Here is a 144,179-nt window from a genome sequence, read left to right on the forward strand (position 1 = left end):
TTCCTTTTTAATCCAAAAATGTAACAGCTACATAATGTGGGCTAGTTGAAATGAGGGAGATTGCAAGACTAATGAGGCAGAGAGGGAGATTGTTGCTATTTCAGGGAGTATGTACTGCCTTAATGTCAACACCGCCGTGTGTCGACCGGTTTTATAAAGTACTTAGGATTCTATGTACTTCTCTCCTTACAGATGTTTCTATGCTGCTGCCAATGACTAGACATATCCTGTTATGCTTTATTTTATTTATTTTCTTTATATGCCTTATTTTCTGTATATGCCATGTTACCCCCGTACCAGCCCATATTTGTATGTATACGTCTGTGCTGTAGATGGGGCCAACCAAGTACATCATTGCCGATCCGCCCCGCTAGTGCACACACCCGCTCCACACACATCAGCCTCCGTTCTGCCACTCAGTGCCTTAGGCGCACTGTTTCCCCGCACCCCTTGCAATCACCTTCCGGCGGCTCAGCTGTGCTTTCCGTGACAGCTGCCGCCACACAGTACAAGTACACACGGGACCCCGGAGCCAGTCTCCTTCTGAGACTGTAGACACACTGGGGATTCCCATAGCATCATAGAGCCACGCCCCCCACCTTCCCTGCTGTCACTCAGCTACAGTGATGCAGGGAGGCTTGGTTGACCTCATTTGCATGATTTTTGGCGCAATTTGAAGCTATTTGAACCTGCTCTGTACTACTGTGCCTCACCTCTGATGAAAACTGCACCCCGCAGTTGAAACGGCTGTCAGGTCAGCAGCTGTCACTTAGTGCAATGTTGCACTCTTAATAAACCTCTTTTTCTTCACCTATACTACCGTGTGCCGGATCCATCCTTTCTCTGAGGGGGTAAGTGTCTCTTATTGCTCTATTATGTTCCTGGCACCGGATTTTTATTGAAGCCACGAGTGCCAACCCGATACACCTACTTACCTATATATATATATATATATATATATATATATATATATATATATATATATATATATCTTATATATTTGGCTACATCTGTCACTCAAAGTGTGTCTGAAGCTGTAACGCTGGGTGGAGCCTCTGACTCACATGACTGACTCACACGACAGAGAACCAGCCCTCTCCATGTTACACAGCAAAGACACAGCTACTCACCAGACACACCAGGTGAGCGCCCCGCCCCTCCATACCTCCCAACATGACCCTCTCCAGGAGGGACAGAATGCTCTGTTTGTGGACTTCCATCTTAATTTATGATTGTCATCACCTGTCATTTTAAACAGGGTAATTGATAAGAAAGGTGTTTAAGAACAGGTGATGGTAATCCATAAATTAAGAAGAAAGTCCAGAAACAGAGCAATGTGTCCCTCCCCCCCCCCCCCCCCCCCCATTCACGGCAACCCCACGATTAAATGGCACATGCAAAACACTGACATGGCTATGGTCGACAATGAAAAAAGTTTACATGAGTTTTTGAAGATTTATTTTTCACTTTTTCAATGTTTTCTTAATCATTCTCATGCGTCGACATGGACACCAATGTAGTGCCACCCTTATGTCAACATTTACATGTGTTGACCTTTCTGTGTTGATTTTTTCTTGTGGCGATTCATGGCACCCCGGGACCCCCCCTCCCACGATTTGTGCCAACCCCCCAGGCCCCCCCTTCCTCGCGGTACCCCCCACCCCGCGACCCCCCCTACCGCGATCCCCCCCTGTCATTGCGGCAACCCCCCACCCCTGCGACCCACCCTCCCACGATTCACTGCAACCCCCCGCGTCCCCCCTCCCACGATTCGCGGCACCCACACCCCCCCGCGACCCCCCCTCCCGCAATTCACGGCATCCACCCACGACCCCTCCTCCCGTGATTCGCGGACACACCTCACCTCCTCCCTCCCCCCCCACCCCCGCTCGCGATTCACGGCAACCCCAGGATTAAATGGCACATGCAAAACACTGACACGGCTATGGTCGACAATGAAAAAGGTTGACATGAGTTTTTGAAGATTTATTTTTCTTTTTTTAATGTTTTCATATTCATTCTCATGTGTCGACATGGACACCAATGAAGTGCCACACTTATGTCAACATTTACATGTGTGACCTTTCTGTGTTGATTTTTTCTTGTAGCAATTTTTTTTACAGTGACAACTATGTGCGCGTCAACCTACACATCATCAACCAATTCTTTGTATAATATATAACACCTGTTCTGTTTTACTGTAGGTGTTTTAAGTCAGATCTTTTACTGCTACTATTACTGTTTATGTAAATGCATTCTGAATGACAGCAACATCCTACCATCCTTCTACAAGAATATATAACCAACTAGGTGATTTATCGTGCCCCGTGCCCCCCCTCCCGCAATTCACGGACCCCCCGCGCACCCCCCCCCCCCCCACGATTCACGCCCCCTCCCACGATTCACGTCACCCCCCGCACAGCCCCCCTCCCTCAATTCGCAACCCCCCCTTCCGCAATTCACGCCCCCTCCCACGCTTTGCGGACCCCCGCCCTCTCCCGCGATTCGCAGACACCTGCGCCCCCTCCCTCCCTTGATTCACGGCACCCCCCACGCCCCTCCCACAATTCACGGCACCCCTAAGCCCCTCTTTAGTCCCCCGTATACTCACACACCCCTATCACTACCCAGCTTCCTGCTCTCCTGAACCGTAACTTCCACCACTGGGGAGTTGCTGACGCTGTTTTGGCCACATGCCCCTATCATGCCTCATAGCCCAGCCTCCTGCTCTCATGTACCCTAACTCCCACCCAGTAGGAGGAGACACTGACTCAGGGCCACCATCCTGTACTCCTGTACTGCCACACTGGACCCTCACCCACTGGCAGAAGCTGCACAGTATCTCCCACCCTCCTCTTTAGTCCCCCTTATGTCCACACACCCCTATCACTACCCAGCCTCCTGTTTTCCTGTGTCGTGACCTCCGCCAGTGGGGAGCCGCTGACTCAAAAACACCCTACTATACTATTGCACGCACACACACCTAAACAACATGCACACACAGCCCCCCCCCCCCACCCACAAATGTCACTGTACCATCCACACTATCAATGTACATCGTACTCTGTAACCACTTTTTAATTAAACAAAACAATACACACCCCTTCCAAATCATATGCTCTCTATTTAACACATTTCACCTATAACTCAAGTTGCAATACAGGCATCTTACATACAATTCTAACCATATTTCTCACATACAAATGTTCACAAATTAAGGGGGCGCAGCCCCTTACGACGGTGTGAAGAGCGCCCGTAGGGCGCGATGAATCACCTAGTATATATATATGAAAGTAGAGAGGTTCAGAGTGCACTATGAATAATTATACACAATTAAAAGAAAGGTATATTTAATAAAAAGATGCCCCATGGGCAACATAAAAAGTACAGTAACACATTTAGTACAACGAGGAATAAATATCCTTCAAAGCTCTTGTCTTTCCAACAATAGATAGGCCCAACGTGTTTCGTAAGAAAGTTGACTTCATCAGGGGCTTAGAAAGCATTGAATTTAGCAAACCGACCGGCACTGTAAATTGCAATAGATAATGTAATTCAATAGAATGTATATACAAAAGAGTTCATTTATAAGCATCGTGCAGATAGAGGATAGGATAAGGAGAGGAGGACAAAGGGAGGAAGGAACAAATAATCATTTCAGTAGTGGATTCAATTTAAGGATAACTGAGAGATTAGTAATCAAATTCAGTAAGTTTAAGGACCTGTTTACAGTCAATAAATATACATATACACAGTAGTGAACATTTACAAATAATTCTAGTACAAAAATAACTATATGAATAAGGTCCCAAAAAAGGGACTTTCAAGTGATGGATATGCTACATTTACTAGACATACAGAAAAATCTGAAACCGGTACCTTCATACAAGGAAAAAAAACATATATACTGCAATGGTTAGATCTGTGTTCACAAAAGTTGATAGTATAAGAACGAATCTGAAGGAAGAGGTATATAGTTCTATGAATATACTTCCCCCTGTTTGGTATGGGGACAGGACATTAAAAGGAAATGCTACTTACATGCCGCCAAAAAGTTTGAGCTAAGAAATGGACACTGCCCGGAAACACTCTGTCTCAGGGACCAGATGAATGGGGGTATTATCAGCCCCAAAACCAATATAGTATCAATCAGAGCCAGATTAAGGTCTAAATGGGCCTGGAGCTGAAAATTATGAAGGGCCTATTATGCGCAATAATAGGGGCCAGCACCTAATAATGTGGGGGGCGTGACCAGTGTTCTGGTTGGGTGGTCTGCTCATGGGTGTGTCTCTATTTGTGTAACTACTTTCAACTAATTATATATGCCTGGAAAAGGCAGGGGGCTGGCATAGGAAAAAATGCAGGGAGATATATTGGCGGGTGCCCTCCAAAGGTGCACCCACAGGATGCTGATGTCCTAAGATTGTAAGATACTTGCGGGGTGAGGCGGCACTCCAGTCATAAAAAAAATACTGAAAGCCAAAACTAAGTAGATAACATTTCAGCACCTTTTATGTGGTCACCTACGTTTACCACACCATATACCGGGAAGCGGTCAATATGTCGGCGGTCGGAATCCCGACGGTCGAAATACTGATGCCGAAATCCGGACCGCCGCAATGCCAGCACTTTGTCTCTCTTTGGGTGTCCACGACACCCATAGAGGGAGAATAAAATAGTGTGCCGAGCGTAGCGAGGCACTGGGCTCGCTGCGTGGCCAGCGCAGTGTGCCTGCAAGGGGGAGCGATCCACAGCCCCCCCTTGTCGGCATTGCGGCGGTCGGGATTCCTGCGTCGTTATTTCGACCGCCGGGATTCCGACCACTGGCATATCATACCGGACCTCATATACTCCTTATACAAATCATGCAACAAAATAGTAACCCCTTTATACTGTACTTGCCTCTTACCATATTATGCCACATGGAATGAGCAAAAATCCACACCGACTGAGCCGAAATTCACACTATGGCACACGGATTGAGTCATAATCCACATTATGCCACACAGATTAAGCCAAAATTTCCATTTTCCTACATGGATTGAGCCAAAATACACACTATAACAAACAGATTGAGCAATAATGCACAATATGCTTCATAAACAGGGGCATTGTGTGCATTCAAATTTACACCATAATGCCCATTGCATATTAAGCCACACAGCATAATGTTCATTGAGTATTAAGACAAACACCATAATGCCTACTGAAAATGATGCTACATAAGTGCTGCTTACCTACATGCTCATTGCCAGGGGTTCCATGCTCATTGCCAGGGGTTCCATGCTCATTGCCATGTGGGATTGCATGCTCATTGCCAAGGGGGAATTCTTGCTTGCGGTAATTGGGGACAGCCACCGCCGGGCAGAAATGACAGCCATTGACAGCCGGACAGAGAGCAGGGGGCTGCTGGGCTGTTTTTAGAGCAATGCAGGTCCCGGCTATTTGAAATAATACCCCTTTCACACTAGAAAATGCAGGGATTCACCCAGACTGGCCCCTATTACACCAGCCTAGTTCCTGTATGTTCTGGGGTGATGAGAGAAAACTACCCCCCCCCCCTCTTTAAACAACCAGCTATATCTTTGGAGCCAACTGACCCATTTACATGTGGGCTTCAAATGATTTTCAAATGATTTTGGTCCTGTGAAACTGGGCCATTTGGTTCCAGAGAACAGCCATATAATTACATTTCAGAAACGAAAAAAAAAAATCGGTTTACCCGCAATATCTCTGGAACCAATGAACCCATATGGACCAACCTGGTATCAGATTGAAGGTCCAGCAGTTTGGGTTAGACTGAGATCAACCTCGAGCTTCTGTGATGCCGTTGGAACCAGGTGAGGGTCGGAATTAGCGGCTATCATGTTATCCTATGGGGAAAATGTTCCAGCTTTGCCTGGCGATATCTTCAGTTCCCGGGAGGCTAGCAACACGGGGCCAGTCTTGTTGGAAAGCCCTGACCATCAGCTACAAAATGGGCCTATTTGGAGAGTGGGCCTGTAGCTCCATCAGGCCCATTGTTAATCCGGCCCTGGTATCAATATTAGAATGGTAGCCCATCTACAAAATAAACCGAAGGGGTTTGCATTCAATATATACACATTATACAACCTTATCTGATATCTGACAATGATTAAAAAACAGAATGAAGAGAAATAAGCACTTACACATAACAGGACCACCGGATGTGTGCTCACAGGAATCCAGAAACTGAATGAGAGCCAGGAGGCTCTGAAGACTATATATAGGGATCAGGAATGATGTCACTTCCTGTCACATTAATTAACTAAGAACTCTATAGAGTTCAAAAAAGTACTTTTTAAAATAAGAGGCTATAGCTAAATATGTGGATACACTGTGTAAGGTTTATAAAGCATAAGGAAACGTGCTCCATATAGATATGAATTTAATCCTAAATTCCTTAATTAAGTCTTGGAACGCAGGGCGATACCGCCGTGCGTTCCAAATGGGGGCCATGTTTTCACTGCAGTGGAGCGCATCTGCGTTCCACCTCATTAACAAACTAATTGGAAGCCCTTAACTACAAATGGAGCAGCCCACGGGATGGATCCCCAACATACCAAACTGATACATAGCGGGGCGATGTCCGCCTGCCGCCGATCGCATAAGTAGCCGGGTCCGGAGCTTGGTGCCGGGGATTAGGGTGGCGGAAGTGACGTTCCGTCCTCCTTAGAAACTTCTACTTCCAGATGCTGGAACTTATTATGCGTTCCAAAAGTAGAATGTGATGGAACGCAATATGCGTTACACTATAGTATAGGTCAATATGCCCGCTTATAACTGGATAAACTATGGGAAAAAACTTCATTAATGGGCAGATGTCAATTTGCCCGCATATATCTCTTATATATTTGGCTACATGTGAGAGTGTGTGTATAACGCTGGACATGGTCACACATGAAACTCCTCCCCCCACCCAGCCTTATACACACACACCACACATAATACACACAAACATGTAGCCTAATATATAAGAGATAATACACACATATTGGCCCCTGCCTGCCTGCACTACACCCCCCGCAATACCACACACCTATAATACTCACAGACACATGTAGCTCAGCCAGCGTTGATGGGGGCGGAAGGGAGTGCAGTGAATAAATTAAGTCTGTGCAGCTGCAGATCTGTGGTGCTGACATAGCAGCCTCTGGCAGCCAGGGGGAGTAGCTCTGCCTCTGCCTCCTCTCAGGCTGACCTCGAGTCGCAGACAGAGTCACATGGGGCCTTATTTTTGGTTCATTCTTTCTGACAAAATCCTTCTTAGATGGACAAAACCATGTGCACTGCAGGGGGGCAGATGCAACATGTGCAGAGAGAATTAGATTTGGGTAAGTAATTTTGTTTCTGTGCAGGGTAAATACTGACTGCTTTATTTTTACACTGCAATATAGATCTCACTTTGAAGTAAAACCCCACCCAAATCTAATTCTCTCTGCACAAGTAACACCTGCCCTACCTGCAGTGCACATGGTTTTGCCCATCTAAGAAGGATTTTGTCAGAAAGAATGAACCAAAATAAGGCCCAAGGTCACAGCCTGAGAGGAGAGAAGCATGATGCAGCTGTGACTCGGCAGAGCTGCCTCCTCCTTTATAGTAAAGCTCTGGGCTGGCTGTAGCTCATGCATTTCCAATCTGCAGCTGGCCGGGTGAAGCAAGATTGTCCTGTGAGTGTCAGGCGCCACAGGTATGTCACATGTGGGAAGTCGATGCCAGCAAGTCTGGGGAAGGAGGGGGAGAGGAGGCGGTTGTCTATAATAACTTAGGGGCGGGGGGTGCACAAGGCAGCAGCAACCCGCCCCCCCCCCCACCCTGGCCTGCACACCCCACCGTCCTGCACACCCACCCCTGGCACACACACACCACCCCCCCCCCCCCTGCCTGCACGCAGCAGCAACCCGCTCCCCCCCCCCCTGGCCTGCACACCCCACCAACCTGCACGCCCACCCCTGGCACACACACACACACCCCTGCCTGCACACAGCAGCAAGGTCACCGGGCAGACACACACAGGTGTACTCATTACTCACTGACACACTTCCCAGGTCACTGCGCAGACACACAGGTGTACTCATTACTCACTAATATACTACCCAGGTCACAGCGCAGACACACAGGTGTACTCATTACTCACTGACACACTTCCCAAGTCACAACGCAGACACACAGGTGTACTCATTACTCCCTAACATACATCCCAGGTCACCGCGCAGACACACAGGTGTACTCATTACTCACTTACATACTTCCCAGGTCACCGCGCAGACACACAGGTGTACTCATTACTCACTGACACACTTCCCAGATCACAGCGCAGACACACAGGTGTACTCTTTACTCACTGACACACTTCCCAGGTCACAGCGCAGACACACAGGTGTACTCATTACTCACTCACTGACTCACTTCCCAGGTCACAGCGCAGACACACAGGTGTAATTACTCACGGACACTTCCCAGGTAACAGCACAGACACAGGTGTACTCATTACTTACTAACATACTTTCCAGGTCACAGCGCAGACACACAGGTGTACTCATTACTCACTGACACACTTCCCAGATCACCTCGCAGACACACAGGTGTACTCATTACTCACTGACACACTTCCCTCAACACTGCGCAGACACAGGTGTACTCATTACTCACTGACACACTTCCCTCATCACTGCGCAGACACACAGGTGTACTCATTACTCACTGACACTTCCCAGGTCACCACGCAGACACACAGGTGTACTCATTACTCACTGACACACTTCCCAGATCACCTCGCAGACACACAGGTGTACTCATTACTCACTGACACACTTCCCTCATCACTGCGCAGACACAGGTGTACTCATTAACAATTTCAGCACTTTGGGCTGATAATCGTGCAAAATCGGCCCAAAATCGCAGGTGTGTGACATCTGATCCGTAAATCCCCCACCCTGATAATAATGCACATAGGTCCCACAGATAATATAGCAAATAGCCCCCCCCCCCCCAGATAATACAGCACATGGGTCCTCCCCACCCATATAATAGTACAGCACATAGCCCCCCCCCCCCCCACATATAATACAGCACATGGTCCTCCCCACCCATATAATAGTACAGCACATAGGCCCCCCACTCAGATAATAGTACAGCACATAGGCCCCACCACATATAATACAGCACATGGGTCCTCCCCACACAGATAAAGTACAGCACGTAGCCCCGCACATATAATACAGCACATGGGTCCTCCCCACACAGATAAAGTACAGCACGTAGCCCTGCACATTTAATACAGCACATGGATCGTCCCCACACAGATAAAGTACAGCACATAGCCCCGCACATATAATACAGCACATGGGTTTTACCCACACAGATAAAGTACAGCACATAGCCCCGCACATATAATACAGCACACTGGTCCACCCCACCCATATAATAGTACAGCACATAGGCCCCCCACTCAGATAATAGTACAGCACATAGGCCCCACCACATATAAAACAGCACATAGGTCCTGCCCCCCCCCAAATAATATGGCACATATGTACCCCCACATAGGCCCCCCATACATAGGCCACGCACAGCACTTGGCGAATCTAGGGGGTGGTCCGGGGGTGCACAGGACCACCCATTAGCCCATTTTGTAGCTGAGGGATGGAGCTTTCCAACGAGCCCAGCCCCGTGTCTCTAGCCCCCTGGGAACCGGAGATACGACCAGGCAAAGTTGGAACATTTTCCCTATAGGATAACATGGGACCCGCTAATTCCAACCCCCACCCAGTTCAACGGCTGCCAGTTCCCCCTTCGGCATCACTGAAGCTCGAGGTTGATCTCAGTCAAACCCAAATTGCTGGGCCTTCAATCTGATACCAGGCTGGATCCATATGGGTTAATTGGTTCCAGGGGTATTGAGGTTAAACCGTTTGTTTTCTTTCATTTCTTAAATGTAATTTCATGACTGTTTATGTTCTTTGAGGGCAGATTTCTCTGTAACCAAACAGCCCAGTTCAGGGGTTCCCAATCTTTTTTGATTCAGGGCACCCTAGAGAATCAGAATTTTTTTCACGGCACCCCTAGGTCCAAAAAAAATATTTGGTTTGGGTTTATATGCGATTCTTAGCGGCAGTTATGTGGTAAAGGGCAGGATTTGTTTCTGTTTGTACACATTCTATCATTGGCAGCCACCAGCACTGGTTTTGCTCATAAATAATTAACCATTAATAATTTGAGTTGGTCCTGCACCACCAAGCTGCGGCACCCCTGCATGTGTCCTGAGGCACCCCAGGGAGCCACGGCACACAGTTTGGGAACCACTGGCCCAGTTTCATGGGACCAAAATCATTCAAAGCCAACTCAAAAGTTCTTCAATATGATACTGGTCTCATGTAAATGGGTTAGTTGGTTCTGAAGATATAGCTGGTTGGTTAAAGGGGGGTAAAGAGAGGGAAGTGGTTGTCTCTCCCCCTCACACCAGAAAATGCAGGGACTAGGCTGGAGTATAAGGTGTCAGCCTGGGAATGTCCCTGCATGATCCTGGGACCATATTCCCGGGTAAATCCCTGAATTTTCTGTTGTGAAAGGGGTATTATTTCAAACAGCCGTGACCTGCAGTGCTCTGAATACAGCCGGGCAGCCCCCTGCTCTCTGCCCAGCTGTCAATGACTGTCACCCCTGCAGCTTCCACTCCAATTCTTCTTCCCGCTTTCACCTCGGCCCCCCCCCCCTTTAATCATGTGGTGCCGGCGCCCGGCGTGCTCCCTCGACATCACGCACAACAACAGCGCGCACAATATTTCAAATGTCCACTCGGATAGAGGGGACACCAGGAGGGGAGTGTGAGTGTGCTCTGCGATGCGCTCTGCTCCTCTCCCCATAGAAGCAGCTGCACCGCTCTCCATCTCTCCCTGCAGCAGCAGCGAAGGCTCATATAAAAATTTACAGTAAGTGGCACTTTTGGGGGCATTGCTTAAGGGACGCTACAAGTAGCGGTATGTGGGGGCATTATGCATAATGTGTGGCTTAATGTGTAAGGGGCATTATGTTGTGCAGCATCATGTGTAAGCGGCATTATGTGTGCTGCATCATGTGTAAGGGACATTATGTGTGCAGCATCATGTGTAATGGGTACTATGGTGCGCGGCATCATGTGTAATGGGTACTATGGTGTGCGGCATCATGTGTAATGGGTACTATGGTGTGCGGCATCATGTGTAATGGGTACTATGGTGCCATCAAGCAAGAACCCCCTAGCAATGAGCACGTAGGTAAGTAGCACTTATGTGGCAAATATGTAATGGGCATAACGGTTTGTTATATAGTTTGTTATTGGTATCATGATGTGTGGCACAATGTGTAATGGGCATTATGGTGTGTGGCCTTATGTGTAAGTGGCATTACGGCGTGTGGCTTTATGTGTAATGGGTAATAGTTTGCTAAAATGTGTTATGGGCATTACTGTGTATGGTCTAAAGTGTAACACCACACCCCTTTTTGTGATGCCACGCCTCCTTCCCATGAGGCCACGCCCCTTTTTGCAGCGCGGCTGCGCCGCGCTAAGGTCCCCCTACTGTTATGTCTAGATTTGGGACCACCCATTACCATAATTCTAGATTCGCCTATGTCCTCCGCATATAATACATTACATAGGTCCCCCCGGCGGGGTACTGGATGCGGCTGGAATAGCTGACATGCTGCTCTGAGTTAAGCAGTGTGTCAGCTCTTCCAGCTACATCCAGTCCCCTGCCGAACAGACAGCCCGCTCACCCCTTCTGCTAAGAGTGTCAGAGTGGTCAGTAGCATCCCGTCCTGTCCCATCCCCCAGCTCTCAGCAGCACTGGGGCAGAGATGGGAATGCCCCAGTGCAGCTACTCACCCTTTGAAGTATGCCTTGACTCGGACCTTGTGGGAGTGATCTACCAGCTGGGACATGGTGCTGTCCCTTTGTGTCAGCATGTCCTCCACTGGAGACGCTCACTGTGCCCGGTGCGGTGGCGGCAGCAGATCGTGGTGCCCGCGCGCTTCCTCCCAGTCCTCCTCCCTCCTTCCTGCTAGTCCCGACTCCCGAATCCCTGCGGCAACAGCAGCCCAGGCCGCACACACATCCGGGGAAGGCACTTCCTTGGCCACACTCTGCCTCACTGCCGGGGCCGCTTGGTGTATGGCTGTAACCCACGCACTCACCGGGGACCAATTGGAGTGAGCACAGCGTGTCCCCGGGGACCAATTGGAGTGAGCACAGCGCGTCCCCGGGGACCAATTGGAGTGAAATACGCACTATAGTAGCGCGTTTTTTTGCAATCCCTTCAGCGATGCCGAGCAGCCACGCCCACCTGCAAAAGAGGGCGTGGCTATGAATCGGTAGGGCCCACCGGAGATTTCCCCGGCTCACCGCCGGGCCAGTCCGAGCCTGCTCATTACTCACTGACACACTTCCCACGTCACCGCACAGACACACAGGTGTACTCATTACTCACTGTCACTTCCCAGGTCACTGCGCAGACACACAGGTGTACTCATTACTCACTGACACACTTCCCAGGTCAACACGCAGACACACCACCAAAATCCCTAACCCAACACACCCCTTCCCGCCAACAACCCCCCCCACCCAAAATTAAACACATTCATCCACAAATAACAAACATAATTCACATTAAAATATATTTATAATTTTCATGGGGCGTAGCCCCTTACGACGTTGTGAAGAGCGCCCGTAGAAAATATTATGGGAATTTTTTTTTTTATAATAATGGGCAGGTGTCAGCTACTTCAAACCCTAGTGACTAATGGGATAAGTGTTAATAACTATATAATATGTGATGTATAAATGGGAGATTATATTAGGTATCTAGCACCTTAAAGATTATACGTGAATAGGACTCTGTTTGTGTGAAAAAACTAGATGATAGATGGGGTGAACGTGGGAGTTAATTAATGGCCAATATTTGATCTAAATATAAGTCTAAAATAGATGTTTAATAGGTCCTCGCTCTGAAAGCTTAATAATTATCACATTTACACCGAGATCTTACAAATTTATATCATCAGATTATATAGATACAGTAGGAGCACATCTCATCTATCTTGCTTAGGCCATGGCTCAGGATGGCTATCCTTTTGTTTCCACATGCAATACAATACATAGAACAATAGCAGAGTAATCCAATTACTCATTTAATCCTATTATAGAGATAGATGGCAGTGGCTCCCACTGTACATCAGAAATTAATATTCCTAAAGCAAAATGTGATGGAAGAATAGTTTCTTAAAGAATACACATGAAGCAAGTCTAATTAGGAAGAAACCCAGCGTGTGGAAGAATGGGAATCCCTGTGGGGAAGCTGAGGAACAAGAGGGACAGCTTAGGGAGAATAGTCCAATGGATCTAAAGGAAGGCCACTACATCTACCCCTTCATGTGTATTCTGTATGTAGCTTATTTAACGATGCAATAAGCAGGGGTAAGGCCATTGGCCACCTAGGGACATCCTTGCTTATGCATCACGTGAAGTTCATTCATAAGTCACTGTTTACTTCAGAAATTGTGCCTAGTACCGTAAACTGTACAGGTACACCTAAATCCCTTGGTCCTGTTGTATCCAAGCTCCTAAAAACCACACTAGCAAGTCACTCCTCGTCTATTTCCTCCTCGATCCGGATTGGAGGTAGTCCTGCAGGCCACGTCACCTGCAGGACTGACTTTTCTTTCCAGAATTCCTCCAGAGGATCCTGCAGCGTTACGCAGTTTTTCTGTCGGATTTAATTGACCACAGCAAGTGTAAAGCACTGCAAAACAACAGAGAATGTGGGTCAGAGACTGTAGGCACAGGCTTTCATGACAACCCTGAAAGCCTTTCAGAATGAGTAGTGGCTGGCACATTCCTGGATGTCGCACGGTACTTTTCAGTGTATACTGGACCCTTTTGCTCCAGCACTGCCCATGCAGATGACCAATTTTCAAGAGCCCAAGAAGGAGACTAGCAATTACTCTCTGGTGGTAGGCTACCCCTGGGAAGGACCACACAATCTCCTGCTTATTTGAAGTTGGCACTATCACTGTTTGCAAGACTGTGTGCCACGTCATGCAGGTAATACTGGATAACCTGTACCACCACTTAATTTTCTTACCTGAAGGAGAACGCCTAGGTGACACAATACATGGCTTCCAGAGGCCAAAATATCCCCAGTGCCATCGATGGAACTCACATCCCTATAATCTTCCCTTAATAAGGAAATTAATTAATTAATTAATTAAGAGAGCGCACTGTGTCGATCACCGAATAGTTTTAATAAAAATCAATTAATAATTACAATTAATACAACGATTCACACACAATTAATAATTACACTTATAACGGTCAAATTGTAGCTCATATAATTGGTTTTAAGTAAACCTCTGAACAGCTAATATTAAGAGTCCATGATTGTACTTGGTATCAGAGAATTAATAGGATGATGGATGTAAAATCCTTAGGCTCTTACCCACTCGGCTGGTAGATGTTCAAACCAATTACCTTGTGGGGAGCTGCTGGTTAAACGGAGATGGACTAGATCAGTGGTCGCCAACCCGTCGCTCGCGAGCTACCAGTAGCTCGCATGAGCAAAACGGGTGGCTCGACCACTATTGCCCGCCTGCATCTTCCAGAAATAGCCCTGCAGAGATCCAGCAGCCCATGCCCTCCCTCCGCTGCCGCCAATGCTGATCCATCATTCAGTCCGTCATACCGCATCATGATCTGTCCTATGTCGGGTAGCGCTGGCGGGCAGGGAGTCCCTGCGGCGTATGTTAAGTCAGTGGCGGGGTCCCTGCAGCGGATGGGAAGTAGTAACTTCCCATCCGCTGCAGGGACCCCGCTGCTGACTTAACATACGACGCAGGGACCCCCGGCCCGCCGCCAGCGCTACCCGACATAGGACAGATCATGATGCGGTATGACGGACTGAACGGTGGAGCAGAATTGGCGGCAGCGGAGGGAGGGCATGGGCTGCTGGATCTCTGCAGGGCTATTTCTGGAAGATGCAGGCGGGCAATAGTGGTCGAGAAGCAATGCCCTGGAAGCTCCCTCCGAGGAGAAATACAGTACGCATTGATTGAGAGCAGGGCGCGGGTTTGGTTGGTGGTAAGTGATGTCCTCTGTGAAATCTAATCACAGATCTCATTCTGTGTCAGCATCGCACAGAACCCTGCAGCGTCCATTGTTCTATTAATATGTAATATGAGAGTGGTGCCAGCTTCCCAGGGGCAGGGGAAATGATGCCCCTGTCTGAGGGGGGTGGGGTCCCTGGTGCCCACAGACCTTAATCCGGCCCTACAGAGGTGTGTGGGGGAAGATGCAGGCAGTGACCCCTTGGCAATGAGCAAGAACCCCTGGCAATGGACATTAACCCCCCTTGGCAACGAGCAATAACACCAGTGTGTCGGGCTTTGCGGTGTGGCATAATGCCCTCCTCTCAACACACACAATTTTTGTGTGACATCCCATCTTTTGGGGGACTGTCCTGCAGGGATTAGACACTGTGCAATGGTCTAATCAGGCTGGCAGTGGAGCTGGGGGCAATTCACACAGCACTGGCCTTGCCCTCACAGCAACAAAACAGTGCCCAGAAAATTTCGGCCTGCGGCTCACGCATATATCTTCCTATATCCACTGCCAAAGTTGGAAGGTATGCATTAGGTGTGAGGGGCACTGCAATGTGTGGCATAATGTGTCGGGCTTTACAGTGTGCAGCATATTGCACAGGGGCAGTACGGTGTGCGACATAGTATCAGGGGAATTGGTAAAATTTTAGTAGCTCTCCGGGAGGTTTTTTTTGTCTTTTTCTGTCGCGAGTAGCTCTCGCTCAAATAAGGTTGGAGACCACTGGACTAGATGAATAGATGATAATGCAGTATGATGAATAATAGTTGAGATGTATAAGGAATGGAAATTGTAGGTGTTTCCTTGTCAGACAGAAGGCTGCTAGAGAATAACCAACCTACAATTTCCAGTCCCTATATGTCTTTTCTATATACCTATACGCCTTTTAAATCTATACGCCTTATGCCTTATAATCTATACGCTATATGCCTTATATATCTATACACCTTTTCTATAAAGGTATAAATATAATAAATATTAAAGATTATGGGCCAGATTCTCTAAGCTTCAAAAGTGATAAAATGGAGAGTGATAAACAGCCAGCCAATCAGCTCATTTTTCAAACACAGTCTGTGACATGCCAGGTAGGAGATGATTGGCTGGCTGTTTATTACTCTCCATTTTATCAATTTTGAAGCTTAGAGAATCTGGCCCAATAAGTGAAGATACATGTTGGGATTCATGTAATTGGATGTTGCACACATTGGCAACTCATTTTTTAATTTTTCCTTCCTCCTCTTTTTCTATTGTAGGTATATTTGATTTATAACATATATAATGTGTTTCATAACTGGTGCATAAGAAGTGTTTTTTTTTCTATTATTGATAATAATGTATTTGATTTTCCTTTGTTTTCTTGTTGAGGGAAACACGTTGAGCTATAATATCCTGAAAAGAACCACAATACCCTACATATACTACCACTGAGGGCTATCATATGGTCTATGGACAATACATGATCATCATCTTCATATAAAAAGTTTCCTTAAAATCATATCCGGAAGGCAATCCGAGGCAGCCCAAGACTTCCATAAGTCGTCCAGGTTTACCAACGCCCCTCCAGAGGAACCTAATTTCCATCTTGGCCACCTGGTGTCCATCTGCTGCTAAAGTGGAGACAACACAGTCCAAACCTTCATGCCTGTATGATAGTATGCTTCATACAACTACTCTTTTGATCATTGTTTGCTTACAAATTTATTGCAACATTGCATCATATATCTATTGATATTTATTTTTAATACTTTTTTATATGGAATTCCTTAACTTATTTTAGTATAATATTACCAATAAATTATTTGTAAAAGATACCGTTCCTATTTAGTGTTTTCTCTATAGCCAGTGCTGGTACAATCTTGTTTTGTTTGGTTCCACTAGGTGTCACACTAGCACCACATTTCATACACATTATCTATACAGTAGAGTTACATTTTTTGTGCTTGTATTTTTGTAATTGATAGATTGTATAAAAACAATGGCATCCTCGTAAATGTGTTATACTGTATATATTGGATTTTTGTTTTTATCACATTACTGTGTATTACGTTTTGCCAGCACTTCATTCATTTTGTATTCCGATGCAGGGACCACGTGACCGCCAGTGTGGGCGTTTGGCGACGCGCACTTGTGTCTTTAGGCATTTAGCTCAATTGATATAAAGGTTGACATGGGTTTTTTACTGTTTTTTTTAACCCGAATGTCGATATAGTCGGCATGGACACAGGATTAAGTGCACCGCGTCCCCTCGCATGGCTCGCTGTGCTCACCATGCTTCGGGCACGGTGGCTCGCTGCACTCGGCACACTATTTTATTCTCCCACCACGCCCTAGTGGATGGTAGTGCATGAAATACCGCCTGTCAGCACATGTCGTGTCAACATGGACACCGAAACGTACCACCGCGTCCCCTTGCATGGCTAGCTGCGCTCGGCACACTATTTTATTCTTCCACCATCCCTTAGTGGATGGTAGGGCATGAAATACCGCCTGTCATCACATGTCGGCTCAAAAAACAGTGGAAAACCCCATGTCGACCTAATGCTTGTGACGAGCTAATGACCTGTTGACCTTGTCCCCATGTGCCCCCACTGTGTAGCCTGCTCCCCATGTGCCCCCACTGTGCAGCCTGCTCCCCATGTGCCCCCACTGTGCAGCCTGCTCCCCATGTGCTCCCCCCTGCAGCCTGTTCCCCATGTCCCCCCACTGTGCAGCCTGCTCCCCATGTGCTTCCCCCTGGGCAGCCTGCTCATGTAATTAAAAGCGCTGCCATTGGAAGAAGCCAGCAGTAGAACGGCAGATCAGCTAGTAAACTGACTTCCTGGCTCAAACTGATGGGCACATGGTGTGGTCACATGGTATGTGTATGTGACATCACATTGGTACGAGTAAAGAGAAGGAACTAGACACTACCGTGGCCTTATACAAGTGGTTGGCGGGTAAATGGCTCCTATATATTGCTAACTTGTATATGTGTATATATTTCTTTGTGCATTGTATCCTGAAGATGGGGCCACCGAGCCCTGAAAATGTTGACGTAGCACATGGATTAAATAGTCCTATTTGTCTTCACCAGGGCCGGACTGGGACCAGAAATCGGCCCTGGCATTTTGAGCACACAGGCTAACCTGCGGTAGGCGGGACCCTTGCGCGGCAAAAAGGGGGCATGACCTCATGGAAAGGAGGCGTGGCATCACAAAAAGGAGGCATTACACTGGCCATTACACATTATGGAACACACCATACTGCCCATTACATATTATGACACACACCGTAATGCCCATTACACAGTATGGCACACACAGTGATGCACATTACAGACACAATCGATTAAGCCCATTACACATTATGGTACACACCGTAATGCCAGAAAAAGAGCAGGACACTTACTTGCAGAGGTGTAACTAGAGCTTTGTGGGCCCCAAAGCAAAATCTTGAAAGGGCCCCCTCCATTAAAAAAACACTTCGGCCTCCACAGTACAAGTTTACATCTGCTTGAGGGGACAGAAAAATGCAGGGCAATTGGGAGATCGATCGATTTGATTATAGGTGGCAGAGATGGGGTAGATAAATGCTATGTGGTAGCGAGGTAACACTGAGATGCTGGGCGCTAGGAAGGGGATAGAGAGAAGCAGGGTGTTAGGTAGGGTATAGAGAGATGTAGGGCATTAGGGAGGGGATAGAGAGACGCATGGCGGTGGGGACGGGAGAGAGACACAGGGTGGTAGAGTAGAGAGGTGACAGTGAGGCGGTAGGGAGGGCAAAGAGAGATGCAGGGTGGGAAGGAGGGGAAAGAGAGACGCTAGGTAATATGGAGGGTATAGAAAGACGCTAGAAGGTTGAGAGAGAGACGCCAATAGCAATAATCACCAAATACATTAATAATAAATTATTTAAAATTATACATACAAGCAAGCTAAATAGCCATAAACCAAAAAAAAACTTCCTCACCTCAGAGTGCCTGCAGCTGCTCCTTCTAGGCCTGGCTGCTCCTTCTGGGACTCTCGTCCTGCTGGCTGATCAGGTTGGCGTTGGGCGGGAGCCTGGAATCCCCCACAATGCTCTCCCACTCGAATGGTGCAGGTGGTAGCTTGCTGGGCCCACGGGTCCCCCCAGCCACTGCTGTGTCATGACGTCATATGCAAATGATGTGACGCACAGCGGCACTGAGCACAGGAGGCAGTGGGCTCGCCTCAGCTCAGTGCTGCACTGCTGCTGCTGAAACTTATTTCAAACTGCCTGCACAAAATCGGCCCACAAGGCCATCGGCCCTTCTGGCATTTGCCAGAAGGGCCAGGTGGCCAGTCCGGCCCTGGTCTTCACCTGGATTCAAGTCTCCGAGTGCCGTTTTATTCCTATTGCTGTATCAAGGAGGAGTTATTTTCTACATTTAAGTCCTGAATCACGGGTCTCCTCTGCAAATAAATAATATATATATATGGCATGGCTTCTATGGTCCGACGTTGGAGACGTCCTTCTTCCACCTGTGATCCAGCCGGCGTTCCCCTCTGGTCCTGTGCGAGTAGTGCGGTGTCTTGGTCTGAGGTCTCTGCGGCTGAAGCTGAGCAGCGGTGATCCCCCACAGGAGTATCCGGGCTGTGATGGTGCGATGATCTGGTTGGCAAGCATTATACTTTTAACCCCTGTGTACGTGAGCTTTATTTGATCAGTAAAATTCTGTTACTTTGTGCTCATTGGTGCGTCTTTTCTACTCTTTTTGCAATATATATATATATATATATATATATATATATATATATATATATAAGAAAACTTAAGGAATCCGCACACTTAAAGGGTTATTTTGAGGGTGCCCGTCAGCAAGAAATCATAGAAAACGGTATATCAGAAGATATAAAGAAGCAGCACTCCTTCTTTGGTTTTAAAGTCCAAACAAACAATTTATTCCATGGGCAACTGAGCATCAGATTTTTGCAGCTTATCAGTCGGCATTAGCATGCCTTTACCAGTAGTGGGGGTCACAAACATAATCACCCATCCTAGTAGTGTAGGGAGAACACAGTCACAGTCGACGGATCCGTTTCGGCTCAATAGAGCCTTTCTCACAGACTGACCCAATAATACTGATACTCGTGCAGTGTTAAATAGCCATCACCATAAACTTCAATCAAATCACAACAGCTGCTGTGCATCACAGTCCAGCCAATCATGGCATGTAGCCCAATCACGCCCATGCCCGGAACTCCATATATGGAGTTTAAACAATCATGCACCTATCCCACTCACGTGGGTCTCACCTGCCACTACAGGACCCCGGGCTCACTCATCCAGCTGCGGCGGTATTAGCTCAGGTGCTGGAGACGGAGGTGGAACGCAGCGCTTCGCGCCGCGCTACCCGCGTCATCGCTATGCACCAGGTCCAATCAGGGAAGCCGGCGTGTCGCATCATCACCTGACGCGATCCCGGCCACTCCCCTGGACCAGCTCTGGAGCGCATCGCCATGTTGGAGAGGGCAGAGTACTCTGCGTGCAAGGTGTCCAGGGATGCGGACGCCATCTTGTGGAGGTCACTGAAAGACCTTAAGTAATCACATCTGAGGCAATATCAACACCAATTTAAGGCATTTAGCGGCGGGGGCAAATAACCAGATAGGCTTGCTGTTATAGCACATCAGTTGAGTGAATATAGCATGACAGATGACAACATATAATATATACAATATTTACAATGGGGAAGGTTTCATAAGGATATCTCTTAGTCCTAACTCAGGTTTCATAAAGGTATCACTTGATCCTTAACAGGTGACACATGGCCCGATAAGATCGGACAATATCTGAGCGGGGGATAACATGCATGTCATGGAGTCACAGATAAGCGGAAATAGGGTATTCTTCATTGAGTCCAGATGGTGATAAGGTATCCAGTTTCCGAATCCACTGGCATTCCCTCTGTAGCAACATTTTATGTCTATCACCTCCTCTTCTGAGAGGAGGTATATGGTCAACCAGCATGTACTTGAAGTCCCTTATCGAATGTCCGGCCTCTATAAAGTGCCTTGCTACCGGCGGTGTATTAATATCAACCCCATTTAGGGCCTTCTTGATCGACGATCTGTGCATCGCTATTCTCTCCTTCGCCATTCTGATGGTTTTACCCACGTACAATTTGCTACACGAACAAAGGGTGACGTAGATGACGAATTTGGATTCACAATTCAGGCGATGATAGATCGGGAATGTCCGTCCGGAGATTGGATGGGTGAAATGTGTGCCCGTGACTAGGAAGCTGCAGTTGGCACATTTTGTGCATTTGTAGGTACCATTCCTAGAAGTCAGCCAACCACTAGATGTCTTAACGGGGCTGATGTCAGAGTAGGAGACCCTCTGTTTCAGATTGCTACTCCTTTTGTAACTGAACAGTGGAACACTGGCACAATCCGGGCCCAGCACTGGGTCAGTGCTCATGATGTGCCAGTGTCTCTGTACAGACGATTTAAGGAGTCCCGAATTAGTGGAGTAGGTGGTAGGAAATACTATTCTATCAAGACTAGAGTCTTTATTCGATGGTTTCAGTAGGTCTTCGCGTTTTATAGCTTTACATTTCTGTACTGCTTCATGGACCTCTCTTCTATCGTATCCTCGATCAAGAAATTTCAGTGCCATAATCTGCAGTTCGTCATTAAGATCATCCGGATTAGATGTAATTCTCGCAACCCTGATGAGCTGCGAGAAGGGCAACCCTCTCTTAAGTGGCTGTGGATGGAAACTGTCATATGCCAAGAGTGTATTCTTGTCAGTTTGTTTCTTGTATACTTTGGTATCGTATCCATTATTGTTGACAGTTATTGTTACATCCAGAAAGTTAAGGGAGGTTGGATCGCTTGTACAAGTGAACCTGATCAGGCCAGGTAGGCCATTGAGGTAGAGGACAAAGTCATCAAGTTGCTTCTGTGTGCCAGTCCAGACCATAAAGAGGTCGTCAATGTACCTCATGTAGATTGCCACATATTTAGAATATTGTACATTGGACATAATATGAACTTTTTCGTACTGGTACATGAACAGGTTGGCATAGGATGGGGCCATGTTGGACCCCATCGCTGTGCCAACCCGCTGCAGGAAGAACGCATTGTTAAATAAAAAGTAGTTCTTATGCAAAATTATGTCGATAAGAAGAAGCAAATAATCAACAGGTGGGCCTGTATAGTTTGTGTTCCCCACCAGAGTCTTACGGACTGCCTCTATACCTTCCCTGTTGGAGATGTTGGTATAGAGGCTACTGACGTCCAGAGTAGCCAGTATGCTGCCAGGTGGGGGTCCCCCGAATCCCTGGAGTTTGACTAAGAAGTCAGTAGTATCCCGTATGTAGTAAGGGGTGCATTTAACTACCGGTTGTAGGTGGTAGTCGACGTATTGGGACAGGGGTTGACTCAATGAACCCCTGGCAGAGATGATAGGTCTGCCAGGGGGAGCCACCATGCTCTTGTGTATTTTCGGTAGGATGTAGATTAGGGGCACCCTGGGGAACTCCTGTTTAAGAAAGAGTGAGGTTTGGGTATCAACCCAGCCATTGGTGTGTCCCAGATCTATTACTGAGTCTATTTCCCTCTTGTAATTGGAGGTAGGGTCAAACGTCAGTTTCTTGTAACAGTTTGAGTCATTGAGCTGTCTCATAATCTCAGTCACGTAGTCTGTATGATTCAAGATTACAATACCCCCGCCCTTATCAGCGGGGCGGATTATTATTTTCTTGTTGTCATGCAAGGAGCGTATTGCTGTTGATTCCGCTCTAGTTAGATTGGACCTAATTTTGACTTTTTCAGAGGCATTATGTAGGTCATTTTTGACCAGCCTAAAGAAAGTGGCAATTGACGGGTTGACTGTGGGTGGGTCAAATGTACTCCTCGGTTTAAAGGGGCTTACCGTCCTATCAGTCGTGGGACCCCGTCTTTTATGAAAGTCCATTAGGTTCAATTTACGCTGGAATTTGTACAGTTCTACTTCTAGATCAATGGGCTTTTGTTTGTACGTTTGTATAAAAGTGAGTCCTTTCGACAGGACCGTCATTTCCTCTCTGGTGGGTGTATAATCAGAGAGGTTGTACACTACTTGTTCCTTGGGCCTGACTTGGAGGTCGCCCCTCTTCCCCTTGTGTCGCTGTCCCCCTCTTCTTGTCCTTTTGGGGTATTCCGATTTCGGCTGCGCGTATGTACGCGCTCCCGAAAAAACGGCGGTCTCCTAGGTCGGGAGGATTGGTCAGAGTCACTCTGGGAAGTGTGGGAATCTACGTCTGTATATTTTCTGTCGTAACGTCTTCTAGGGCCCTCGTTTGTTTTCCAGGGGCGTCGGGTATTTTGCTTGTTAAGCCAGGGATAGACACGTAGGTCTTTATAATCCTCCTTGACTTTTTTATATTTTGATTTTTTAAACGTTAGTAATTCTGAACGGTATGCGTCAAGTCCTTCTGTCAATTTAGTTATCCAAGATCCCCCCTCATCTGCAGTCATAACATCCAGGCCACCTCGCTCACACTCAGCAATGTCAATTTTTAGGGTGTCTATCTCACTATTGACTTGTTGTATTACTAGTATCATGAGATCCAGACTACACTGATTAAGAATCATACACCATTGCTTGCAGAATTCCGTGTTTCCACGGCCAATGGTGGGTTGATTTTTAATTCGAAATCCCCTTGGTAGGAGTTTGTCTTTATAGTACTGAGTCAGTGTTAGACCATGGAGCTCAAGTTCAATACGTCTTTTATTAAGTTTCAATAGGTCAGAGTAGATTTCACTTGGGCTGTCCACGTCAAAGGCCAATTTGTCAGAGTCAGGGAAAAGGATTTTGGATATGTCCTTTTCTAAAAACCTTTTAGTACCCGTTAAATCCCCAATATCAGATTCCATAATCAACAGGTCACAAAATAGATTGAGGAGATAGTTGATCAGGAGTAAATGAGATGGTTTACACTGATATATACAAAACAGTAAACAAGACAAATATATACAATATATATACAAGAAATCCGTGTGAAGTCACACACACGGTGTGAACGCAGGTGCAGATTCAAATCCACAGGGGTTGAATGCAAGAAAACTTAAGGAATCCGCACACTTAAAGGGTTATTTTGAGGGTGCCCGTCAGCAAGAAATCATAGAAAACGGTATATCAGAAGATATAAAGAAGCAGCACTCCTTCTTTGGTTTTAAAGTCCAAACAAACAATTTATTCCATGGGCAACTGAGCATCAGATTTTTGCAGCTTATCAGTCGGCATTAGCATGCCTTTACCAGTAGTGGGGGTCACAAACATAATCACCCATCCTAGTAGTGTAGGGAGAACACAGTCACAGTCGACGGATCCGTTTCGGCTCAATAGAGCCTTTCTCACAGACTGACCCAATAATACTGATACTCGTGCAGTGTTAAATAGCCATCACCATAAACTTCAATCAAATCACAACAGCTGCTGTGCATCACAGTCCAGCCAATCATGGCATGTAGCCCAATCACGCCCATGCCCGGAACTCCATATATGGAGTTTAAACAATCATGCACCTATCCCACTCACGTGGGTCTCACCTGCCACTACAGGACCCCGGGCTCACTCATCCAGCTGCGGCGGTATTAGCTCAGGTGCTGGAGACGGAGGTGGAACGCAGCGCTTCGCGCCGCGCTACCCGCGTCATCGCTATGCACCAGGTCCAATCAGGGAAGCCGGCGTGTCGCATCATCACCTGACGCGATCCCGGCCACTCCCCTGGACCAGCTCTGGAGCGCATCGCCATGTTGGAGAGGGCAGAGTACTCTGCGTGCAAGGTGTCCAGGGATGCGGACGCCATCTTGTGGAGGTCACTGAAAGACCTTAAGTAATCACATCTGAGGCAATATCAACACCAATTTAAGGCATTTAGCGGCGGGGGCAAATAACCAGATAGGCTTGCTGTTATAGCACATCAGTTGAGTGAATATAGCATGACAGATGACAACATATAATATATACAATATTTACAATGGGGAAGGTTTCATAAGGATATCTCTTAGTCCTAACTCAGGTTTCATAAAGGTATCACTTGATCCTTAACAGGTGACACATGGCCCGATAAGATCGGACAATATCTGAGCGGGGGATAACATGCATGTCATGGAGTCACAGATAAGCGGAAATAGGGTATTCTTCATTGAGTCCAGATGGTGATAAGGTATCCAGTTTCCGAATCCACTGGCATTCCCTCTGTAGCAACATTTTATGTCTATCACCTCCTCTTCTGAGAGGAGGTATATGGTCAACCAGCATGTACTTGAAGTCCCTTATCGAATGTCCGGCCTCTATAAAGTGCCTTGCTACCGGCGGTGTATTAATATCAACCCCATTTAGGGCCTTCTTGATCGACGATCTGTGCATCGCTATTCTCTCCTTCGCCATTCTGATGGTTTTACCCACGTACAATTTGCTACACGAACAAAGGGTGACGTAGATGACGAATTTGGATTCACAATTCAGGCGATGATAGATCGGGAATGTCCGTCCGGAGATTGGATGGGTGAAATGTGTGCCCGTGACTAGGAAGCTGCAGTTGGCACATTTTGTGCATTTGTAGGTACCATTCCTAGAAGTCAGCCAACCACTAGATGTCTTAACGGGGCTGATGTCAGAGTAGGAGACCCTCTGTTTCAGATTGCTACTCCTTTTGTAACTGAACAGTGGAACACTGGCACAATCCGGGCCCAGCACTGGGTCAGTGCTCATGATGTGCCAGTGTCTCTGTACAGACGATTTAAGGAGTCCCGAATTAGTGGAGTAGGTGGTAGGAAATACTATTCTATCAAGACTAGAGTCTTTATTCGATGGTTTCAGTAGGTCTTCGCGTTTTATAGCTTTACATTTCTGTACTGCTTCATGGACCTCTCTTCTATCGTATCCTCGATCAAGAAATTTCAGTGCCATAATCTGCAGTTCGTCATTAAGATCATCCGGATTAGATGTAATTCTCGCAACCCTGATGAGCTGCGAGAAGGGCAACCCTCTCTTAAGTGGCTGTGGATGGAAACTGTCATATGCCAAGAGTGTATTCTTGTCAGTTTGTTTCTTGTATACTTTGGTATCGTATCCATTATTGTTGACAGTTATTGTTACATCCAGAAAGTTAAGGGAGGTTGGATCGCTTGTACAAGTGAACCTGATCAGGCCAGGTAGGCCATTGAGGTAGAGGACAAAGTCATCAAGTTGCTTCTGTGTGCCAGTCCAGACCATAAAGAGGTCGTCAATGTACCTCATGTAGATTGCCACATATTTAGAATATTGTACATTGGACATAATATGAACTTTTTCGTACTGGTACATGAACAGGTTGGCATAGGATGGGACCATGTTGGACCCCATCGCTGTGCCAACCCGCTGCAGGAAGAACGCATTGTTAAATAAAAAGTAGTTCTTATGCAAAATTATGTCGATTATTATGTCAACATTATTATGTCAACAATAATGGATACGATACCAAAGTATACAAGAAACAAACTGACAAGAATACACTCTTGGCATATGACAGTTTCCATCCACAGCCACTTAAGAGAGGGTTGCCCTTCTCGCAGCTCATCAGGGTTGCGAGAATTACATCTAATCCGGATGATCTTAATGACGAACTGCAGATTATGGCACTGAAATTTCTTGATCGAGGATACGATAGAAGAGAGGTCCATGAAGCAGTACAGAAATGTAAAGCTATAAAACGCGAAGACCTACTGAAACCATCGAATAAAGACTCTAGTCTTGATAGAATAGTATTTCCTACCACCTACTCCACTAATTCGGGACTCCTTAAATCGTCTGTACAGAGACACTGGCACATCATGAGCACTGACCCAGTGCTGGGCCCGGATTGTGCCAGTGTTCCACTGTTCAGTTACAAAAGGAGTAGCAATCTGAAACAGAGGGTCTCCTACTCTGACATCAGCCCCGTTAAGACATCTAGTGGTTGGCTGACTTCTAGGAATGGTACCTACAAATGCACAAAATGTGCCAACTGCAGCTTCCTAGTCACGGGCACACATTTCACCCATCCAATCTCCGGACGGACATTCCCGATCTATCATCGCCTGAATTGTGAATCCAAATTCGTCATCTACGTCACCCTTTGTTCGTGTAGCAAATTGTACGTGGGTAAAACCATCAGAATGGCGAAGGAGAGAATAGCGATGCACAGATCGTCGATCAAGAAGGCCCTAAATGGGGTTGATATTAATACACCGCCGGTAGCAAGGCACTTTATAGAGGCCGGACATTCGATAAGGGACTTCAAGTACATGCTGGTTGACCATATACCTCCTCTCAGAAGAGGAGGTGATAGACATAAAATGTTGCTACAGAGGGAATGCCAGTGGATTCGGAAACTGGATACCTTATCACCATCTGGACTCAATGAAGAATACCCTATTTCCGCTTATCTGTGACTCCATGACATGCATGTTATCCCCCGCTCAGATATTGTCCGATCTTATCGGGCCATGTGTCACCTGTTAAGGATCAAGTGATACCTTTATGAAACCTGAGTTAGGACTAAGAGATATCCTTATGAAACCTTCCCCATTGTAAATATTGTATATATTATATGTTGTCATCTGTCATGCTATATTCACTCAACTGATGTGCTATAACAGCAAGCCTATCTGGTTATTTGCCCCCGCCGCTAAATGCCTTAAATTGGTGTTGATATTGCCTCAGATGTGATTACTTAAGGTCTTTCAGTGACCTCCACAAGATGGCGTCCGCATCCCTGGACACCTTGCACGCAGAGTACTCTGCCCTCTCCAACATGGCGATGCGCTCCAGAGCTGGTCCAGGGGAGTGGCCGGGATCGCGTCAGGTGATGATGCGACACGCCGGCTTCCCTGATTGGACCTGGTGCATAGCGATGACGCGGGTAGCGCGGCGCGAAGCGCTGCGTTCCACCTCCGTCTCCAGCACCTGAGCTAATACCGCCGCAGCTGGATGAGTGAGCCCGGGGTCCTGTAGTGGCAGGTGAGACCCACGTGAGTGGGATAGGTGCATGATTGTTTAAACTCCATATATGGAGTTCCGGGCATGGGCGTGATTGGGCTACATGCCATGATTGGCTGGACTGTGATGCACAGCAGCTGTTGTGATTTGATTGAAGTTTATGGTGATGGCTATTTAACACTGCACGAGTATCAGTATTATTGGGTCAGTCTGTGAGAAAGGCTCTATTGAGCCGAAACGGATCCGTCGACTGTGACTGTGTTCTCCCTACACTACTAGGATGGGTGATTATGTTTGTGACCCCCACTACTGGTAAAGGCATGCTAATGCCGACTGATAAGCTGCAAAAATCTGATGCTCAGTTGCCCATGGAATAAATTGTTTGTTTGGACTTTAAAACCAAAGAAGGAGTGCTGCTTCTTTATATCTTCTGATATACCGTTTTCTATGATTTCTTGCTGACGGGCACCCTCAAAATAACCCTTTAAGTGTGCGGATTCCTTAAGTTTTCTTGCATTCAACCCCTGTGGATTTGAATCTGCACCTGCGTTCACACCGTGTGTGTGACTTCACACGGATTTCTTGTATATATATTGTATATATTTGTCTTGTTTACTGTTTTGTATATATCAGTGTAAACCATCTCATTTACTCCTGATCAACTATCTCCTCAATCTATTTTGTGACCTGTTGATTATGGAATCTGATATTGGGGATTTAACGGGTACTAAAAGGTTTTTAGAAAAGGACATATCCAAAATCCTTTTCCCTGACTCTGACAAATTGGCCTTTGACGTGGACAGCCCAAGTGAAATCTACTCTGACCTATTGAAACTTAATAAAAGACGTATTGAACTTGAGCTCCATGGTCTAACACTGACTCAGTACTATAAAGACAAACTCCTACCAAGGGGATTTCGAATTAAAAATCAACCCACCATTGGCCGTGGAAACACGGAATTCTGCAAGCAATGGTGTATGATTCTTAATCAGTGTAGTCTGGATCTCATGATACTAGTAATACAACAAGTCAATAGTGAGATAGACACCCTAAAAATTGACATTGCTGAGTGTGAGCGAGGTGGCCTGGATGTTATGACTGCAGATGAGGGGGGATCTTGGATAACTAAATTGACAGAAGGACTTGACGCATACCGTTCAGAATTACTAACGTTTAAAAAATCAAAATATAAAAAAGTCAAGGAGGATTATAAAGACCTACGTGTCTATCCCTGGCTTAACAAGCAAAATACCCGACGCCCCTGGAAAACAAACGAGGGCCCTAGAAGACGTTACGACAGAAAATATACAGACGTAGATTCCCACACTTCCCAGAGTGACTCTGACCAATCCTCCCGACCTAGGAGACCGCCGTTTTTTCGGGAGCGCGTACATACGCGCAGCCGAAATCGGAATACCCCAAAAGGACAAGAAGAGGGGGACAGCGACACAAGGGGAAGAGGGGCGACCTCCAAGTCAGGCCCAAGGAACAAGTAGTGTACAACCTCTCTGATTATACACCCACCAGAGAGGAAATGACGGTCCTGTCGAAAGGACTCACTTTTATACAAACGTACAAACAAAAGCCCATTGATCTAGAAGTAGAACTGTACAAATTCCAGCGTAAATTGAACCTAATGGACTTTCATAAAAGACGGGGTCCCACGACTGATAGGACGGTAAGCCCCTTTAAACCGAGGAGTACATTTGACCCACCCACAGTCAACCCGTCAATTGCCACTTTCTTTAGGCTGGTCAAAAATGACCTACATAATGCCTCTGAAAAAGTCAAAATTAGGTCCAATCTAACTAGAGCGGAATCAACAGCAATACGCTCCTTGCATGACAACAAGAAAATAATAATCCGCCCCGCTGATAAGGGCGGGGGTATTGTAATCTTGAATCATACAGACTACGTGACTGAGATTATGAGACAGCTCAATGACTCAAACTGTTACAAGAAACTGACGTTTGACCCTACCTCCAATTACAAGAGGGAAATAGACTCAGTAATAGATCTGGGACACACCAATGGCTGGGTTGATACCCAAACCTCACTCTTTCTTAAACAGGAGTTCCCCAGGGTGCCCCTAATCTACATCCTACCGAAAATACACAAGAGCATGGTGGCTCCCCCTGGCAGACCTATCATCTCTGCCAGGGGTTCATTGAGTCAACCCCTGTCCCAATACGTCGACTACCACCTACAACCGGTAGTTAAATGCACCCCTTACTACATACGGGATACTACTGACTTCTTAGTCAAACTCCAGGGATTCGGGGGACCCCCACCTGGCAGCATACTGGCTACTCTGGACGTCAGTAGCCTCTATACCAACATCTCCAACAGGGAAGGTATAGAGGCAGTCCGTAAGACTCTGGTGGGGAACACAAACTATACAGGCCCACCTGTTGATTATTTGCTTCTTCTTATCGACATAATTTTGCATAAGAACTACTTTTTATTTAACAATGCGTTCTTCCTGCAGCGGGTTGGCACAGCGATGGGGTCCAACATGGCCCCATCCTATGCCAACCTGTTCATGTACCAGTACGAAAAAGTTCATATTATGTCCAATGTACAATATTCTAAATATGTGGCAATCTACATGAGGTACATTGACGACCTCTTTATGGTCTGGACTGGCACACAGAAGCAACTTGATGACTTTGTCCTCTACCTCAATGGCCTACCTGGCCTGATCAGGTTCACTTGTACAAGCGATCCAACCTCCCTTAACTTTCTGGATGTAACAATAACTGTCAACAATAATGGATACGATACCAAAGTATACAAGAAACAAACTGACAAGAATACACTCTTGGCATATGACAGTTTCCATCCACAGCCACTTAAGAGAGGGTTGCCCTTCTCGCAGCTCATCAGGGTTGCGAGAATTACATCTAATCCGGATGATCTTAATGACGAACTGCAGATTATGGCACTGAAATTTCTTGATCGAGGATACGATAGAAGAGAGGTCCATGAAGCAGTACAGAAATGTAAAGCTATAAAACGCGAAGACCTACTGAAACCATCGAATAAAGACTCTAGTCTTGATAGAATAGTATTTCCTACCACCTACTCCACTAATTCGGGACTCCTTAAATCGTCTGTACAGAGACACTGGCACATCATGAGCACTGACCCAGTGCTGGGCCCGGATTGTGCCAGTGTTCCACTGTTCAGTTACAAAAGGAGTAGCAATCTGAAACAGAGGGTCTCCTACTCTGACATCAGCCCCGTTAAGACATCTAGTGGTTGGCAGACTTCTAGGAATGGTACCTACAAATGCACAAAATGTGCCAACTGCAGCTTCCTAGTCACGGGCACACATTTCACCCATCCAATCTCCGGACGGACATTCCCGATCTATCATCGCCTGAATTGTGAATCCAAATTCGTCATCTACGTCACCCTTTGTTCGTGTAGCAAATTGTACGTGGGTAAAACCATCAGAATGGCGAAGGAGAGAATAGCGATGCACAGATCGTCGATCAAGAAGGCCCTAAATGGGGTTGATATTAATACACCGCCGGTAGCAAGGCACTTTATAGAGGCCGGACATTCGATAAGGGACTTCAAGTACATGCTGGTTGACCATATACCTCCTCTCAGAAGAGGAGGTGATAGACATAAAATGTTGCTACAGAGGGAATGCCAGTGGATTCGGAAACTGGATACCTTATCACCATCTGGACTCAATGAAGAATACCCTATTTCCGCTTATCTGTGACTCCATGACATGCATGTTATCCCCCGCTCAGATATTGTCCGATCTTATCGGGCCATGTGTCACCTGTTAAGGATCAAGTGATACCTTTATGAAACCTGAGTTAGGACTAAGAGATATCCTTATGAAACCTTCCCCATTGTAAATATTGTATATATTATATGTTGTCATCTGTCATGCTATATTCACTCAACTGATGTGCTATAACAGCAAGCCTATCTGGTTATTTGCCCCCGCCGCTAAATGCCTTAAATTGGTGTTGATATTGCCTCAGATGTGATTACTTAAGGTCTTTCAGTGACCTCCACAAGATGGCGTCCGCATCCCTGGACACCTTGCACGCAGAGTACTCTGCCCTCTCCAACATGGCGATGCGCTCCAGAGCTGGTCCAGGGGAGTGGCCGGGATCGCGTCAGGTGATGATGCGACACGCCGGCTTCCCTGATTGGACCTGGTGCATAGCGATGACGCGGGTAGCGCGGCGCGAAGCGCTGCGTTCCACCTCCGTCTCCAGCACCTGAGCTAATACCGCCGCAGCTGGATGAGTGAGCCCGGGGTCCTGTAGTGGCAGGTGAGACCCACGTGAGTGGGATAGGTGCATGATTGTTTAAACTCCATATATGGAGTTCCGGGCATGGGCGTGATTGGGCTACATGCCATGATTGGCTGGACTGTGATGCACAGCAGCTGTTGTGATTTGATTGAAGTTTATGGTGATGGCTATTTAACACTGCACGAGTATCAGTATTATTGGGTCAGTCTGTGAGAAAGGCTCTATTGAGCCGAAACGGATCCGTCGACTGTGACTGTGTTCTCCCTACACTACTAGGATGGGTGATTATGTTTGTGACCCCCACTACTGGTAAAGGCATGCTAATGCCGACTGATAAGCTGCAAAAATCTGATGCTCAGTTGCCCATGGAATAAATTGTTTGTTTGGACTTTAAAACCAAAGAAGGAGTGCTGCTTCTTTATATCTTCTGATATACCGTTTTCTATATATATATATATATATATATATATATCTCTCGATATATACACACACACACATACGTTTAAAAAGCTTGGGGTCACCTAGACAATTAAGTGTATGACACCGCTTGCAGCTGGTACAAAATGCAGCTGCCAGACTATTAACTAACCAGCCCCGCTCCAGCCACATAACTCCCCTTCTCTAAGCCCTTCACTGGCTACCTGTAAAATGACGAATCGTTTTCAAGATTGGCTTACTCACTTTCAAGGCCCTACATGACCAGGGCCCAAGGTACCTGCGGCAGCTGCTGATTCCTGACTGTCCTACTCGATTACTACGATCCACTGAAGAAAGACTACTAACAGTACCCAGAATCTCCCTGAATTCATCTGGGGGTCGAGCTTTCAACTTTGCTGCTCCAACTCTGTGGAACTCTCTTTCTTGCACAGTGCGAGAAGCGCCCACTGTAGAATCCTTTAAAAATAGACTAAAGACATACTTATTTACTCAAGCATTTCACTGACATCTACTGTTAATCTTGTTTTGTATTTCGAGCTGTAAAGACAATGGTGAAGCACTTTGAGTCCTATTGGAAGAAAAGTGCTATATAAATATCATTATTATTATTATTACCTGAAAGCAGACTTTTATTTATCAAATGAGCTGCAAAATGAATAAAGCATAAAGACATTGGCAAGGTTAGAGATAACGATTTTTTATTTAAAATAATAATTTTGTCATTCAAACTTTGCTTTTGTCAAAGAATGCTCCTTTTGCATCCATTACAGCAGTGGTTTCCAACCCTGGACCTCAAGTACCCCCAACAGTGCACGTTTTCCAGGTCACCCAGCAGGTGCACTCATTATTCAGGCACATTTGAAAAGATCCACAGGTGGAGCTAATTATAGCACTTGTGATTCTGTGTGGAGACCTGCATAACATGCACTGTTGGGGGTACTTAAAGGCCAGGGTTGGGAACCACTGCATTACAGCATTGCAGACCTTTGGCATTCCAGTTGTTAATTTGCTGAGGTAATCTTAAGAAATTTCACCCCACACTTCCTACGGTCATGCTGCTCCCACAGCAGCTCCATGGTGTTGAGATCCGGTGACTGCGCTGGCCACTCCATTACAGACAGAATACCAGATGCCTGCTTCTTCCCTAAATAGTTCTTGTATAATTTGGAGGTGTGTTATGCGTTTATGTCCCTAGCCGAGGAGGATATATTTTTGAATAATCCTGCATTTGCTGAACACCCGCTTTGTGTTGTTCGTTACATAAATGACGTGTTCGTCATCTGGGATGACACAGAGGAATATTTCACTTCTAGAATAAAGGTGGCCATACATCTACAGATGGATTGTCAGATTGGGCTGGTTCGAACAAAAACCTGGTAATATCTGAAAGACAGTTTTTGGCAGTTTTCCAGCATTTCAAAGCAAATGGTCAACTGTCATTTGCTCTAATCCATTACCAGGATTTTGTTCCAACCACCCCAGTCTGACAATCGATCTGCAGATGTATGGCCAGCTTTATGTAATGGATTGGAGCATCCTATTATATTAAATGTATGTATACTGTAGATAAACATTGCATGAGCTTTTTGGATATACAGGTTAGTTTAGTACAGGGGGAAATTTATACTGAAGTACTTAATAAACTGAAAGAAACACTTTGCTCCATGCTTCTAGTTTCCATCCCAGGTCATCAAAGTTTGGGTTATCATACTGACAGTTTTTAAGAGTGGTACGCATATGCAGTGATTAAACATATTGAGGATATGATGCAGAAATTTCTAGCAAGAGGCTATAAATTGGAATTACTCTCAGCTGCTAGGAACAAGGCAAACCCAGGTTTTAGAGAGCAGATTATATGCGCTGGTAAGAAAAACAACACCAAGAATTTGGATTAATCATTTTTAATACCAAAAAACAGTGTCTCCCAAGAATTGTGGCCCATACTATCATCTGATTCATCATTAGGGCTTCATAATACTGCTTTGATGCCTTGCTTCACCCGCGGACAAATTAGAGACAGGGTTATGCACAATTACATTACTGGACACGGGAGTCAACAAAGTGAGCAAACACACTTTAGCAGGTAGACATGGTTCCTTCAAGTGTCTTAAAAGGTCTGACGTGCAGAGCTATGGTTACGGGTTCTACATGCTTTCACCCACATAGTGGTAAGTGCGAAAAGATCCGCCACAGGGTCACTTGTGCTACAAAATGTATCATGTGTATCTTATTACCTTCCCTTTTGGCCTCAGCTATGTGGTTAAACCAGAAAGAACCCTTAGAGAGCGGATGGCTTAACATCGCTCTGTGATAAAGCTGCCTTAACTCATGGCAACAGTGATAAGCTGTTTGCCCGGTTTTATGCCATGGCCATACATTACTTCTCTTCCTTTTATAATGATAGTTCATGAACCTATGAACATTCAAGGTGGCAATCGGGGGTTAAACGCCTGAGACAGGAAGCCAGGTGGACACTCCGCCTGGAGACTATAGCCCCTAAAGGGTTAAGTGAACATGCAGGCTTGTACTGTTTTGCTTGAATTGTTTATATTTATAATACAGATGACCTTTTTTTCTCTATAGATGATAATTCAGGTGGATACTTATGTGGTTATTAAATAGTGAGTCTTTATGGGCTGCATATTTGTATGCTAATTTTATGCATAGGTTTGATACAGAAATGCAGAATGACAACATATACTGTAGTTGCATGCACAATGGCCACACAAAACTCCCTTAAGGATACCAGTTTGTGAAACCTCAGAGACCAGTGCGATTGTATTTGAGATTAAACACGCAATACAAGTGGTTGGAGAACCACTTGTAAACAGTACTCTTACAGTATATCTACTATGGTGATCACTATTTGGTGACGGGTCAGACCAACTCAGGTTAATACACTAGGAGGCGCCTCTTTCATTATTACATACACATAAATAAATATGAATAGAAGGGAGCGCTTCATAGCTCAATATTGTATAAAAAAACAGCATAAAAAGGTTTTGCTCATAAAATATTGGACTTGTACCCCACTATTCCTCAGTGTGGGCTTGAGTACCACATGATATTAACATCAAGTAAGTTACCCAGCAGGTGCTTGAATTAGAGATGTGCAGGTCCGGATTTACTCGGATTTACCCGGAAGTCAATACGGGATATTATTGGCTATCCAGCTGTCACATGTTTTGGAGCAAAAACATGTGACAATATATAGCCAATAAGATCCCGTTTTGACTTCCGGGTAGATCCAAGTAAATCCGGACCTGCACAACTCTAGCTTGAATATGGTCTCCCTAGAGGTCTCTAGCCATGTCCAGTGGCGTAACTAGATACATGTGGGCCCCATAGCAAAATTTTGTAAGGGCCCCTAATTATCATCTCATACTGAAAAATGTATACAACACATAATACTTTGACAGGCTAAGTGGGCCCCTCTCAGCTCTGGGTCCCATAGCAGCTGCAAACCCCTGCACCTATGGTAGTTACGCCCTTGCGTGTTGCCGATCAGTGTAGTCATTCAGCGTTGAAGCTCTCTCACCATTTGACAGGGATCACAAGTCATGGAACCACTAGTGCGTCTGCATTTAGTCATCAGACTCAGTAAAGTGAGCTCAAACAAAGATTTTAAAAAGGATTCTAGATTTGGATTTTCAGATCCACGATTCAAACTTGGCAGGATGACCCAGAAATCTGTTCGACTTGGCACCGCAAATATAGAATGCTTTTGGTTTTCAGCAAAACCAAAATACTAAATCTCTTTTTTATAATGTTCCTCGTTGCCTGCCACCTTACTAACCTTAAGTATTATCTTTAGGACTAATATATCTAATTTAAAGCCATGCTTTTATTGTTGTATGTTTTATTTATTCGTTAAATAGTCTATACTGTATATACTTTTAATATTAAAAAGGAAATAAATGCACTGACTGCGGATGCTGCTATGGGTTAACGCAGTGGTTGATGGTACAATAAAATATGTTTGATATGGTTCAGTTAGTGTACTACGCTAACAAAACTTAAAACCTGCAACTAGGAATGTGGACCCAATTTCTATCTTTACTCAACATAATCTGACCTATTACATGGTACAGTTGCTACTGTGTAAGAATCCTGTTCTGTTATCTTAAACCAGTACATGAAATATTGACACATTCCTCATTCTGTCATCGCTTTTCAAACAGAACAATAGGTTCCATAAACAGCAGGGATAAGTAATACCTCGTGTGAAGCTGCTTGTGAGTGCAGGAAGGATCATTACTCTTGGCTACGGTCTTACAGGGAAGGAATCTACAAGCTAGTCTATGGTGTTTAAAATTATTTAATATAAAAAAGGTCAGAGATAACGAATAACGAGGGACAAAAAAACATGTATCAACAGGTGTCACATGCCTCTGACAACTAGCTATAGATTGTATGACATTTAAGATTATCTTAATTTAATACAAAAACTAAAAAAAAAACACACAGACAGAGTCTAGTATTGTGGAGAGGTAGCCATGTATCCTGCGTTCTCTTATTCATTCCCAGGAATCGGTCACTGTAGGCATTTCACCTGCGTCCTGCACAGTGAATCTACTCTGGATCCAGAGACATCCGAGACTTTGGCAATTTTAAAATCAAATAAAAATGTTTTACAGTAGCTAATTACTTCCTTCTAAAGTCACAATTAGTCCATTGGCAGGGGAAAGGGGCAATCCTTCCAGTGTGCAAACAAAATCATTAAGAGTTGCCAATGCCAACCAGTAGGGCTATCAGAAAAGCCAGATTTCCAGCAATGTAGGCCAAAAGAGCCAGTGTCTCCAATTGCACCTGAAATATATGATTATGCAAATGAGTTCCAATATTTAATTTAAACAGTTTGACATTTGAAAATAAGAAAAAAGTTGTTCACTTTCAAGCCCATAAGTAAAGTACTTTATTGTATAGTTGCATTACTATTATTGAGCCGATTCAGATCTGATCGTTGATGTGCAAAGTAGCACAGTTAACGATCATCAATACACTGCGTATGTGTACGGCCCTTGAGGCCTGGTAGAGAAGGAATCCGGCCATTTCATTAAAGAGTTCAGAAAAGCGCTAGGCTTGCCTAACAAAAAAAAAAAAACGCTGGAAATGTCAGGGAAAAAGCAGGCGTGCCAAAGCCGGTTAGCGGAGGGTGTGTGATATCAGCTCTAGGCCAGAGATGCCTGAGTCTTTGGCTACTCTTACTGCGATGACTGGTGACAAGTGGTAAAATGTCAGAATTTCACTATAGCGGGTGGCGTCTCCCTGAGCGCTCTGCAGCAATCAAGTCTGAATCATGCCCATTTGTACTTATATACCAGTATAGTGGTGTGCAGTTTGGTTCTCCAGAAATCTGAATCAAACCAAATTTTGTGGATCGAATTGAACCAGTCTATATCTACAAAAGGGTATCGGATACAAACTGAAAGCCAGTTTAGATCTTCCTGCAATTGAGAATTTGGATTTTTAATCTAAATTGCAGGTTTTGAATTGTAAGAATATGATTTTAGATATTTTTGTAAATGAATATTGATTTCATCATTTTTTAACTGGACCAAAAATCAAATCAAAAACACTTGAGGTTGGTTTTGCCTAAACACTATGATGAATAAGAACCAAAACAAGGTGGACTGTGCACAAGGTGGAATAGCACCAGTGTATTCTGTTGTACTTTGTAGTTACTAGGTTATCTGTATGTACACTAAGTAATATTACATACCTATTAGGTATCCCTCATTGATGCTCTAGGTTATTGATTTTAGGCAGGATAGATAAATAACAAAAAATCAAAAAACTTTTTTAAATGACGAGTTGGTTTTCATAGCAGCATATCAGGTGTTCTCATATGATCATTTCAATCATTTATGACTTTGCTCATTTATCTTTCAGTATGAAAAAACAATGTACAGTCATTGGTAAATTGCTCAAGAGTGTACCTACTGTAGCTTAATGGTACATTAGTCTTACGATCACTAACAGCACACAAAGAATTAATAAATGACGTTGTGTAATAGGAAGTAATGCAATAAATAGCAAAAAAAAACCATTACCTTTTCATTAGTATTTTCATATACATCTGAAAAGAAGAACACATAAAAATTATGGTTTATATGATTATGCACTAGGCTGCTCATACTTAGCCCTTAACAAATATATATATATATATATATATATATATATATTACACACACACACACACACTTTTTTTTTGGGGGGGGGGGGGGATATCAATCAGCCACAGTACAGTACTTTATCATGGGCTAATTGGTCCAATGAGCCCCAAAGACAGCCCGTAGTCTGCACCCGAAAAAAAAAATCCTTTAATGGATATATCAGGGACCTTTTCCCAGACTCTAAGGGTTAACACATGAAAACCATTTACTTAATATGTAATTAAGGATCCATTACCATGTGGCTCCTTGCTGGTTAATCGTAGACCTAATTTAGGGTAATTAGGTGTGGGGGTTCGGTGCCCTCTGTATTGCTTGGGCTGGATGAACGAGTGAGAAGTTAGGAACAAGTTCATTATTATATATTTTTTCTCTCTCACTTTCTATATATAGCTTTGGCTTCCTATAACTAATATTTATTAACATTATAGTGTTTTCTAGCTTATGCTGTTTTTTGGGGTGCCGCAACTTGCACCTAGATATAGCGCTAGGAACGCCCAATATACAGAGAAGCCTTGATGATGGCTTGGGGCTTACAATTTATTTTAGGCCATGTATCGCTTCTACTTAGGTTGAGGTTTAACTTGCAATATGTAAGTCTTAACTCAGGGCATTTCGACGAGTCTAATAGGCTAATATTGCAGATTCATGCACGATTTTGCAACTAGGGTATCCCTTTCCAATGCAGGGTCTGAAGAAATAGTCACCAGACAGACAAAATATGGTCTAGGCCAGTGGTGGAGGCTACATGGCTAGCATTGTGTTCAGAGCCTGTTTTACAGGCTCCTGATTTCAAAAAGCCTTTTATACTGTATTGCAGACAGATGCCTATATAGGGTAAGGGTCAGTCCTTTCCTAAGACATATATGGGGTAGAGAAACCCATCTTCTATCTTAAGCCAGAAATTGCTGCCCAGAGAATGCAAATACTCTGAGGAACAGGAGTGTTTAGTGATTTAGTGGGCAGTAGAATTGCTAAATTAGCTGGGGCAAGAATTTTAGCTTATTACAGACCATGCACCCTTAAAATGGATGCACACGAACAAGGAAGTAAATACTTGTGACTTGTTTGTTTTTGGCATTGCAGCATCACCCTGGGAAGCAACACTTTCAGGACCCATAAGCAAGGGGAGGAAGAGGCCGAGGCCAAAGAAAGGGAACTCTGGGATGTTGTGCTCCCAGGCAGATGGCACAAATAGAGATAGGCGAGGCAGATAGCTCACCTGCATAGCTTCACTGAAGTGGTTTAAGCTAAGGGTGACAGTCGCACATGAACCCCGCCCAGATTTTTGTTTGAATCAAATGCAGCCAAGTTGATTAGTAGCAGCGGCCTTTAAGAATGGTTTCTGTGGACAGGTCAGATACTCGGATTGCTAGGCTAGCTGGACAGCTGAGAGGTCGGGGGTTTAGGATTACCAAATCATTTGACTCTTAACCTGGATTGTTACAAGGATTGTGGAATGCGATACTGTAACCTACAACTGCTGATATCTATGTGAATGTGCTGACAGCTGTTGGAGAAATAAAGGTGCTGATTGAACTATTACCTAGTCTATGTGAATCTTGTCACACATTGTTACAAAAAACCTCAGAAAGAATTATTGGTATATCGTAACAAGACATTTTAGCTGCCAGGAGGAGTGTTTTTTTTGTAAATGTGGGTAAAGTCTCTCCACACGGGTACAGTTAAACTTATGGTTTCTTCATATTCTGGTTTATAATAATAATTACATTATGTAGGAGGTAATGCCTTCCTGTACAAAATAAGAAAAGGATAATACATTCTCTGTTGTTGCTCCCCTAAAGATTACATACAATAGCACAAGAGAAAAACAACTAAATAGTAAAAATATGCACATTACAAATTTTTGCATGATTTTTACTATCCTTGCAGATTTAAAACAAAACAAACAAACATGGAACTGCTCTATAAATCCATGCAATCGTATTGGCTGCAGATTGTGGAATCCGGTACTTATGTATTATCACGGCGCCCGGTTGGATTGATTGTATGCCATTAACTTAAGGCATAAAATCATATTTTGCGGTTAAATCGCGTTGATCGCATCGCATGCGACCAAATCACTCATGCGATGCGATCAACGATATTTTCCCATAGGAATCAATGTTAAATGGTTCCAAATGGTCCCTGACACCCGATTTCATTTTAGGGGCAATGTTAGGTGTATTAGCCCAAATGCCCCCGCATTGTTAACGCCACCCCACCATCAACGCCAACCCGGAGCGTGGCAGTACGCGTCCTCAGACCTTTTCATATAGGTTTTATATAGTGTGGCGAGCGGACGAGGAAAACGAGCCCGAAGCGTGGCGAGCGCAGCAAGCCCCGCGTGGGGACGCGAAATACATGTTAAGTAATCTGCGTCCCCTCGCGGGGCTTGCTGCGCTCGCCACGCTTCGGGCTCGTATTATGCGTCCCCTCGCCACGCCTCGGGCTCGGTGGCTCGCTGCGCTCGCCACACTATATAATATCAACTACACGCCAACGTGGATAGTGGGGGTATGAAAAGGTCGGAGGATGCGTACCGCTGACGCTCGCCACGCTTCGGGTTGGCGTTGATGGTGGGGTGCCGTTAATAATGAGGGGGCATACACCTAATGGGGGGGCCTGGGGGGCATTTAACATTACCCCTACTGTGAAATGGGGTGTCAGGGAACATTTGGAACCATTTAACATTGATTCCTATGGAAAAATCACGTCGATCACATCGCATGCGCGATTTGGTCGCATGCGATGGACGCGATTTTTCCGACCCGATGGAAAAATCGGGTGCCGTGATAATACATAAGTACCTGGAATCCAAATATCAGAAAAAACTTATGTCACAGCACGTTACAGAAAAGCTCCACTTTGACATGCAGAACCAATGTTTGTCACTAGACATGCCAGATACATCTGAACAAGAGACTACCAGCATGGAAGTTCAACTACAGATAAGATTATCAGCTAGATCGAACATTGACAAGCCTCCTAGAAGACACTGAGTAGTTTGCAAACATTTAATTATGTGTAGCTCTAGAGATTCAAAAGTCAAATACCGATTTGTGCAAGGGCAATGTGTGACCACGATGGCAACCCATGAATTATAAATCAAAAGATGGGTGCCAAGTCCTGTATTGTCAGTGTGCAGATGTTACAGCCAAGAAAGCCAAACCACAGTTGTCTGATTATGTGCAACACATTCTACAATTACTTCTACAGGCATGGTGCTTCATTACCCACTTGGCAGACGGCAGGAATACGGAGGTTACCGCTCACCTTCCCATTCATTACCATCACTGGGACCCCTGCTGTGAGTATCGATAGCCAGGTACCACAGCGGCTATTTGCGGCACATATACACCATCATTTTATTAGAACCGGGACAAGGGATCTAAAGCAAAACACCATTAGGTCGACACCATTAGTTCGACATGCAAAAAAGGTCGACATGGGGTTTTCACTATTTTTTTACCCCGATTGTCGACACAGTTGACATGGACACAGTTTGAGGTGCACCGCATCGCTCGCTACGCTCGGCACACTATTTTATTCTCCCTCCACGCCCTAGTGGATAGTAGGGCATGAAATACCACCTGTCGGCACATGTCGGCTTAAAAAAACAGTGAAAACCCCCATGTCCACCTTTCTGCATGTCGAACTAATGGTGTTCTATCTTTTTGCATTAGATCCCTTGTCCGGATACTGATTTTATTTACTAAAAATACTATAAAGTGACTTACTCTATCGGGCACAAGTCTGAGGACTATTTGGTGCTAAACCTGAACTGGATTTATATTACAGTGTGGATTGCCATTGAAAATTATTTATATTTTTTACTACTGTATATATATGTTCTATTACCTTTTTGTCTGAAAGTACTAATTGTATGCGCATTTTTTAACTTGTGATGGCCATCATAATAAATTATTATCTTAATTTATAAATAAATATTTTCGTATTAAACCAGTTGGTCACGTGAATTGATACTTGGTGTAAGGACAACTAAATTCAGCGCAGTGCTTCCATCCCCATTTCCACTTACCAGTCGTCGTCTTGTGGTCTATCTGAACCCAACGCAACTACAAACTTCTCTAGCAGGGTATCAATTAGTATTGCTGTAAGATTACTTGTACAACAAACTCATTGGATGGCATTGCTGCACTGAATTTATTCTTAGGTCATATCAAAATTCACTGGGGTGTACTGTACATACAGTACAACTTTGATAAACCACCACCTGTGAAAATGTTCCCAACAGTAGCGTTAAAGTAGTTCTCACCTTTTGATTTAAGTCGTAATATAGTCTCAATGATAATGTAGAACAGAACTTCCCATGCAAAAAATCCACCCATCATCTTAGACATCCATTGAGTTGTGGTCTTGTCCAGAAGAATCAGTCCGAGGAAAATAGCAGCCACTGATGGTGGTCAGAAAGTGATAAGTTTAGTATTGGTGGCAAATAAAAATCATACATTATATAGATTTACACATATTTTCTAGTATTACCTGCTAGTATCTTTATCACTAGTGCGTTGATTCTATGCCCCCAGTTAAAGATGAACCGCCTGTGATTAAAACACATGTTCAGATGGTCACATACAACTTTAACAGTCCACTCTAAGCTACTATTACAGTCACACGATAGAAAGGTTTATGATTATATAATTCTGGTCTTCAGATTTCTCACAGCTGTCTAACCAGGATACAAAAACAGTCATACTGCAGTGCTACAGCTAAATAAAGGTGTTCCAATAGTTACAGTTGATAGATTTACAGTACCTGCTGCTTTTTGGGTCTGGCCGAAACAGAGCTATGATGGGTTGGAAGAATGATAGTATCATGACTATGCATCCAATGACTGGATGAGCACCTGTGTCCTATTGAAAAACAAAATGCAATGGGGTTATTAGCACTGAACCAGTTCTGCAGTCTCAGCTTTCGTTAATGGGTAAGTTGCTTTTCAAGATGAGAATTTGGATATAATGGTCAGTCCTCTCTCATTGCTATACAGAATGTCTTCATGCTGTAATGTCTGAAAAACATCCCCTAAAGAATTCTTAAAAATTACCAGAGGGATGAGTTTTTTGGGGTTTCTCTGTATAGCACTGTGCAATACATAATAGCTGGTGAGTGGCCTATTTTTGGAATGACAGGAATTTAAAAAAATATAAAAGAAACATGTGCTTGTGCAACCAGTAGATCAGAAACATCCTGAGGCAACACAGATCAGAAAGCAACACTATCCTTGTATAGCATTATGTGTTACATGACAAACAAAAATGTTAAAGTTCTCATTTCTTGCAATGTTGCAATCACTGCCTATTGTGGCATTTTTTTTAAGCAATACATTTTTATTTATATATATATGGAATGACAAGTATAGTATACTGAACAAGATGGCAGAATCAATAATTATACGAGTTTATATTTGTAGTTGTAACATGTTTTATAGACAGTTCTTGTTGGAAAAAAAATCAGAAAATGAGTAGTTGAATATGTGAGGAATTCCTGAAAAACTAGGGGTATGTTCCTTGACATAATCGTCCAGTATCTGTTTTTTTTTTTTCCAATCAATTTTTATTGAAGAAGATTACAGAACATCTTCAAAATGTTACAATGCAATATACTTTCAGAGGAACAGCAATAAAGGATAATTACACAAATTGATTGTAATATTTCAGAAACAAAATTATAATGAGGTTATAATTATCAGACAAGCATTGATATATCAAGGTAATCTCCTCTTACCAAATAAGGAAAGATGTATAATTTTTGAGAAGAAAGAAGAAAGTATAATAGTGAAAGCGGGTATAAAAAGATAAGTTAGAAATAAGAAGAAAAAGAAAGGAGGGGGGGGGGAGGGAGGAGGGTAGTCTGGGGAGGGGAGGAGGGGGGGGGGGGGTTATCCAGAGACTTCTACACTATGGGGACCCAGTCATGGGAAACATGGCGGGAGTGTTCTGGGGATTCTTTGTAAGTAAGCCAGCTTAACCACGTAGTGGTAAAGCTCTGGGTGGAGTCCTTTAAGTATCTGTTTTTATTATCTTCTATTATATTATAAACAAAAAATACAGTATCGTGTATGACTTAACAAGCTACAGTATTGTAAAATCAACCATGAGTACTGTGTGTGTTTGTAATTATTGTAACTACCATGGAGACCATTCTAATAAAATGTATTATAAAGACAAAAAAATCTAAATCGAATGAGCATCGAATGGTTTTTCCACATTCGATCCCGATGTGCGTTCAAGTTTAGCGGACATCGAAAAAAAAACAAATAATCTTGCCTGGCCAGAGCCGGCCTTATCCAGTTTGACGCCCTAGGCAAGATTTTTTTTGCCAGATGATACCAGATGATACTACCACAAAACTTTAAATCATCGCGCCCCTGTGCAAACGCGCAGAGGAGATTGTCAATCAGGCCCATAATAGAATCAGGCCCATAATATTTAGCCACCAGGGTGCCCTTCAGTAAAAGACCATGCAAATGTATTGTAGTTAAAATATACATATATAGAAATCTGTGCCCATTCAGCAGGCTCTCCTGTTCTGCGGTAGCTGTGCTTTCCTCGGAGGATGCACTGTGCCCCAGTAGACTCTTTTCATAGGCCGTCACTGACGCTGAGCCCGGTAGGCTTTCCTTGTAGGCTGCGCTGGTCAGGTGGGAGGCATGGGGGAGGAGTCCGATGGGGAAGCAGATGGGGGGGGGGCTTTTTCTTTGGGGCAGCCGCGGCCATATCTAACATACAGTGACACGACTGCAGACCCTAAGGCAGCCGCAGCACTGAACACCCGCGGGTGGATCGGGCAATGTTCATTTCAGCAGCGGCGACAATCCCCTGCCCGGCCGGCGGCCCCACTGATCACCAATGGCATAGGAGGCTGCCGCCCCTAGGCATAGGCTGATGCCCTAGGCAATTGCCTAGTATGCCTATGCCTACAGTTGAATCAAATTGAACGGCAACAAAAACACATTATATTTGGACTATATAGCCCATTTAGCATATAAATTGTCTATTCTACGGCTCAATTAACACTAGACTGGAGCTTGCATCGAAATTGAATGAGGCTGATAAACATTTGATTTTGCGATACATCCCACCACAATTCACATTGATACTAATTGCATATGTACCAATATATGCGATTAGTATTGCACAGGGCATCTCTTGCGAAGCAGCCGGCAAGGGGTGAGCAGCTCCCTACAGCTCTCCCCCTCCTGCTGTACCCAGCAGCCTCCAGCTGAGATGGCTGCAGGAGCTGCCAGGCTCTGTCCTCCTCTTCCCTGAACAAAGAAGGTGCTAGGGAGGAGGAGTTCACAGGTCCAGGCAGCACAGCAGGACACAGGGGAGGAGGGGCAAGAAGCCAAAAAGCCCAGAGGCTGCAGGTAGAGCTGGCATAACCCCCTGCGGCAGGGCTTTAGTGCATATGAAAATGCCGTAAAACCCCGATAACGGGGTTATTACTGCATTTTCTGTTTAGTACATTCCGCTGAAAATCTCATTGTGTGTACACAGCATTACATCACATTAATGAAGAAGGGAAATACTTACACCGCTCCAGCCAGCAACTTCTACGAACACCATGATAAAGGCAATTATGGTCAGAATTACAGTCAGTATCATGAGAATAAAGTGAGTCTGTATAAACCGAAACAGATAGGAATCAATTGAGCTTTTTCAGTACAAAAAAAAATAATAATAATAATGTAGCTTTTTTAGGGCCCGAGTCTGAGGTACACACAATGCTAACGTTCATAGAGTTCAGGAATATTTAACTCATGCAGAAAATCAAAGATTTGAATGATTAATGTGCTCCATTATATGTACAAGAATGCAGTGGGGTTGTCAGTGCAATGGTTGCGGAGAGAGATGCTTAAGAGATCACACGAGAGCTTCTATTCCGTTGGAGATTATACTGTATGTAGTCAGTGGCTATACAATATCAACAGTCACTAGGTAAACCCCAAAAAAGGTGGTTGTTTTGCATTCTTCACCCGAGTGGGAATAGAGTGGGTATATAATTGTGTGCAGAAAGGCACCATGCCTGAAGCATGGTGAGCGAAGAAAGCCATGCATACATACAGTGTCCATGTCAACATATGATTACAGAAACCAAAAATAAATCATGAATAATTCATGTCGACCTGTTGACTGTCAACCTTGTCTATGTTGACCTTTTGGCAGTGTTGACCATTAGTGATCGACCTAGTGATGGCTAACCTAGACATGGTCTATCATCTATACCGTCACAGATTATACACCTAGCATAGGGCTTCCATGGCGATACTGATAGTTGCATTTAGAAGCATCAAGCAGGATTTTAGCAGCTCAAGATGCCCATATACTAGGAAGATGCAGTCCTTTTCAGACAATATCGACCCATCGTGCTGATAAATTATGTTGAGTGCCATATCCTATGATTTACCTCTGATTCCAATCCGCAGCCCCATGCGCATCTGATCCAGAGATAGTCATGGCTGCCACAAGGATTTTTTGTATTGGGATACGGTCATTGGGCAAACACCACTAGGTATAGGTCGACATGTGTCTAGGTTGACAGTCAAAATGTTGACATGGGGTTTTTCAATGTTTTTTGAGCCGACAGGCGGTATTTCATGCCCTACCATCCACTAGGGCGGGGTGGGAGAATGAAATAGTGTGCGGAGCGTAGCGAGACGCCGTGCCCAAAGCATCGCAAGCGATGTGAGGGGATGCGGTGCACTTGAAACTGTGTCGACAGTGTCGCCATTCTGGTAAAAAATCCCCATGTCGACCCAATGATCCCAACCCTTTGTATTACGCAGCCATGACTGGGATAACATACGATGCACCGCATGTGATCCTAGCCCAGTTGCTCGCCGGTGGGTAGTTGCCAAGGTAGCACATGCGAGGCAGCGTGCAATACCTTGCACAACTGTATGGGGGCCTTTAGTCTTTGCACAGCTGTACTCCAGTCAATGGCTGAAACTAGCATTAGCATAAACCATGGGTTTTTTGTCTCGATACTAACACTTGACATGTGCAGTTTCTCTGCCTAAACATGGCCACTTGTGCGAGCAACATGCCCATAATGGCTTTGCTACCCATTACCCCCAGGAATGCCTAATGTATGCCACAGAAGGTGTCTAAATCTGTTCTGTGTCTCCAAGTACAGGTTGAGTATCCCGTATCCAAAATGCTCAGGACCAGGAAAATTTTGGATAACGTATTATTCCGTATTTCGGAATATTTTAATATTTCAATGATGTATTTTGAAGTATCTTGCATTTATGCTGTATAAACACATCAAACACATGAAATGCACACAGATATTTTATTTGTTCAAAAAACAAGGTTTCAAAACATGAAACAAAATTTGTGTACTATCTCAGATATTGAATTTGAATGCCAAGCAATAAATTTTGGTTCTCGTGTAGTTTCACGGCGCCAGCATGGCGCCGTGCTACTTCCGGGTTCTACGCTCGCCAAACTATCTGGCGCCGTGAAACTACACAAGTACCTAATTTTCTTGTACATATATAGTGCCAGTTACATATCATGTCCTCAGTAGCGCTGTTACAAATGTCCCCAGTGAGTTTTTAGCAATGTATGGTTTTCGGAATAATTCGGATAACGGTTATTCGGATACGGGATTCTCAACCTGTACTACCAATTGGGATTCATGTGATGTGCGAGTGGGATACATGCACAAACTTCAGATATTGACCAACTGCGTATGGCATTTAAAAAAGTCGACAGATATCAAAAAAGCAGTGTTCAATTGACCGACAAAGGTATTGATATCTGAGCTGGGATGGTTCAATTAGACCCGGATATCTAGTATAGCTTAAAAGCAGCAAGAAATATTGTTTGTCCTGTAAGTAGAGCTGAATATAGTATAGGGGACAAGGAAAAAGATAGATTCACCATCTCACCTGGTACCATAGAGCCTTCCCAAAGACTGGCTTCTTAGCTGTGCTCTTCATGTAACGAGCCATAATCATCCCAATACTACCAGTAGTCATCCAGGCAATCAGCATCAGGGCACCTGAGGAACAGATGGTGAATTAGAATATGCTGTCTCCTCTATGTCTTTGCATGTTCTTTTTATTATGTATTACTTTGTGTACAATTTTCAGTAGACAAAAGCTAGAGGTTATATAAACCAACCAGATTTTTGTTTATGGAATATGACCGTCATTGTTACTAGGCAGATTACAAGGTTTCTTGTTGAGGCATAAATCATTGTTTTGAGAGAATTATTTGGGATGTGTTTTAGGTTAGGGGTATTTAAGTGGGTGCTCTTCATGTGGATCATCTCTTGGTTCTTTTAAGAGTGGACCGGTCTGGCTGAGTGTCTCTGCCCTGTTAGTGTTTTTCTCCTTTTCATTCTCTTATTGTTTTTGTCCCATGTGTTTCCTTCCCCCTTTTGCTTTCTGTCCCATGTGTTTCCTTCCCCCTTTTGCTTTCTTTTTCTCAACCCATGCTTTCCTTTTATTATGCCCGATCCGACGCTCTGCTTCTCCTCTCCACCCACTGGCTGACGTTTCCCAGCTGCTGTGGTTATAACTTTGTGGCACAAGAAAGCATTGTGTGGCACTAACCCTCTATTTTGCTGACAATTTTGTCCTTTGTGTGGGGGCCCTGGATGCTTCTAGTGCAGATGGTTTTGTCTTTATCCATGAAGGGAGGGGAGTTTTCTTGGCGTTAGTGCAATAGTATGGGGGACATTGTAGCGGTCTCCTAAAATGTATTTTACATCAAGTAGTATGGAGATTGCAACACCTGCTTGCCACCTTTTCTCTGGTCAATTAATGATGGAATAACTTTACCTTTTAGCCAATGTGGTTTTGAATACATCTTATTTTATTTACTTAGGTTATGGTCAAGTTGGTTAAGTTACTATTGGGTTTAAAAAGAGATAATTAGCAATAAAATCAATGGAGCTCTTAAGCAATAGTCAGGCAATAAGAACTTCAGTCATTACTAGTTAAAAGGACATGAAATGAAAATTAAGCTCTTTGGGTGTAATAAAGGATAAAGGAAATCATTCCACATACGTACCATGACCCAATACTAAAGGACTTGTTTTGCTGTCTGCACTGCCCAGCTGAAAACTTGAAAGGTCAACAACACTGTTGGAGATGGCAACGTTTGTGTGACGTAAGATTTGTCCTGTGTACAATAGATTGGTTTTACTCATCTTTTTAAGCATTTAAAAAAAAAATCGTTGGCATTCATAAAAAACACTCAGCTACAGTATACAAGCAAATATAAGTGGCTGCATCTGGTGGTAGCATCCTTTATGCAAATTATAGAGTATTTAGAATACAAAACAAAAAGAGATAAGGGTGCAAGTGTAGGCATGTATTAGGTTGCTAATAATACAGTAACATTTTCATGTTGACTTGCCTTTACTTACTATGCATATTCTAATAAATTACAGTTTATTGAACTTCTATTTCATTGTACAGTATATTAGTTAAAAGGGAATAGGTGAATGTAGGTTTTGTGTATTTCCCCAAATTCCAGACTGCTTTATTTCTTCATTCCGGACCAGTTTAACATCTAAATAAGAGGATCACAAAAATGTCAGCCTTTTCACACAGCCGCTAAGTAAGGTATACATCAGAGCCGGATTAAAAGCAGAGCACTTGGGGTACATATCCCCGGGCCACCCCTCTCTGAAAGGGCCCCCCTGCGTCCTTGCCGGAAGATCAATTGAGACAGCTGACAGTTCCTTTTAACTCTATGGAAAAGCAGGGAGGAAGTGGTGTCTGTAATGCTGAGCTGCCTGTAGGTGGTGCTGCAGCGCACAGCTCCTCATCCTGGGCCTTATTTTGGTTCATTCTTTCTGACAAAATCTTTCTTAGATGGGCAAAACCATGTGCACTGCAGGTGGGGCAGATGTAACATGTGCAGAGAGAATTAGATTTGGGTGGGGTTTTACTTCAAAGTGAGATCTATATTGCAGTGTAAAAATAAAGCAGTCAGTATTTTCCCTGCACAGAAACAAAATTACTCACCCAAATCTAATTCTCTCTGCACATGTTACATCTGCCCCCCCTGCAGTGCACATGGTTTTGTCCATCTAAGAAGGATTTTGTCAGAAAGAATGAACCAAAATAAGGCCCCCTGTGTGTCTGTATGGTGAGTATGTACTGAGTGTCTGTATAATATGTGCGCATGTATAGTATTGCATGTGCGCATGTATAGTATTGCTAGTAACATCTGCTACTATTCTGAGTAGGATTGCATACCACCCATTATACAGCAATAGAGATATTAGAATAGCGCCTGTTGTGTATACTCTAACTACAAATTAGTCTCTATTGTGTATATTTAAAATCACAGAATAAGACATCAAGGCCCTTATTCTGATCGGTGCGGATATTCCCGAATTATTACGGTGCGGGCCGCACGCATCGCTGTGCGGCAGCGTGCGGGCATCGTCCGTAGAAACGCCCACGTGTCCTCCGCATTCGGACGGACTCACTCTGTAAGAACAGGGCGTGTGTACGGACGACATACAAACCGTGCGCGTGCGGGGGAAACGTACAGATTCTTGCACGGTCTTCCCGCACAAGCACGGTCTTACCGCGTCAGAACGTACGGAAAGCTGTCCGTACGCCCCGATGCGGAGTATTTACGCACAATCCAACACTTTTGTACTGAGTACACACAGCGATCACATGACCCACTTAGGCTATTAGGCAACCTCCTGAAAAAGGGATTGTTAGCAATTTCAATCAATTAAATGCTCATCTATACTGACCCACATTCCTACTACATTCATGACACACATTAACCCTTCCAGCATGTGACCCTAACATACTTTATTATGTAATTTTTGTCCTGGTATGGTACCATTTGTTTGTTATGTATTTTAAATTAGTGCCAAAGTTTGTTTAATAAATGTTATTTTGGCCCCACAAATGTCTGTATTAATTTATACATGCAGAAGTGGCATGTGTATTAGTATTAATATTATTAATTTGTGTGCATTATTTGCAGTGTAAAAGTGTGTGACAAGTGCAGCATGTAATGTTCCCTTTAAGCTGCAATGCTTCCAATTGTAGCAGTGAGAAGCGTGTAATTAACAAGTAATGGGTAAAGTATGTGATTGTATTGGGTTCAGGTGACATTGGTTGAGGTGCGTCCGCCCTGATTAGGCGTTCCGATTGCCTAGCGCATGACCGAGTGGTGTCCGCAAAGCAAGAGTAACCTTTTGGACACCGCACATTTCTTCCCTTTTTGTTCGCGTGCATTCGGCGTGCTGTCCGAATGCACGCCTACCAAAATATGTGTACTCCCCCGTGTCCGCCCATGTTTCCGCCCAGTTTAGCCCACTTTGAAACTACGCCCCTGTGTCATTCCGCATGACGCCCATAACACACCCCTATTGCCCGAATGTATGCGGTGCACATTTCTGTACGGGATAAGTGAGGACAAGTACGGAGACCATGCGTGGCACATGCGCCTAGCGATCGCCACGCATGCGCAGACGGCTAAAAAACGCCATCCGAAAGAATGCGGAAAAGTCCGCACCGATCAGAATAAGGGCCCAAGTGACTTAGAACTTTAATAAATACAGGTTGAGTATCCCTTATCCAAATTATTCTGAAAGCCATACATTGTAGAAAGTGGGGGGTATTCTTGCAAAAGGCATTACTGGGGACATGATATGCAACTGGCACTACTGGGGACATGATATGCACTACTGGGGACTTGATGTGCAACTGGCACTAAATCATACCTCCCAACTTCTCAGTAGAAGAAATAGGGACACTCACGCGGCGTATGCAAATGAGGGCGCGGCTTATGCTAATTAGCCGCAACCTCATTTTCATACGAGAATAGACGCTGTGCGCATGCGCACAGCGTCTATTCTACTAGATTGGGGGGTCTCCCAACTGCCACCCCCCGCAGCGGGACAATGCCTGCCGCGGGTGGGACAGCGGGACAGGACCCGAAAATCGGGACTGTCCCTCGAAAATCGTGACAGTTGGGAGGTATGCTAAATACTGTATGTGCAAGAAAATTATTGCTTGGCATTTAAATTCAGTGTCTGAGACTGTACACAAACTTTGATTCATGTTTTGGTATCTTGTTCGATGCACAAATAAAATGTGTGTATTTCATGTGTTTGATGTGTTTATGCAGCATAAATGCAAGAGACTTCAAGATAAATTGGAATATGGACGATCGTTTCACACTAGGGGGCTTCCTCAGCATGTGTGTGTGCTCCAATGTACACTTCTGTTTATTCGAACAAAAAGGTAACAGCCCATACCGGAGGGGGGGGGGGGGGTTTCAAACAAAGGCAGGTGTAGTGGGAGGTTTTGTTTATGGTAATGTAATACTGATTCTTAGGTTTAGCAAGATCCCCTTAATACTAACCCTGGGATCAGGGACTTCACTTGGTGTGGGGAGTGCTAAAGTATAGTTAAGCGAAGAAAAAGTGCTTCAATGATAGGTCAGGTTTTTTATAAATAAGTATCGATATATAAAAAACATTGATTTTTGCAAAAAAATAACCCTTAATACGGCCCCCGGAATCAGGGACTGCATAGCATACGGAGAGAGTATAATATAATTTTGAACGGAGAAAAATGCTCCTGTGGTAAAAACAGAAGCTATCCATTTTAAGTTGAAACACTATTACAGGTTAGATTGTATTAATTTGAAACGATGCTGAGATGGTTCTTAATGTTAATTTGTAATTGGAGACACCGAGAGCTGCATGGTGCAGCTTTAAGATCAAACTGCGGCCCTCCAGATGTTGTGAAACTACAAATCCCAGCATGCCTTGCCACAGTTTTGCTACAAGGGAGTGTTATAACTGTGGCAAGGCATGCTGGGATTTGTAGTTTCACAACATCTGGAGGGCCGCAGTTTGAAGACCCATGTTTTAGATAATATGAGATTAAGTTGATAAAGTACTATAGCCGGTGTGGATGAGAGGTTTTGATGACTCTATAATTCATGATGGTATTCATTTATCCATGGCAATCTTCCTAGTATGCGGCACCTGGGACCAGGGACTTCATAATACGGGGAAGGTTGTTGGATCAATAGTTGAACAATAAATTAGAGTTGAATTTAGTAATTGCTTAATTTTTTTACATTTTTTTAAATTCTTTAAGAGAGACTGCTATATGATAAGTAGGCTAATAGGGTGGTAGTATTAACAGGTACTAGAGGAGTGCTACGGTGTACCTAATGTAGTAAAAAATGCTTGAGTAGAAACAAAGAATGCTATCATTCTTAAGTGGAGGACATATGTGAGGTTTAGGTTTATTATAATAATCAGACATTTGAGAGCCCTCAACGTTACCAAGATAATTTAGACACCTCTGACTACATTAAGCAGCATTAAATCATATGAGTGTACATGGATAGCAATACTTATACAAATTTGAATCCGAATTTATACTCATCCCAATCTGGTAAACATGATTATTGGTCTCATTCAAAGTCCCGGTATTCGGAACAGATATCAAGGACCACATAACTCAGGAAAAGGTTGCAGATTAGTGAGTTCAAGTTAATGTGGCAGGGAGAACACAGTAGGTTGAGGTGGTTGATAAGAGAGAAAAGAAAATCCTAATAATTGGTAAATTATTGGAACAGTAAGTAAATAAAATATTGTTTATATGTGCAAATATATAAAGTAAGGAAATGAAATTAGGGAAAATGTACTGCCGTGAAAAATGCTTAATTATGGAATCATTTTTAGAAAAATGGGAAGAAATAAATAGATGAATAAGGAAAAATAGGTGGTGAATAATAATTGCAAATAAAGGTGTATACAAGTGGAATTATTAAAATGAGGGCCGGAGTGAGTAAAAAGGTGAATACATGAGGTAAATGAGGTATGTAGGGATAAGTGAAAGAATCGTAATGAAAGAATTATGATGCAGAATTAATAAATAGAGGAGTAACGTATAGAAAGCTACGGATTATACTTACGATAATTAATTTTCTTTGGAGTACTTAATGGCAGCCATTACATTGGGTTCATCCCTTTCTTCCTTCTAATTAGACAGGCAGTTTTCTACCCCAGGATCATGCTCCTCCTCTTCCTCCTCCCTATATAGCTGAGCACCTCCCCGTAGCCATTAGTCTTTGACCCAAGATCCTAGATCCAGAGATCCTAGGGAAAAAAACATACACAGGGAGAACTAAAATATGGGCTGCCATGAAGGACTCCGAAGAAAAGGAATTATCGTAAGTATATTCCGTAGTTTTCTTCTTCCTACTTCATGGCAGCCATTACATTGGGATGTACCAAAGCAGCAGGGAGGGTAATACAATACCTCAAGCCAAGGCTTGACGCAGCACTTCACTTCCAAACCGCTTTTTCACCACATCCAGAGCATAACGTTTGGAAAAAGGTATGTAGAGATGACTACGTTGCAGCCTGGCATATTTCTTCAGCTGCCTCTCTTGCCCTGGTTGAGTGTGCTTTTTTTCCTTCCAGAATCATGCATCCTACCTTCTTATACAGTATGTGAAAGAAGCACGAGAGGCGCGCGCGTCCCCTTCCGACGGCGCTTCCAGCCGCTCCCCCGGGTCACCGCCTGCTTGTCGGCAGTAACCCGGGGTCCCCGCCGCCTGCCCACACCCCCCCCCCTAACCCTGTCCGTCTCCCTGAGGCGGAGATGGACAGGATTCCTGTCGCCCCGCCGATGGAGATTGAGACGCGCGTGCGCGTGAGACGCACGCGTGTCTCAGTTAGATGTTGAGTCAGGCCGCTGGCGGATCGCCAGCGCTGGCGTTCTGTTGATTCGCCAGCAAGGAATAGGCCTGCCCCATCTGTAGTCTGTTTCGATGGGGCAAATCTCTTCTTTGCCCCTTGGGGAATTACAAACAATGAATCCACTTGCCTAAATTGCAGGTTCTATCTAAAATACATGTTGATGGCTCTGACCACATCCAAGGTAAGCAATTTTTCCTCTTTACTACTGGAAGGGTTAGGACAAAAACAAATAAGTATAATTTCTTGATTCATTTGAAAAGACGCAACAACTTTGGGCAGGAACAATGTTTTTTTTCAAAACACTACTTTATCCGGAAAAATTCTTAGATAAGGGTCCTTCATGCATAAAGCCTGCAATTCACCCACTCTTCTGTCTGATGTAATTGCCACCAAAAATATTATATTCCAGGTCAAGAATTTCAGACTGACCCTATCTATTGGCTCGAAAAGGAGCAACCATTAATCCGTTTAAAACTAAATTCAAGTCCCACTGAGGAACCACAGACCTAATCCTTTGTCTTATTCTTTTAATGGCTTGACAAAACCTTTTAAAAATCAACCCATTTTCTGCCAATTTAAAGTCCAGCAACACACTCAACGCTAAAATATGCACTTTCAACGTAGATACAGACAATCCTTTGTTAAAGCCATCACAAAAGGAACTGTAGCGCATGTGATAGTTGCTTAGGGAAATTCAAATGTGTTCCTTGACCATTCCGCAAAGATTCTCCATATCCTGTAATATATTACCGATGATATCTTTTTTCAAGCTTTTATCTTTATCTTTTAACAGCTGGTGCTCAATCTCCAAGCCGTCAAACATAGCTTTTGAGGGTCTTGACACATTATCAGTCCTTGACTACGAAGGTTTAGTGATACTGGCAGAAATAATGAATCTGCTACTGCCATACTCTCTACCATTGGGAACCAAGCCCTTCTGGGCCAATATGGAAGGACAATAATCACTTGGCTCTGTTCCATTGTCACTTTCCATAGTACTCTGTGAATCAAAGAGAAAGGTGGGGAAACATAAGCGAGGGTAAACCACCAACTCTGGGAGAGAGCATCCACCCAGCACGACTCCGGAGTCTGGTATCCGGAAAAAAACCAGGGAAGTTTTTGTTGGTCGCGGACGCCACCAGGTCTATTTCTGGTAGACCGAAATGATTTACAATCTGGCTGAACACCGATTCTTCCAGCTCCCATTCTCCTGGCATCACATTGTTGCGGCTTAGAAAATCTGCCACCTGATTGTCCTCCCCTGGCACATGTAGGGCTGATAACGATTGAAGATTTCTTTCTGCCCTAGTCATGATGCCTCTTAATTCTTCTAACAATACCTTAGCGGACTGGCGAAAAAACGCCCTGGTTGTGCCAGATACATATCTCTCCTGAAATGGTCTGCCAGGCCTATAAGCTCTGGTTTGCCAAAAATATTGTCTGGATGAATTACCAGGGTATCTTCCTCTTTTGTCTTGCGGTAATCTGACCGATTTACCCCCAGACATTCTCTGGGTCATTTCATCCAGTTTGCTCCCAAAAAGAAAGGATCCTTCATAGGGAAGAGAAGCCAATTTATTTTTAGAGTGTGAATCGGCTGCCCATGACCTCAGCCATAAGGCTCTTCTGGCCACCACCCCTGACGTTATTGACTTGGCTGAAAAATCTAGCACGTCAAGTGATGCTTTACATACATAGTCCACCGCCAACTGAACCTGAGCCAAATTTTTGCTTATTTGTTCACGCGGTATCTTATGTAAATCTTCTTGCAATGCGACACACCATATTTTAAGAGTTCTGGCCAAAGAGGCTATGGCTACTCCAGATTTCATGCATACTGAACTGGATATGTGTAACCTCTTAAGGGCACTCTCCATTTTCTTTTCCATGGCATCTCTAAGTATTGCCCCGTCTTCTTGGGGAATAGTCATTCATGTAGTAACCCCTGCAACAGCTACATCAACCTAAGGGATACCACACCATTTTATAAAACTCCTCATCATCAATAGGATACATTCGATCAACTCTTTTAAATGATCCTACCCATTTTGACAATATATCCTTGACTAGCTTATGAACGGGGGAAACACCTGCCTTTCCTGGCTCTGTCCTCGAATAAGGCATCATACTCAGTTTTTACAGGCTGTTTGTAATTAAGAGTCTTGTATAGATCTTTCAATACCATCTCTACCAATTCTAGGTTAAATAACCTTTCATCTTCCACTAATTCTCCAGACTCTGCAGTAGTAGCAAATGAACCTTCCTTATCAGAATCAAAATCTTCAGCCACCAGATCCCCTTCATGATCCAAACTGGTCTGTGACCTAGACCTCTTATTACTTAAGAACTCATCCTTAGTCACAAAATTTTTATTCTTCCTACTCATCAGTTCATTAATCTGAGCAGACACATTGGGAACACGCCTTTTCTTGACACAATCCCGACAGAGAACCTCTTCTCCTATAAATGACTTGTCACATGAAGGGCAACTTTTAGCAACATTCTTTTTCTTACACAGTTATTTCTTAGGTGCAGAAGGCACACTAAAAAGAAGAAAAGAAATGGGGTCACTAACTAACTACTAACTAAGACCTAATCACAATCTTTCAAAAAGATATATAACCAGTTAGTTCTCATAGAGGACTTACCTGGGCAGCGATACATTGTTTGGGAGAGGCATCCTCCATTCTCAATATGCATGGCCTGTGATAGCAGAGAACACCCAGCACCTCTTACACCGGCCAGGTGCATTATATATCGGTACTTCCGGTCCTTGGAACGCACGCGGCCCGCAGTGGAATGCAGGCCGTGTGCATAGGACACACCGTCACTTCTGGGCGCCCATGACCACATCCGCCCAGAAGAATAGATGCTCCGGCAAGCTCCGCTTCCCACACCCGCACTCTGTAACCTGATGGCAGCAGAGGGAGCATTGGGGAACATCCAGTACCATGCGCCCTATGTAGTTAGCATTTGGAGGATGCCCGCAGCAGCTAACCCACTGGGTACTGGCTGATTTTTTTGTTACAGGTAATTGGTAGCACTTCTCCCATACACATGCCCCCCCCCAGCTCTGACAGGACTCGCTGATGCTTTGGCGCTCCGATGACATCACTGGGCTCCGGGACGATGCACACACGGGGAGCTCTCTTGCACTCACGAGGTGGGAGTCATTGATATGTCTATATGTAAGCACTTGTCTTTTTAGTTTTATGTCTTGATAAAGGGTTTCAACACCCGAAACGTTGGCATATACCCCTGTGTGGGTCTCTTCATTTCTACTTATCTTTGAATGCTGAATAATACGAGTGCCTTAATCTTGTTGATATATATATATATATATATATATATATATATATATATATATGAAACAAAATCTCCTATATCGCGCTAATTATAACAGTTTAAACAATGGTCGCCAGTAGCACTAGGCCCCCTACTAGTGGGGCTCCCCAATCCAGATATACCCACAATAGTGTTACTTGGCACCCTTACAATAAATGGTGATTCCTGTCTCTCTTTCACTTTATAATATACACACAAATAACAGTTTTTAAAACATATAGCATTTATTAAAAAAGCTTTTAAAACACTTTTTACGAGTAAAGTTCTTTTCACAAAGGTATTTTTCAGAAGTTTGTGGATGAAATGTAACCCAACGCGTTTCGTCTCCTTTAGTGAGACTTCATCAGGGGTATTAGTATTTAAACAAATCTTTTATATATTCGGTTAAGGTTCTTCTAATAAGACTAATTATTGGCTGACCATCTAGTAAAGTGAATGAACCCTTCTGTACTGGGTCGATTTCCTGTGATGGATTTAAGACCACGATAATGTTTGCCTTGGTAGGGTCTTTATAACAATGGATGTGGAGAACCCTTTAAATGGGGAATAAGATGTTCCCCTGTTCGACTGGGTTATTCCCCCGTACAAGGTTCAAAGGGCAATCCAAATTCTGATTGAATCAGGTAATGGCCTCTGTATATCCTCTAACTCGTAGTAGGAAACTTGTCTCCTAACACTAACAGGTATTTTTTCGGATATTTTTTTCAGAATAAATGATTTAAAAGATTCCTGTGGTATGGTATAGGTACATGTGTTCTCATCAGAGTCCTATATATATATATATATATATATATATATATATATATATATATATATATATATATATATATATATATATATATATATATATATATATATATATATATATATATATATATATATCAATCCACGGTACTCTTTACTTAGAAGGGCGCCCGCGATTGGAATCGCGGGCGTCGGGGGTAAAAAATCGTGGCCATCGCGGGCATCGCGGGTACATTAAAAACGGGTGCCCGCGATGACCGCGATTTTCCCATAGGGATCAATGTTAAAAACGGTGATTGACCGCGATTTTAATGTTAAATGCCTCAATGCCCGCGATTTGGCCATAGGAATCAATGTTAAATGGGCCACAGAGCCCTAATAGTCACCGTGAACTCTGAAATGGCCCCCACAATTGTTAACGCCACCCCACGATCAACGTGAACCCGAAGCGTGGCGAGCGCAGCGAGCCCGCGAGGGGCGGCGGTACGCGTCCTCCGACCTTTTCATGCCCTACTATCCACGTCGGCGTGGAGTTGAGAATAGAATAGTGTGGCGAGCGCAGCGAGCCACCGAGGCCCGAAGCGTGGCGAGCGCAGCGAGCCCCGCGGATACCTTCACAGGTAAACGCGTCCCCTCGCGGGCTTCACAGGTGTCCGCTTTTCGCCACGGACACCTGTTAAGCCCGTGAGGGGACGCGTATAACTGTGAAGGTATCCGCTTCCCCTCGCGGGGCTCGCTGCGCTCGCCACGCTTCGGGCCTCGGTGGCTCGCTGCGCTCGCCACACTATTCTATTCTCAACTCCACGCCGACGTGGATAGTAGGGCATGAAAAGGTCGGAGGACGCGTACCGCCGCCCCTCGCGGGCTCGCTGCGCTCGCCACGCTTCGGGTTCACGTTGATCGTGGGGTGGCGTTAACAATTGTGGGGGCCATTTCAGAGTTCACGGTGACTATTAGGGCTCTGTGGCCCATTTAACATTGTTTCCTATGTAAAAATCGCGGGCATTGAGGCATTGAACACTAAAATCTAGTCCAATCTCATTTTTAACATTGGTCCCTATGGGAAATCGCGGCCATCGCGGGCATCGCGTCGCACGCGATTTTTAGTGCATTCGATGGTCGCGATGGTCGCGATGGGCGCCCTTCTAGGTAAAGAGTACCCAATCCACTTATGCCGGCACTCTACCAGCTGCTCCCGGTGCCACAGATACTGCACATGTATATTCCAAACGAAAAGAGCACTCAGGAGACTTAGCATAGATGAAACATCACTGTATTAACGGTATGAACAGCCGTTTTCGGGACCGCAGCCCCTTCGTCAGATACCTACAGCTGTAGGTATCTGACGAAGGGACTGCGGTCCCGAAAACGGCTGTTCATACCGTTAATACAGTGATGTTGCATCCATGCTGTCTCCTGAGTGCTCTTTTCGTTTGGAATATATATATATATATATATATATATATATATATATATATATATATATATATATATATATATATATATATATATATATATATATATATATATATATATATATACATACATATTTAGGTACTTGTGTATTTTGGCGGCGCCCATCGCATCGCATACCATAACACATACGATGGTATGCGATGCGACGCGATATCGTACGATTTTGCACGATGGCATACAATTTTGAAATTGTATGCCATTGTACATGGCATACGATGCGATGCGATGCGATGCGATTAAACATTGTATAAGCACCCTAATGGGTGCTTATACTATGTTAAGCACCCAAATGGGTGCTTACAATGTTAAATGCACCCCCACGCCACCCCCCACTATAAACGTGAACCCGAAGCGTGGCGAGCGCAGCGAGCCCGCGAGGGGCGGCGGTACGCGTCCTACGACCTTTTCATACCCCCACTATCCACGTCGGCGTGGAGTTGAGAATAGAATAGTGTGGCGAGCGCAGCGAGCCACCGAGCCCGAAGCGTGGCGAGCGCAGCGAGCCCCGCGAGGGGACGCGGATACCTTCACAGGTAAACGCGTCCCCTCGCGGGCTTCACAGGTGTCCGCGTCGCCACGGACACCTGTGAAGCCCGCGAGGGGACGCGTATAACTGTGAAGGTATCCGCGTCCCCTCGCGGGGCTCGCTGCGCTCGCCACGCTTCGGGCTCGGTGGCTCGCTGCGCTCGCCACACTATTCTATTCTCAACTCCACGCCGACGTGGATAGTGGGGGTATGAAAAGGTCGTAGGACGCGTACCGCCGCCACTCGCGGGCTCGCTGCGCTCGCCACGCTTCGGGTTCACGTTTATAGTGGGGGGTGGCGTGGGGGTGCATTTAACATTGTAAGCATCCATTTGGGTGCTCAAAAGCACCCTTTAGGGTGCTTATACGATTTTTGGTCGTATAGGGGGTCAAAATCGCGTCGCATCGCATCGCATGCCATCGGGTGCATGGCATGCGATGCGATGCGATATGTTCGTCGTACGACGGACATCGGGGGCGCCGCCAAAATACACAAGTACCCATATTTATATATTTTTAACAGAGAATTGTGATCGTGGCGTGGCATGGCATAGTACTCAACTAATCTAAACTACCAAAATCTCAAATTGTGCAAACAGAATACATTTTTGATCTCTATGTAATCACTCACCATTTGGCATAGATGGGCCACGGACAAGCAATACATAGTAACTGGAAGGGGCACTGGATCGTTGCTGGAAAGGTAGGACGATATCGCTTTGTGTGATGAATGAACATTTTAACACCCCATTTATGTAAGATGTTACTCTATAGCCTGCAGTGCTCTGCAATAAAAGAACAAAAATGATAAGTTTGTTGTTACAGAACTATTGCACAGACAAAAGCGATAGCAGCTCAGACCTCGAAAGTCTACAGTATGTCAGGATACCCAGCTGCTTCTGCAAATCACCATGAAGGGGAAAGCGGAATTGGATGTAAAACAAAAAAAAATGATAGATAAACAGGGGTTACATAATTAAGGGTTCAGCCAGCAGCAGAGAAAAAAAAAAGTAGAGATTTCCCCCCATCGACCTCGAGAATGTGCAATACAGTTATAGGGCCAGATTCTCTAAGCTTCAAAAGTGATAAAATGGAGAGTGATAAACAGCCAGCCAATCAGCTCCTACCTGCCATGTCACAGACTCTGTTTGAAAAATGTCAGCCAGGAGCTGATTGGCTGGCTGTTTATCACTCTCCATTTTATCACTTTTGAAGCTTAGAGAATCTGGCCTATAATGCTTTGATGAGTATTCCCAAATTACTCCAATACTCTGATTACAGTGGGACGATCTTGCTAATTGGAAACATAATAAACTTTGGGCATACTGTAGTAAGTCAGACCTGATCGGAGAGCTAACCATGATATAACCATGTTGTACTGCAGGTGGGGCAGATGTAACATGTGCAGATGTAACATGTGCAGAGTGTTATTGGCCCTACACCCGTAATGACCCGCTGAGCATTCTGAGTGATGCTAGATCGCTCAGCATGATCACTCAGCACAAATGGATGTGTCAGCGATGTGTGCCGAGCGATTTGTATTGAACGATTAATTTCCACCCTGCAGGTTATTAACCGGTGCCAGATAAAGACCCATGCCTTTACATCACTATGTACCCTACACAAAGCGATATGCAGGCATTTTCAGTAATTTAGTGAAATTATTTAAAAACGCTCACAAAAAGTCCGAATATCACAGCATGTGTAGGCCCCATTAGATCTGGGTGAGTTGTTTGGTTTCTGTGCAGGGTAAATACATGCTGCTTTATTTTTACACTGTAATTTAGATTTCAGTTTGAACATTCATCACCCTTATCTAAAGCTAGGTACACACCTAAAAATGTATCGGTCCAATCTGGTAATGTATAGGAGCATAGCAGAAACATTTGCTTGCTAACACTGGAAAATAGACAATGGTCATTCAGACAAATTGGTAATCCATTTAGCTGAAGAATCGTTTGTCCATTTTCCAGTGTTTGGGAGCAAATAGTGGATTGCCATTTTCTCCAATACATTACCAGCTTTTTGTTTCCACCAGATTGGACAGAAAAATATTTAGGTGTGTTTGCAGCCTATAAAATGCCTATTTAGAAGCTGGAATGTGTGCTGAGCGATCATTTTTAAGTCTGTTTCTCAGCACTGCTCCTAGAGTACGGGGCTTAACTTATGTTCTTTGCATATTTAGATTTTTTCTTCCTGCTTTTTCATTTAGCTCATTGTGCTATTGCATATACCCATACCTCCCAACTGTCCCGCTTTCCGCGGGAACGTCCCGATATTCGGGGACGTTCCCGCGTCCCGCCCGGGGCCGCCATTGTCCCACGGTGGGGGGGACAGTTGGGAGCCCCCCCCAGCTTGCCGAGAATAGATGCTGTGCGCATGCGCACAGCGTCTATTCAGCGCCGACGATCGGCGAAAACGGGGGCGTGGCCGGAGTTTGCGTCGCCCCATGAGGCCACGCCCCTTTTCTTGAGGCCACACCCCCTTTTCGGGAGCGCGAACGTCCCGACCTCCCAACTTCAAAAGTTGGGAGGTATGCATATACCTGTGTGCTCTTTGTTTTCTTATGTATGGAAAGGCTTTAGCCAATAAATTGAGTTATGGTGTGCATTCATTGTACCTTAAGAATAATTTGATAGCCACAAGGAGCAAGCACACATGAGTACCTGGGCATTACATTAAATATAATACTATACTATGGTGTCACTATTCTTTAATGTAAAACATAAAGGGGACAATACTGGTGCTGTGGCTATGGGGCCAGAGCTGCTTTTAGAGCTTGCAGTTGCCCCTACACGCAGTCATGGACGGCTTAAAAAGCTCCCCCTTCACACACAACCACTGGCCATCATTGGTGAGAATATGTGGTAGGGAAGTGGGAACACACATGCTTACCGCATTACCCCAGCCTGGCCCGCCACTCTGTCCCTGCCTGGCTAGCTCCACCTACCAGCAGCCTACAGTGCAGTGTAGTAGTATTTAGGGGTGGGGCCTAATACCAGGAAGTACCCACCCCAGAGACCTGTGCTGTAGTCAGATAGCGTCACCTCCTTCAGAGGGGCTGGGTGGCCATGACACTTGGTGTTGGACTCTAGTGTCTGGTGTGAGGTGTCATCCATTTGTGACCTTAACAGAGGGGCCAGGTGGTAGGAACCTGCCTCCTGAATGAAGCCATGAACCGCAGTGCATCATACCTCCCAACTGTCCCGCTTTCCGCGGGAACGTCCCGATATTCGGGGACGTTCCCGCGTCCTGCCCGGGGCCGCCATTGTCCCGTGGTGGGGGGGACAGTTGGGAGCCCCCCAGCTTGCCGAGAATAGACGCTGTGCGCACAGCGTCTATTCAGCGCCGACGAACGGCGAAAATGGGGCGTGGCCGGAGTTCGCGTCGCCCCATGAGGCCACGCCCCCTTTCTTGAGGCCACGCCCCCTTTTCGGGAGCGCGCGCGGCTTAGCCGTGCAAACGTCCCGACCTCCCAACTTCAAAAGTTGGGAGGTATGGTGCATGCAGCTCCTCCCAGGAACTTCCCAGGCTTTTTTTTAAAGAGCTGGCGGCCAGATGAATCACTCTCCTCCACCCAGACATCCACCGGAAAGCAGTGCCTACAGATGGCTGTGCGTGTGGTGCATGTGGTGTGTGTGGAGGTACAATAGTTTAACAGCAATGGAGTGGAGAAGGGGTTTAAGCAGCGGTCTTCTTCTGTATGGTTCAGGGTCCTGAAACCAGTGCTTACGGTGGGGATAAACTGTGGGTCTCTAGAGCAAAGGGAAGGAGGTTGGTTCTTAACCATATTGCTCATAAACAATGGCAGGGCGACACAAAGCATGCAAGGCTACGGTATCAGTGGGGGATCGCATTTTCCCAGAGGAGCCATTTTGTTGGAAACTGCAATGTATTGCACTCCACTTCCTATAATAAGAGCAGAATGTGAATGGTAAAGCTATATTTAACATATTAGAAAGGATTAAATAAGGTACATTAAATAGATCTCATACAATAGGTTAGAACCTAACCATTAATCGAATGTTAACCTGGTCCGTCTGCTGTGCTAATGAAATGCTATACTGTACAGTGTGTTGGATGATATTCAAGCAATTGCACAGAAATGCTTTCAGTACTCACAGTGTTTGTTACAATAGGAGTGACTGGTCCAGTGGTATATGCTCGTTCAACCATAATATCTCCTGAAGCATTGGTACAAATATAAACATCATCATTTCCCTGGAAGATACAACAGAATGTTATATAATATGTTCTTAAAATTATATGGTACAAAGGTCTACGAATTTGACAAATGGTACATTTCAGCGGCGTACCTATAGCACCGCAGCCCCCGCGGGGGGGGGGGCGCTGTGCATGTGGGGGCGCCGGGGCTGCGGTTCTATAGTTACACCCTCCCAATCCCCCGCAGACTTACCTATCTTGCTGGTCCCGGCGGCTCCGTTCTTATGCTGAGGACCACCACAAAATGGCCGCCCCCATATAGCACACAGTTCTCTAAAACTGTCTGCTGTATGGGGGCGGCCATTTTGTGGTGGTCCTCAGCAGAAGAACGGAGCTGCCGGGACCAGCGCGATAGGTAAGGCTGCGGGGGATTGGGGGGGGGGGGGTTTGCATGGGCGGCGGGGGGTGCTTGGCTGGGCGGCAGGGGGCGCCCAAAACTTAGCTACGCCACTGGTACATTTAATATGAAGTCATCAACTATCGACACTGACAAAAAATAATAATAATAATAATAGGAATTTTATTAAACTAAAAATAAAAATATATAAAAAAAATAGACATTCACAGAACGAGGGTAAAATATATTGCAATTTGCAACATGTCTAAATCATAACTATAATTCCTTTTGGGAACCATTAATATAAAATATGTTACGTACAACCCTCCCCTTCCCAGCATACACTTTAACTTTTCCTCATTAGCTGAGTGTTTGAGGCTTCAGGTCTTCAACCCTTTAAGTGCCAAGTAAACGTGTATTCATCCGAATGACCTGTAAGGTTTACCTTATATAAGAGATATATATATGTGTCACTCAAAGGGTTAAGGTTAAAGAGTTTTGAGGCAGCACAGAACATTATATTTATTATATTCATGAAAAACCAGGACTACCAAGATATGTGGGACTAGAGGCATCTAGATCTATACAAAGTACTATGATCTATACCATGGGTCTTCAACCTGTGGCCCTCCAGATGTTGTGAAACTACATGTCCCAGCATGCATTGCCACATTTTTTCCTATGAGAGCATGCCAAAACTGACAGGGCATGCTGGGACATGTAGTTCTACAACATCTGGAGGGCCACAGGTTGAAGACATGTGATCTATACAAAGCCATGGCTTTTTCTATAGCAAGGTTTCTTGTGCTTCATTTAGACTAAAGTTGGCCTGTTTTTTTTATTATCTTAATAGTTTCTTATCAAAAATAGATCAGCTTAAGAAAATATGAGACCTCTTGCTTACCATGTTTGTATCACTTGAGAAACCAATGGCCACATAACCTGCTGTTGCACCGCTCATTTCAAATACGTAACCATTGCTGGAGGGAACTGAGGACATGAACAGACAATTGCTGTCACTGGGACTGCAGTTCTCAGGACTGGTTAGGCAATACTTCTGAGAACCACATGTGGTATTGGACATCTGCATCTGTAAAGAGAGTATTGTAATTGTACTTTCTCACACAGTATAGATCACATTAATATGTATAAAATGTAATCACAGAGAAAATGCTGTGCCCATTGGACACTACTATTTCAGACTCACGGCAACTATGATGTCACTCTGCACACCAGTCCAGAAGGAGGAGTAACTGAGCACAACAGTCGCTCTGAAAATAAAGAAACGGTTTACAATATATTGCTTCAGAACTATATTTATTTGTTTAGAAGTAGAGATGTGCACAAAACACCATGGGCGAAATGTAATAGGGTGCGTTTTTTTAGACAAAAAAAAAATCGCACCAAATCGCACCTTTAAAAATCGCGTTTTTTGCCGCGAATTCGCATATGTAATGAGATGCGAATTAGCGGCAAAAAATGCGATTTGCCGCGATTTAGGTCGATTTTTAGTCATGAAAATGTGCGCATTTTCAGTCCTGAAAATGTGCGCATTTTCATATATGCGATTTTGGTTGTCAAAAAAAAAAGAAAAAAAACGGCGTGCGGTCCCCCCCCTAAGCATAACCAGCCCCGGGCTCAAAAAGCCGGTGCTGGTATCATAAAATCAAAGGAACAATCAAGTTGGGGTTCCCTGGATTTTATAAAACCAGCACCAGGCTCAAGGTCCGGCGCTGGTTCCCAAAATACGGGGGACAAAATGACTAGGGGTCCCCCGTATTTTAAGAACCAGCACCGGACACAACCAGCCAGCAGGGTAATGCCACAGCCGGGGGGAGACTTTTTATACAAGTCCCCCCGGCCAAAGCATTAACCCCCTGGCTGGTCAGCATGGGCAGGGGTCCTGGGGAAGTGGGGACCCCCCCAATGAAGGGGTCCCCCCCCTCCAGGACTTACCAGCCCATGCTGATAGTCCGGGGCTGTCCCCGATGCCCCTGGGCGGTGGGCATCGGGCTGATATTTGGTGTAAAAGAATAGATAAACTATTGTTTTTTACTGTGGCACTACAAGTGCCAGCAAGCCTCCCCAGCAAGCTGGGACTTGGAGAACCACAAGTCCCAGCCTGCTGGGCATTAAAGGGCCCGCTGGCACTTGTAGTTCCACAGTTAAAAAAATAGTGCACAAAACACACTGACACACATTTTAAATAAAACTTTAATACACACATTACACACATACTAATACTTACCTATCTTCTTCCCGTAGGTAGCCCTGGTCCTGATGTCCTCCGGTCCTGTGTCGGCGTTCCTCTTCATGTCGACGTCCTTCTTGAAGTCGACGTCCCTGTCGGCGATGGCGTCCGGTGTCCGGGTCCGACGAAATCCATGGAGGAAGCTGTGGAAGGAAACCATACTCACCTGTCCCAGCGCGACGTAGTCCAGGTAAGGGTCTTGGAAAAAAAACAAACCGACACCCGAATCCAAGCGGACACGACGGAGACGCACGTGTGTTTGTTTACATCGTGCGGCTCCGCCTCCCGAATGCCGCTATTGGCCGCCTTGCGGCCTAGCGGCTCCTGATTGGCCGCTAGGCCGCAAGGCGGCCAATAGCGGCATTCGGGAGGCGGAGCCGCACGATGTAAACACCGTTGCGTCTCCGTCGTGTCCGCTTGGATTCGGGTGTCGGTTTGTTTTTTTTCCAAGACCCTTACCTGGACTACGTCGCGCTGGGACAGGTGAGTATGGTTTCCTTCCACAGCTTCCTCCATGGATTTCGTCGGACCCGGACACCGGACGCCATCGCCGACAGGGACGTCGACTTCAAGAAGGACGTCGACATGAAGAGGAACGCCGACACAGGACCGGAGGACATCAGGACCAGGGCTACCTACGGGAAGAAGATAGGTAAGTATTAGTATGTGTGTAATGTGTGTATTAAAGTTTTATTTAAAATGTGTGTCAGTGTGTTTTGTGCACTATTTTTTTAACTGTGGAACTACAAGTGCCAGCGGGCCCTTTAATGCCCAGCAGGCTGGGACTTGTGGTTCTCCAAGTCCCAGCTTGCTGGGGAGGCTTGCTGGCACTTGTAGTGCCACAGTAAAAAACAATAGTTTATCTATTCTTTTACACCAAATATCAGCCCGATGCCCACCGCCCAGGGGCATCGGGGACAGCCCCGGACTATCAGCATGGGCTGGTAAGTCCTGGAGGGGGGGGACCCCTTCATTGGGGGGGTCCCCACTTCCCCAGGACCCCTGCCCATGCTGACCAGCCAGGGGGTTAATGCTTTGGCCGGGGGGACTTGTATAAAAAGTCTCCCCCCGGCTGTGGCATTACCCTGCTGGCTGGTTGTGTCCGGTGCTGGTTCTTAAAATACGGGGGACCCCTAGTCATTTTGTCCCCCGTATTTTGGGAACCAGCGCCGGACCTTGAGCCTGGTGCTGGTTTTATAAAATCCAGGGAACCCCAACTTGATTGTTCCTTTGATTTTATTATACCAGCACCGGCTTTTGGAGCCCGGGGCTGGTTATGCTTAGGGGGGGGACCGCACGCCGTTTTTTTTCTTTTTTTTTGTTTTAACTATTTTTTTACAACAGAACCATGCACAGATCTCAATGATCTGTGCATGTTTCTGATAAAAGCGCCAGGCAGAACCTGGTCTATTTTTTTTGCGATTTTTAGTAAGCTTTACTAAAAATCGCAACCCATTAAATATGCGACTTCTATCCTTTTTAATGGGAAAACATCTGGATGCGATTTTTAGTCTAACTAAAAATCGCACCTTTAAAAAATGCGATTTTTCCCGCAAATCGCACCCTATAAAATATGCGATTTTCGGGAAATGCCCGAAAACGGCATATTTTGCGGGAAAAATCGCAAAAAAAAAAAAAACGCACCCTATTACATTTCGCCCCATGTCTTGATTTGCTTTGGTTCTAAACATTCAATGTGTTTTGGTAAAATCACCCTCTGATTTTGGATGCAGGTTGAGTATCCCTTATCCAAATATCCGTTATCAAAATTATTCCAAAAACCATACATTCCAGAAACTGAAGAAAAAAAAAATATTTTTTTTTTTGCTAAAAGCACTACTGGGACATCTGTAACAGCAATACTGAGGAAATATTATGTAACTGGCACTAAATATTTGCAAGAAAATGATTGCTTGGCATTTAAAAATTCAGTATCCGAGATTTTACACACTTTTCAGGTTTTGAAACTGTGTTTTATGCATAAATAAAAACTTTGTATAACATAAATGCAAGATACATCATTGAAATATAAAAATATTCTGAAATACGGAATAAGCCGTTATCCAAAAATATTCTGGTCCCGAGCATTTTGGATAAGGGATACTCAACCTGCATCACGAAAAATGTATAAAAAAAAAGATTATGTAAATTGTAACCAGTTTCTTTCCTACAGCAGAGGTTCCCAAGCTGAGTCCTCGAGGCACTTTAACAGAAGAGGTGTCTAAGAAATCCAGGTTAGAACACAGGTAAGTCAATTTGTACCCCTGTCAATTTGATTTAACCATCTGTGCTCACCAAAGGATACCCTTAAAACATGGATGACTAGGGTACCTTAAGGACAGGCATGTCCAAACCATGGCCCTCCAACTGTTGTGAAACTACAGATGGAGCCGGGCTCTTGTTTGCAGGGGATGGCGATGGCAATGCCATCCGGTATCCCCCGCCATCTGTATTTGCGAGAGGGGACGCGCGCGCACGAGATGCGCGCGCATCCCCTTCCGACGGCTTCCCCCGGGTCCCCGCTGGCTTGTCGACAGTCACCCGGTGTTCCCACCGCCTCCCCGCACCCCCCCTAACCCTGTCCGTCTCCCTGAAGCGGAGACGGACAGGGTCCCGTCGCCCCGGTGCACGGACACTGAGACGCGCATCTCAGTCAGATGAGAGCCGGGCTGCTGGCGGATCGCCAGTGGTGACGTTCTGGCGATTCGCCAGCAAGAGGGAGCCCGGCTCCATCTGTACACATCCCAGCATGCCTTGCCATAGTTTTAGCATTCCCTAATAGAAAACTGTAGCAAGGCATGATGGGACTTTCACAACAACTGGAGGGCCATAATGTGGACATGCCTGCTTTAGGACCAGATACTGTCCAACAGTATTAGTAAAATCAATAACAATGATTCCCATCAATGTTGACCACCTCACAGATCACAATATTGTGGTCACCCATATTTGCAAAATGTTGCAGCGAGTGGCATAAACACAAGGGTTTTATAAAATGGTCATGACCGCTTAGAAAAACATAGTTCCACAGCAGTGGCAAACAGAATGGCAATTGAATAAACTATACAGCACTATACAATGTTTTCATTAATCAAGAACGTCTAGCAGAAAAATGGGTACTTGTGTAGTTTCACGGCGGCAGCTTACGCTACATTTGAAGCTACATATTAGCGTAGCTTAACGGCTGCCTAGCGTAGTGACTCCGCGGCAACTCAGCGTAGTGTCCCCGTGAGGTAGTTACTCACGTACTGTTGCCGGGAATTGTATCACTGTTACCGGCATCCCTGGCAAGCCTAGTGAGCGCCTCTCACACAGCGCCAGCGCCCGCATGATCCCCTCTCCGGCAGAGAGGGGATCATGCGGGTGCCGACGGAGAGGCGCTCCATCTGTCTGAGTAACTATTGTGACAGGGTACAGCAAGCCTGCCGATAGGGTTGGGGGGTTCGGTAGCACAAGTGATTTGAAACCCACACTATCCATGCCAGCCCGAAGCGTGGCGAGCGGACACGTTACGTGTCCTCCCGACCTTTTCATACCCCCACTATCCACGTCGGCGTGGAGTTGATTTTATAAAGTGTGGCAAGCGCAGCGAGCCACCGAGCCCGAAGCATGGCGAGCCCCGTGAGGGGACACTGAATACATGTAAAGTAATCCGCGTCCCCTCGCTGCGTTTGCCACACTTTATAAAGTCAACTCCACGCCGACGTGGATAGTGGGGGTATGAAAAGTTCAGGAGGACGCGTAACGTGTGCGCTCGCCACGCTTCGGGCTGGTGTGGATAGTGGGGTGTTTCAAGAACACATTCACACCTGCCATATCATACATCTGAGACAGTAATGACAACATGTGGTAACTGGATTTTAGAAAAAAAAATGAAACCGTTATTCTTCTGATTCTGCATTGACAGAAACTGCAGCAGAAGTGGATGCAGTTGTGGAACAGTACGCTGGCTCTGACAGGGACGCTAGCTATGTTAAACGGCCGCAGGAACACTAGGCTATGCTGATTCTGACAGGGACGCTCGCGGAAACACTACTCTACTTTTAACTACGTTGCCAGCAGGAACTCTACGATCATTCTGACAGGGATGCTACCAGAGGCGTACCTAGATATTTGTAGGTCCCATAGCAAAAGTTTGTAAAGGCCCCCTATTTAGCAACTGATGGTGATAAATGTATGTAAAACATATTAGTTAGACAGCAAAGATGGGCCCCCTTCAGCTCCGGGCCCCATAGCAGCTGCACCCCTTGCAGCTATGGTAGTTATGCCCTTGGACACTACGCTGACTACGTAACTGCCGCCGTGAAACTACACAAGTACCCAAAAAATGTAAATCCAAGAATTTCCCACCAATCTTAAAATCAAAGACCTCATGACAATAAGAGTAACTGGAGGTGGAGTACTAAACATTTAGCAGAAGATAACAGATTTGGAAAAAACACACACACACACGCACACACAAAAAGGTGATTTTACAAGCAAACTGAATCCAACCAGCAAATAAAAGGCCTCAGAACATGCTGTACAGGGAGAGAGATGTGCAGCTCCAACAGGCCCGGGCCAAGAGTAGGGTGAGTTATTTTGTTTCTGTGCAGGGAAAATACTTACTGCTTTATTTCTACACTGCAATATAGATCTCAGTTTGAAGAAAAACCCCACCCAAATCAAATTCTATCTGCACATGTTATATCTGCCCCACCTGCAGTGCACATAGGGCCTTATTCTGGTTGGTTCTTTGGGATGCGCGTTCTTTCGGAAATGACCGAGCGCCACGCACGGCGGACATTCTAAGAACATATGCCCACAGGTCGTCCGCATCCATTCGGACGGACTCTCTAAGAAGAGGGAGTGTCTTCAGACTGCATCCAAACATGCGTGTGTGGTGGGAACTCAAAGATTCTGCACGGTCTTACTGCGTCCGAACAGACGGGAAGCTGACCGTACGCACCGAGTTGGTGTATGTGGGCAAACCTCAGTAATCTATTCGGAAGTCATGCTTCAGCAGCATGACACATTTATCCAATTAGGGTACCTCATAACATATATATTTTTCATTAAATCAATTACTTCCTACATGACACTTAAACACATTACTTGCACTTTAGATTAACCCTTTCACATTAATGTAATAGGCAGATTTGCATTTAGCTTTGGTTTACAGAGTTATGTCCATTGCTTGCAGTGTAAATGTGGGTCAGATACCAACAATACAGTTGTGTTTGCAGCATATATTCTAGTATTTTGTAATGGGCCATTTAGGCAGCAATGCTTCCAATTGAACCTGTGAAAAGAGTTTAATTAATTAATCACTAATGACTAGAGGACTGGATTGTATTGTGGTCAGCTGCGAGTGTTTAAGGTGCAGCCGTACTAATTGGGCGATCCGAATGCCTAGGGCATGAACCATTGCCTTCCATGAAATGAAACTTGCTTATTGACACCGAAGATTTCTGCCATGTTGGATCGCTTGCATTGGGTGTCCGGTCCGAATGCACACCTACCACTTTCGTGCACTCCCACATGTATGCCCAGTTTTGCCCACTTTGAAACCCCGCCCTTGTGTACGCCCACATGACACCCATATTTCCCGAGGGAGTTCGGTCCACATTTGTAGACGGTATTGCTGAGAACGAGTGCAAAGACACTGTGACATGCGCATTGCGTTTCTTATGCATGCGCAGGTACTGTAGCTACAAATCACCGTCCGAAAGAATTCAGAATGGACCGCACCAACCAGAGTTTTGTCCATTTGAGAAGGAATTTGCCTCAAGAGTGAACCGGAATAAGGCCCCGTGTGAGATACTTATATTTACTTAATCATTACAGTAATACACCACTGTTCTACCAATTGTTACTGTATCCATTGGAGTCTCTGTTCAGGTGTCAATATTAGTAACAATTCTATTAAGACTGACCAGATGTCATGTTTTGAGCATGGATTTGACTCTTTATCTTCATCAGAGAGTCCCTTGGAAAAAGCCAGATTTTCCCTAATACCAGCTTTTGCAGGTCATGGTCATGTTACTGTATATGACATTCAAGCTGACAATTTTGCAAGAAGTTCTGTGCATCTACTAATATCAGTGTTCTATATCCAAATGCAAGATTTTGAAAACCCTTTGGTCTTAGAGTGAATAAGGACCTTGATCTACAGTATAAGTTCAACAACATACTACATGAAATTGCTTAGGTTTTATCTTCTTTGGCTTCTTTTCCAATAGTTTAAGTAAGGGTATTGTCACGTTCTGGACTGTTTGAGTCTGTTGCCTGCCTCATCGCTGTCTTTCAGACTTGCCCAAAGTTCCAAAACCTCTAAGGGTTAGACAGCAATGCAGGAAGTGCATTGCTGTGCCCAATTGGTCTCCACACCAGAGCTCCATTAAAAAAAAAAAAAAGGGCTGGCCATATTGGATCCAGACACCTGTTCATTCTCAGTAACTCAGTTATTCTGCTTTAGTTGATCACAGAATCCCACTGAAAGATATCCAGCACTATAAAACGACTTCCTGCAGCACTGACCAACCTGGTCTCATGCAGTCTGCAGGCTACTCAAAATCAAATCAATAGATCGATCATTATGGGGTTTCTTTATAGTCTTTTCTCTCATCATTTGCTGTAAAATAGAACTTTAGAAAAATGAAAAAGGACATGCCCAGTTTAACAAACCAAGCACTTTACTCTTAGTGCCAGGGACTGCCATTTTGAGGCTGAACCACAGATGGGGCTGCATTTGGTTTGTGTGAACTACCACAAAATAATTTTTTGTAAAGATTACAGTACCTCCAATCTCAAATGAAAATTTGATGATCGGGTGTTAAATACAATTAAATATATATTTGTCAAAATAAATTTCATGAACTTGTTGCAGATTACGTAACTTTAAAGTAGAGATGTGCAGGCTATGATTTACTCGGATTTCAAAGCAGGATCTTATTGGCTATCAACAACTGTCATGTGATTTGGGAAAGCCAATAATAACCTGCTTTGCAATCAGAGTAAATCAGAGTAAATCAGAACCTGCACATCTCTACTTTAAAAGGTGGTCCATTGATGGTCAACGTCCTAACGAATAAAACAGATGCCTTCACAAACATTGGCCAGATTTAGGAGGGGGGGGGGGGGGGGAATCATCCCACACCTAAGGGGTGGCTTTTTTGGTCTTCATCAATCAAAACAAAAACAGAAAACCAGTTTAATATGCACTCCTCCTTCCACAAATAGAATGGTTATTAAAATAAATAAATACTTTCTTGGCAAGATATTAATAAAAATCCCCTGAAGTCTGATCATACATAAGATTTATTTGTTCTAGCAAAACATTTCCATTACATTCAATTCAGGCTAACAGACATTTCTGGGACAGGCAAGGTGCCTGTAATGGAAATGTTTTGCTAGATAGTGACTAACTTATTACTAAAGGGGTAGTATTAAACTGCACCCTGTGATAGTTTGGTAGTAAAGTGTTTAGCATATCAGATACCAGTGAGATAGTGTATTAAGACCTATAAAAGGCTTCCACAGCTATTCATCATTTTCAGTCATGGGAATTGAATGTGCCCCATAATAAATGGGAATATTGGTATCTATCAAAGCTTGACCACAAGAGGGCGCCAATAAATTGCACAGATCTGTGAGACAATACCAACTAGCCTTTAATCTCACTGCAGATCAATGCTAATAAACCTCTACCATTGTGCCCTGTGTCCAAACAGTATATTATATATAAAAAACTGTCACATAGGGACATCAGGATGCACAAATAAGTCATTTATGAAATTTTCTAATAGCCAAACCATCTCCTTTCAAGGCTCTACAGAACAGACATTTTTCTGGGACAGTCATTTGTGTGAATTTTAAAAACACAATATTCTTTCTATAACACACTTTATGTACTTGTGTATGTACCGTTTGTCATTTTACCTCTTAAATTTCAGCTGTTTATGTATTTTTCCCTCCCAACTCTTACATAGGGAATATTAAAATAAAATCATTAAAAGTTACATTTTAAAACTTTTTGCTAGTGCGTTCCCCCAGACAGCCCTTTTCTCTTCCTTTGCCTAGGATAGTATACCAGGATTTTTCAGAAATAGAAGAGAAGAGTTAATATTAAAATTTTGTCTGTAAAGGATTTAATTGAAGAGATCTCAGGAGGGAATTAAGGAAGTATTGTGATCATGAGGATATATATCTAGAAACTGAATATAGTGTCTTATTTGTAAAGACATATTGCATTTAGGTGTAAAAAAAATAAATTGGGATATCTATGTAGGATAAAGATGTCATCAAGGGTCAAAAATGTTGGCGATATTAACAAGAGCAATAGAAGTTGGTACGAGAAGGAGGAAAAGCCAGGTTTCAGATACATCCCAGATTGGGATTATGGAGAGCTGAGGTGATCTCCATTTAGCTTTTTGTTGATGGAAAGGGTCACAAAAAATAATGCTGTGAATAATCTTGTTAGGGATGTCATTTGGTTTTAAATGTAGAAGGACAGCATGGAAATAAGAGTGTAGTAAAACCTGATCTAAGGAAAGAAAATTATAAGTGGATGAATTCAGTAACAAATTACTTAAGTACCTGAAGAATATGGAAAGGGATTCATAATTGTAGGTTGGGGATGAATTCATTCCACTTTGAGCTCTGGGTTGTTGTAATTTTAGCTAGGGAGATTCAAGCCAATTTCCCCAATCCAAAGGAAGTGGAAAATCAAATGGTTAAAGTGGGTAAAGTCAGGCATTTGCATTAAATACATTTTTTTTCAGAAATATAAAATACTTCAACTGCAATGCAATCTAATAATAAAATAGAAAGGGGGTGAGCAGTTGTCTAGTAATGTGGGATTTGTAGAAGTGGAGAAAGTAGCTATTTTAAGGAAAAGAGGGAGTGGTCAGGAAGAAAATTTTTTGGGGAGGGGAGTAATTCTGTTTTGTCTACATTCACTTTGTAGTCAGACCAAAGCAAGATTTTAGGTCCATCACGATTGGGATTGTGGTGGACTGATTTGTAACAAAAAGTATTGCGTCAGTCAAAAATGACACTAAGTTCTAATTGTCTAATGTGAATTCCAGTGATGGGTGTGCCACCTATCGCCGAAGGTTCGATTGCTATGAAAAAGAGAAAGAGGTAAAAGGCCATCCTTGCTTCATATGTGTGGCGAAAGGGAACAGGACAGAAATAGGTCTGTTACATAAAACCTGTGAGGAGGAACCCTGATGCATTGTTGTGAGAAAAGTAATAAAATGAGGGCGGAAAGCCAAATTGGAAAAGAGCGTGAAAAAGCGGGAGGCCAGAGATTCATATCAAAAGCTTTCTCAGCATCTAAAACCAAAAGAACATTAGGAGGTTTTTTGTAAAAGGCAAAAAGAGGGGATATGGTCACTAGGTCTACAACGACTAGGTTGACAAGCATTAGATCCACATCGCTAGGTCGACAGAGGTTAGGTCGACAGTCAAATGGTCGATGGGATTTTTCATCTTTTTTTTCTTTTTGAGCCAACAGGTGGTATTTCATGCCCTACCATCCACTAGGGCATGGTGAGAATAAAATAGTTTGCCGAGCGTAGCGAGGCACCATGCCTGCAGCATGGCAAGCGGCAAAACTATGCTAACGCCAAAACCTAACCCATACATACGCCGCATAATACCCCACAGTCGAACCCTACCCCCCTCCCTGTAACCTAACCCTAACAACCCCCCCCCCCGCAGCTGAGTTTTAGCCCCCTCTTCTATGTGCCTAACCCCCTCTACTTAGCCTCACCCTAGGTCACCCCACTAGTGCCTAAACCTAACCCGCCCCCTTTCCAAGACACATGCTCGCACTGCCCACATATTGTACTTATCGTTCGGCATCCCTGCAGTCAGGATTTCAGCACTGGCATCCTAATTGATTGTGATTCTGGCACCATTCTCCAGGTGGTAGTCAGGATACTGGCATCATTATATGAAACATCCTGACCACCGGGATGCTGACCGCATCACTTATATACATAGACACGCACGTGTGCACACACATGGATTGTGTGCCAAGAATTCCCTGGGGGTCTTCACTCCTATGTACTGACTTGGCCTTTCACGGTTTGGCTGCCAAGATTGGGTATGTTCAGTGTAGTATGACGATACTGCCAGGAGTCTCACAGATGAGAGAGCATAATCAGATGTTACAGTATACTTCTGTTGTTCAGCATATGTTTACCACTTTCTCCATTGTGGTCAGCATTGGTAGAGAATTTGAAAACTGGTATGCTGAATGAGAGAGTACTGAAAATGATAGATAACAGACATTAAGGGTTTGAACACATAGGTTTCCTGTTTTCCATGGTCACACATGTATCAGACCATGAATGAGAGGGACCAAGTACATCAGCCTTAGTATACAAGAATAAGCTCAGATTCTGTAGATTAGGTTAAATTCAGCAATCCTTTGCTAGGCAGAAATCATGTATTATAACCAAGAAGGAAGAGATACAGTAATCAGTATACTGTTGTATGTATAATTATGGGCATTTAGTAGTTCCCAACTAAAACAATACTCAAATATCACTTTATAATGAAGTTATGCTGTATACAGTAGTATTAATAAAGCGGCAGAATTGCTTATAAGTTACCATATGCTAGTTATATACCTTTGTAAGCCATGAACGGTTTCTTTGCGTATACAATGTTGCCTTCGAAGGAAAAAATGGTTCACAAAAGGGATCAAGATTTTAAATATGCATTTTGTACTAGAACTCAATTACTGAGTTATACAAGAACAAAAACACAAAAATAGTGACTGTCTGTTAGGGTGAATGGAAGGCTGTCAATATCTTACCCTACTGCCCGTTGTTCAGTCATTGGGGCAGATGTATTAAGCCTGGTGAAGAGTAGATGGTGATAATGCACCAGCCAATCAGCTGTGTTTAAAATATGACAGTTGGGCTGGTGTGTTATCACCTTTCTCTTCACCAGGCTTAATACATCTACCCCACTGTATGATATGCGTTCATATGTATGGACAGACAAAAGGAAAGTGCAGCTCCAGCCATAGGTTAAAATGTGAGCTCCTGGTACGATAGCACAAAGCACTCCCCCCAGCACCACAACCCTGTCCCCCAGCAGTGCCCCGGGAGCAGGGAAGCTCTTGGAGCAGTGTAAAGAGTGGGCTGAGCAGAGAGCTATTAGGCAGCATGTTCACCCCGGATGCCGGTCATGCCACACCCCCTAAAAGCTGGGTAAACACTATAAGATACACCTCCTTACCGATAGCATTAACAGTGTACCTTTAATGCCCATACAAACACACTTAACAATATTGTTAATATCATATCATTCAGTGATGTCACCCAGCTCATGTTCACAAAATGCATTTGTAGATGATAGTCAACATTTGACAACATGTTCAGGTCCTGCTCTGTCAACGGCCCATGAGAGCGCACATTGTTAACAATATAGTGCCTACACACTAGAGAGTATGCACAATATATTAACAATATCATTATCGTGTATATCATACGGTGTGTACGCACCTGAAGTTTTTCTGTGTACACACTGCAGACTGGGATATTTAGTTAGACCTTGCCTCTGCTCATATTTAATTTGTATAACTTAGACAACCAAATTACCGCTACTTTACAAACCAAAGACTGATTTTAACATTATGTTCCCCATGAAAACAAACATAACTATTTTCTGAAACCGTTATAAGGTTATCGCTTATCAGAAGGGTTCCTTTGCAGTCTCCTGTTTTTTCCCTTTTAGCAATTACTGTAATCTAATCAGATGGATATAGTTCTGTCTGCATATACAGTAGATATAAAAGGCTTTAAAGTAAACACATTTTTCCTTTAGGTGTCAAAACAATGTTGCGTGCATGATCAAAAGTTATTTTCCGTAAAGAGAGAAAGAAAAAGGGAGGTGAGAGAGGAATTAAGTGGTGAGAATACAGAAGAGGAGGAAAGTAAAACTACATATTTATATTAGGCAACACTTGTAACCTTACAGTATTCAATACATTTATTAAAAGAAAAACCACCCATAGCTCAAGTGCCGTTTTTATTTTCCTGTACGTACCTGAAGCGTACAGGTCCTTCTCCTTCAGGAGCCGTCCATGAAGCAGTGACAGAAGATTTTGGATTATTATCTGTGTGGCTGACAGCAGTGTTCTAGATGAGAGAATATGAATGGAGGTTTTAATTTGACAGATCTTGAGCTTCAATTTTAGTAAAGCTTTGAATTTTCCCCAAATACATATAGCAAGATTTGTAGCAGGCCCAGATTTATACCACATGGGGCTCTAGGCAAACACAAAGGAAGAGGTTTGTAGAAGCTCCTAGCGCTTATTGTAGGGGGAGCTACAGACTGAGAACCCCAGTGCCCTGTGGAAGGTATGGGTACGTAAAAGATTAACAACATGGCAGCACTCTGGGGGGTACCTTTTCAAATCATGTATTCAGCCTAGCATGTCAACCTTGACAAAGCTGTGTGCCAGCCCCAAAACATTGGTTTCCATATCATTATCTCTGGGAGTGAAATAGAGCATCCGTATTGAGGCAAAACTAGCACATCATGAGATGGTGGTAGCTCAAGTACTGCAAGATTTTGGTAGGCATAGGCCACGATTCTGTGGGTGCTCAAGGGCTTGAGCACCCACATAAATTGATGAGCACCCACGAGGGGCCAGAGTCGTGCTGTTGGGCCGCAGTTTTACTACTCAAACCAGCTATATTATACAGCACACTTCCGTCCTGCACGCCGATAAGCATAGCAACCTGGTCTCCACCACACCCCGTGTACTCTTACGTGACCTCACACACAGCCACTGGGTGCCAGCACTAAGCTCCCCCTACCTCAACCTCCACTGTGCGATCACACACCGTCGGCGTCTGCCTCAGCCTGGGGCAAAAGCTGCAGCACAGTGCAAGGAGGCAGCTTGCTCACCCCAACAAGCGGACTGTACTGTCAGCTTCTAGTTTCTTCTTGGGGTACCTGCATGGCCATGAGCTGACAGTCACTCTAAGGCTCATGTGAGTAAGGTAAGTAAATTCAGTGCACGTTGCTCTACTGGACCCAAAATAGCTGTCCATTTATAAAACCAGAGCTTTTATTACAGCAGCCAGGGAATAAATGCATTTATGTATTTGGCACTGTGGGGGAATTTATGTACCTGCACTGTATGTATTTGGCACTCTGCTGCTGTAATTTGAATATTGGAGACAACTGTGCTGCGTAATATGAATTGGTATTATTTTGTGGCCATGCCTCTTCCCCATGAAGCCACTCCCCTATATTTTTGGCTTGAGCACCCACCAGCAAAAACATAAATCGGCACCTATGGTGGGAGGTAGAGTGCCGGTACTTTGCCTACACTTTCACTGAGCTTCTGCATAAGCTCTGAAGACTGCTTAATTGGAGCCAAACTCATATCTCAGCAGTGATAAAATGCCATGTCTTTTTACTTTATGAATAACATGAAAAAATGGGGTACATAAAAAGGGCCCCAGTGTACTTAATGTGTAGTCCAGATTCCCTGTAATAGTTGCTATAGGGGGGTACAGATTACTACGTTCTTTTTTTTTTTTTTTAAGGCAGGGCAGGGCAAGGCATGGGGGATGGAGACAGGCTGCCTGATTGCAAATGGCAGCACTGTTCATTGACAGACACTCACACAGTAACTTACGGTTTTGTGTACCGCCCGGCGAACGCAACATAAGTCAGGCCGAGCCGCCCAGGACTTTCAATCCCCACCGCGTGCGACCCGGAGCTTCAATCATGCACGCTGCACGAGGACAGAAGGAGGGAGCCGCCCGGCGCTCACGCTCCGCAGAGGACAATGGGAGGAGATGCATTGAGTCGCGCAGCCCTCCCATGGCCATCTATTTCTTAGGATAAAACGGGCAGCGGCGGTGTTTCTATTTAAAGGTACAGAATGGCCGGGCAGTCTAACAGGTGGTCCAGTGCACCCCCCAGCCCACCCCTTAGAGTCGCCTATGGAGGGGTCCTAATATTGATACTAGACTCCTGCGGTGTCTGACACCCGTTAATCTATATAATTATATACACATACATATATACACACACACACACACACACACATTATATATATATATATATATACATATACACACACACACACACACACGCTTCTCAGATAGGATATTAAGATCTAGTGGCTGCAGAGTCATTCATAGCGATCTCGTGCCGTTTAGGTTATATACTGATATTATATGTAATCCCTGCAGTGTTACAAGTGTGGCACCCCATTGAAGTGGCCACACACACAACTTTAATGCTCCTACCCCTGCTGAATGCATCCCTGGCTGGACACTGTTAAGCTGGCAGCAGGGATAGGATTATCTGTGTCCTGAGTGCTATGACTGGCATGTGGACACTGTCCAATCCGTAAGAGGAGTATGGATCCCCAGGATAGAGAGAGATGGCCTGCACTGTGGTAGTGACAGCAGTGTGCTGGGATAGTTGGCAGTGGCCATGTTTAGGGAGTCTGAGACCAGCAACTTGCAGCAGAGACAGCTGGTGGTGTGTGAGATGAGTGCTGCCATCTTCTGTTGCCAAGGATGCAGATCTCTGCTGAGACTCATACCAGGGCAGCACAGAGGCAGAGTGGAGGCCCAAATAAGGTACAGAGATGTTGGAGCAGAAGCAGGACAGAGGCAGAGCAGATAGGCACAGACGTGCTATAAAGGCAGAACAAGGGCAGGTCCACTGCTGTGATGGACACCTGGCAGGCCGCACCTCTGTGGTATAAATACAGTACTCTGTGAGCAGCAGCCACAGCCACATGGAGACAGCCAGGGATATAGAACAGTGATATCTGCAGCAGACTGGTAAAAGACTGAGCTAGCAATATACACTGAACTACATAAATGCATACCTCCCAACTGTCACGATTACAGAGGGACAGTCCCGATTTTCGGGTCCTGTCCCGTTGTCCCACCCGCGGCAGGCATTGTCCCGCTGTGGGGGGTGGCAGTTGGGAGACCCCCCAATCTAATAGAATAGACGCTGTGCGCATGCGCACAGCGTCTATTCTCGTACGAAAATTAGGTCACGGCTAATTAGCATAAGCCATGCCCTCATTTGCATACGCCCCACCCCCTTTTCGGGCGCTCGCGGGGCTTCGCCGCGCGACTGTCCCTATCTCCCCAACACAGAAGTTGGGAGGTATGTAAATGGAGTCCTGAAGGAGAGTGACAAACTTCCCCTGCAGTTACATATTCTGTTACAAAGTATGATGGAGAGCACCCAAGTATTTTAGAGCACGCCATTCTTACCAGAAGTCAGCACTATTGCACTAAGTCAGACTGTGTTACCGCATGTGTATCAGTGAAAACCCGGGCAGCGAAGTGTCAGAGAGCTCTTATTTTTCTAAGCTAAACGTGCACGCACTCCTAAGTAGTTGGGGAACATAGAAAGCTATATGCATTTTATTAGTAATGTCGTATTTTGGTCTATAATTGTTTTGTGTGTACGGTTAATTCAAATTGACATTGTCATTCTATGTTCTTATTGTAGGTTTTGTTTCAATTGTATTTGCTGAGAATATTTACAAGATTTACTTCCGTGCCTTACTTAATAAATTGAATATTCTTTTAATATTTGTGCATGGTATACACCAACTGGAAAAGAAAAAAAGATTAACACCATCAACTGTACTATTAGACTCCCTAATATTTCTCTGTAAATTGTAACCTTTGGCATGATTCATAGCCCGGGTGTTACACAAGCCCTCTGTTCAAGTCTGTATGGGTTTACTCATAAGGCAGCTATTTTTTATATATATAGAACTACAGGTTAATCACCCAGTGTTAGTATGCGATAGCTACATGGTCACTGGTTTAGATATATTAGATCAGCCCACTAGATCATGACAAATACAGGTATTTAGTGCAGCGTCTGTCTGCACTATTCAAGTAATAGTAGCTGCACGCTGAATCCTGGCACATACATGTGTCTGTTATAAAGTCTGCCACGCACTGTTCAGATCGTGCACACTTATCAGGACCTCAATGAATAGTACACACGGCTAGTGATATACACACACACACACATCTACAACAAATTGTTTCAAAATGGGACATGTTCATTTAGACCCACAACGGCAGCAGAGACTGCCCTCAATGTGCATTTCGCTCTTAAGCTTTGTCAAGGCTGACCTCAGGTCATTCCCAGGAGATTCGGGATGGGGCTTACTGGTGAAATAACTATGACTGGCCATTCCTGTACACAGAAAAAATCCAGGTGTGCCCAGGCATTTTCAAGGAGGGCGTATGACATCAGCTCCAGCCTGTGACTGACAGAGTTGTAGAACAGTCAGAGTCAAATGTGATCACACACCCTTTTTTGGCTTTGCCGCACGCAAATCCATTCAGTCTAGTCTGGGACCACCCATTACCATATTACACACACACTCAAAAAATATACAGTGCACAAAAAGGTAAAAAAAAGTCTTACGGTCATGTAATAAATACCAGTCCCAGTGGTAGGTAGTCCCAATAATCTTTTATGGGCACGAGCTCCGGAGGACTTAGAGGGCTGCTGAAGAAGTCCTCTGTGACGAAACATGTAGGGGCGTGTCCTAGTGTCAAGCACGATCGTGGAGCCAGGAGTGAGTGTAACCTCTCCAACAACTGTGAGGTGCTGTGCACCGTCCTATGCGGTAATGTGTAAGCCACCTTTTGTGGTACATCACCCATTCCTTTGTTCTGTGTGATTTTTAAATAAATTTTGTTTTAAAAAGTGGTAATTTGCACCATTGGAGCACCCACATTGTGTGTGTGTGTGTGTGTGTGTGTGTGTGTGTGTGTATATATATATATATATATATATATATACATATATACACACACACACACACACACACACACACACACACACCTCAATAATGTTTCTGAACCAGCCTACTCCTATCCCCTATTTGAGGGGGGTTCTTATCCTTTCAATTGGACCTACTTGCACTTACTGTGAACTGCTCTGCCTAGAATCACTGCCCTTGTATACACCATGAATATCACTAGAATAAATTATGAAAAACACTGGGGAATTTCAGACATGGAAAACTTGTTCCTCTCACCTATTAGATTCTAACTATATGCCCACTTGGCTAGCAAAGTATGAAAAAAAAAAATAACACCCCCAAAAAGTTTAAAATAAGGGGGGGGGGGGGGGACATGTCTTCTTATTCATGTTGACCATCTCCACCTTCTGTCAATGTCAGAAGGGTACTGTATGTCACCCATTCTTAGGTGTTGACCATTAGTGGTCAGCCTATTGACCTAGACATAGCCAACCCAAGCACCGCATACCCTACCTCTACTGTTCAGTCTATGGTTTCTTGTGTACTCTAGATAGATTCTGGTGTTGGCTTAGTAAAGAGAGCTTTGTGAAGGAAGCTAGGTAACTCTAGTGCATGAGGTATACCTGGCCCTGAGATGAAGCAGAATACAATTTAGTATTTTCATGCTATCAATAAGCAGACTATTCCTTAAGACAGCAGAGAGGAACTGTAGCTATAACAGGGCATAACTGGAACTAAAGAATTGCACTTGCCACACGAAACTGATCAGAAGTCACACTTGCTCTGACTTTGTGTTAGCTGGACTGGAACCAGTGGCATGGAAGTTCAGGAAGCAGTGAGCCAGCGTAATACATAGAGTGCAGATTAGCTAGGATAGGTTGTATAGCTAAAGCATACAGCACTGAAATGCTAGATTATAGCAAGGATATGTTGGAATCTGTAAATAACTGAGGACTGGGCTCTAGACTAGGGGTCTGAAGCCTAGATGCAATGACATTTTCCTGGACAATACGTTGGAGCTCATTGGAGTATTTTTATTTTCCCCTGCTTGCTGTTCAGTGATTGGTAGAGGGAGTCAACTGTCTGAACTGAGGCTTACAGTGGGTGGAGCATAAATCAGCTGACCACTGGCAACATAAGAAATGTTAGGAAAGTCTGCGGGTAGCTTTGGAGTTCAGCGTGACAGCCAAGTCACTGACCATGAATCAGCCTGAAGCCAGACTGAATGGTGCACTGTTAAGGAACAGGGTTTAATTCTCCAGGCTGACATCTACCTTCAGTCTGTCATGCTTGCCCATCTCAAATGATATTAAATTAAAAACAGAGTTTCACAAATTTATTTGGCATGGTGTGAGAGCTTGCATTAGTCAAAGCAAACTGTGCCATCCTAAAGCTAATGGTGGGATAAACATTCAATATACGTACATATAATCATGCGACTCAGGGACAGTTAAAAAAAAAAAGTCATGAATACTGTAGATTAGTTTCAATACCAAGAGGTCTAAGAATACTGTAGGTCTTTAAAAATAGGCAATTCTAGTTAGCTCGCTAAGCAGCGTTAGTTTGCTGTTTAGCGAGCCTTGTAACGCCGCCCGCTGTACAGTGAATGTATCAGACACACAGCAAATGGATGTTTTTCAAAAACATACATTCACAGGGGAGCGTGCGGGCTCAAAAATCATTTAATGGTACCCGTTTGCGTTGGTAAGGGGATGCCCAGAGTTTCCCTGGGTGCACCCGGCGTTATCTTAGGTACACCCAGGAAATGCCAGGCGTTCGCATGCGAACACCACTCCACCCCCCACCTTTGCGAGCTCCACGGAGACTATGGAAGGTGATCACTTCGAATCCCTACAAATGCGAATACCGCAGAGCTTCGACATCGATCCCCCGTGCGAACGTACATGCGAGTTCGCTTATCAGAATGACCTCCATAGTTTTTACCCACAATGGCTTACATGAACTCACAAATATTTTAATTTTCGCCTTCCTGTATAATGTGGAGTTTCAAGCATCTTAACCTTTCACAATACAGAGGAGGTGTTTAATTTATAGCCTTCACCATTTACTTAACATTCCAGTGAGGAGGCCCCTGATGTTCCTTAAGGCAGGTGCAAGAGGCAACATTTTTGGATATTTTCCTTTGCTTACTTTCAGGTACAAATTTCAGAAAAACGGGTAATGTTATTGTGGCAGTCTATGGTTTGGGGGGCAGTTGGTTGAGGTTTTGGCTAGGGTGCAGAAAAGCCTTACATCAGCCATGTTAGAGAGGATGACATCATGTATTTCTCTGGATTATGCATGCAGTGTACATTTCAATTTATTACCGTGCATATTGAATTATTTGATGCTTTTAGTACATATTTTGTCTGAATCTATGCACATCTTGAAAAAACAATAAAAACAGTTTATACAAAAAAAAAAAAAGTATTCCTAAAAATAAACTCTTGGCAGGTATGATAGTAGAATAATAATAATAAAAAAAACACCTTAACCAGGCAAAGGTTGTGAGTTAATTACTTGCTGCAATGAAAGCAGCCATTACCAGGAGCTGGACTAGAACGACTATGCCCCTCCCCCCCTAAATATGTGACAATTTATGGGTACAATTTGGGATTGTCATCTGCGGGTTTTCCATTGATTGTCACATGAATGTCACATCACAGTTGATAATGGATAGCATTAATGTTGTGAAACCACCCGCATTGTAGCAGTTAATGGTTTTACCAATTGACGGTCACCACTGCTTTCCAATTCACAGAAGACAATCAAAAAGCAGGGGCTGGGCTTTCCAGCAGCATTGAAGACAATGCTTGGCTCCGTGATACTTTCTTTATTGTATATATTGTATACAATAGTGCAATTTGGGAACTTTTCATGGATTCTAACGTATCAGGTCAAGAATCAGGTTAATAAAGTGTCAAAAATCACATGAGTTAGGAGATTCCATCTGATTCGTGGTCCCATGCGCATTGGGGAGATTGGACCTGCTACACGTAGGATTAATCAGAATCACAGGCGTCAGGGTGCATATATTGCATGCAAGATTCTTTATATAGCCATCTTTGCCAGCCCCTGAATATGGCCTATGCAATAAATCATATGAAAGAATGGCAGAATATAAGGTGGAGGTACTCCTGGGAAGCGCAAGACAAAATCGATGAGACTTCAGACACAGATAAGTCACAGTAGTATATGGCATTTCTCCTGTTTATATTACTAGATATTACCTGTATATAACACAGCAGCTTGGCGTTACCCACAGCACATGGCTCATCACAATGCCTTAGTAAATAAAGGGTGTGTATCGATAGGATGGATAAGAATAGAGCAATTATTTCTTATTGCAGATGATGGGTTCTCAGAACAGTGGCGTCATACAAATAATGCATATTACAATATTAACCTCTGACTTTATTTTACAGTTTCAGAATGTCATGTTATGCATTTCAGGTGGTGTTGCACTACTTGCGTGTATACTACAGATGTGCCTTTCTTGGCAGCCTGCTCTAAACACAGCAAATCATGTGGATTAAAAGTGAAAAAAAAAAAAAAAGTTATAAATCTATAAATTATAGCTAATGGGATCATTTTTTCTGATTATATCTAGCCGGCATTTCCATATAGTTAACTATTTGTCTGCCCCTCCCCTTTATAATGTAAGCTCTCACAAGCAGGGCCCTCTTCCCTCATGTGCCCTGCTTTTACCTACACTATCTCCATACTTCCTTCGATGGCATCTAATCTCTCGGTTTTGGGCCACCCGTCCCAAATACTTATTTGCAGAAATGTTTGTATACAGTATCATGTATTTGTCCTATACTGTCTTGAACTATAAAGTCACTGGTTTCTTGCTTTGTTTACAAACTATGGGCCAGATTCTCTTCAAAAGTGATAAAATAGAGAGTGATAAAACAGCCAACCAATCAGCTCATGCCTGTCATGTCACAGACTATGTTTGAAAAATGTCAGACAGGAGCTGATTGGCTGGCTATCACTCTCCATTTTATCACTTTTGAAACTTAAAGAATCTTGCCCTAAGTAACTGGGTGCTGGGAATCACTTGTGGCGCTATAGAAATAAACAAACTAGGTTGCCTTGAAAACAGAGGATAGATGTTGGTTGCCATGAATAAAGGTGGTACTCATACATATGTGTGTGTAACACATTTTATTAGGGGGTTCACTGTCATAAGGGTCTAGCATCACCTATTGTGTCTAATACCCCCAATCAGTTATGTCTAGGGTTGCCACCTCTCCCGGATTTCCAGAATCCGCTCTATTTCCCCAGCCGCCGCAATCCCTCAATCCCCCCCCCCGTGCATCAGACGCACTCTCTGGCACTTTGATCCGGCTGCCCGACCTCCTACCTGCCAGCGGGGACACAACTCTGCCCATCCTGCCGCCTTCCAGCTGCCCTGCCCAGCCAGCCACAATGTACACTGCCAGCCTGCAGCATAATGTAGGTAAAAACATGGATGACATCTAACATATATAAAATCTGCCACACTAAATAAATATGTCTGCATAATAGTAAAAATAATCATCCCAAACATGTACAATAAATGATTCACTTACGGCTCCCGCACTGCACGTCAGTATTTGAGCGTTGCCATCTGTGGTGGAAAAGCTTCCAGTAATCCTGTCACCTCCCACCGATCGAGCCTCCAGGAGGAATCCTTTAAAAACATTTCCAGATGTGGACTGTATGGTAACTGAAGTAGAAATGGATAGAAAGATTAGACAATAAGACATGCCATTTATTAGTTACTAGATTGTAAACAGGGCCGTCTTTCCCATTGGGCACTTGCACAGGGGCCCTAGGACCTAGAGGCCCAACCAATGGGAAAGATAGCGGGGATCCGGGTGGTGGGGTCCGAGCGCATACCTTTGTTATTTCTTTTCTTGACAGTGTAATTTTTACTACACTGTTGGCTGCTCTTTCGGCAGCGTGAGCCATCAGGGGGAGTGGCCGGCGAAGACTACAGCTCACCGCCGCTCACTGCACTCACCGCAGCCATAGTACATATGGCCGGGGGCCGGGGACTAACGCTGTGCTGGACTGCTGGGGGAAACAAAGGTAGGCGGTGGCGTGTGGGATGTAGGGAGGCTACTGGTAAACTATTTCATGGGGGGGGGAGGCGATGGAGGCGGGGCTCCCAGCAAACTAATTCACAGTAGGTGGGCCCAGCAAATTAGGTTGCCCGGGGGCCCTCACTAATGTTAAGACGGCCCTGATTGTAAAGCATGGAAAGTCATTAACAGACTGTTTAGAGGCACTGCAGCACTGTGCGTTGGAGGATATTCCACATTTTGCTTCTGTAAAGGGATCTTTTGACAAAACCCTGACACTAACTGTATGTAACAGCATGCAAAAAGGACCAGCACTGCACATTAGAGAATTTAGGACTTCTAGTATCAGGTGCAGTTATTTATACAGCCAATTTATAGTGATTTTACAGATGTAACATCACATAATCTATTATGTGTGCAAACCTATAAACCATTTAAAAGTGATAATACGCCATGCAGAAGCATCAGTAGGTATACTACAAGGAGCACACTCCTATTCTGTGAAAGAAATAGCGTCCTATAATTCCAGATTATATTATTACTCCGTGGTCTGCGAGAATCAATCACCTAGCAGTGAACTAGTCCCCTATTTTCAGGAAATGTAAAGGGGAACAGTATATTATAAAAAAAAAAAAAAAAAGGAAGATGGCGCAGGGATTGATTTTAATATCTTCTGCACATTTTTCTTTATTAATGTATTAATTAATCTATTTTTCATTTCTCGTTTGGATTAGCCTATTTATTTATTAAGCAAATACTGTACCAAAAGTGTAAGAGATGATACTGTAATTGTAAACTATTTTAATATTATTGCTAGAGATGAGTGGGTCCGTTTCTCTGAGATCCGAACACACTCGAACATTGCGATCCGAGCGGACTCCGGAGTTCCCGCCTAATTCCTGACCAAATATGAGGCAAAACGTCATCATCGCGCTATTGGATTCTCGCGGGATCTGGATTCTATATAAGACGCGCGCACGCCCCGCCATCTTTACTCCAGCATAGGAGAGGGAAGAGGGTGGTTGTGCTCTGTGCTGTGTTATAATAATAATATATTATTTTGTTTGCTGCTGCTCACTCGATTAGGGTCTGCTGTACGCAAGTCCAGTGTCCAGTGTGACAGGGGCCGTGTCCAGTGTGACAGGGGCCGTGTCCAGTGTGACAGGGGCTGTGTCCAGGGGCAGTGTCCAGAGGCTGTGTCCATTGTCCAGGGGCTGTGTCCAGGGTGACGGGCTGTTTCCAGGGGCAGTGTCCAGTGTGATGGCTGTGTCCAGGGTAAAAGTAAGAAAAAAGAAATAAAAAGTTAAAAAAAAAAAAAAAAAAACATTTTTGGAGAAGCTGCTACCACCAGTCATGATAAAGCCGATACCTCTTTTTTTTTTTGTCTTTGAAACATTTATCTTTTTTTTGGGGTAGTTTATTGAACTGCCACCCTGTCTGCCCCTGCAGTGCCGCTCTGCTTCCAAGATGTGCCAGTTTGGAAGTGTAAGGTCCACATGTATGTCATGCCCACTGCTGTCGCTTAGCTTAGTCATCCAGCTACCTCAGTATAACCTTTTGGCCCAACTACAGTAAATTAAAACAATTTTGTGAGCTGTGAACTGATCAAAATTGACTAGAAATGAGTGGAAAATAGTGTTATTGAGGTTAATAATACTTTAGGGGGAAAAACAGGCCCAAATTGTTATTTTAGCCATTTTTAGCATTTTTTCATAAAAATCCAGATCCAAAACCAAAACCTGCAAGGGTGGTTTTGCCAAAACCAATCCAGATCTAAATCACGAAGGGAGATCCAGATCCAAAACCCAAAAAAGTGGCCGCCGCACATCTCTAATTATTGCAAATAAGACCAACAAAAGTTTAAGTAATCTCCTAGTACACTTGAGTCATTTATGTTGTCCTGGTGCGGGAACCTTCTATTTTTGATGTTTAATACTTGATTTTAGTTGGAAATAGGTTTGCAATTGTAGGAAGCAGGTCCGTTCCTTTAGTTAGATTTTCATAGGTCGCCATTTATATTAACATACTGTAGGTCTCTTCACGCAGAGATATAGGAGCATCAGTCACTGATTGAGTCACCTTATTTGTGAGAAGGTCTTAAACAAGGATACACACTGGAGCGAAGAGAAATTGTTACGACCTTCCCGTCAGCCCAGATCACCTGTAAATACTGATGCAAGGTTAATGAAGGACAAAACAATCATGGTTCCATCCTTCATTACATGTTTGATGTACAGTAGCTAGGTTTTATATGCAGCACAGAAGGCCTAGCGTTGTTGCAAGCGACCCCCGGGAGCATACATACACGCTGACCAATATAATCGTCTGATTCATCCATCTGGACAGCATATCGCCTATTGTGTACCTGGCTTTAGAAACATTTTATTGACAAGACTGGAACAACCAGTTTGATTGCTTATCCTGCTGACTAAAACCACACCCCAGCTAAAATAGTGTTATACAGATATGTTCTGAGGAAAGTACGATCCTCAGATCTCTGCTTTCAAATTGCCTTTATGGTACAATGGCTATGTGGCTGTATTTTATCACATCAGTAGAAAATGGACTGTTAGAACAGCATGATCGGCAGTTTTGTGATGTTACAGCCAATGACCGCTCTAGAGAGGAGATGGTGCGGAGACTGCAGCACAGTCCAAAATTTAAATAGGGAGCCAAATCAACTGCCACGGAGTCCCGGCCAGTGATGTTTAGCAACATTCAGGTTGGCAGTTAGGGTAGCGCTACATCTTCAACAAGAACAGTAGGAAATATAGAGTTCCACTGATTCCCCCTGGGTTGTCCAGTTACAAATATAACCCACACTTGCCCCATCTGCAGTGCAACATGGTTTTACCATTAGTGTACATAATGGAGGATATCCCTAGCGAAAACCATGCTGCAGAATGCGGCAAATACACCCCTCCTCCCTCTCGGCCATCTCTTGTCGAACCTGGCAAGTACTTAAGCACTTGCTGGTGTTAGACGCCGAGGGTGCCGCCGCCCGTGTCCTACCTCCGGCAGCCCTGCTGTCACTCATGGCACCGGAGGTTCGGGGACTGCGGGTGGCGGCCATCTTCTTCCGGCTTTAGCCGGGCAGCCAAGGAGGAAGCATCGGGCGTTGCAAAGAAACATCCGGAACTTCCGCCCTGAACAGACAGGGGCAGCGGCTGACGGCACAAACCGATAGGCAGCATTTTTGTGTATATAAAGCCAGCATCTGCTGGGAACAGATGCCGGTTATAGTTCTGCTCAGCTGCCTGTAGCCTTCAGAGTGTTCCCGGTTCCCAGACATTTTTTCCTGCATTCGTAGTGCCTGCCAGTTGTTCCAGTCGTCCAGCCTGTCCTGAATTCCTGGTTCTAGCCACAGTCTGTCAGTCTGCCTGCCTCTGTACTGCCTGGACATTACCATCATCCAGATAAGTCAGGAGTAGTGTGCTGTAGTTAACCCTTTATTATGGTATCATCCTGTGTTTTGTTACACCTGGTCATTTTAATTAGTGCATCACCTTTCGAGCATTGTTGCTCCCCTGGAGACTCTGGGGGTACCCCTGCGTGGGTCATTAGTTAGCTCTCCTCTTGCACTCTCCCCGCCTCGGCGGACACGTTGTCTCACAAAAGGCCTGGCGGGATCGGGGTTGGAGCCAGTACAACCAACTACTTTGAACGCGCCTGTTAAAGGTGAAGTCTAGCACCGCACGTGTCTGTCGACCACGAGGAGAGGCATCAGAGTCAGGGGGTAGGATTAGTGGTTCTTTCCAGAGTCCTAAAAGCTGGTCCTGTCGCTCCTGGGTACACATCTGATACCCAGATTACTGTAAGTGCTCATATTAATATAGTGTCAGATCTTGGGGGTAAACGTAGGGGCACACATCAATGTTCAGTTGTTTTAGAAGTGTATTTTTCACATGTTTTTATTCTTGTAAAACTCTTAACCCTTTGAGTGCCAAGTGAATTTCTCAAATTAGGTGTGAAACGCAAACATTTTTGGTCTCATAATGACCTGTAATCTTTGCCTTATATAGGAAATAAAGATATCTCTTTCTCTATCTATTTGAGCATGTGGTACCAGGCCACTGCACCCCAACCTGGGAATTGCAAGTGCTATTTGCACCCCATTCATAGGACTGGTGAGTGCAGTGGTACTCTATATATGTGGGTTAATTTCTAATTAACCTTTGTTAATGTGATCATAGCTTTCTTATGGACCCCAGAGAAGCTAATTTGTGGACCCCAGAGAAGCTAATTTATCTGACAACTCCCCCTTTAATTCTGTCAGGTGTTGTATTAGGTGACTGCCTCATCTTTAAAGCCATAAAGGTAGTTGGCAGGTGAGTTTTAAACCAGGAAAAAACATGTCCACTTTAGCTATGATGTGTCAGGCTGTTAAGAGACCAATTGTTAGTGTATGACTTGCAGTGAAATAAGGTCCCTTGGCGATGGGCTACAAGCTTAAATGCATTAATCAATTCATGAACTAAAACCCCATTATTTATTTGATTATTTGTATATCAAGGTGAGTTAGTTCATTATGGTGAGTGTTGAGCCCCTGTATATACACACACACACACACACACACACACACACACACACACACACTACCTCTAAAATTGCATCTCTAAAAGTTATACAGTGGTCACTTCCAACACTGAGTCCCCTACTAGTAAGAACTCCTAAACATCAATAAACCAATAGTGTTTTCTTAGCGCCCAAATATATTTATACTTCTATACGAAGATACATTCATAATATATAGAGAAAATATATTAAAAGTCTAAATAAAAGTTCTTTTTTGGCAATTCTTTTACAGGTCTCCTTGTGGCTGGAGTGATTCATGATGTTCAACAGTTGTTTTTCAATCACAGTTTGTAGCAGTTATCCCTTTGGGGGGGATTGTTTTAGTTTCCTTATATGATGATTAAGTATTAATGGTTCTCCCAATAATGCAGGCCTTCATAAATAAGTAGGAGGAGTTTTAAGGCCTCATAAAAGGTGGACTGCTTGGAAGTGCAAGGAATAGTACCCTCTGTGGAGGATCGTTCCCAAAAAACGAGTTAGCTTATTTGTGGAATGGGCTTTTATCTCCAATTCCTCCATCAGCTCCAGTGTACATGTGCTCTCCTTGGTGTGCAGCTCCAGCTTTTTAACACAACATTTTATTTGAATTTATATAACAAATGTGGGAGATGCTGGCATTTTTACTGAATATTTTCTCTCGGAGGTGTTAGCACTCAAAGTGTTAACACTGAGTAGCTGCTTTCACACAACTGACACTAACACTTGACCGCTATTTTTCATTTGTGTGGTGCCAGGTTTTTCTTTTGGCTCGGCTTGTTAGACAGTACCCTACGCCCCAGACGCGAACCCCAGAGTATTAGGGGATTGCCCCCACAGAGGGGACTTTAATGATGGTGGGCAAGCCCATATCTGTGGCCAAATTAATGCTAACAAACACTTATTTGATATTTAATTGTAATTGAGTAATTATTGCAAATTGCACTTGCATCCCTTTTTTTACGCGTAGGACTATAAATCTCAGCAAGGTAGTTCCTCTCATTACAAGCAGCTAGGATGTCCATTCTAGAGTAGCCATATGACATCTTGTAATCCTTGTTGATTTCCATAAGTTGATTGCATGGAGACTGGACTGAATCTGCAGTGGGTATTATTTGGTCAAGAAATTTGGGACAGTATGTAATACAGTCTGAGATTATGTAGCAATCTCAGATGTTTTTTTTTTTAAAGAGGCGGGGGTATGCACCAACATCCAGCCCCCCACTTCACTGACCACTAAGATATGCAATCATTATCACAAAGGGCAGATCTTGCATTAAAAGCTGCCCTTTGCAAAGCAGCTGGCGATGTGTCAGCTGGTCCCAGGTGGCTCTCCCCCTCCTCCTGTGCCCTCTTTGCTGCAGTGACTCCTCCTCCCTGCACCCAGAAGGGGAAATAAAAAGTGTTAGGAAGGAGGTGGGCACCGGTCCAGACATCAGAGGTGTGTGTGGGTGTGTTCAGTTCATACAAAAATATGTGGTAAAACCAGGGGCGTAGCGCCAAAATTAGCGCCCCCCCCCCCCGCCGGATAATTTTGGCGCCCCCCCCCCCTAAATTTAGCGCTGCCCCCCATTCTTACCATGCCTCCCCGCCGTGTCTGTATTCCGCCAGGAGTCGGGACCGCATATTTACTAATCTGCGTCCCGGCACCTGGCTCCTGGAGTCAAATGTCCATTACAAAATGGCCACCTCCTTACAGCAGACCGTTTGTAAGGATGCTAGAGGAGGCCATCGCTGCCTCCTCTAGCGTCTTAAAAAACGGTCTGCTCTAAGAAGGCGGCCATTTTGTAATGGACATTTGACTCCAGGAGCCAGGTGCCGGGACGCAGATTAGTAAATATGCGGTCCCGACTCCTGGCGGAATACAGACGCGGCGGGGGAGACAGCGGCCGGGGCACAGCAAGGGGTGGAGGGCAGTGGCCGGTGCCAGCATCCGGCGCCCACGCAGCCCCCGCTCCCCCAAGCAGCAGCGGGGGCTGCCTCACGCTATCCACGCCACTGGGTAAAACCCAGATAATGGAGTTACACCACATTTTTGCATTAGAGTATCCTGCCCATAATCATTTACAAGACATAGTTTTGCCTTCTAAAGGATTGCCAAATAAAAGTCATGGGATGAGATCCAAGATGAGGTGATAACACTCAGCATCTACTGTCTTGGTTATATATATATATATATATATATATATATATATATATATATATATATATATATATATATATATATATATATATATATATATATTAGGGCGGAGTGAAAAAACTGAAATTGAGAAATTCAAAATCGGCTAGTGTGGAAAAGTTGTGACTTGACTTGAATAAGAAACGTGCAAAAGCATTTTGATCTGAGACAACATCTTCTGTTCTGGCAAGAGGCCTGAAGTTTAAATTTTTCGGTGAAAATGACAAAAACTATGAAGATGCTCCGATCTAGTTAAAATTATGTCAGGATGTCTTAGAGTGGTTCATTAATATACTTTAGCATAGTAAAAGTGAGTACGAGCTTGTCCTAGTGCAAAGTGAATGACTTTGGTGGGAGAAAAAATCCCTAATAATTGACCCATTTTCATGGTCACAATTGTGAATATTGTGTGTTTTCTCCTGAACGTGTTTATAATAGAAGAAGCACAAATACTCTAAATGGAATTTCGGTGACACTGTGTGAAATATAACACTGCATAATAGCCCTTAATCAGACCTGATCCCAGTACAAATTTGTTCTCAAAATGGGCAAAACAAATGCTGCATTGCAGGTGGGGCAGATGTAACGTGCTGAGAGAGTTAAATTTGGGTGGGGTGTGTTGAAACTGAAATCTAAATTACAGTGTAAAAATAATGCAGCCGGTATTTACCTTGCACAGAAACAAAATAACTCACAAATCTAAAGGTGGCCATACATCTACAGATCGATTGTCAGATTGGGCCGGTTGGAACAAACAGCTGGTAATATCTGAATGACAGTTTTTCAGCATTTCAAAGCAAATGGTCAACTGTCATTTGCTCTCATATTTTACCGGGATTTTGTTCCAACCAGACAGATCGGACAATAAATCTGTAGATGTATGGCCACTTTAAATCTCTCTGCACATGTTACATCTGCCCCACCTGCAGTCCAGCATTTTTTTGCCCATTTTGAGAACAAATTTGTACTGCGATCAGGTCTGATTAAGGGCCATTATGCAGTGTTATATTTCACACAGTGTCACTGAAATACATGAAATTGGATTTATGCTGCTTTCTTTGCAGTGCATATACAAAGATAGACAATCCTGTGTATATAAATAAGAAATAACTGTTGCAGTCTGTTATTGAAAAACAGTAACTGTTACAATAAGTATTACAAGTAACAGTGTAAACTGTCTAATGTATTATTTTACGGTACTTGTGAGTTATCCGGGCTGCCGATTTTTTCATCGCGCCCGAAATCGTGGGCATCGCGTCGGTCGTGGCCGTTATAAGGAGCCGCAACGCGATGCCCACGATTTCCCATAGACAGTAATGTTAAAAGACACGATGGACCCGATTTCCGACACGATTTCCCATAGACAGTAATGTTAAAAGACGCGATGGACCCGATTTCCCATAGACAGCAATGTTAAAATAAAATTACAATGTGAAATTGGCCAATATGTTTTTAAAAAAAATGTTTCATGGCCCCCCACCACCGTTAACGCCACCCCGCTATTGACGCCAACCCGAAGCGTGGCGAGCGCAGCGAGCCCGCGAGGGGCGGCGATACGCGTCCTCCGACCTTTTCATGCCCTACTATCCACTAGGGCGTGGAGTGAGAATAGAATAGTGTGGCGAGCGCAGCGAGCCACCGAGCCCGAAGCGTGGCGAGCGCAGCGAGCCCCGCGAGGGGACGCGGACACCTTCACAGGTATCCGCGTGCCCTTGCGGGCTTCACAGGTGTCCGCGTCCCCTCGCGGGGCTCGCTGCGCTCGCCACGCTTCGGGCTCGGTGGCTCGCTGCGCTCGCCACACTATTCTATTCTCACTCCACGCCCTAGTGGATAGTAGGGCATGAAAAGGTCGGAGGACGCGTACCGCCGCCCCTCGCGGGCTCGCTGCGCTCGCCACGCTTCGGGTTGGCGTCAATAGCGGGGTGGCGTTAACGGTGGTGGGGGGCCATGAAACATTTTTTTTAAAAACATATTGCCCAATTTCACCTTGTAATTTTATTTTAACATTGCTGTCTATGGGATATCGGGTCCATCGCGTCTTTTAACATTACTGTCTATGGGAAATCGGGTCCATCGTGTCTTTTAACATTACTGTCTATGGGAAATCGTGGGCATCGCGTCGCGGCCCCTTATAACGGCCACGACCGACGCGATGCCCCCGATATCGTGTCTTTTAACATTACTGTCTATGGGAAATCGGGGGCATCGCGTCGCGGCCCCTTATAACGGCCACGACCGACGCGATGCCCCCGATTTGGAGCTAAATCGTGGGCATCGCGTCGGTCGGGTGTCCTTAAGTTAACCAAACTTAAGGACAAAATCGGCAGTCCGGATAACTCACATGTACCTATTTTACTTATCACTTCTGTTTATTGACAGAAAAACAGTGTTGCATCCCCTATACTGGGAACATGATTGGGCTGCATTACAGCCCAATTTAACTGTTAAATACGTTGAAGTGTATTATGATGTAATAAATTGTAAGCTTGCAGCAGGGCCCTCTAACCCCCAAGTCTGTGTCATTACCCAGTTTGTTTTATCACTGTCTACTATTGTAAAGCGTAAAGGAATCTGCTGAGCTATATAAGAAACTGTAAATAAATAAATAAATAAACAAATACATCTAATGTTTAGGGAAAAAAAAAACAAGAACATTGATTCAAAAAATAACAGGTTAATCATTCTATGAGTGGTGTCCAGCAGTACATATATGCCAATCACTGTGTTCATTTCTAGGCAGCAGGGCCGTCTTAACAGCAGTGTGGGCACCTGGGCAAAGCAATGCACTGGGGCCCTTACCCATTCTCCCCTCCTAGGGGTGGGGGGTGGTATCAGCAGCAGCTTTGATGTCCCACGGGTGGCAGGGGGTGCTCTATCTTCCATTCAACATGTAGGACCTGGAGCAGTAACTTCTGCTAATTACTCCTTTACTACACAGGTGGTGGGAGGGTGAACACTAACGTGTGAAAGGGGGCATTGAGCTGAATGAAGGGTCCCTTGTAAATGACCAGGGAGGTTTTATACTCAGGGGAGGGTTGGATAATGGAGTGGGCTTAATATTCGTCATTTTCCGGTGGAAGGGCAGCTTGTTTGACTGCAGATATCGCCATTATCTGCAAATAGATTTCTTAGCCTAGTATAAAAACCTAGAGTCCCAACTTTCAGGAGGTGCTGGGAACTTGGGTATCAGAGATCAGGAGCCAGAGCAATCCATTGACAAAAATATAAAACTACACCAGACGTTTGGAGCTGGAGCAGGGACCGGCTGCTTGAAGGCCGATATCTCTGGTTCTGGGCATGATAGAGACAAGCCGCTAGTGTCAGAGAGAACCTGAGAAATATGACTGGAAATTGTAATTAACAGGTCGGATGTGGACTGCTGCTTTGAAGTTGGATATCTGCAGTTCCCCAGGGCCGATTTTCAAAATTCTGGTATCCCTGGAAAAAGGATATCCTCAGCTATCAACATAGAGCCCTTATACGCCAGGGGCCCCTGGGCAAGTGCCCATTAAGCCCATACAAAAAGACAGCCCTGCTAGGCAGGATTGATCAGCAATACTTATTACAGCATAATGCACTTTAATGTATTTAACTGTTAATATATTGGCTTATCTTTGGCATAATTATATGCTGTAATGCAGCTGCAGGTGGGGCAGATGTAACATGTGCAGAGGGAGTTAATGTGGCCATACATCTACAGATTTATTGTCCAATCTGTCTGTTTGGAACAAAATACTGGTAATGGATGAGAGCACTTTGCTTTGAAATGCTGGAAAACTGCCAAAAACTGTCATTCAGATATTACCAGGTATTGGTTCCAACCATGTATTATTATATGTATATTTCTCATTCAGTATGCAATTGGGATACAAACTGTTTTTATTTGTTCCAACCAGCCAGATCTGACAATCGATCTGTAAATGTATGGCCACCTTAAGATGTGTTGAGTTATTTTGTTTCTGTGCAGGGTTAATACCTGCAGCATTATTTTTACACTTCAATTTAGATTTCAGTTTCAACACACCCCACCCAAATTTAACTCTCTCAGCACGTTACATCTGCCCCACCTGCAATGCAGCATTTGTTTTGCCCATTTTGAGAACAAATTTGTACTGCGAGCAGGTCTGATTAAGGGCCATTATGCAGTGTTATATTTCACACAGTGTCAATGAAATTCCATTTAGAGTATTTGTGCTTCTTCTATTATAAACACGTTCAGGAGAAAACACACAATATTCACAATTGTGACCATGAAAATGGGTCAATTATTGTATCAGTCACTTTGCACTAGGACAAGCTCATACTGTTTTTTACTATGCTAAAGTATATTAATGAACCAGTCTAAGACATCCTGACATAATTATAACTAGATCGGAGCATCTTCATAGGTTTCGTCATTTTCACCTAAAAAGTGAAACTTTAGGCCTCTTGCCAGAACAGAAGATGTTGACTCACATCAAAATGCTTTTGCACGTTTCTTATTCAGGTCAAGTCACAACTTTCCCACACTAGCCGATTTTGAATTTCTCAATTTCAGTTTTTTCACTCCGCCCTAATATATATATATATATATATATATATATATATATATATATATATATATATATATATATATTTTATTCCTTGACTCCTTACCTGTTATGATGTCACCAGCATTAAACATAGTTTTAGATACTTGTATGTTATAAGGGACTGCAGACAACTGGGGGCTAGTTCCTGAGTGTAATGGAAGCATGGTGTCACAAGAAGCACTTATTTTTCCATTAGGGTAGCCTGAGACAGCCACCAGACATCCAGCAACGCAAACGAACAGCATTAAACGATTTTCCATTTCTACCTGAGGAAACACAAATAGAAGGTGACGTGGTCGCTGTATAGGCATATGAATATGAAGCAATCACAATTTTTATATACTTATACATATTTGCAGAGTTGGTCAGTGAAAAGTATTATGGAATTAAACAGTTAAATGCTTCACTAACTAGCCTGCATTAAACTCTGCATCAGATAGTACAAATGACTGTATTTGCACCTACATTGTGCGCTGATAATCATCTCCTTACATACGCTTGGTTCCATACCAGGCATCGGTAGGGTATGGGTCAACCAATATTAGGTTGACATACATTGGGTCCCCCACTAAAGGTCGACAAGGCTTAGGTCAACACAGGAAATATGCCGACATGTCCGGTTAAAAAAAAAAAAGTGACCTTTTGACTGTCGACCTAGACACTGTCAACCTAAGCCATTTAGACCTTTATGTATCGACCGAACGACCATATACCCATCAGTATCCTTGCCCACTGTTGCTAGCTCTGACTCTGGTGCCAAAGATCAGTATTAAAAACATATTGTTAAACTCTATTTATAATACAACCATAGAAAGTGCTACCATTAGGCAGTTGTCCAAGGGCACAGAAGTGTCAGCACTGAGTCTGTTGGCATAATAAGGATATTATTTTACTTCACACCGGTGGCATATACATTAGTGTTCATTCTAGTGCTTCTAGCAGTGTGGTCTGTATATCAGCACTGATATGCAAACCAGACCTGTTCTAGAAACACCGCAGCAGACAGCGACACCCCAGGCAGGGAAGAGGAACTGCATGGGATTTCAAAGATAGCGGGTGCTAGAATGAACACTATACTTTTCCTAGAAGCCATAGCTGCCACCCTTTCACTTTACCACTGCTGTCAGCATAGGACTACTGTGAAGACATATATCATTGTCTTCTTTCAGTTAAAAAAAATTCAGATCCAATAAAACTTTGGATTTTTCCTTATGTGGGAATTAATAGCAGGCAACCAAACACAATCCATATGCTACAGTGCAGTGAGAAAGACAACTAAATACACAATGATCAATAACTAGTTCTTACGGTATATGGTAGCCATTCTTTTCTTCAAGCCAGTTCAGATTTAAAGCAGTCACTGTACCCAGTCCTCTTAAATGTGCGGCACACAGGTGAGCTGTTACCACAAGCTTTAAGGACAGAGACAGATTTATTATAGGGGTGTACACACTGGCTTGGGCAGGGCAATTTTGATTAAGCGTTATGGCTTAGTCAAAAATCAAGATGAAGCTGCCGGTGATATAGCAGTCATCCCTAGTCCAGAGCAGTCTTAACAGCAGTGTGGGCCCCTGGGCAAAGCAATGCACTGGGGCCCTTACCCATTCTCCCCTCCTAGGGGTGGGGCGGGGGGGTGCTATCAGCAGCAGCTTTGATGTCCCATGGGTGGCATGGGGTGCTCTATCTTCCATTCAACATGTAGGACCTGGAGCAGTAACTTCTGCTAATTACTCCTTTACTGCACAGGTGGTGGGAGGGTGAACACTAACGTGTGGAAGGGGGCACTGATCTGTATGAAGGGTCCCTTGTAAATGACTTCCAGGGAGGTAGGGGGAGTTTTATACGCAGAGGGTTGGATAATGGAGTGGGCTTAATATTAGTAATTTTCCAGTGGAAGGGCAGCTTGTTTGACTGCAGATATCGCCATTATCTGGAAATAGATTTCTTAGCCTTCAATAGTATAAAAACCTAGAGTCCCAACTTTCAGGAGGTGCTGGGAACTTGGGGATCAGAGATCAGGAGCCAGAGCAATCCATTGATAAACATATAAAACTGTACACCAGATGTTTGGAGCTGGAGCAGGGACGGCTGATATCTCTGGTTCTGGGCATGTTAGAGACAAGCTGCTAGTGTCGACAGAAAGGGGAGAGTATTTGGAAGGAAGAGGGGAAAGACTCTTTTTGTTGGGGCACTCTTTGTACAATGGTTTGTAAAATTGTAAGAAAAAGTTTATAGATCAATTGTTTAAGGGTGACTCGAAAGGTCCTCAATTATGCATAGGTTATTAGGTTTAGTAGTACATTTTTGGCATGTTCAGGGAATTTATCCTGATGTGAAATGAAGTTTTTATAAAATTTAACTTTTAAATTCCCTGAACATGCCAAAAATGTATTACTAAACCTAATAACCTATGCATAATTGAGGATATTCCGAGTCACCCTTAAACAATTGGATCTATAAACTTTTTCTTACAATTTTACAAACCATTGTACAAAGAGTGCCCCAACAAAAAGAGAGTCTTTCCCCTCTTCCTTCCAGATACCCTATGTTTACTCTCTAGGGCAGTGTTTTTCAACCACTGTGCCGTGGTACACTAGTGTGCCTTGAGCTGTTCTCAAGTGTGCCCCCAGATCTGGAGATGCCCAAACCAGTTTACAGACTGGTCTCTTCCTTTCATGTAAAGGGCCAATGTATTTTATTTTTGTTACTTGTGGGGACCAGTGTGATTGTTTTTTATATAGGGGCCTTTAGGGTTTTTTTTTCCCTGTTGGGGCCAATGTGTTTTGCCCTGTGGGGATCTCATGGTGTGCCTCTGCAACTTTAAAATCTTATTTAGTGTGCCACAAGGTAAAAAGGTTGAAAATCACTGCTCTAGGGAGCACCTCCACATTTCTAATTAAAGCAAGTTTCTTTACTTGTATCTGTATCCTGACTATATTGTGGATTTGAACATACTCAACCTTACTATCTGAAATCTACACCAGTGCACTGGTCTATCCCCATATCCCCTTTTCCCTTACAGCAAAGAAAGGGGAGAGTCCCAGCTTTTGGAATATACTCTCAGAAAAACTCTAAAAGTCAGAGAAAACCTGAGAAATATGACTGGGAATTGCAATTAACAGGCCGGATGTGGACTGCTGCTTTGAAGTTGGATATCTCCAGTCCCCCAGGGCCGATTTTCAGAATTCTGGTATCCCTGGAAAAAAGGGGATCCTCAGCGATCAGCATAGGGCCCTTATACACCTGGGGCCCCTGGGTAAGTGCCCATTAAGCCCATATGAAAAGACGGCCCTGCCCTAGTCGCTTCAGCCTATGTGTACACCAGCTAGTCAAAATTGACTTGCCTTCATGGTCTATTTGGCCAGCCGATAGAGACACATCGCTATCATCCACATTGTACACATGGGGCGATTCTAATTAAACTTCTAAGTGATTTCTGACTATCTACTCAAAATCTCCTGGCCAAATCACCTGTGTGTAAACCAGGGGCGAATTTAGGGGTCAGGCCGCCCCTAGGCACAACATTTTTTGCCCCCCCCCCCCCCCCTCGCCATACATACATACATACATACATACATATATATATATTGAGGTGTAGGCCTGGCACTCCTCCAGCAGTACAGGTAACCCAGGTGCCTTCAGGAACAGAAGTACAGGATAGTGAAGAGACAACAGCGGCACTCTGGGGATTTTTTGAAAAAATATATTTTCAGCAAAAAAAGCTTTCAACGTTTCGGGGTATGTGACACCCCTTTGTCAAGGTTATAACGTTTGCACGTATAACCTTGACAAAGGGGTGTCACATACCCCGAAACGTTGAAAGCTTTTTTTGCTGAAAATATATTTTTTCAAAAAATCCCCAGAGTGCCGCTGTTGTCTCTTCACTATATATATATATATATATATATATATATATATATATATATATATATATATATATATATACACACACATACACATCCATATATACATATATATATATATATATATATATATATATATATATATATATAATTTGCATACATATGTATGTGTATACATTGTTATTTATATATATATTTTATAAAAATGTAACTGTAGCCCACCTTAATATTTTTTTAAGTACTCTGGACTGCTCACTGTACGGAGGACCCAGAGGGAGGCACTTATTAGTACAGCGATTAGCACAGTGTCTCCGTCAGTCTCTCACACTGTGACTGACTGAGCGCATGGAGGATCTGCGCGCCGCTCAGCTGCTGGATACACAGCAGCCAATAGACTGTGTGTGTGTAGAGTAGCCAATGGGCGGGAGCCGGCAGCAGTGAACCTGAGCCATTTCTGGACGCGCAGGGGGGCCGTCGGATCCAGCCACTAAGCGGTGATGTAATGTGCATGGCAGAGTGGGTGGGCAGTGGCAGGTGACGAGCGGCGCTGCCGCCTACATATGATAATTCATGTCTGCGGCGGTGGCACTCGTCACTCGCCGCTGCCCACCCGCTGTGCCATTTACCAGAATGTCAGCTATGCCTGCCGGCACACAATTGGTGCCGCCCTGAGGCCTAGGCACAAATCCGGCCCTGGTGTAAACAACTTTTTGCCTGGTGAAGTGATAAAGTGGCTGGTAGTAAAGCACCAGCCAATCAGTTCCTAACTGTCAAGTTACAGGCTGGGTTTAAAAAAATAAAAATGACAATTTGTATCAGATTGGCAGGGGCATTATTACTGGCCACTTTATCATTTCTCCAGGCTTAATAAATCTACTCTAAAGTTCTAGTAACCAGCAGCAGTACACACCATTAACTCTTGTATAGCATTAGCATTGAGGGGTAGATGTATGAAAGTGATTGGCCGGTGATAAAGTACCAGGCACTTTATCATGGCTTCATACATCTACCCCTATGGGAGAGCATGTAGAACATTAAAAAGGAACGTGCATCTGTGTAATAGGGCGTACACACACAATTTGGTCTATTCTTCTATTAAAATCGAATTGGGATTGAATAGAAAGTACATTGCACTGCGTGTACAACCCTTAACCCCTACCATCTTAGCATAAAACACAAACTTTCCTTTGCACATGTGGATAACATTCCTCTCACAGTATAACAAAAGGCTAGAGGTGAAAGAGGGGGGACCACCCCCTATATTTTCTACACAATGTGGCCCACAGCGGGCAGAAAAGGGAGGCTATCCCCTATATTTGTCATAGTCTTGCGGTGGAAGGAGTTACAGGGGCAGAAGAACTGTGGTCCTCCAGCTGTTAAACCATACCTCCCAAGAGGTATGCCGGAGGAGGGACAGGGGTGTGGCCTAATTTTGGGGGCGTGGCCTATACTCACGGCTCACCCGCGAGGCCACACCCCCCATTTTTACACTACGGGGGCATGACCCAGAGGCTCTGTGAGCCTCTAGCCATGCCCCCTGGCTGTGGGAATAGACGCTGTGTGCATGCGCACAGCGTTTATTCACCGCTGCTCACCAGCCGACAGGGGGAACTCCCAACAGCCCCCCCCCTCGCCCCGGGACACTGCCGGCAGCGGGAATGTCACCGAAAACCGGACATTCCCGCGGTTTTCAGGACTGTTGGGAGGTATGGTTAACCTACACATCCCAGCATGCCTTGCCATAGTGTTAACATTCCTTAATAGCAAAAAACTGTGGAAAGGCATGATGGGACTTGTAGTTCCACAACAGCTGGAGGCCCATAGATTGGACATGCCTGTACTAGACCAGTGGTGTCAAACTCATGGCCCTTCAGCTGTTGTGGAACTACTCATCCCAGCATGCCCTGCCACCGATTTCATATAATGGATTGCTAAAACTGTGGCAGGGCATCCTGGGATGAGTAGTTCCACAACAGCTTGAGGGCCATGAGTTTGACACCACTGCACTAGACGATATCTGCAGTGAAAGGATTTTCTTTGAACTTCTCAGTGTCCTGGACAAACGATATTGTGCATGCACACTGAATGATAAGAAGACCCATCTAGCTAGAGTATATAGATTTTTGTGAAAGACATCCAAATGTCGGGGTAACGCCTGAAACATTGAAGCTGCATGCACAGATGACATACAGTGGGGCAAAAAGTATTTGGACAGCCACTGATTTGTATATTCTTGTGGAAAATACATTTTTCCACACCTCCTACCAACCAGCACCAGGCACAAAATTGTAGAGCTGCACAAGGCTGGGATGAGCTACTCGACAATATGCTAGAAGAGAGGAACTGCTGGCACAATTATTTTAAAAAAAAAAAGAAAAAGAAAGAAAGAAATATAAGATCACTGACAATCGCCCTCAACCGGGGGTCAATGACTGCAAGAGAGCTGGGACCACATCATACAATGATTTCCTGGTTTTTTTTCCCCCATATTCTGTCTCTCACAGTTGAAGTGTACCGATGATGGAAATTACAGACCTCTCATCTTTTAAGTGGGTCAACTTGCACAACTGGTGGCTGTCCAAATACTTTTTTGCCCCACTGTAAAACCCTGAAGACCGACCAGTGGGAGTGCAGATCATTCACACAAACTGGCCGATCTTTTGAAAGAGATCGTTCAAAGGGCCCAAAATTAACAAGATCTTTTAAAATATTGCCTGATTCAGCACACGGTCCGCAGTGCATATGTGTGAGCCATATGTAAGGAGAGCCAGCAAAGGCTAGGGCAATTGACACCCTGTGGCCGCTTGGGGCAGTAACATTGCCCCAGAAAATGCCGGCGTTCCCTGGCCATTGGGAGGGAGGGCAGCATTGGCCTCCATCTACCCATGGCCTTCACAGCGCTGAGCATGTCTGGACTAACACTGTGCTGCGAACAAAGGAAAAAAAACATTAAATGGCGATTGATTTCGGATGGTTTTCCCCTCATGTGCACAGCTGTGCACATGTGTGGGATTTCTCTTGTGAGAGGTGGCGTTTGCCGGCTTGCTGGGCTCCAAAAAACAGCCCATCTCAAACTAGCTTACCTGTTATCCTATTATTCTTGATAAAATAGCCTACTGTACTTCCAAAGTCATGAACTGAATAGGTAAAACCATCGATGGTCATCCAATGGGCCAGTTGCACTAATGCCATCGATGGCAATGATGGCCATCCCAATTACCTAGTCTCCCTTTCCCACAAAGCCACTTAGAGGTTGGAGGAGGACAGTTCCGTGACTTGCAGGTATTAAGGGGGCGAGGCTTAATGTCATGAAGTGCCCTTCCTATCAGATGCCTCGGCTGGATCAAGTTTCCATGTTTTTGTGCATGCCCACATGGTGGGACATGCCATCACGAGGCGTGCTTTATAAACAAGCATAATCTTGTCACCCCTCCTATCACCCTGCATTCTCTCCACCCTGCCAACTATGTCCCTCTCCAGGTGGTACCGGACAATGGGGTAACGCCTGAAACATTGAAGCAAATAAATGCATTTTAAAGCTATACCAGAGACTCGGAGTGCTAGCATTTCATGCAGAGATTTGGCATTTATGTACTAGCATATGTGATCAGTAACGCAAAGGGCAGTTATCCCTATAAATGGGGCCCATACACGGTGTGAATATTGTATGCATTTTGAACTTACAGTAAAGGCCTCCATACATTAGGCCGACTTGTCCTTAGGACAAGTCAGACCCAATTCTCCTGTGAGCCGCCCGGGAGCTACCCGGGAGGCTGACACACAATTTGGCACTTGATGAGCCAAATTTGACATGTGATAAATTGCTTGCAATTTATCACATGTCGGGGCACAGGGGGCGGGCGGTGAGGGTCAGGGGGCGGCAGTGCTCTCATCAGGGGGAGCAGTGGGGCGGGCAGCGGGTCCCTGAGAGCCTAGCTTGCGGTGCCGGCGAGTGCTGACCTGGCGGTGATGATCATAGATATCAGCAGCGCTGCGGGAGTCAGGAAGGGACGCGCAGTGGCGGGTATTCGATTTTAAAATATCTGTCAAATGACTGGCCGTTCTCTGATTGGCTGGCTGAGAGCTCAGCCAATCAGAGAACGGCTAGTCATTTGACAGGTATTTTAAAATCTAATACACGCCACTGCGCGTCCCTTCCTGACTCCCGCAGCGCTGCTGACATCTATGATCATCACCGCCCCGGCCAGGTCAGCACTCGCCGGCGCCACAAGCGAAGCTCTCAGGGACCCGCTGCCCGCCCCACTGCTCCCCCGGTGTCTGCATGCATATGCCGGTCAGGTGGGCAGGCATATGCATACAGGGAGGTCGGACGTGATCGTACATGCTGACCGTCCGACCTCCCTGATCCGGTCCAATGCGCACGGGATTGAGCATCGGATCAGATATCACACACCTGCGATTTTGGGCCGATTTCACCCGATTATCGGCACAAAGTGCCGAAATCGTCCCAAAATCACATAGTGTATGGGGGGCCTTTAGTGCAAAACACATCGCATGTTGTTCAAATCACACAGTGTTTCTGTGTGGATACGATGAGCGCTCCAGCATACTTTATGTTGCATAGTACAAAAAGTATGTGTAGGCAACACTTTGTACTACATCACTGTTGTAGCACATTTTATATAATAAGAACTAATAAATGTAGTTTAGTCCAAAGCATATGCAATTCAAATGGCATACAATAGAAATCACACAGCAATGAAGTTCAATTGTACAGTATTCATTATATACAGCAGTTCAAATCGCACCTACAACACATTGCACCATGTATGGGCACCTTAAGAGCTGAGTTGGGAGGAGGGGGGTTGACACCATGAGTTACTACACTGGGGAGGGGGGGGGGGGGGTTATCAGGATGAGAGATTCCAAAAGTGAGAGCTTTGGTAAGAAATCTCCAGTTTTTTAAAGCGGAGATCATTTACACTGCAAAACCAGACTCTTCGGGTTACACCAAACCTTGTGATGCCTCTGAACTGACGGCACAAAGATCTGGTGGTTGGGGAGAGGTGAGGTTAGGATGACTGAATAAAATAAATAAATAAATAATTACCCTGGATTCCTCAACATCATACATTAGCAAAAGTAAATTGCATTTAGCTTTGCAACAGTCCAATAAGTAGAAGGAAAAGCTCTTATTTATAGCAAACATTAACAACTTCGGTGGAATGCCTTGGAATTTCCGTGCTGAGCCATGCTGCAGAAGCGGGCTCTCACGAAAAATTTCCAGGCATACCATAGATCAGAAGACAGCAGCAGGGGAGCTCCGGAACTTGAGGGAAGTTGGGACTAGCTCTTAAGTGGCGAGTATTGCTGAGGCAGGAAAAACCTGCCCTGGGAGGTTTGTCCTGCCCCAGCAAAACCGACCACTGAACAAACCATATAAAAAAGAAATATATATAATAAATAATAATAAAGAGATCATCAAGCTAAACATAAAAAAGTCACAAATAGAAAAAAAAAAAATAACTCAAGTGGTTAACAGACAACAATATTGTAATAGGACTCAGTCCTGATCACACTACTCAGTTCAGTACATGAAAAGGTTACAGCGAAGGATAGCACTGGAATTGCTGGTAATACTGATAGTCTTTTAAACAAGCATTGTAGCAATAATGTCCAAACAATTTTAGAACTAGGCAACTAACCCTCACTTCCTCTGCAGCAGCGGTCAAATGAGAACAATGAAATAAGCTTGTTAAAAAAAAAAAATTACATGAAAAAGGGATTTTGTAAGAAAGTCCAAACTAGGAGGGACCCGGCTGAGACTTCAGATCAGAGGCAGAAACCATCTTATTGCGGGAGCAGTGACCTCAACATAGATACTCTGGGACAGAGATTAAATCATTTCCCATTGCCGGCTCTCCCTATGCTTTAATCAGGTGCTGGGTTGCATCGACTTGGCTTTCCCATTAACACTGTACCGCAACCTGGGTCCTTAAAGGAACATACCCTGCAAGCTAGCCAGGTGTGCTTCCTAGAGCATTGGGCTCAGTTTAACCTCTTTTCCATTGAGCTGCTCCCAGGTGATCATGGAAATAACCTGGGTTTTTAGAAGCTTTGGAACAGGGGTATAACTCAGAGGAATGTGAGCAAGCTGGGTTTTCTAAATAAAGGGAAAGGCTGTGTGAACTAAATGGCTGACGAACAATAGCAGAATTAACATAACACATTAAGGTGGGACGAAGCAAAAACTGGACCCGGACAAGACCCTGGAAAGGACATCAACCTCTGCATTCCGGAGCTTGTAGTGTCCAGTTGGTGTCCCGTCCAGGCAGTGTCTTGTCCCGGGGGAAGGGATGCCTGTGATAGCTTTTACCAGGGACATGGGGGGGATGCCTGTGAGAGCTTTTACCAGGGACATGGGGGGGGGGGGATACAGCCCCCCTGGGTGGTCCGGACAGTTCCGGCTTTTGCTAAATACAGGGATGCAGGCAGCCCCCTAGACAGGACACCCCCGGACCAGACACTACAAGCTCCGAAACGCAGTTTGATGTTCGGTCCGGCGTTCCAGGGTCTTGTCCGAGTCCGGTTTTTACCCATACCCCATTGAAGCACGGTACATAATTTTATTACAGTTCCATTACATAATTTCTTTAGGGAATGTTCAGAACAAGGGACCCCCTGACTAGCATGACTAAACTGCCTCAGAAGACAATCCACATGGACATCATTGGGAATAGTAACCTTCTAAGTGTAGTGAGTAAACAACACCCACAGGGGTCCTCATGTTAATGTTCTGAACACGTTTAATGATATTCTAAAGCAGTTTAGTTATGCTAACCCAGGGGTCCCATGTTCTACCTTGAACCATTGCTTCATCAAATTTGCATCATTTCATTATATACAACCTGAGACATGTGGGATTTCCCTAGTAATAACAACAGAAATAATCTGTTTTGGATAACACACTAAAAATAACACATCATTTTGTGCTACTCACTTGATATAAGGCTTCCAGCTGAACACTGCACACTCCAGCACAGGTAAGGGAGAGGGATTATGTGTTGCTGTTATAGAGTCTGCAGCTGCAATTGTGTCCTAATCACAGCTGTCAGCTATGAGAAGGGAGACTGTACTTGTTTTTATCCTCCACCTCTGAGGGTGTGGTTTATGTATATATATAGCTGTAGAGGGAAACTGCTCTCCAGGTTTATTGTCAAACACCCATTGTTGCATCTTCTGAGAAAAAAAATCACCCCTTGTTTTGAGGATGCATGGTGCAATTAATTTAAGTGCAAAGAATGAGATCCAGGTGCATAAGTAAAGTAGGCTTTTGTAGCAAAGTTTTTCATGAATTTTAACTATACCTAGTGGCTGTTTTTACCTATGGGCTGCAGGACTGCAGCCCCCCCAGGTAAATTCCGCCACTTTGCTCGTCTTTAAGGTCCATACACACTGGGCGACTATGCCCAGCATGTATGGACAATGATGATGTCAATCATCGCTGCTGGGAAAGCCGCTCAGTGTGTATGTTTTCCCCCTGCCCGGCGCCGATGGAGGGGGAGGACGGCGTTGCATAGCGCAGAGCTATGCAAAGCCGCCCTCAACGCCGCTCATCTGCTGGTATTACCAGCAGATGAGCGGCTTTCCCGGCAATGATGTGGGAGCACGCAGCAGCGCTCATCGCTGGGGCATACACACTGGGAGGCTTTGAGCTGAAAGCCGCTCAAACAGGCTGTTTTGAACGGCTTTCAGCTCAATGTCGCCCAGTGTGTATAGAAACATAGAATTTGACGGTAGATAAGAACCACTTGGCCCATCTAGTCTGCCCCTTTTTTAAACATGTTACCTCAAACCATATTTGATCCTTATTTTTTTTTAAGGATATCAATATGCCTATCCTAAGCATGTTTAAATTGTACTACTGTATTTGCGTCTACCACCTCTGATGGGAGGCTATTCCACTTATCTACTACTCTTTATGTGAAGTAATTCTTCCTCACATTTCCCCTGAATCTTCCTCCCTCTAGTTTCAGTGCATGTCCTCGTGTTCTGCTGCTCCTCTTTCTGTGAAGATTGTCTCCCATCTGTACCTTGTTAAAACCCTTGATATATTTGAAAGTTTCTATCATGTCCCCCCTTTCCCTTCTCTGCTCTAAAGTATACATATTAAGATCTTTTAGTCGTACGTTTTGTGATGTAGGCCATGCACCATTTTAGTTGCCGTTCTTTGTACAGTCTCTAATGTATTTATATCCTTCTGGAGATATGGCCTCCAGAACTGAACACAGTACTCTAGATGAGGTCATACCAATGACCTATACAGTGGCATTATTACTTCTTTCTTTCTACTGCTGATACCTCTCCCTATGGAACCAAGCATCTGACTTGCCTTCTTCATTGCTTTGTTACATTGCCTACCTGCTTTTAAGTCCCCTGAAATAGTGACACCTAGAACCCTCTCTTCCTCAGTAGTTTCCATTATAGTGCCATTTACTGTATACTATATTTAGTCTTTGGATTTTTGAGACCCAAGTGCATGATTTTGTATTTTTTGACATTAAACTGTAGTTGCCATGCTCTTGACCATTCCTCTAATCTACCTAGATCATCAATCATTTGTTTTACCCCTCCTGGTGTGTCTACCCTGTTGCATATCTTTGTGTCATCTGCAAAAAGGCACATTTTTTCCTCAATTCCATTTGCTATATCACCAATAAAGATATTAAAAAGCACCAGTCCAAGTACAGATCCCTGGGGTCCTCCACTTGTAACCTTTCCCTCCTTTGACTATGGGCCTTAAGTGAAACCAGATGCAGTATGTGAGACGGCACTTGCTTCACTGTGACTGGTAATGACTTCCTATTGGAAGCAGCAGCCCCCTCCTACTGTCATACCCATACCCTCCAACTGTACCATTTTTTAACAGTCTGTACCACTTAAAATAAATTGTACCGATTGTACCAATTTTTTAACATCTCTCGCTGAAGGACTCTGGCAGATGTAGTTCACTGCTCCCCAGGGAGTGTGGAGGAGAGGCTGTCTAGAACTACATCTCCCAGGGTGCATGACGGTGGGACGTGGCAGTTCCGCCTCCCCCTGCTCAGGGAGAGACTCTGGTTGGGGGACACCCAGGCGTGCCCCGTCCCCATGCCTGCTGTATCTCAATCCGGGAGAGGCTGCCGCGCTGACCCCGGATTTCACCTCCACACAGTGGCCTGCCAGAAATTGTCACCCGGACTGGGCGCCACCATGACACTGCCAGAGAACCCCGCTGTGGGGGGCAGCGTGTGCGAGCGGCTTCCCCCTCCAATCGCCCTCTCCCCTCTTGCAGCCGGGACCTGCTCGCCCTCTCTGGACTGGACGGGCGGATACAAGTGTGGGACACCTGGATTGGAGCCCTGACCCTAGAGTACGTGCCCTTCACGCACCTCAGTGTGACCTGCCTGGCCTGGGCGCTGAGCCATGGGATCCAGGTGAGCGGGGACCAGGGGTGGGAGGACACAGAGGCCAGGGCTCACGAACCATGCCCCCTTTACAAATGGTCACTCCCTTTATCTATGGCCACCCCCCTGGCCTGTACCGATTTTTGAATTGTTGGAGGGTATGCATACCCCTTTTATATCACAATGTTGGGTCAGACCAGGGATCTTGATCCCGGGTACGGCGCTTTTACATTAAATCCAGGACGCCCATTATACAGACAATGGGCAACCTGGGTTTAACCCTTTTTATAATCCAGGTCGATTTGCCAAATTATAAGCTTTGGCGCTTTCACACAGCACCTCAACCCGGGTGGACACATCAGCAACCCAGCAATAACTTGGGTCCGAAGTAAAGTACAGTGTGAAATGGAACTACCTTGCACTTAGATTGACTTCCTGATTGATGTAATGTCTATGTACTAATAAAGCCCCAATTTAGGAATGGACATCGGCATCCGCCATTAAATCTTTTGATGTGATGGGCACTGGCCATTGCATCAAAAGAATTTGATAGAAAAAAAACATTATTATGACTTGTGCATGCACAAAAAAAGCCAAACATCTTCAGCCGTGGCCATGCATGTGCAGAAGCACTGCAGTGTGGATGGCTGGAGGGCAGGACCATTGGAACACCAATGAATGTTTACCATTCATTGGCAGCAAACATCTGAATGCCACCATCAAATGGTAAAAACACTACAATTGAATCAAAAACATTGATGGTAGTGAAACTATGTCCATCCCTACCGCATTTACAGTTAAGCATCAAACAAGCTGTTCCCCTTATTGGAGCCCCAGGAATAGATGTTAAAACAATCTTTCCCGGAGCTCCTCTGTTCTTGATTTATATCATCACCAATAATGCTGCTTAATTGACATTCTAAAATGTTAGCTGAAATAGTTATTTGCAGGAATCTATGATATTTTAAGCTCCTCTCCCTGCCATTCAGTGTGCAGATCGAGCGACATGTTCACACTAGTCGCACTCACAAATTGCAGCTGCTTCACAGATTTTTCTGAAGATCACAAATGGCAATCCTGTACCTGAACACAAACATTATATGAACATAAGGCATACTTGCCTACTTTTGAAAACTAGTTTCAGGTAGAATTTAACTGCTAGTAGAATGCACCACTGAGAGGGTATGTTATGCTCTGCCCAGAAGGTGTGTCTTACCCCACCTATGGGCGTACCTACAGTATCAACACTATGGGGTGGGCCTGTTTCAGATGTTGCTGCCTGTAGCACTGCTCTTAACGTTTGAAAGAAAACTCTCCTTCCTCTCTTGCTGCCTATTCGTGTGTGTGTGTGTGTGTGTGTGAGAGACAGACACAGAGGTGGAAGAGAAAGAGGGAATGTGTGCGAGAAGAAAAAAGCCCACTGGTAAGCAAATGCCTGCACCTTTCCCCCCCATATTACAGCCAGTGCACACACCACCCACATACACATAAAAAAACCTTTTCCTCAGGACACACAATACTCATTTGAGGTGCCTGCACCCAGCTGTGTGGTAGGGAGGAGACAGATAGCAGAAGGCAGAGAGGAGCAGACTGGCATACCTCCCAACTGTCCCTTTTGGGGTGGTCCTACGCATTGGCGGAACTTGTGAGTGGTGGGCCCAGGTGCAAAACTACAATTTGGGCCCCACAACAGTGGGTGACAGAGGTACAAGCTGCTGGTCTAGGCAGTAGTGGGCCCTTAGTCCTCAGGGGCCCCGGTGCAATGCACCTGCTGCACCAATGGTAGTTCCGCCTCTGGTCCTAGGTCCTGCCCCGGGCGAGCAGTGTCCTGCGGCAGGGTGGGGGAGTAGTAATGATGTTTAACATTATGGGTGTGCAGCGGGCACTTTTCGTGTTTTGTGTTTTGGTTCTGTATCTTCGGCCGTGTTTTGGGTCTGAATCTGTTCCAAAACACTGCCCTTCCGTGTTTTGTATTTTGGATCTGTATTTTTTTTTTAAACATAAAACCGCTAAAATCGAATTTTTTGTTACTCCTATTCTATTATTAACCTTAATAAAATTAATTCCCACTCATTTCCAGTCTATCCTGTACACCTTACACCTCACAATTTTGTTTTTCGTCCAAAAGGTTGCACCGAGGTTGCTGGATGGTAATAATGTCAGACAGTTAATTTATTATTTACAGTTTCTTACTGTAGATAGCCCAGCATATTCCATTGCACATTACAATTGGCACAACAGTGATAAAACAAACTGGGTAGTACTAGTAACAGACTGATATAGAGGTAGGAGAGCCCTGCTTGCCAGCTTATAATCATGTAATATATTGGCAGGAAAAAGATGCAATATTTCAGCAGTTGGGCCTTCCACAAACTACCTTGTTTTACTCCAGTGTCTTCTCTTCATTGCAATTTAATATCTAATACAGCACCACCCCTCTCCCACAGTGCCCGGATAACTCTCCAGTGTGTCGCCACGCATCAGTAACGCAATTTAAAATTTACAGCAGTACCCCTCTCCCACAGGACTGGAATTATACAGCATTGTCACTGGACTGGAATTATAAAGCAGTATCACTGGACTTTAACAGCAGTTTCACTGGAATTATACAACAGTATCACTGTGCAGATAATGTTAATGATAATGATAGTAAGGACACTGTTTTATGCATGTTTTGTTTTTGTTTTATAGAAGCGCCTGGTTGCCTTGACAACACATCCCTGAACGAGGCTTGGACTCCCTGTGCGTTCCACGGCACGAGGCGAAGGCTGATGACATCAGAAGGAGAAGCCGGAAGCCTGTGAGGCGACGGAGCTTCAACTATGGTGTCTGAGGCAGCATAGCGTGGTGATGGCGGACGGGTGAGACAGCCAGCAGGGGTGCCCACAGGTGAGTGTTATAAGGGGCTAATGAGGCGGGGCGGGTTTTCCTGTATGGCGTTTTGTATTTATTTGATCACATTACACTGTGTGAATTGTTCCCTGAGGACGGGCTATGCCCGAAACATGTTGGAGTCACAATAAAATTTTCTTTTTGCTTCACTGAAAATCCGTGAGTGCCGCCTACCTCCACCCCAGACTATATATATATATATATATATATATATATATATATATATATAGTTCCAGAGAAAGACCGCACTCACACTACACAAAGGTCAATAGTCTGGGGTGCCCACACTGTGGGTGGGGGATGTCAGGCACTCGCCTTTATAGCAAAGATATCAGACTTGTTATAAAATCCAATCCGGGTTTTTTATTATATCCAGTGAATTTTGGTCAGCATAAATCACAATTTTAACGTTTCCATATGTGCCCCGACATTTTGGTGCTGCTCCTTTGGCCATTGGCTTCTCTTTATGACATCGTTGATTGCTGACACCACGTATTTACCAAGCTCCTTGATAAAGGTCCGCCATTATGGACCGAAACGTCTGGGCACATATGGAAACGTTAAAATTGTGATTCATGCTGACCAAAATTCACTGGATATAATAAAAAACCCGGATTGGATTTTATAACAAGTCTGATATCTTTGTTATAAAGGCGAGTGCCTGACATGCCCCACCCACAGTGTGGGCACCCCAGACTATTGACTATGGTCCCTACTGCACAATACTTGCTGACATAGGATTGGGATATCTGACCCTACCCCCTGAGTAGACTTTGTGGCACCAGAGGGGATCTGCCAGCCAGGTATATAAGGAGTTTCTCAATGGAGAGAGTCTATCCTGGTGGATCCTGTATACCAGACATCAGAAGAAACCCTGTGGTAGTCACCACGGCAGGGGTGAACATACCCCCATGCTGTATATATGTATATATTATTAATGCACATGTAATGTTCTATGCAGTGAATACATGTATATGCCAAGTTCTTCATGGAAGACACAGGACACTTGCATGGAAAGCAATATATTTATTAAACAGAGGACAGTGGACACTTGATATATATATTGACTGTCCCTCCACAGGGAGGAAGGGGGCTTGTGCTGAATTAGCCCCAAGCTGACGCTGGTACACCAGACTACTGTGTGAGGTCAGGAGGTGAGGGTTAGCTGACAGGCATGTTAACCCTGACATGCCAATAAAGTTATACTGCTCATGGGGAAGAGGGGGTTGAAAACTGTCAGCTGTTAACGGCTGAGTGGCAGTTACCCAGAGACTGAAAAAGTAAGCAGAGCTACGCAGCAGGAGAGGAAGCAGAGAGCGGTGCTGGGACCTGTTGAATGCTTACCACAAGGCCTCCGGTGATTCCCTTAGTGCCCTTCATCTGCGGGGACTCGGTGGGGATCAGACGCTGTGGATTCCGGCAGCCGCTTGGCAGTGTGCATCTCGGAGCAGAGCTTGCTCGAGGCGGACCTCCAAACCTGCAAAAGCAAGGCGAGGGGAGTGGTGAGTGCTGAACTACCCACAAGGCAGTCCTAGGCCACCTCAAGCCAGCCCCTAGGCGGTTCAACATATCCCTAAGCCAGCCTCCAGTGACACTTCCTAAACTCATAGCAGGTCGCACACCCCTGCAGCATCGCCCTAAAGCAGCTAAAGGGTGAGACAGCCTGCCCATCGTTATTTAGTAACAGCTCTGCATAAACCCAGGCATCCCCAGTCTGTCAGCTGGACTCTCATTAGGCAGATAGGGAGAGCGAGGGAGAAAGCCTGCTATTTAACACAATGTATCCACGTGCTACAGCTGATAAAGACTTTCTGTAATGCCACTGCACCAGGGATTACAAATTGTAAATTTAAAGGAGAGACATTAATTACTACTTCAGGAAACTGTGTTGCATAAAATTAGTCCCAGTGGTGGATATTAGTGATTGCAGCTACTTTAAAAGAAAGAATAGCAGGGAAGGCTATTTACAGCGCAGCCATCTGAATCCCCATAAAAGACAGCATTTGTAACCTTGTGCACCGGGTATAGTGAACCACTTCAGCTGACAGTTACAGTATTCCCGTGGAAATAGAGCAAGTGCATTTGGAATATTGATTTATTTATCCAGTTTCATCACTACCCACTGTTAAAAATACTACCAGCTGTGGATTATAAAAAGAGAGTTGAGACAGACATATGCAAACTTGGACTGGACACTTTCAGTCTCCTCTCATATTTACTCACCTTTAATTCTTCTGTAAGGAGCCACCAGGACGGCTGCTTGGACTTAGCTAGCGCGTAACCTATAGGGATAGAAGTAAAGCAATTGCTTTAGGGGTTTATATGCTGCAGCATAAGGATTAAAACTTAATGCATTAAGTTACCTTTAGAGAGGTCATTTAGTTATTGTACGCTAATACGTTGTAATATTGTTAGACTGTGAAAATACAAAAAATTGTTATGCTAAAGTGTTTTGCATGATTATATCCATTTATTGTTGATTGCATACGCTATTAATCTTAATTTTATTTGATCAGAGAACTGAAGCGTTCCAGTTTAATAAAAAGGAACCTTTCCTTGTTCATTTGTACATTATTCCTGTGTATGTTATACATTGTTAAGTCTACTGAGTCACCTGTAAAAAGAAAGATACCTACTGTACCTGCGGAAGAAAAGGAGGTCCAGTTGTAAGTGCTACCTAAAACATACTTACCTGTGAGTACCACAACCCTGCCAGGGCAGGGTCTGTGTGAGCAGGGCCGCCACTAGGAATCGTGGGGACCGGGACTGACCTTCAGTCCGGGCCCCCTCCCAGTACCATTACGGTGACTGCCCCCCCCAGTACCATTAGGACCACTCCCACTACCATTACAACTGGTTGCACTGTGCATTGTGCGTGCCTAGCTGGGGGCCGCCAGGCCCAGGACAGCTGTACCCACAGCACCCCCCTCTCCGCGGCCCTGTGTGTTAGCCAGTACCCCAGGCTTGGGACACAGGACTGTCTATCTAACAGTAGTGGTAAAGCTATAGATTACTGAGATTGCTATATCAGGGTTCTGACTGCAATAGTCTGCTGGAGCATCTATGCTACCAAATGAAGGAACTCATGAGTTGCTTTGCCCTGCACTATATGAAGTTGGAGCCAGTGGCGTAACTATAGAACCGCAGCCCCCGTGGTCGCGGGGGGCGCTGTGCATGTGGGGGCACCGGGGGGCTGCGGTGCTATAGTAATGCCCCCGCCCCCCATCCCCCACAGGCTTACCTGTCTGCGCGTCCCGGCTCCCCTCCTTGCTTCAATCAACTCTATGGAGACAGACCACGATAAAATGGCCGCCCCATAAAGCAGACAGTTCTTTGAAACTGTCTGCGGTATGGGGGCGCCCATTTTATCGTGGTCCGTCTGCATAGAATTATTAATTGAAGCCAGGAGGGGAGCCGGGACACGCAGACAGGTAAGCCTGCGGCGATGGGGGGGGGGGCACCGGTGGCCGGGGTGGGGAGGCCGGCGGGGAGGGGGGGAGGCGCCCCCCCATTAACGGCAGGGGGGGGGCGCAACAAACCAAGCTACGCCACTGGTTGGAGCAGTGGTTGCCCATCCCAGTCGGAAGAAAGCAAAGGCGGAGGTGAGTACCAGGGTGGAGGGAGATGAAGCATCTGGGATGCACTGTGGCAATTTTTTTTGTGGGGGAAGGGGGGGGCAAATGTGAGGGCCATGCTACACTGCTTACAACACTGGCCTCTGTACAAGAGAAGGTTGCATGATCAACTGCTGTATTTTATATAAGAATTTTATATATTAACAACACTTACTGTATGTGCATAACAAGTGCCTGAGCAATCTACTAAAATAAGATACAATGGTGATAACTGCTTCACCATCATTTTACAGCAATGTAGGAAGTTTAATACACCACAGGGCTTATGCGCATGAGCAGGTCTTCACTGTGGGTGGCCTCTGAGACTTGCTTAGTCTCCAAGGCGCAGGCAGAGGGGGGGGGGGGGGGGCGTTCGCATGCAAATGCCCTGTGTTTCCTGATCGTACCCACTAAAACGCTGGGAGCGCCCAGGAAATTGCAGGGCGTTTACTGTCGAATGGGGGTGGCCCCATGCCTTCTGGGGCAGGCAGCTGACGTCACCGGATGTCAGCTGCCCGCCCTGTTCTCGGAGCAGGGCACCAGTAATAGGAGTCACCAGAGAGAGACTTGAGATTAGCGAGCGCTATAGAAGTCATTTGATGGTTGCCGACCATCGAATGATTTTGGGTCCCCATGCAAGTTTGCATAGGGATGTTTATGCAAGACATCCATTCGCAGTACTGCGGGGAAGTTCGGCGACTAGCAAGGTGGGCGTTCATACGGGAGCCGGGTGGAGTAACATGGCTGATCTTGCAGGGAAACTTAATGTGGTTTTGATCAGCAATGGCACAGGTTAAGACTCCAACGGCTTCACTTGATTGAGGAATTGAATTTGAGTAAAGAAGCATCCTGGCAGGGCTCGATTAAGAGACAGCTGACAGGGGTGGTAGTCCTGGGACCCCCACAAGGTAATCTGACCGTGCAACTAGGATGGGCTGCTACTGCTCAGGCTGCCAGCAGCGCAGTGTGGAGCAGCTTCCAAGTAACACAACAGCAGCACATGACACACGATGTCCGTGCTGCTGATGAAGGGACTCATGAGTTGCTTTGCCTTGCACTATAAGTAATCAGAGCAGTGGTTGCCCATCCCAGTTGCAGTCAGAAGAAAGCAAAGGCGGAGGTGAGTACCAGGGTGGAGGGAGATAAAGCATCTGGGATGCACTGTGGCAATATTTTTTGGGGGGGAAGAGGGGGGAAAATGTGAGGGCCATGTTCGAGGGGCCTCCACAATTTAATTGTCCCGGGGTACCCCACAAGCATTAATCCAGCCCTGCATCCAGGTAACATTATAGATGATTATTTGCATCCTGGCCATGATCTTTTGTAACTGCTGTCTTCTGGCAAACGTTCTAGATTGCAGTTGGTAAGAAGCTCAATACATAGGAATTGCTTCTTCCCCCAGGCTGTTACCTTGGTGAATATTTAAGGCTGTTAAGGCCATGTCATGTGAAACTATATTGTATTTTATTGTGGGTGTATGTGTGGCACCCCACAAGCTGTAATGTAATGGAAATACTGTAAAGGCCTGCAGGCATAAAGTAGCTGTGGCACTACAGGTGCCAGCATGACTGTATTAAAAAGTACTACTTGAGTTGCACAGAGCTGAGCTGATATAGCTTGCAGCACAAAAGGGGTTAAAAGCTCAGCTCACAGCAAGGCAGGTCAGTTTGCAAAAAAAAACATTGTTACAGAACTGACAAGTTTGCAGAAAAAGGTGGGAAATCCTGGATGGAATCTCTCCCTGGGAGTCTGAGACAGCAGAGTGAGAAGTGGGTAGTTGTGGACTGGTGAATGATGAAGCTGGCAGAACCCTGAAGGCTGGGGAAAGCGGCCTGACTTGGGTGAAGATGAAGCAGCCAGTCCTGAAGTGTATGGTGGGGTGATTAACACCAGCGACCCCGGTGAGTGCATTACATCTCAACCACTGAGCAGGGTGTTACATTTGGCGTCAATAAGAACAGGATTGGAGCCCAAAGTAAAGGGAATACAAATCCAAGAAAATGTCTAGAGAACGAAGCCCCTCCTCAGGGCCATCAAATGGCATAGAACAGCCACCACCCACAAAAGTACAGCTCAATCCAATCACTATGCCCTACTACTTTGGGGCCCCAGGGCTTCCAACTTATAGTGGGGATGCCAGTGGCAGAGATAGCAGCAACCTAATCAACTTCAAGAACAAATTGAACTCCATGTTCCAAATTTATGCCCTGAGTGAACAACAACAAATGGAAGTACTGACTTGCCAGCTGAAAGGGACGGCCCTCAGGGAAGTGAACTCATGGCCAATTGACCAAAAAAAAGATGTGGAACAGGTATTCAAAAGATTGTCAACCACATTTGAAACACAAACACTCCCAGAAATAAAAATAAAGTTTTATGCCTGCAAACAGCAGCCTGGCGAGACTCTCCGGGAATATGCACTAAGCCTACAGGAAGCCCTAAAGGCAGTACAGGCTGTTGACAAAGAAGAAGTCAAGAATCCTGATGAAGCATTGATCACCCAACTCACTGAGGGAGCCTTAGGACCGAGTGTCCGAACCTATCTACGACTACTAAGAAGACAAATGGTGGGCCAGCCATTTCAGAGGTTTAAAGAGGCTGCCATAACGGTAATGGGCACCAATGCAAATCGGGAGGAAGAGTTCCCAGAATTGACAGAATTTCACGAACACCCCCAGTCACACAGAGCCATGGCACCAAGCCCGGAAACATCAATGAGGAATACAGGCACGGTGATCCAAAGCAGTCAGACTCCATCCACTGACTTGCTACAGACATTGAAGAGGCAAATGGAGGAAATGATTGCAGGACTAGCAGAAATGCAACAAGAATGGCAAAATATGTTCAGTCGACCAGCACATGCCACGGGAAAATCCAGATGGAAACCAGAACGGAGAAGATCATTTAAACTCCAGTGCCCTGAGGAGAGAGGCCGAGCATCGGGGAAGGCAAGAGCTAGGTCAGTTTCTGAAGAATGGTGGCCTTGCTGTGGAAGGCAATGCCCTATAAGTGAAGATGAGTTTACCCCCATATTAGACATGAAAGCTCCAGTCTGCATAGGAAAAGTTTCAGGAAAGGTCATCTGGTTTCACGTACGACGTGGTTATGGATTCATAAGTTGTGAGGACACCAAACAAGATCTTTTTGTTCATTATACGGCCATCCAGAGAAACAACCCCAGAAAATACCATCGTAGTTTAGGAGAAGGAGAAATGTTGGAATTCGATGTCGTCAATGGAGAAAAGGGTTTACAGGCAACAAACGTCACAGGTCCAGATGGTGCTCCAGTCAAAGGCAGCAGGTATGCAGCAAATCGCAAGTGTTATTGGAACTATGCACGTTCCAGAGGTCCTCCACGTGACTACCAGCAAAACTATCAATACAGTGTAGGGAGAAAGCACACAGAAGCAGAAAATGTAGCAGAGAGTGCCAATAAGAGACCATATGGACATAAACAGCAGTATCCTGATACCCAAAAGCAGAATGCATTACTGAAAATAACAGCTAATTTGGGGGAATCGAGTGGAAATATGCAACAGAACCTGCAAGAAACTGTTGAAGAGCAACTTCCTCAAGAGTTCCAATCTCAAGGTAGACTTAGCATGGATGATGCTAATTCCAATTCAGCCCACCTTAATCAGGTCGATTTACAGGCCGCTGACCAAGAAGGAGACACTGAAGGAGTGACTCACAAGGTACCAGTGGAAGGGTTGGGACACCCTAAACCTGCTGACTCAGATTCAGTTACATTGGAGTCTGGAGTCCCTCCACCGTCCAATAGTGTAGCTAATACCGTGACGTGGCTCTTCCCAGAATGGCACCGGCCTGACTGTGAGTATGACAGGATAAGCAGTGAGGATGCCATCTTACTGTTGCAGCAGGCATCAAGAAGACAAGGAAGGAGGCACAAAGGGATTTCTGCTCATTAGATGTTAAACAATATTGTTTAAAAATGTTTGCTTCTCTAAGTAAATCTGTAAAATAGTATTAAGCTAATATGTTGTTTTAGCTACGTTTATTAAAATGTCACTTCCATTTTGTTAGAAAAATGACTTTTTGCATTAAGAGACTTTAGTACTGTCATTCCGAATGCTCGAGGACGAGCAATCTTTCAGCGGGGGTTAATGTGGCACCCCACAAGCTGTAATGTAATGGAAATACTGTAAAGGCCTGCAGGCATAAAGTAGCTGTGGCACTACAGGTGCCAGCATGACTGTATTAAAAAGTACTACTTGAGTTGCACAGAGCTGAGCTGATATAGCTTGCAGCACAAAAGGGGTTAAAAGCTCAGCTCACAGCAAGGCAGGTCAGTTTGCAAAAAAAAACATTGTTACAGAACTGACAAGTTTGCAGAAAAAGGTGGGAAATCCTGGATGGAATCTCTCCCTGGGAGTCTGAGACAGCAGAGTGAGAAGTGGGTAGTTGTGGACTGGTGAATGATGAAGCTGGCAGAACCCTGAAGGCTGGGGAAAGCGGCCTGACTTGGGTGAAGATGAAGCAGCCAGTCCTGAAGTGTATGGTGGGGTGATTAACACCAGCGACCCCGGTGAGTGCATTACATCTCAACCACTGAGCAGGGTGTTACATATGTTTTTACGTTTTGTCTTTTTTTGTGCTGTATTGGGAGATGTGGATAACGGGAACTTTAATTTCCCTTATATTTTTGTATATTAGGCCAATAAAGATGAATTTGATTCTGAATCTAATCCTGGAGCATGGCTGTTGCTTTCAGAAACAAAATGGGAGGTGATGCATTGTCCGCACCTAGTGGTGTAACTAATTTTCATAAACCATCAAAAATACCAGCTGTCATCAATAGGTCTGGAAGGGTATCAGTGCCAAATCCAAGGTGCTTACATATCATAAAGGGCATACACACAAGGCAATTTCAGCCCCATTTCTATGTGATATGACTAGGTGGAGCATTGAGCGTTCCATGTGTATACCCTGCAGCGATGGTAATGTGTGGTTTCGCACATCGCCACTGCCTGCAGGGAAAGACAATGTTGCATCGTCTTTCCTGCCAGATTGCGGGGTTTTGCCTATAAACAATGGGCTACGCGGCTTAAGTTTAATTAATCTTTATCATTGTTATTGCTTTTATTCTCTACACTGAAGGTGTGGTGCTTGTTTCCTACCAAAGCCAATATAATACTTAGCTGTAATGTCCTTCATTACACTTGTAAGTGTTCAGTAATAATGGCAATGATATTAAATAATAAACTTTACTAATAAAAACATAGGTGCAAATGTTCTAAATACCAGAATTGTGCAGCGTAGTTAGCTGAATATATGAATTCCATACGAAGACTGTAAGCTTAAGGAGGTTGGGAAACAACGAATTAGTAATATTATCCCAACACCATGACACACTTACTCAGTGTGCCGGGAACCATTTCATTCTGAATATAACATATACAGTTGCAAGAACATTAACTTATTGGGGCTTATGTCCCCTGAATTGTTTTATGGCTACCCACTACACCTCTCAGTTGTAATGAGGGCAAATTCTCATATTTTAACTTCAGAACCATTCTATGCCTTCCTATACCTTAAAACACTTTCTACAGATTATCATCTAGTATTATTATTATTATTATTATTCCTTGAAGTTCATATGTACCTTTATACCGCTTTCACACTGCCAAAACGTTTTAAAAACCAGTATTTTTAAACGGTATTTAAAATGGGTCTGAGCCTTCACATTGCCGTAGATTACCGTTTTAAATACCGTTTCAGAGCCATTCTCACTGCATAAAAAACGGCTCTGAAATGTGTAGGACTCTGCTTTTTAAACGTTTTGAAATACCGGTTATCTTTAACCGGTAAATCAACTCTGGCGCTTTCCCACTGCAGCCTTAAACGTTTTGAAAGGGGGAAAAAACGGCAATATACCGTTTAACAAGTGCAGTGTGAAAGGGGTATTACACTGGTTATCGAGGCTAGGAAATATAAGAAAACACATAATGGCATGACCACAAAAGATGTGACTGAAAAATAATGCAAATGTACAATATGAATAGAACAAGAATATATATTACCACACATACGGCAATGATTGAATGTCCACACAGGTTTTCGCTGAACTACAGAGCTGAAGTTTAGTGGCCAAATTGTCAGAATTGCACAAAACAGCATCGATTGTATTTCCGGCAATCGCATCGGCCAAACATTTCCGTGACCCTGTCAATGTCTAAAGACTTGCCACCTACCTATTGACTGTCCATCTGAATTAGCAAATGTTGCAGTAACTCCAACACCAGACAGTGCTTTCATGCCTCCTCTCCAAGCTCTACTCATCAATTAGTCATACCACTGTGAAGCACCTGTGTATGCTGTGTGTGTGTAGGCCCAGTGGAGATTTAACCCTGTGTCTTCCACAAAGCGACAATCTCCTAGACAAGGCACTAATATCTCTCATAAGATACTCGAGCAAACTACCCAGTTTGTCACCTATCCCTCCCGTAGCTTCGTTGCGGACAATGTAAGGTGCCCACTCTTACAGGAGACCGTGCCTGCATTTCTACCTATGTCTCCTGATGTATGTTCCCACCTAGTAGAAACATATTTCTGAATTCCATTTTACTGTAGCCAACCGATTTTGGAATATAGGTAGGGTCTATGTGTTTAGATATTACTTTAGGGTATACATCTATATTGTGCTCTTATTGATTATTATGCCCAGATGTATGTAAACCTGTCCCTTTTCCATCTAATTATTCCTGGCACATCAGATGAGGTGTCCAAGAGGACTTTATTGACATCTCTTGAATTAAAAGAGGGCCTGTTCCTTCTATGCAAAAAATGGAGCAGCTGGATGTTAAAGAAGACCAATAAAAAGCCGAGTCTTTTCCGGTTTATTGCCATGTTGCTTGGTGATGTGAACGGGTCGAGCGAATAGTTTCCCATTCACACTATAGAGCAGGCAGCACTTGGAGCAGTGCCAGCTCTAAGCACTGCCTCCTTTCACTGCCCCCGATGATGCGCCGACTCCCGCCGCACCCCCGAATGACGTCAGTGAACCGGCATTATTGCCAGTTTGCTGTGGGGATGTGAACATCTCAAAATGAAGGTTTGCGATGGGGATTGACCTGTTTCACTTTCAAAGTCCCGGTGCGAACCGTCATTTTGCAATGTGAAAGTAGCAATAGAGTCATATGGTATGTTCCAATGAGTCCGTCCTCTATTAACCAGGATAGTTGTGCCAGACCTTTATAAGTTTGTCACCATGTGGTACATACAGTATGTTAGCGAATGCTCACTTACAACAAAATGGGGACCATGTTTATCAAGGTTGCACCACACCAATGTGTTTCGACTTAGCAAGTCTTCCTCAAGGAAGTTTTAATACTCTGTTTCAATGGCTATTAGCGAGGGCACAGATATTCCCTTATGACAAAGATTTAGCGCATTCACAATACAAATTTGTTCTTCTCACTTTCCACCTTGCTTATGAACTTTAGGGAAGTCTAACAAGCAGTTTTTAGAAAGATATTGTGACATGCTGTATTGGGCAGGTTAAACAGTATGCTTTCATTGCCATACATATTCCTGGCCAGTAAAACCATATCAGCCTTTCTAGGGTTTTTCTTTTCCTCCTATGACACCTCTAAAAAGGTGTGTGTATCCAGCTTTCAATGAACATGTACCTGCAGTATCATTGGTTGATCAATATATACAATATATACTTCCCTTGGCTAAGTACCACTCTGTATAACACAATAATAAGGTTCATCTGCCAAGGTAAATAAAATGGCATGCATTCTTGGAATGGCAGTAAAATATCAGTATCACATACACCAAGATTTTAGTAGAAACCTATATATGCCAAGTCAGTTTCTGTTAGATCCACATTGCATAGGCAGCAAGAATTCAGACAATGGGCCAGATTCAGCCTTGATCGCAGGGCCACAAGTTTGCAGCCCTGACAATCATTGCATGGTCCATAGTGTGCAAGCATGAGCCCTCTGTGCGATCACAGGCTTTGAACGTCTGTAATCGCTGGCCGCTCACTTTGTGATTGACATCAGGCGGCCCTTAGGGGGAGTTCCATCGGCGTTCCCCAGTCATCCGTGGCCTCCTTCTCTAAGTCCTGGCTTACTCTGCGCTGTAAACAGAGCCAAACTTCCATTTAGGCATGTGAGTTACCAGTGGCGTAGCTACGTTTTGGGCGCCCCCCCCGCCGTTAGGGGGGGCGCCCATACCCACCCCCCGCCGCCGCCCCGTCGAGCACACCCCCCCCCGGCCGCCCCGCCGCCTATGCTAACCCCCTCCCCCGCAGTCTTACCTATCGCGCTGGTCCCGGCGGCTCCATCCGTTCATCTGCTGAGGACCACCACAAAATGGCCGCCCCCGTACAGCAGACAGTTTCAGAGAACTGTTTGCTATATGGGGGCGGCCATTTTGTTGTGGTCCTCATTAGAATAACGGAGCCGCCGGGACCAGCAAGATACGTAAGTCTGCGGGGGATTGGGGGGTAGGTAACTATAGCACCGCAGCCCCCGGCGCCCCCACATGCACAGCGCCCCCCCCCCCGCGGTGGCGGGGGCTGCGGTGCTATAGTTACGCCCCTGTGAGTTACATGCCTAGGAGAGGCACATGATTGGCGCGACACTTGGATGCTTGTAATAGTACGGTCAGCCTGAAATGTACCATTAACTGCAAAATATCCACTGTACTGTACTATAATCCATCTTGAATAGAGTGTAAATTGATAGGAAATGCAGCTACTGCCCCTGTAAACTGTTCTACTTAGTAAATATGTATATATAATATAAAAAAAACACACAGTTAGTGGCTTTTTTAGTAATCCATTAAATTGGCTATTATCAAATAAGGGCTTATGGGGCCTCGCATCCTTGCGAGTCCACCAAACCCGCCCGGCGAACGACCCCCCGCCGCCCCCTCAAAGTGCAGCTTCACCCGAACAGCTGCGAATGGATGTTTTGCATAAACATCCATTCGCATGGCTCGGGTAACCGCCCACATCTTTTGATGGTCACCGACCATCGAATGATGTTTAGCGTGCACGCAAATATAAGTGACTTTTTAGTTACTTACATTTACGTGCATGCTGGCGTGGATATGGGCGGGCAGCTGACATCCGGTGATGTCAGCTACACGCCCCCCACACCCGCGTCACTGCCTCATTACCATGGGAATGCCCATGGAACGCTGGGCATTCCCATATGGTAAAGGGGCAGCCCCCCCCACACACACGCCGCCATGAGTGCGTGCACCCAGCGAAGGTCCCCTTGGGTGCACGCACCATACGCCTGCACATGCGCAGATACCCGCCTGCGCATGTGCAGACACGCAACATCGGTCCTGCATGCGAATGCACGCAGGAACGATGTGATCTGAATAAGGCCCTATAAGTAATCAATAAAAAATAATACACTTAGGCGAGGGGGGGCGTCTGTTATTGTTGTGTCTAGGGGCGCCCTCACCCCTAAATCCGTCCCTGGCTATGAACAGGGAGAAATCCATTTGATGGTGAATACATTTCTTCCTGTGTGCAGGGCTGCAAACAAATCATCCTGAAGATGGTATTAAAACCACAACATCGATAGCATTTAAGCAATGTCTGGGCTTCTGTCATCAGTAACGTGAGTGCCACGCTGAAGGTATTTATATTGTCCAGGTTTTAGAGCAGCAGCAGGAAAATTAGATCCAGTCCTGGTTTCCAAAACTGATGTGATCAAGGTTTGGTTGTATAGCAGCACCTGTAGCTTCCTGATAGATGTGAGTCCAGGGCAGGAGGTCTTTGCTCCCAATGTTGAAAAATGTTGGGCAGGTACTACTTTAGATGCTTTGGAGTGTACCTGGACTGTGAAATCTGTGGAAAGCCCTGCAATGCTCTAACCTTGCTTGCCTAGCTTTTAATCTGGTTTTCAGTCTACCTGCTACAAAAACAAAAAAAAACAGACTTCATCATGTACAGTATGTGAATGTGATTCTTGGTACTTGTTTCCTATCAGGGCGCCCATCGCGGGCATCGCATGTACATCGCATGCCATTATAATGACATGCGATGCGACCGACGCGATTACCACGATTTTACATAGGGAACAATGTTAAATGTCCCAATTGACCCGATTTCACATAGGGAACAATGTTAATTGTCCCAATTGACACGATTTCACATAGGTAACAATGTTAAATGCCCCCCCCCCAATTGTTAACGCCACTCCACGATCAACGTCAACCCGAAGCGTGGCGAGCGCAGCGAGCCCGCGAGGGGCGGCGGTACGCGTCCTCCGACCTTTTCATACCCCTACTATCCACTAGGGCGTGGAGTGAGAATAGAATAGTGTGGCGAGCGCAGCGAGCCACCGAGCCCGAAGCGTGGCGGGCCCCGCGAGGGGACGCAGATACCTTCACAGGTATCCACATCCCCTTGCGGGCTTCACAGGTGTCCACGTCCCCTCGCCACGCTTCGGGCTCGGTGGCTCGCTGCGCTCGCCACACTATTCTATTCTCACTCCACGCCCTAGTGGATAGTAGGGGTATGAAAAGGTCGGAGGACGCGTACCGCCGCACCTCGTGGGCACGCTTCAGGTTGACGTTGATCGTGGGGTGGCGTTAACAATTGGGGGGGGGGGCATTTCACACTTCAGGGTGGGTATTTGGGGTCTGTGGGCCATTTAACATTGTTCCCTATGTAAAATCGCGGTAATCGCGTCGGTCGCATTGCATGCGATTTTTTGTCAGCATCCGACGCGACCGACGCGATTTTTTTTTCTTGCGATGCCCACGATCAAAATCGTGGGCGCCCTGATAGGAAACAAGTACCTGATTCTTTGTCCAGTTCTCCAGTGTATGTGATTCTTTGTCGCATATATAAATATATTTCCCTGAAACGCCTCCCTGACTACAATGACTCAATCAAAGGTGGATTGTGATGTATAGTCAGTTCACATTCAATGCTACTGCTGAGTCATGCTGAGTCATGCTGAGTCATGCCGTACTGTCTTCTCTGATATTTTAAGCCTGTGGTTACTTTATCACAATACTATGCTGTAAAAATTGAACTGGTAAAGTCAGTGTAGCTACCTGTAAGTGATGAAATACTTTGAATGAAAATAGATGGCTATTATTTACAGCTGGGTGCATTTGGCTTCCAAGCAGGACAAGATGATAATATAAAAAGCTGCATTGATTTGCTTATGTTGAGTCAGATGCATCTCACGATACAAGCAGGGCCCCCTGTGGTTGGCATCTATTTAAAAAAAAATAGTTTTTATTTATTTATTTTTTGTGCTAAAGGTTTTGTGTATGGGAGTGGGGCATACATTACTTGTCTAACTGACCCTCTCCAAGATGAAGAAAATGCTCTGTTCCTGGACTTCCCTGGTAATGTATGATTGTCATCACCTGTGGGGAGCTAGGTAATTGATAAGAAAGGTGTTTCACCACAGGTGATGGCAATCCTACATTACCAGGGAAGGCCAGGAACAGAGCATTTTCTCCCTCGTGGAGAGGGTCAGGTAGGCAAATATGGATTAGGGTAGTGCTGCAGCTTCACCTGCGAGCCAATGTGACAATGATTAATGGTGCTGAGCACAGGGTGCCAAGGCACACTGACTGCACAAGTGTGCAGCGCATTACTGGGAGCTGACTAAAAGTCCCATGAGACTTTGCACAAGAGGACAGAGGCTGAGAGGTTTGTGCTGAGCTCTGATTGGTGGAGCTCATAACATGCTTCTCAGGCCCATGGAGTTACCCATTGCATACCCTCCAACATGACCCATTCCATTCGGTACACAATGCTCTGTTCCTGGACGTCCCTGGTAATGTATGATTGCCAGCACCTGTGTTGAAACACCCTTCTCTTCAATTGCCTAGTTCCACACAGGTGCTGGCAATCATACATTACCAGGGACGTCCAGGAACAGAGCATTGTGTACCGAATGGAATGGGTCATGTTGGAGGGTATGCCATTGACCAAGTTTATACTGCTATTACTCTGTGTTTTAACAGTGTAATATTCTCCCATGCAGTTTGCGGCCAGTAATGACAAGTGCAAGGGGGCCCCCTGTCTAAAGTGCCTTGAGCCCCCCGAAGGCTTAATCCTGCACTGGATAAAAGATGTTAACATTGGGAGCAATAGCATATATGCTTTCACCATATTAGAGTGCAGAGAAATGGTAGATATGTCCCAAAATCCCACTCTGCTAATGTTGGGAGGTATGGGCTTGGCTTTGTTATTACTATACATGAAATCTGCATTACACTATCTGTACCGGTGGCCCCCAGAGAGCTCACCTGAAAAAGTCATAGGGCCGTATTCAATGAGAATACCTGCGAGGTGCAGCGAATCCTTTTTAGGATTCGCTGCACATTCGCCACGTTCCGGAGCCGGCGGGCTCCGGTATTCAACGTGTCAGGGGCTCGCTGCCCCTGACTGGCGAATATGAGCTCCTGCGGCGATTGCCGCAGGGAGCCAGAGGACGGTGCCAGGCAGAGAGATGGTAGTCTCTCTGCCTGCCCCAGAACTTTGTGGGGGGTAGGTGGGCTCCCCGGGTGCCAGGCAGCACAGGCTGCCCCCCGGGGGTGCCAGCAGGGGACCGTATATTCACTACACACGATCGTAACGATCGGGTGCAGTGAATATATGAATATGTAATGAGCGGCTCGGCTCCGGCGCCCCCTGCTGGATGCTGTGTAAAAAAATATATATATATATTTTTTTTTAAATGAAATATATATTCATGTGCTTACAGCACATGAATAAAAATAGCATGCCCCTCCTCAGAATAAAATTCCTGATTTTTTTACACCAAATGTAAAAAACAAAACACTTTATTTTAAAAGTTCACATTCCACTTCACCATAAAAAGATAGCGATTGCTACTCGGTGAATCATGGTGAAAAAAACCTTGAAATGTATTCGCCATGTGGTCATTGAATAGGGTGATTCACCGTTTTAGTCAGAAATTCGCCAAACAGCACAAATCAGGCTCATTGAATACCGCCCATAGTCTCACCAGGGTGGTTGTAGCTAAGGGGGGATTGGCAGGGACAGCATATTTCCACATGAGGGTAATGTGGAAGATCCAATACAGGTTTAAGAGCAGCAGCAGCAGGAAAATTTGATCCAGTTCAAGTTTCCTAAACTGATGTAATCAAGGTTTGGCTGATTAGCAGCACCTGTGGATTCCTGTTACATGTGTGTCCAGAGCATGAGGTCATTGCTCCCAATGCTGAAAAGCTGCTGGGTGAGGGGCTGGTAATGTGTGTGTATAAGTAGGAAGCGTCACTCCAGGGCTTGTGAAACAAATGTGATTTATTGGGTTTTACAAGCCCTGAAGTGATGCTTCCTACTTATACATATACTAGGTGATTCATTCGGGCGCTCTTCACACCGTCGTAAGGGGCTGCACCCCCTTAATACTATCTGTACCGGTGGCCCCCAGAGAGCTCACCTGAAAAAGTCATAGGGCCGTATTCAATGAGAATACCTGCGAGGTGCAGCGAATCCTTTTTAGGATTCGCTGCACATTCGCCACGTTCCGGAGCCGGCGGGCTCCGGTATTCAACGTGTCAGGGGCTCGCTGCCCCTGACTGGCGAATATGAGCTCCTGCGGCGATTGCCGCAGGGAGCCAGAGGACGGTGCCAGGCAGAGAGATGGTAGTCTCTCTGCCTGCCCCAGAACTTTGTGGGGGGTAGGTGGGCTCCCCGGGTGCCAGGCAGCACAGGCTGCCCCCCGGGGGTGCCAGCAGGGGACCGTATATTCACTACACACGATCGTAACGATCGGGTGCAGTGAATATATGAATATGTAATGAGCGGCTCGGCTCCGGCGCCCCCTGCTGGATGCTGTGTAAAAAAATATATATATATATTTTTTTTTAAATGAAATATATATTCATGTGCTTACAGCACATGAATAAAAATAGCATGCCCCTCCTCAGAATAAAATTCCTGATTTTTTTACACCAAATGTAAAAAACAAAACACTTTATTTTAAAAGTTCACATTCCACTTCACCATAAAAAGATAGCGATTGCTACTCGGTGAATCATGGTGAAAAAAACCTTGAAATGTATTCGCCATGTGGTCATTGAATAGGGTGATTCACCGTTTTAGTCAGAAATTCGCCAAACAGCACAAATCAGGCTCATTGAATACCGCCCATAGTCTCACCAGGGTGGTTGTAGCTAAGGGGGGATTGGCAGGGACAGCATATTTCCACATGAGGGTAATGTGGAAGATCCAATACAGGTTTAAGAGCAGCAGCAGCAGGAAAATTTGATCCAGTTCAAGTTTCCTAAACTGATGTAATCAAGGTTTGGCTGATTAGCAGCACCTGTTGATTCCTGTTACATGTGTGTCCAGAGCATGAGGTCATTGCTCCCAATGCTGAAAAGCTGCTGGGTGAGGGGCTGGTAATGGGCGGTATTCAATGAGCCGGAATCGCCAAGTTTTATGGCGATTCCGGGGTTTTTTCGTGGCTGACGGTGATTTTTGGAGCTCCAAATGCGAATCACCGTATTCAATGAGCTAGAATCGCCGTTGACGACCGGTGAATGAAGCTGCAATCGCCAAATGTTTTCCTGTACAAATCGCCGTTTTTTGTGTATAGGATTTTTCATGGGGAATCGACGGTAGTTGAGGGGAATCGCCAAAAGTGTATTCAATGTGAAGTTGGCGATTCCTTTTTCTTCTTTCATATCGCCGTTCCTCTCCGAGTGCCCCTCGTCATCTTTTTATGGTGAACTTTTATAGGAACATGTGAAATAATTGGTTTTAAGTGCTCTATTTAACTATGCAAGTCTAATGTATTATTATTTGCTGCCCTTGTGTGATGTCATGGTCGTAGAAGTGCTATACAAATATATATTTAATTTTTTCAGGTATTTTTTTTTTCTCCCACAAAGCACTGTTCTTACCCATGGTGCACCTCACTTACCCATGATTCTCCTCCCCACCTCACTCCTTCGTTTGCCCTTTGACCAGATTTCCCAGCGTTTGCCGTCTGCTGTATGGGAAGCGTTTGTCCAGGGTAATTTGCTTGTTTCTAGCATTTATCTGCGATTTTTTAAACAACTGACTACATTAATGAGGCTGTGTAGGGAAACGCCGGTATGGCTGAGAATCGCCGTTAGGGCCGGCGATTCTCAGCCACGTTGAATAGGGTGACTTGGCGACTCCCCACGAATCCCCATGCATGGCGATTCACTGCTAAAAACCGGCGATTGGCAGGCGAATGTTAAATCTGAATCACTGTAACCAGCGATTCAGGACATTGAATACCGCCCAATGTGTGTGTATAAGTAGGAAGCGTCACTCCAGGGCTTGTGAAACAAATGTGATTTATTGGGTTTTACAAGCCCTGAAGTGATGCTTCCTACTTATACATATACTAGGTGATTCATTCGGGCGCTCTTCACACCGTCGTAAGGGGCTGCACCCCCTTAATTTGTGAATGTTTGTATTGTGAGACATATGGGTAGAATTGTATGAAAGATGGCCTGTATGTTATAGGTGAAATGTGTTAAATAGAGAGCATATGATTTGGAAGGGGGTGTGTATTGTTTTGTTTAATTAAAAAGCGGTTACAGAGTAAGATGTACATTGACAGTGTGGAGGCTACAGTGACATTTGTGGGTGCGGGGGGGGTGCGTGTTGTTTAGGTGTGTGTGTGTGCAATAGTATAGTAGGGTGTTTTTGAGTCAGCGGCTCCCCACTTGTGGAGGTCACGACACAGGAAAACAGGAGGCTGGGTAGTGATAGGGGTGTGTGGGCATACGGGGGACTAAAGAGAAGGGTGGGGGACACTGTGCAGCTTCTGCCAGTGGGTGAGGGTCCAGCGTGGCAGCACAGGAGTACAGGACGGTGCCCCTGAGTCAGTGTCTCCTACTGGGTGGGAGTTAGGGTGCATGAGAGCAGGAGGCTGGGTGGTAAAGCATGATATGGGAATGTGGGCAACACAGGGTGAGCGGCTCCCCACTGGCGGAAGTTACGGGGCAGGAGAACAGGAGGCAGGGCAGTGATAGAGGTGTGTGGGCATGAGGGGTAGTAAAGGTTTTTGGCTGTTGCAGAGTAGGGATCGGCATTGGTGCAGACACCATCGATGGTTGGCATTGATAGCGATTTTGCACCATGCCATCGACAGTAGTAACATATTACTTGGATAACCATCGATTGTTGTAGCTATCGATGGTCATCCAATATATCTGACTGAATAGGCTGTGGGTCAACCAGGGACTTCCGGGTGTGTGGAGGGAGGAAAGAGCTATGCTCCGTGTCCCGGCACCTTAAAATTTTTTGAAACGTTCTCCTTTGCCATTGATGTAGGGAAACCATCTGGTCCTCCCACATCGATGGCAAAAGTATTCAACATCGGCCATAAACCATCGATGATTTGAAATCATTGATGGTCAATGGGCATCCCTAGAACTGGAAGAGGGTGGGGGACAGTATGCATCTCACGGCAGTGGGTGAGCATCTCCTCGCACTGGGAGGGAGTAAGGGGGTGTATGAGAGCAGGAGGCTGTATAATAGTGGTATGTGGGTAAGACATTGACAAAAGTTGTGGCGCTGGTGCAGAGGGGGGAAACTTCTGGCAGTGGGGGAACCTGCAGCGCAGCAGCCAGGGCCGGATCCCCCATTCTCACGGGGGTATGTGAAATGCAGGAGCGGGGTCGCGGGGGTCTGCTGGGGGGGGGATTTCCGGAAAGGAGTCAGGGGGGTCTGCAAATTGCGGGAGGGGGGGTGCAAGGATTTGCGATTAGCGGGAGGGGGCAGGGGTCTGCAATTTGAAGGAGGGGGCGCGGGGGGCCTTGAATCGCTGTAAGGGTTGTCCGCAAATTGCGGGAGGGGGGTTGTGGGGATCAGTGAATTGCGGGAGGGGGGGTTGTGGGTGTCGTGAATCGCAGGAGGGGCATGCGGGGTGCCATGAATGAAGGGAGGGGGGGTGCGGGGGTCCGCGAATCGCGGGAGGGAGGCGCGGGGCGTAATGAATCACGTGAGAAGGGGTCGTGGGGGGGGCTGCAAATCGCAGGAGGGTGAGAGGGGTGGTGCGGGGGTGCCATGAATCATGGGAGGGGTGTGTGAATTGCGGGGGTGTGTCACGGGGGGTCGCAAATCACAGGAGGGTGCGCCGGAGGTGCTGTGGGGTTCCGTGAGTCGTGGGAGGGGGTCCGCAAATCGCAGGAGGAGGAGCAGGGGGTGCCATGAATCACGGGAGGGGGTCCGCAAATTCCATGGGGGGGGGGCGAATTGCGGGAGGGGGGCTGCGGGGGGGCTAGAATTGCGGAGGTGCAAATCGCAGGAGGGGGGTGCCGTGAATCGTGGGAGGGGCGGGGGTAGGCAAATTGCGGGAGGGGGCGCAGCGAATCATGGGCGGGGGTGCCACGAATCGCGGGAGGGGGGTCACGCGGGGCTGCAAATTGCGGGAGGGGGTCCACGGGGGTGCCATGAGTAGCGGGAGGGGGTCCACGAATCGCAGGAGGGGGCTTGGGTCCGCAAATCACGGGAGGGGGGCGCCATGAATAGCTGGAGGGGGGTCACAGGGGTTGCCATGAATCATGGGAGGGGGGGGTCACGGGGTTCCCGTGACTCACGGGAGGGGGGTCGCGGGGGTCCCACGAATGGGGGGAGGGGGGTCGCTGGGGGTGCCGCAAATCGCGGGAGGGGGGTCGTGGGTGTCCGGGGGGGGGGGGGGTTTGCTGGCAGAGGGGGGGGGGTGCGGGAGTGATGGTGGCTGTGGAGTAATGGTGGATTGTGGGCGTGTACTGTAGCCCTGGCTGGGCGGGGGGAGTGATGTCAAGGGGGTGGGATGTGTAGAACATTATACATATAGAACACTTTTCCCTAGGGGGACGGGTTTGTGTATCCTGCTGGGCGGGAACATTATATACACAGGGGATGAGTGACAGATCTGGCTAAATATATAAGAGATGTATTAAGGCCTTTAGGTGTTAGAGTGTCAAGGGTATAGATCTAAAAGCTCTCTCTTCTAATCAGATTTTGTCCTCGATTCCCACCTCTAGGGTTTGGGGAAATTTTCTCTAAGATGGTGACAACAGAATTGTGTTTATCCAGAAAATGCCTTGGAAGGCTATGGATTTTTACTTTGTTTTTTATGTTCTGCATGTGTTCTTGGATGCGGATTTTTGCCTGTCTGATGTTCTTTCCTAAGTACTTTAACCCACATCCACAGGTTATCATATAGATAATGAAGTCAGAGTTACACGTAACAGCATCTTTGATTGAGTATATGTATATTTTTCCATCTTCAAGGGTGCAACTAAATGGAGATTTGTTAAGAAATTTGCAGCAGATGCATTTGTTACAAGCCAGAACGCCTGGTTTGTTCTGCAAAAAGTTATTTTGTAGATTTTATTCTTCCAAGTTGATGGTTTTAATTTTGCTGGGTGCAAGTATGGATTTCAAATTGGATGCTCTACGGTACACTAAATTGGGTTTGGCGGGAAGGTGTTGACCCAAGATTGGATTCCTCAGAAGTGTGCTCCAATGGCGTTCAAGTATTTTTGTGATGGTTCTATTTTCACAATTATATTGTGTTATAAACGGTCTACACTTCATAACTTTTTGGGGGTTTTGTGTTTGAATTAGTAATGAGTCTCGCTCTCTTAATGATGCATTTTTTCTGGCTGTTTCTATCAATTCTTTTTCATACCCTCTTTCAAGGAATCTTCCATAGAGTAATTCAGATTGTTGCCAATAGTCATTGATGTTACTGCAGTACCGCCTGATCCTTACAAACTGTTTTTCCAGGTCGGATGATGACAACTCCCTGCAGCAATGTAGCTATTGGCATCAACAGCTTCGAAATGCATTCTAGTGATGACTTCTTTCCCAGGGTTACCTTCTAATTCGAGGTCCAAAAATTAAATTTTTCTTCGATCTGACTTATATGTAAATTTGAGATTGAAGTCATTTACATGGGTATGGGCCATAAAATCTGTTATACTCGCTTCATCGCCCTGCCAGATAAAAAGGAGATCATCTATGTATCTCCCATACAAAATGATATTGTTTTAGAATTGTGTCCCGTAAATATGTTGGTCTTCCCAGGCTCTCATGTGCAGGTTAGCATAAGCTGGTGCAAATTTTGTCCCCATTGCAGCAGATGCATTTGTTACAAGCCAGAACGCCTGACTTGTAACAAATGTTTTTGAAGGAAAAATTCCCCATTAAATTCGAAAAAGTTATGATTAAGTATGAACTGGATACTGTTGGTCAGAAAAGATATCTCGGGACCACTCATGCCAGGATCATTTTGCAGGATATTACCCACTGATTCAAGGCCCTTTTGATGAGGAATTGATGTATATAGCCCTTGCACGTCAATGGTCAGCCAACTGTAGTTGGAGGACCATATTTTTCCTTTCAGTGATTGTAGAACTGTAGTGCTATCTTTGAGCTAAGACCGATTTTGGAGTACGTATGGTTGCAATCTCAGATCTAAATAATGTGAGAGATTGGCCGTTAGAGAGTTGACCCCTGCAATTATAGAGCATCCAGGGGGGTGTTCTTGGTCCTTGTGCATTTTCGGAATATGATAGAAAATTGGTGTTATTGGGTGTTTCACCAGTATATAATCTAATTCCTCCTTGCAAATTATCCCTTTTTGTAAACCATTAGTTAAATGACACTCGAGTTCGAATTGGAAATCATTTGAGGGATTGTTCGGTAGTTTGGTATACGTGGTTTCGTCATTCAGGATTTTGTTCGCTTCAGCCAGGTAACCTATTCTATCTTGGAGGACTACCACTCCCCCTTTATCTGCAGTTAATATAACGGTGTTTTTGTTTTTAAGGCTTTGTTTTGGGGGTTCAAATTTTTTTTTGTATGTTTGCTGGTTTTAATCTTCCGAAAGTCCTCTCTGACCGCTTCAAAGAAGATATCCAAATGACTCCCCCTTGATTCTACAGGGTAAAAGTGCGACGTAAGGGAAACCAAAGATTTATCCTCATTTTCTTTTTTAGAACTCGTTTGATTTTTTTTTAAATGTCATTGGACGGTAAGATTGCGAACAAATTTGTTTCGATCTATAAAGAGATTGAAAAAATATCTGTGATTGTCTGTGGCAAATTTGAGTCCTTTGCTCAATAGCGCTGTCTCGGCTGCAGATAGTTCTTTCGTGGAAATATTGATGATTCCGGTTCCAGAGGAGATGGTAGAGGTAGTTTTTTTCTTTTTTGGTGACTTGTTTCCCCCCTCTTGATCCTCTATCTCACCATTGTACCTTCTCTTTTGCCCGTGTGGAGAATCTAGGCAAATGTGTAATTCTTCTCTCGTGGAACGATGTGTTGGATCCAATTCCGTCTCTCGTCTAAAAAATGACGCTGTTGTTTTCTATGAGGAGAAGGGGATCTGAAGGATTCGTATCTATTCCTATGATAATGATTCTGATAGGAAGGAATCCTACTTCGATAATTCCTTCTATATATACATATATATAGTGTGTCTGGGGTGCGGCACTCAGCTATTAACCCTTTCCCGACGGGGCGTTTTTTGTTAACTTTTTTTTTTTTTTCCTCCTCACGTTCAAATAAGCGTAACTTTTTTAATTTTCCGGCTATATAGACACATGAGGGCTTTTTTTTTGCGGGACAAGTTGTACTTTTTAATGGTACCATTTACTATACCGTATAATATTCTGGGGAATCAGGAAATAATTCAATGTGGGGTAAAAAGGAAAAAAAACGCAATTCCACAATTTTGCGCTGGTTACGGTTTTTTGGGAGTTCATAGTTCGTTTAAAATGATGGGTTATCTTTATTCTATGGGTTGTTACGATTCCGGTGATACCAAACTTATATAGTTTTCGTTACGTTTTACCACAAAAAAAAAATAGAAAATTTTACGGTTTTTCTAATTTGCGTCGCGTCGCCATGTTCTGCGGCTTATAACTTTTTTATATTTCCACCTACGGACCTGGGTGAGGGCTCATTTTTTGCGGGCTGAAGTGTACTTTTTAATTAATACCATTATGGGATATGTGCGACTTTCTGATCTCTTTTATTTACATTTTTTTGGGTAGGCGATGCGACCAAAAAACATAGTTTTGGCGTTGGGAATTTTTTTCCGTTTACGCCTTTAACCGTGCGGGATAACTAATGTTATATTTTAATAGATCGGACTTTTAGGAACGCGGCGATACCACATATGTTTATTTTTTTTTTTATTTGTGAAATGGGGAAAGGGGGGTGATTTGAACTTTTAATATTTTTTTTTTTTTTTTTTTACTTTTTTTTTTTTTACTTTTACCACAAGGCCCCCTAGTGTACCTGACTTGAAAACAGTTTATTAAAGAACTGAAACGTTGTCTACAACTGCCTCCCGGAGCGCATGTTTTAATAGCTGAGTGCCGCACCCCAGACACAATGTACAAGCAGCGGACACCCCGCTTCAGTGAGGGCACCAGCGGCAGCTATTCCTTTTACTTTGGAGTGCCGGACCACGAAATCTCTATACATATATATATATATATATATATATATATACATACAACATCAATAAGAGAGAGCACTCCATAGTGCATGAAAAAGTTTAAAAGTTTTATTGAAAAACACGCAAGAAAGTAACACTGCAGGCAAGAATTATGTTCCCCAGGAGGCGGTACTAGACACTACAGATAATTCACAAGAAGTACTGCACGCACAGTTGTTTTTTGTGTTTGTCAATAAAACTTTTAAACTTTTGGTACTTGTGTATTTTGGCGGCGCCCCCGATTTCCATCGCGCAATGTTTTAATCGCATCGCATGCCATGCCGTGCTTACAATGTTAAATGCACCCCTACGCCCCCCCCCCCCACTATAAACGTGAACCCGGAGCGCAGCGAGCCCGCGAGGGGCATCGGTACGCGTCCTCTGACCTTTTCATACCCCCACTATCCACGTCGGCGTGGAGTTGAGAACAGAAAGCGTGGCGAGCGCAGCGGATACCTTCACAGGTATCGGAGTCCCCTCGCGGCCTTCACAGGTATCCGCGTCCCCTCGCGGGGCTCGATGCGCTCGCCACGCTTCGGGCTCGGTGGCTCGCTGCGCTCGCCACACTTTCTATTCTCAACTCCACGCCGACGTGGATAGTGGGGGTATGAAAAGGTCGGAGGACGCATACCGCCGCCCCTCGCGGGCTCGCTGCGCTCGCCACGCTTCGGGTTCACGTTTATAGGGGGGGTGGCGGGGGGGTGCATTTAACATTGTAAGCACCCATTAGGGTGCTTATACAATGTTTAATCGCATTGCATCGCATTGTATGGCATTGTATGCCATATACAATGTCATACAATTTTAAAATTGTATGGCATTGTACAATATCGCGCGATATCACGTCGCATCGCATACCATCGTATGCCTTATGGTATGCGATGAGCGCCGCCAAACTACACAAGTACCAAACTTTTTAATGCACTGTGGTGCGCTCTCTCTTATTGCTGTTGTAGAAATCACCTGTGGGATTCAGGATTGCATCTGAAAGGCAGAGAGTAGAGCTGCCAGGCAAAGTGGAAGCCTGAGTGCGGTTTAATGAATCATTGGAGGTTGGACATTTCTCTCCATACACACAGCCTTTTGGGACATTGGTCTTAAATATTTTCATATTGTTGCGC

At 44.9% G+C, this 144,179-nt stretch overlaps 1 protein-coding gene across 2 annotated transcripts; it reads right to left on the reverse strand.

The window, feature by feature from the left end:
* Nucleotides 1–37,146: 37,146 nt before the first annotated feature.
* On the reverse strand, nt 37,147–112,745 carry LOC146026352 (ferric reductase 1-like). Of its 2 annotated transcripts, XM_083156953.1 has the most exons (16): nt 112,638–112,745; nt 101,878–102,079; nt 90,015–90,151; nt 80,697–80,788; nt 67,605–67,668; nt 67,302–67,487; nt 65,959–66,057; nt 62,468–62,621; nt 50,049–50,159; nt 48,920–49,032; nt 46,557–46,643; nt 43,780–43,877; nt 43,507–43,565; nt 43,280–43,417; nt 38,881–38,906; nt 37,147–37,636 (listed from the first exon to the last, which is right to left on the reverse strand). In XM_083156953.1, the coding sequence occupies exons 2-16, from the start codon at nt 102,071–102,073 to the stop codon at nt 37,547–37,549; spliced, it is 1,650 nt and encodes a 549-aa protein (XP_083013079.1). In that variant the 5' UTR covers nt 102,074–102,079; nt 112,638–112,745; the 3' UTR covers nt 37,147–37,546. The 2 variants fall into 2 exon arrangements, with proteins under 2 accessions (XP_083013079.1, XP_083013080.1); XM_083156954.1 differs by lacking the exon at nt 50,049–50,159.
* Between the last annotated feature and the right edge of the window lie 31,434 nt (nt 112,746–144,179).

Source organism: Crinia signifera, chromosome 8, assembly GCF_055691185.1.
Source record: "Crinia signifera chromosome 8, ASM5569118v1, whole genome shotgun sequence".
Classification (NCBI taxonomy): domain Eukaryota; kingdom Metazoa; phylum Chordata; class Amphibia; order Anura; family Myobatrachidae; genus Crinia; species Crinia signifera.

What these genes read in the sequence shown, in the direction of transcription:
- LOC146026352 (XM_083156953.1), bottom strand. Translation starts at nt 102,073, where the DNA reads ATGGAAAATCGTTTAATGCTGTTCGTTTGCGTTGCTGGATGTCTGGTG. An exon ending in ATTACGACTTAAATCAAAAG is followed by an intron (nt 38,907 to 43,279) that starts GTGAGAACTACT and finishes TCTTCTTTTCAG; the next exon opens with ATGTATATGAAAATACTAAT. An exon ending in ATGAAAATACTAATGAAAAG is followed by an intron (nt 37,637 to 38,880) that starts GTAATGGTTTTT and finishes CATATATTTCAG; the next exon opens with GTGCAATTGGAGACACTGGC.